General features: G+C 38.1%; 3 protein-coding genes and 1 pseudogene across 45 annotated transcripts in view; 1 reads left to right on the top strand and 3 right to left on the bottom strand.

Annotated features, from left to right (window-relative positions):
* Positions 1-27302: 27302 nt before the first annotated feature.
* On the top strand, positions 27303-95057 carry CSTF3 (cleavage stimulation factor subunit 3). 2 transcript variants are annotated; one of them, XM_086341050.1, is made up of 21 exons: positions 27303-27493; positions 45481-45582; positions 45705-45800; positions 76697-76729; positions 77329-77426; positions 78342-78408; positions 78492-78526; positions 78610-78736; positions 80261-80338; positions 81806-81968; positions 84050-84159; positions 84548-84664; positions 84926-85000; positions 86351-86494; positions 86861-86963; positions 88934-89003; positions 90292-90487; positions 92560-92713; positions 93433-93527; positions 93670-93730; positions 94236-95057. In XM_086341050.1, exons 1-21 carry the CDS (start codon positions 27467-27469, stop codon positions 94436-94438), a joined length of 2154 nt encoding a protein of 717 aa, XP_086197176.1. In that variant the 5' UTR covers positions 27303-27466; the 3' UTR covers positions 94439-95057. The 2 variants fall into 2 exon arrangements, 1 of the variants encoding a protein (XP_086197176.1); XR_015142231.1 differs by lacking the exon at positions 92560-92713.
* On the bottom strand, positions 89760-131609 carry TCP11L1 (t-complex 11 like 1). Of its 42 annotated transcripts, none has more exons than XM_086341057.1 (12): positions 131341-131609; positions 129385-129449; positions 128287-128473; positions 119241-119373; positions 117953-118073; positions 116958-117178; positions 112824-112960; positions 110214-110410; positions 107209-107390; positions 105205-105377; positions 101617-101796; positions 89760-91851 (listed from the first exon to the last, which is right to left on the bottom strand). In XM_086341057.1, exons 3-12 carry the CDS (start codon positions 128447-128449, stop codon positions 91724-91726), a joined length of 1635 nt encoding a protein of 544 aa, XP_086197183.1. In that variant the 5' UTR covers positions 128450-128473; positions 129385-129449; positions 131341-131609; the 3' UTR covers positions 89760-91723. The 42 variants fall into 42 exon arrangements, 37 of the variants coding, with proteins under 37 accessions (XP_086197183.1, XP_086197180.1, XP_086197178.1 ...); XM_086341054.1 differs by lacking the exon at positions 131341-131609 and adding an exon at positions 130642-131110 and having other exon boundaries at positions 129385-129482; XM_086341052.1 differs by lacking the exon at positions 131341-131609 and adding an exon at positions 130642-131106.
* On the bottom strand, positions 116741-116833 carry LOC147358388 (U6 spliceosomal RNA; annotated as a pseudogene).
* A 3171-nt stretch (positions 131610-134780) lies between the features above and the next one.
* The window catches only part of DEPDC7 (DEP domain containing 7), a 22980-nt gene continuing 13581 nt past the window's right edge, over positions 134781-144179 (bottom strand). Inside the window, exons 2-9 of the mRNA XM_086341091.1 lie at positions 142461-142851; positions 140605-140732; positions 139613-139802; positions 136762-136973; positions 135870-136012; positions 135566-135691; positions 135394-135472; positions 134781-135103 (exon numbers count right to left, since the gene is read on the bottom strand). Coding sequence (XP_086197217.1) covers positions 134910-135103; positions 135394-135472; positions 135566-135691; positions 135870-136012; positions 136762-136973; positions 139613-139802; positions 140605-140732; positions 142461-142851 — 1463 coding nt within the window. The 3' untranslated portion in view covers positions 134781-134909. The remainder of the gene's footprint in view (positions 135104-135393; positions 135473-135565; positions 135692-135869; positions 136013-136761; positions 136974-139612; positions 139803-140604; positions 140733-142460; positions 142852-144179) is intronic.

Raw genomic sequence — 144179 nt, 5'->3', positions numbered from 1 at the left:
TCTATAAGAAAAGATGAAAAGAAAACAGGGTCAAATTAGTCTACCAGGAGACTAGGAGAAAAATTCCAATCTACTTACAGCCTTGAGTCCTTGATTGTAGATGGTTCTTTGGCTATTTCTTTAAGAAAACCTCATGCATGCATACTTTCCTAATTCTCTAATTGGAAAGTATATTATATGTTGATACAACTCCCTCCATGACCTAAAACTCTGAGAAAGGGTTTAACACATAACAGGATTCCAGAGAAACTAAACTGTCCTTTTTATAAAAAACCAACATCTTCTGACCTTCCAACTGTTAACAAACCTTGTCAGAGCAGACTAAGTCAGACTATACCTATCTTTAGGATAGATATAGATATCCTCTCTATAGAATAAAAGAAAATATTCAAAAATTATGATTTGATATGGGGTTAATATCTAAAATACATAAAGAACTCATACAACTCAGAAGCAAAAAAAACAAACAATAGGACTAAAAAATAGGCAGAGGATCTGAATAGATGTTTTTCCAAAGAAGACACACAAATGACCAATGTGTACATGAAAATGTGCTTAACATCAGTAATCATCAAGAAATGCAAATCAAAGCCACAAAGAGATATCACCTCATACCTATTAGAATGGCTGTCTGAAAAGACAAGAGAATACTGGAGTGGGTTGCCATGCCCTTCTCCAGGGGATCTTCTCAACCCAGGGATCAAACCTAGGTCTCCCACATTACTGGCAGATTCTTTACCATCTGAGCCACACAGATAATTCCTAAATGATTTTGAATGAACAATTAATTGATTAGGGTTAGATGGGGTTTCCTAAATGTGTTTCTTGTGTACCAATTAATGTACAAATGGAGTCATTTATTATTTTAAAAAATATAGAGAAAAGAGAATATTTGTGTACTGTTGGTGGGAATGTAAATTGATGAAGGCACAGTGATAAATAGTATGGAAGTTCCTAAAGCCTTTTAAAAAAGAACTACAATGGGACTTCCCTGGCTGTCCAGTGATTAAGACTCCCAGCTTCCAATGTAGGTGGTGGGGGGTTGGGTTCAATTCCTAGTCAGGGAACTAGGATCCTGCATGCTGCGTGGTGTGGCCAAAAGTTTTTAAAACATTAAAAGAACTACCATATGAAGCAGTTTTTTATTTGAAGTGGGTATTTATTTGAAGCAAACAAAAACACTAACTCAAAAAGATATCAGCACTCCCCTGTTCACTGAAGCATTATCTACAGTTGCCAAGTGGAAACAAGCCATGCCCATTAATGGAGGAATGGATGAAGAAGATGTGAAATATTGTGGAACATTAATGTCATTAAAAAAAAAAAGAAATATGCCATTGAGGCAACACAGATAGACCTCCAGGGCATTATGCTAAATGAATAAGTCAGAGAGAGAGAGACAAATACCCTATCTCATATAGTATTTGTATATAATACCATCAAGTTATTTTTATATATAATAAAGTTATTTACATATAACTTTCAGTTATAAATTTTTTTAAAATAATAAATGATTTCATTTGTACATTGACTGGTACACAAGAAACACATTAAGGAAAGCCCATCTCCATGGAAAGATAGGGAAAGTGAAGTCACTCAGTCGTGTCCGACTCTTTACAACTCCATGGACTGTAGCCCACCAGGCTCCTCCATCCATGGCATTCTCCAGGCAAGAGTACTGGAGTGAGTTGCCATTTCCTTCTCCAGGGGATCTTCCTGACCCAGGGATCAAACAGGGTCTCCTGCATTGTAGGCAGACTCTTTATCATCTGAGCCACCAGGGAAATCCTCCATCTCCATTAAGATGAATCAATTAATTGTTCATTTTAAATCACTTAGGAATTGTCTGTGTAGCTAAGACAATAAAGACTCCTCCAGCAGTGCAGGTGACCTGGGCTCGATCCCTGGGTTGAGAAGATCCCCAGGAGGAGTGCATGGCAACCCACTTCAGTATTCTTGCCTGGAGAATCCCATGGACGGAGGAGCCTGGCGGGCCACGGTCCATAGGATCACAAAGAGTCGGACACAACTGAGCAACTAAGCACAGCACACATATAGGAAGTGCCTTTCTAAATGACTATCATCTAGAGATAGCTTAATTAATCCAGTCAATTGGAAAAGCATTTTAAATTATTTTTTCCAGTTATACCAGTGGCTTTACACAAATTATTTTACTCTCTTTTCAGGAATTCTTTAGATCAAAAAGAGACATTTGTCAAGCAGTTGGCTGGAGCTAGGGGTGCAGCCTCTGATTAAGGAAGCTAGCAAGGATAAATGAGCCACATTGGGATCAAAACTATGACCTCATTGACAACAAGTTCCAAATAACCAGCATGGAGATAATAAATACATACCTCTTGGAATTTTGCTCTCTCTCTTTTCCACAAGTGCTTTCTCTGTAGTCACTGAAGTATGAGGACATTTTATTCTCTTTAAACTTCTAACAGAACCCTTCATGCCAGGGATAGCACATTCCATCCTTCTGTGTACTATTACCAGTAAACAATGAAATGACCATCAGAGAGTCTAAGTATTTGTTGCCTCATGAGAGGCATTTAGAAGAGTCTTTGGATGAAAAAATCAGCACAAAGTATAGTGGTAGTATTGTACTACTGTGCAAAATTTATAAGGCATACATACTTACTGAGAGTCTTTTGTGGGACAAATTCATGTCCTCAAAATAGATGTGGCATTTTAGATAATGTAAATTTATGGATATTGTAGATTTTTCTTCTAGAAAATAAAAACATCTTTCATACAATTTCCAGAATAAAGGATAATAATGAAACCTTGGAAGCCAAGTTCTAAAATACTCTCTATTTTTATGCCATATTAAGTTGCTTTTGGAGATGGTAAAATCTGTTCTTTTATTTCAGATGAATCATTTGGTGAACAAGCGCACATAAAAGGTGAGTGAGCAGAAAAAGAAGGGGAAGGAGGACACAAATTGATAATTTATCAGAATGTGGTTGTGTCCCATTTTAGTTTGTAAAGAAAAAAAGAAGCTCTTTCAGCCTTAAGGACAAACAAGGTTAACTGTGAGGACACGAGTGGTTTAAAATTGTTAAGCCGTTTCATAATCGAGACAATTCCAGGACTGGTCACACGTGTCCACATGGTCTTTCTCTCTCTCTTCTGGTGTCCCTCTTCTTTCAGCTTCAGAATTTCAGGTTGGGTACCTGTCATTGGCTTGTTTAATTCATCAGTGTGGAGTATATCTATTGGGTAGATTCGTATTGGGTAGATTCTGACCCTGGTGCCTATTCCTGACAAAAGCATTTAGCTTCTTCTTTTAAGAGACAGTAGGAGGTAGTAGAAAGTCTTTGTTAAACCACTTCATACAGGCTTCACTTTTTATGTTTTTTGAGGTGAGAGGTTTTTATTGTCTAATAAGCAGCTCTGGTCTATTTTGTTTTAAACATGTACACATATTCCTTTGAAAAAATGAAAATAATAGTAACTGTGTGTATTCAACATCCATTAAGCAAGGCTCTCTCCATTTCATAATTTGCCTTCATTCTGATCTTGTCCCAACAGGTTTCTTTTTTATAAATTAAGCAATTTATTTTTATTAATTAATTTTTTTATTGAAGGTAATTGCTTTACAGAATTTTGTTGTTTTCTGTCAAAACTCAACATGAATCAACCATAGGTATACATACATATATCCCCTCCCTTTTGAACCTCCCTCCCATCTTCCGCCGCATCCCACCCCTCTAGATTGATATAGAGCCCCTGTTTGAGTTCCCTGAGCCATACAGCAAATTCACGTTGGATATCTATTTTACATTTGGTAATGTGAGTTTCCATGTATCTCACCCTCTCCTCCCCTCTCCCCATGTCCATAAGTCTATTCTCTATGTCTGTTTCTCCATTGCTGCCCTGTAAATAAATTCTTCAGTACCATTTTTCTAGATTCCATATATATGCATTAGAATACAATATTTATCTTTCTTTTTGGGACTCACTTCACTCTGTGATAGGTTCTAGGTTCACCCACCTCATCAAACCTGACTCAAATGCATTCCTTTTTATGGCTGAGCAATATTCCATTGTGTACATGTTCCACAACATCCTTATCCATTTATCTGTTGATGGACATCTGGGTTGCTTCCATGTTCTAGCTATTGTAAATAGTGCTGCAATGAACAATGGGATACATGTGTCTTTTTCAATTTTGGTTTCCTCAGGGTACATGCCTAGGAGTGGGATTGCTGTGTCATATGGTGGTTTTATTCCTAGTTTTTTAAGGAATCTCCATACCGTCTTCTATAGTGGCTGTATCAATTTACATTCCTACCAACATTGCAAGAGCAATCCCTTTTCTCCACACCCTCTCCAGCATTTATTGTTTGTAGACTTTTTGATGATGGCCATTCTGACCAGTGTGAGGTGATATCTTATTGTAGTTTGATTTGCATTTCTCTAGTAATGAGCAATGTTGAGCATCTTTTCATGTGTTTGTTAGCCATCTGTATGTCTTCTTTGGAGAAATGTCTGTTTAGGTCTTTTTCCCACTTTTTGATTGGGTTGTTTGATTTTCTAGCATTGAGTTGTCTGAGCTGCTTATATATTTTGGAAATTAATCCTTTGTCAGTTGTTTCATTTGCTATTATTTTCTCCCATTCTGAGGGTTGTCTTTTCACCTTGCTTATAGTTTCCTTTGCTATGCAAAAGCTCTTTAGTTTAATTAGGTCCCTCCCACTTGTTTTTATTTTCATTACTCTAGGAGGTGGCAGAGAAGGCAATGGCACCCCACTCCAGTACTCTTGCCTGGAAAATCCCATGGATAAAGGAGTCTGGTAGGCTGTAGTCCATGGGGTCGCTAAGAGTCGGACATGACTGAGCGACTTCACTTTCACTTTTCACTTTCATGCATTGGAGAAGGAAATGGCAACACACTCCAGTGTTCTTGCCTGGAGATTCCCAGAGATGGGGGAGCCTAGTGGGCTTCCGTCTATGGGATTGCACAGAGTCGGACATGACTGAAGCAACTTAGCAGCAGCAGCAGCAGGAGATGGGTCTAAGATCTTGGCATCTGGTCCCATCACTTCATGGGAAATAGATGGGGAAACAGTGGAAACAGTGTCAGACTTTATTTTTGGGGGCTCCAAAATCACTGCAGATGGTGATTGCAGCCATGAAATCAAAAGACGCTTACGCCTTGAAAGGAAAGTTATGACCAACCTAGATAGCATATTGAGAAGCAGAGACATTACTTTGCCAACAAAGGTCCGTCTAGTCAAGGCTATGGTTTTTCCAGTGGTCATGTATGGATGTGAGAGTTGGATTGTGAAGGAAGCTGAGCGCCAAAGAATTGATGCTTTTGAACTGTGGTGTTGGAGAAGACTCTTGAGAGTCCCTTGGACTGCAAGGAGATCCAACCAGTCCATCCTAAAGGAGATCAGTCCTGGGTGTTCATTGGAAGGAATGATGCTGAAGCTGAAGCTCCAATACTTTGGCTACCTCATGCGAAGAGTTAACTCATTGGAAAAGACTCTGATGCTGGGAGGGATTGGGGGCAGGAGGAGAAGGGGACAACAGAGGATGAGATGGTTGGATGGCATCACCAACTTGATGGATATGGGTTTAGATGGACTCTGGGAGTTGGTGATGGACAGGGAGGCCTGGCGTGCTGCAGTTCATGGGGTCACAAAGAGTTGGACATGACTGAGCGACTGAACTGAACTGAACTGAACTGAGGAGGTGGGTCATAGAGGATCTTGCTTTGATTTATGTCATAGAGTACACTGCCTATGTTTTCCTCTAAGAGTTTTATAGTTTCTGGTCTTATATTTAGGTTTTTAATCCATTTTGAGTTTATCTTTGTGTATGGTGTTAGGAAGTGTTCTAATTTCATTCTTTCACATGTAGCTGTCCAGTTTTCCCAGCACCATTTATTGGAGAGGCTGTCTTCTCCCCCATTGTATATTCTTGCCTCCTTTGTCAAAAATAAGGTACCCATAGGTGCATTGGTTTATTTCTGGACTTTCTATCTTGTTCCATTGGTCTATATTTCTGCTTTTGTGCCAGTACCATACTGTCTTGATGACTGTAGCTTTGTAGTATAATCTGAAGTCAGGAAGGGTGATTTCTGCAGCTCCATTCTTCTTTCTCAAGACTACTTTGGCTACTCAGGGTCTTTTGTGTTTCCATATGAATTGTGAAATCTTTTGTTCTAGTCCTGTGAAAAATGCCATTGGTAATTTGATAGGGATTGCACTGAATCTGTATACTGCATTTGGTAGTATAGTCATTTTCACAATATTGATTCTTCCCACCCAGAAACAGGGAATATCTCTCCATCTGTTTAAGTCATCTTTGATTTCTTTCATTAGTGTCTTATAATTTTCTGTGTACAGTTCTTTTGTCTCTTTAGGTAAATTTATTCCTAGATATTTAATTCTTTTTGTTGCAATGGTGAATAGGATTGATTCCTTTATTTCTCTTTCTGATTTTTCATTGTTAGTATATAGAAATGCAAGTGGTTTCTGTGTATTGATTTTGTATCCTGGCACTCTGCTAAATTCACTGATTAGCTCTAGTAATTTTTTAATATTATCTTTAGGGTTTTCTATGTACAGTATCATGTCATCTGCAAACAGTGAGAGCTTTACTTCTTTTCTCATCTGGATTCCTTTTATTTCTTTTTCTTCTGTGATTGCTGTAGCTAGGACTTCCAGAACTATGTTGAATAACAGTGGTGAAAGTGGACATCCTTGTCTTGTTCCTGATCTTAGGGGGAATGCTTTCAGTTTTTCACCATGGAGAATGTTTGCTTATCATATATAGCCTTTACTATGTTGACGTAAATTTCTTCTATGTCCATTTTTTGAAGAGTTTGAATCATAAATGGGTGATGAATTTTGTCAAAGGCTTTTTCTGCATCTATTGAGATGATAGATGGTTTTTATGTTTCAATTTGTTAATATGATGTATCACGTTGATTGATTTCCATATATTGAAGAATCCTTGCATCCCTGGAATAAACCCAACTTGATCATGGTGTATGAGCTTCTTGATGTGTTGCTGAATTCTGTTTGCTAAAATTTTGTTGAGGATTTTTGCATCTATGTTCATCAGTGATATTGGCCTGTAGTTTTCTTTTTGTGTGTTGTCTTTGTCTGGTTTTGGTATTAGGGTGATGGTGGCCTCATAGAATGAGTTTAGAAGTGTTCCTTCCTCTGCATTTTTTTTAAAGAGTTTTAGAAGGATAGGTGGTTTTTCCAGTGGTCACGTATGAATGTGAGAGTTGGACTGTGAAGAAAGCTGAGTGCCGAAGAATTGATGCTTTTGAACTGTGGTATTGGAGAAGACTCTTGAGAGTCCCTTGGACTGCAAGGAGATCCAACCAGTCCATTCTAAAGGAGATCAGACCTAGGTGTTCATTGGAAGGACTGATGCTAAAGCTGAAACTCCAGTATTTTGGCCACCTCACGCGAAGAGTTGACTCATTGGAAAAGATTCTGATGCTGGGAGGGATTGGGAGCAGGAGAAGGGATGACAGAGGATGAGATGGCTGGATGGCATCACTGACTCAATGGATATGAGTCTGAGTGAACTCCAGGAGTTGGTGATGGACAGGGAGGCCTTGTGTGCTGCGATTCATGGGGTCGCAAAGAGTCGGACACGACTGAGCGACTGAACTGAACTGAACTGAGAGTATTTTTAATTTCAGTAATTATGTTATTTTGTATGTAATTATGTTCAGTAAGTACGTCTCTGTATGTTTATTCTTTAATTCCTCTAGATCTTTGTTAATTAGTTCTTGTATTTTCTCCATTTTGTTTTCAATGTTTTTGATCATCTTTACTATCATTATTCTGAGTTTTTTTCAGAATGCCTATTTCCTCTTCATTTATTTGGACTTCTGTGTTTCTAGTTTGTTCCTTCATTTGTGTAATATTTCTCTGCCTTTTCATTTTTTGTTTTTAAGTTATTGTGTCTGAGGTCTCCTTTTCACAGGCTTCAAGACTGAATTCTTTCTTCCTTTTGGTTTCTGCCCTCCTACGGTTGGTCCAGCTTCATATAGGGTGAGATCTGTGCTGAGTTTTTTTTGTTTGTTTTTCCTCTGATGGGCAAGGCTGAATGAGTTGCTAATCCTGTCTGCTGATGATTGGGTTTGTGTTTTTGTTGTTTGTTGCTTATATGAGGCGGCCTGCAAGCGTGCTACTGGTGGTTGGATGATGCCAGGTCTTGTATTCAAGTGGTTTCCTTTGTGTGAATTCTCATTATTTGATACTCCCTAGGGTTAGTTCTCTGGTAGTCTAGGGTCTTGGAGTCAATGCTCCCACTCCAAAGGCTCAGGGCTTGATCTCCGGTCAGGAATTAAGACTCCACAAGTGGTTTGTTATGACATTAAGTGAGATTAAAACAAATATTAAAAAATGAGAAGCCAAAGATGAACCCCAGACAAATGGCAGTTACAAAATCAGGCAAATAATAATTAAAATAATGGAATATACACATATACATATACACCCACAAGCAAAGTCAAAACAGTCCAACAAAAAACAGTACAGTTGATTGGCCCGGCGAACAAAGAGAATCATGTGGACTTAATCTGCAGCTTGTACAGCTGGTAGGAAGGTTTTGAGTCTTCTTCCTTAGCCACACTGCCCCTTGGTTTCAATTGTGGTTTTACTTCCACCTTGCATGTGGGTCATCCGTCCACTGGGGTTTGCTCCTGAGGCTGCCTTGGAGGACTTGGATTTGCCCCTGTGAGGGCCAGGTGTGGAGGTGGTGCAGCTGCTTGGGTTGCATGGGTTCTGACAGCACCAGGTACCCAGGGGAGTTGGTGGCGAGGGCAGCAGGAAATACAGTGCTCTAGAAGGTATGACAACCAGTACTGGCCAATACACTTCAATATTCTTACCTGGAGAACCCTTCTCCCTGACAGAGAAAACTGGCAGGCTACAGTCTACAGGGTCGCAGAGTCAAACACTACTGAAGCAAACCTGCGTGCATAGATGCAAGACTTCTTTTGCCTGTGGCAGCTCTACCCCAGTGAGAGTTGAGCATAAAAGTGGCACAGCTGCTTGGCTTTCAGGGACCCTGGCAGCACCAAGTGTGGAGTGACATGGACTGTCTCCGCCACAGGAGTTATGGCCCTATCAGAGTGTTTTTTCGAGCCTCTTGTAGCTGGCGATCAGAAGGCCTCTTTCACCAGTCTTTCTCTGGAGGTCCATGCATTCAGGCACTGGGGTCCTTCTCTGTTGTTTGGCGCATCAGGCACATAGAGAGGTCCCCCTGGCTGAGGTCCTACTCTGTAGATAAGCACTTCAGGCACTTAAAGGGGCACCCTGGGTGGGATCCTACTCTGTAGTGCAGTGCATTGGGCGTTTGATGTGCCAGTCTCTCTATTCAGCTGCGGATGCTGGGTTGTGGGGAAAGAGAGGCTATGGTGATGGCTCCACCCCCTACCTGTGACTCATAAGTATTGCCTTGCTTCCATGGCTGCATGGCTTTCCTCCACAGGCATTTCCCATCACAATCTCTTCCCTCACATCCCCTTAGTCCTGCATCTCTCTGCATTCAACAGCAGCCCTTGCCCTGGGGTTGCTCCACAATCCCTAAACTCCAGCTCCCAGCCGCTGCACCTTCCAGTGGACCTGTATCCCTGCCCAGGGTATGTATGGCTGCAGCAAGGACTGTCTGATTCTCTTTCCATGTAGGCTGCCACAGATCAGCCGTTTTACTCTCAGCCTTAAATGTTTCTCCTCTGACCCAGACAATTGCCCTGATGTGGGGATCAGACCTCTGCTTCAGTTCCCCCACCCACCAAGGGCAGGTCCAGTCCTACTAACACTCCTGTTTTCCCCCCTAGTTCCTTCATTACTGAATTTTGTGAGGTTCTATATATTCTTTTCCTCTGGTCAGGTACTCCTGTTGGCTCTCAGCTGGTGTTCTGCATGCACGTCTGTGTCTGAAGGTGTATCCGTGGAGAGAGATGTACTCCACGTCCACCTACTCCTCCACCATCTTGTTCTCCCTAAAATTTATTTTTAATTAGAGGAAAACTGCTTTACAATGTCAAAAAGAAATTTTCAACCAAAACATGTTGTGTTGTAAAGAAACCAATGTTGTGTTAGTTTCTATGGTATGGCAATGTGAATCAACCATATGATACATATGTCCCCTCCCTCTTGAACCTCCCTCCAATTCTCCCATCCACCTCTCTAGATTATCAGGCCCTCCATTTTTAAAAACAAAAAATAGCCCTCCACAGTAATCAAAACTGTACAGTATACCCAAAGTGTACCAAAAGGGAAGAAATATTTGCATATGATTAAATACAAAAAGGGACAATGCGAAATAAAATATGTTTTTCAAAGTGGTGAGATTATAATTACTCTCCTCCCCCAGTTTTTGCCAACATTGTTGTTCTAGTGTTTGACTAATTTAAGAAGGTTTTTAAAATATTTAGAACAATGAATTTAACAATGCCTAGATGTTTTTTGTGGAGAAAGACATGGCAACCCACTCCAGTGTTCTTGCCTGGAGAATCCCAGGGACGGGGGAGCCTGGTGGGCTGCCATCTATGGGGTTGCACAGAGTTAGACACGACTGAAGCGACTTAGCAGCAGTAGCAGATGTTTTTTGAAACTGATTATCATGTGAGAGTTGGACTATAAAGAAAGCTGAGCGCTGAAGACTTGATGCTTTTGAACTGTGGTGTTGGAGAAGACTCTTGAGAGTCCCTTGGACTGCAAGAAGATCCAACCAGTCCATCCTAAAGCAGATCAGTCCTGGGTATACATTGGAGGGACTGATGTTGAAGCTGAAACTCCAAAACTTTGGCCACCTGATGCGGAGAGCTGACTCATTTGAAAAGACCCTGATGCTGGGAAAGATTGAGGGCAGGAGGAGAAGGGGACGACAGAGGATGAGATGGTTGGATGGCATCACCGACACAATGGACATGGGTTTAGGTGGACTCCGGGAGTTGGTGATGAACAGGGAGGTCTGGCGTACTGCGGTTCATGGGGTCTCAAAGAATCAGACACGACTGAGCGACTGAACTGATAACTGAACTGATCTCTATCTTTTTTACTTTTGAAATCATTTTAAACTCAAGTAGTAGAGTCTGACTAAATTTAGGACATGTGTAAGAGATGAGTTTAATTAATGTTCTAATTCAAGATGAGTCAATAGTCATTCAAGTCAGTTTCATTATGCACACGAACAATGCATTGCTTGGAAGTGGTAACATGTTTTTTTAAAAACAAAATTCCAGATATATTTGTGTCCTTCTCACACAAGCTTTTAAAATATTTGCCCATCTCTCTACATAGCTGTAATCACGTGCCTGTTAACCTTTTTGTAAAATAGATCAAAATGTACATAGCAGACTAAAACATTAGGACAGTAGAGCTATGAGGGTGAGGAAATGGGATATGATTAATATATTTATAGCAAGTGAGTGTATTATAATCAAGTATCACATATACCCAGCCTTTTATGACCAATTTTAGTAGATAGGAGTTTAAAATTAGAAATAACTGTAGAAAAATCCAAGAAGTTTTAAAAACTCCAATCAGCTGGGTAATAGAGCTTTTGGATTATTATCAGTGATACTTAATTTTTTCAGATCCCAAACAAAGGAGCTTGACTTTCATAGCCAGCAGATACATTTCTAAGTATTTAGGGTGATGGATCAGTTGGAATATATATTTATCAGAGTGTCTAATTACAATGATTGCTTGGCAATTTTACAGTTGCCATTAATGTTTCTAATAAAGTATTTATGTGAGTTATAAGAAATTAGTTCCTTAATCATACAGTAGGTATGATTGAACAATATGCTAGAATTTTGATTAATATTTCTAACTGATTTGTAATAAGGAAGTAATGTTCTTACCAAATGAAGGGGAAATTGCATTTGTCTGCCACCTGGGGGATTCATGGAAACATTGCAAGTGGCAAAATTCTTAGTAAGAAGGTATTACAACATTTGTACTGAAGTGTTATATTTACATAATTGTGGCCATTGAGGTAGTGGCAAAAGGAATAAACTTGTATCCTAAATGTCCAAGTGATGAAAATGTCCAAAAAAAACCCAGAATAATTAGCTTTGTCAAATACTGCTTATACACTGAATAAGATGAAAAGGACTTAGGCTGAACATTGAATTTGGCAAGTGGGAGGTCATAGGTGTTTCTGGATGTTTTATGGTTCTTCTTGCTATTGTCAGAATATCTTTTCATTTATGACTTTTTTGTCCATGCTTGAGGAATCGTAGTTGCTTGACAGGGTTTGAACCTATGCCCTCTGCAGTGGAAACACCAGAGTACTAATCATTGCAGTGGAAACACTTCTTCTGGATGTCTTATGGTTCTTCTTGCTGTTGTCAGAATATATTTTCATTTATGATTTCTTTTTTTGGTTTTGTTTGCGGGATCTTAATTCCCTGACAGGGTTTGAAACTGTGCCCGCTGTAGTGGAAACTGGACCAGTCCTAGCCCCTCAACTGCCAGGGAATTTCCTATATTTTTCTAGTTCATTGCTAATGGAGTATAGGAAACTATTCATTTTTGTAAGATTATTTTTAATTGGACCACCTTACTGGATTTTATTATTTCTAATAGTTTATCAGTTGATTTACTTGTATTTTCTAGGTAGAAAATCATATTCTATGAAAATATTCAGAGATTACTTTCCAATATTTATACTTTGTTTGGCATTAAGTAGCTGTAGATTTATGGGAAATATTGTTTATTAAATATGGAAGTTTCCTTCTACTCCTAGTTTGTTAGAGACTCTTTTTCTTAAATCATTAATATGTGTGAAATTTTATCAAATATTTTAAACAAATATCAGAAAATAATGATTCTTTTTCAATTGTTATAACAACATCTTCATTAATACATTTGCTAATATTATTTCATGTTTATGGATAAATCAAACTATCTGATATTTTATATTTTATTTTAAGCTTGGTGCTGTTTTCAATTTTTTTTCTTTTATTTGGTTAATTTTGAGTTTGTATTTTTCCAATTTTATTTTGTTTATAAGTAAAATTTGCCTTAGTATTTGTTATATGGTTTCCCAGATGGAGCTGTGGTAAAAAATCACCTGTCAAAGCAAGAAACACAGGAGACATGGTTTAATCCCTGGGTTGGGATGATCCCTTGGAGAAAGAAATGGCAACCCACTCCAGATTCTCACCTGGAAAATCCCATGGACAGAGGAGAGTGATCGGCTACATTACAGTCCATGGGGTCACAAAGAATCTGATACAACTGAGCATACACATCATACACTTGTTGTAAGTGCCAACTTTGTACAGTTTTGGTATCAGAATAATTTTTAGCTCTAAAAGGATGTTGAGAGTTAATGAAAGGACTGAACTAAATAAATTCTACAAATGTTAAATAACAACTATAATACAGGACAAATTCCCGAACTCTAGTTGATGATTTACACATTTCAAGCATTAGCTAAAATAAACTGCTTAATTCATTCAAAAGTACTCTGTTAGAGAGTGGATATAATCTAGCAGAAGAAAGAAAATATGAATGGAAATACAACACAGGGCAATACAAAGAAATGTTCTAAGGATTTTATGAGACTGACAATACTGAGCTAATGAGGCACTTCTAAGAATTTTAGAAGCAGAGATCATTTCTGGCTCAGTTGATCTGGTAAAGTATCATGTAAGAACACCTTGCGGAGGGCAAATATGTGCAACTTAAACCGCAGAGGACTGACCTCCTTACTATGTGAAGAGATCTTAGAAATCACAAAGAAAGGAATGAACACCCAATAGAATAATGGGCAAATGCCAGGAATAGAGTTCATAGGAAAGTAAAAATGGTTTTTAACATAAGAAAATCTTCTCAACTTCATGTGTAATAAAGGAAATGCAAAACAAAACTTCACTGTGACACCATGCCTCACTTATTAGAATTGTCACAAATACAAAAGTTTGACAACATACCCTATAGCAGGACTGTGAGGAAAGGAGCACTCAGATATTGACAGTAAGAGTGCAAAATGGTACAAGCCAACATTAGAAATATCTCATGTCTACCAAAATGACAAATGTATTTACCAATTGACTCATCAATTCCATTTCTTAGAATTGTGCTGAAGATGCTGCCACAAATAGAAACAATATATGCACGTTTTTATTTATTGTAGCACTATTTGTAATAGCAAAGGATTGGAACAACCCTCCTGTCTATCAATAGGGAACAAGTTGAACAAGCTATGGTACATGCATACAACGGAGTCGATTGAAGATCTCTATGTGTTAATGTTAATGTAGTGTTAATGTACAGAAGAACTGTATAAAAAAGATCTTCACGACCCAGATAATCACGATGGTGTGATCACTCACCCAGAGCCAGACATCCTGGAACGTGAAGTCAAGTGGGCCTTAGAAAGCATCACTACGAATAAAGCTAGTGGAGGTGATAGAATTCCAGTTGAGCTATTCCAAATCCTCAAAGATGATGCTGTGAAAGTGCTGCACTCAATATGCCAGCAAATTTGGAAAACTCAGCAGTGGCCTCAGGACTGGAAAAGGTCAGTTTTCATTCCAATCCCAAAGAAAGGCAATGCCAAAGAATGCTCAAACGACTGCACAATTGCACTCATCTCACACACTAGTACAGTAATGCTCAAAATTCTCCAAGCCAGGCTTCAGCAATATGTGAACTGTGAAATTCCTGATGTTCAAGCTGGTTTTAGAAAAGGCAGAGGAACCAGAGATCAAATTGCCAACATCCGCTGGATCATGGAAAAAGCAAGAGAGTTCCAGAAAAACATCTATTTCTGCTTTATTGACTATGCCAAAGCCTTTGACTGTGTGAATCACAATAAACTGTGAAAAATTCTGAAAGAGATGGGAATACCAGATGCCGGGAGCCGGCATATTGCATATTGAGTGCATATTGTATATTGAGTGCAGCACTATCCACAGCATCATCTTTCAAGATCTGGAATAGCTCAACTAGAATTATATCACTGCCGGGAGCCAGCGTGAGGAACTCCGCCCATGGCAAAGGTCATGAGGAAGGAGGCTCGGCATACGCAAAGGCGGGATTGAGCCTCAGGAGTCCCCCTGGAAATTCTCGAGCATCTACCCCCAAAACCAGAGTCTGCCTATTTTCTGCTTTGTGCTCTAACCTACACCTCTGACTTTACGGGGGGCTGTCCCCCACTACCTCTCTCTGAAAAAAGAGTTAGCTTACAGTTCCAGTTAATAATTCCTGGGTGTGACAGTGTTTCAACCTACAAACTCCTTTGGAAATCCTCTAGCCTGCCTGAATAGGTTTTTCCGGCCACATGTGATTATTCAGAGCCTCCCAACTGTGAGAGGCAGGAGATGTTCTAAACTGTCTAAACACAGATTCCTTTGAGTAGTTAAAAGATTGATTAGAAATTGTATTGGTGAAGGGTTTTTCACTTATTGGGCCAATGTTTGCTGCTAAGTCTCCATACTCCTTACCTACTGTGTCCTTGGCAGTGTATTGATTGATATAATGGGTGTATAGAAATGTAAGTAGTAGCCTCAGTGTTTGTAACCTTGGACCCTTAAGTTAATTCTTTTCTTGATTGAGCCCACCTCACCTTTGCCCTATAGGAATGCAACTATCCAATGCTTTTTGGAGGCTGGCGCCTGACTTTGGAATAATCACCTTTAGAGAAAAATAAGTTTATTAAAATGTTAACAGGCCTCCGGGCCAGAAGATGATGTAAATCACCTAAACTTTTGCATATGATAAGTTTGAAAGCCTGGCTTCGATTAGGATCAGGAACTGCTGTCCTTGCATGACTCCACCCCTTCCCCCATTATCCTCTACGCACAACTTAAGGTATAAAAACTACTTTGGAAAATAAAGTGCGGGCCTTGTTCACCGAAACTTGGTCTCCCCATGTCGCGCTCTCTCTCAAATTCTGGCTGAGTCTCCATCTGGAGCGCAGAACCCGCCATCCTTACTAATTATGCCTGGGCTTCTAAGATCCGACCGGGGAGGCCTCAGTGTCTCCTCTCCTTCAGGAGAACGGAAGGATGCCTGCGGCCTACGTAAGTGGTGCAAACTTCTTGTCTTGAAGTTTTACTGGTCTCCCGCGTAAACCAAGCTACTCAGCCTCTTTTCTCCACTGAATTTCCTCACTGAGCTATCCTCATTCTATTACTCTTTATATCTTTGATAAATATTTAAATAAATAGGTTGCCTACGCCGTCTCTCCTTCGAATACCCTGGATCAGCTGGGGCTGGACCCCAGCAACCAGACCACCTGATCTGCCTCTTGAGAAATTTGTATGCAGATCAGGAAGCATCAGTTAGAACTGGACATGGAACAACAGACTGGTTCCAAATAGGAAAAGGAGTACGTCAAGGCTGTATATTGTCACCTTGCTTATTTAACTTATATGCAGAGTACATCATGAGAAACGTTGGACTGGAAGAAACACAAGCTGGAATCAAGATTGCCGGGAGAAATATCAATAACCTCAGATATGCAGATGACACCACCCATATGGCAGAAAGTGAGGAGGAACTAAAAAGCCTCTTGATGAAAGTGAAAGAGGAGAGTGAAAAAGTTGGCTTAAAGCTCAACATTCAGAAAACAAAGATCATGGCATCCAGTCCCATCATCTCATGGGAAATAGATAGGGAAACAGTGGAAACAGTGTCAGACTTTATTTTTCTGGGCTCCAAAATCACTGCAGATGGTGACTGCAGTCATGAAATTAAAAGACGCTTACTCCTTGGAAGGAAAGTTATGACCAACCTAGATAGCATATTGAGAAGCAGAGACATTACTTTGCCAACAAAGGTTCGTCTAGTCAAGGCTATGGTTTTTCCTGTGGTCTTGTATGGATGTGAGAGTTGGACTGTGAAGAAGGCTGAGTGCTGAAGAATTGATGCTTTTGAACTGTGATGTTGGAGAAGACTCTTGAGAGTCCCTTGGACTGCAAGAAGGTCCAACCAGTCCATTCTGAAGATCAGCCCTGGGATTTCTTTGGAAGGACTGATGCTGAAGCTGAAACTCCAGTACTTTGGCCACCTCATGCGAAGAGCTGACTCATTGGAAAAGACCCTGATGCTGGGAGGGATTGGGGGCAGGAGGAGAAGGGGACGACAGAGGATGAGATGGCTGGATGGCATCACTGACTCTATGGACGTGAGTCTGAGTGAACTCAGTTGGTGATGGACAGGGAGGCCTGGTGTGCTGCAATTCATGGAGTCGCAAAGAGTCAGACACGACTGAGCAACTGATCTGATCTGATGTGTTAATGTGGAGATTATCTGCAATACAAACAACAAACGCAAAGAGCAAAACCATGAAATAAAGAGGGGAGGGATAAGAACATTTGCACGTACACATATTTCTGCTATAATGAAATCTGTGCTTTTCTAAAAGGACTTAGCCTTCTGCGAAGTTACATGCTTCAACTAAGAGGATTAGTTGAGAAAAAAAAAAAAAGTTGAGAGCAGACTTTGACCCTTATAAAGGGTCACTTTGTAACCAAGCATGAATAAAAATAATAATTGATTACACCTGGATTACTTAGACAGGCAGCCTGAGGTAACTGGAGGCTGCCAGGATCAATATTTGAAATTTATAAAAACAAGGGGTACATCCAGGCATTTCAGTAACCCTGCTCCCCAACAGCAGACTCTCTTAAAGGGGTCTGTTAGTCTAGTCCTCCAAGAAGCAGAAACTAAACAGGATTAAATGTTCAAGGACTTTATTAGGCAAGTTACCAGTGAGAGAAGAGGGGAAAGGAGACAGAGAAGGCTAGGAGGATCGTCCAACTGCAGTGCAAGTCTGACTCCAGGTAAAAGACAGATGAAAGTAGCAACCTAGATTACCATGTAGCCAAAGAAAGATTTAATAAGCTGTTGGAAAATCTTCAAAATCAGTCATCAAGAGGTTCTGGTTTTCCAGGAATGGGCCCTCATTTGAATCCCTAACACTCTCAGTTCCTGGCTAGGCTGCTAATGTTGTTCAGTCACTCAGTTATGTCTGACTCTTTGCAACCCCATGGACTGCAGCACGCCAGGCTTTCCTGTCCTTCACTGTCTCCCGGAGTTTACTCAAACTCATGTCCATTGATGCTATCTAATCATTTCATTCTCTGCCACTGCCTTCTCCTTTTGCCTTCAATTTTTCCCAGCATCAGGGTGTTCTCCAGTGAGTCAGCTCTTCACATCAGGTGGCTAAAGTATTGGAGTTTCAGCTTCAGCATCAGTCCTTGCAATGAATATTCAGGAGTGATTTCCAGTAGGATGGACTGATTGGATCTCCTTGCAGTCCAAGGGACTCTCAAGAGCCTTCTCCAATACCACAGTTCAAAAGCATCAGTTCTTCAGCACTCAGCTTTCTTTATAATCCAACTCTCACATCCATATATTACTACTGGAAAAATCATAGCTTTGACTAGATGGACCTTTATTGGCAAAGTAATGTCTCTGCCTTTTAATATGCTGTCTAGGTTGGTCATAACTTTTCTTCCAAGGAGCAAGCATCTTAATTTCATGGCTGCAATCACCATCTGCAGTGATTTTAGAGCTCCCAAATTAAAGTCTGTCACTGTTTCCATTATTTCCCCATCTATTTGCCATGAAGTGATGGGACCTGATGCCATGATCTTAGTTTTTTGATGTTGAGTTTTAAACCATCTTTTTTCACTTTCATCTTTCACCTTCATCAAGAGGTTCTTTTAGTTCCTCTTCAACTTTCTGCCTTCAAAGTGGTATATGAATGTCTGAGATTGTTGATATTTTCCCCAGCAATCTTGATTCCAGTTTGTGCTTCATCGAGCCTAGCATTTCACATGATTCACTCTACATATAAGTTAAATAAACACAGTGACAGTATACAATCTTGTCGTACTCCTTTTCCAATTTTGAACCAGTCTGCTGTTCTACGTCCGGTTCTAATTGTTGCTTCTTGCCCTGCATGCAGCTTTTTCAGGAGACAGATAAGGTGGTCTGGTATTCCCATCCCTTTAAGAACTTTCCAGTTTGTTGTGATCCACACAGTCAAAGGCTTTAGCATAGTCAATGAAGAAGAAGCAGATGTTTTTTTTTTGGACTTCCCTTGCTTTCTCTATGATCCAACAAATGTTGGCAATTTGATCTCCTCTGATTCTTCTGCCTTTTCTAAATCAAGCCTGCGTATGTGGAATTTCTCAGTTCACATACTGCTGAAGCCTAGCTTGAAGGGTTTTGAGCATTACCTTGCTATCATGTGAAATGAGAACAATTGTGAGGTAGTTTGAACATTCTTGGGCTTCTCTTGTGGCTCAGTTGATAAAGAATCCACTTGGAATGCGGGAGACCTGGGTTTGATCTCTGGATTGGGAAGACCCCTGGAGAAGGGAAAGGCTACCCATTCCAGTATTCTGGCCTGGAGAATCTATGGACTGTATAGTTCATGTGGTCGCAAAGAGTTGGACACGACTAAGCAACTTTCACTTCACTTATTCTTTTGAACATTCCTTAGCATTGCCCTTCTTTTCAGCTGGAATTAAAACTGATCTTTTCTAGTCCTGTGGCCACTAATGTGTTTTCCAAATTTGCTGATTTCTGAGTGCAGCACTTTCACAGCATCATCTTTTAGAATTTGAAATAGCTCAGCTGGAATTCCATCACCTCCACTAGCTTTGTTCATAGTAATGCTTCCTAAGGCCCATATGACTTCACACTCCAGGATGTCTGACTCTAGGGAAGTGGCCACATCGTTGTGATTATCCAGGTCTTAATAGACATTTTTGGTATAGCTCTTCTGTGTGTTCTTGCTCCCTGGCTGGGAGCAGCTCATGAAAAGCATAGCTTCAGTGGATTTCAGCAGCTGGGACCCTTGGTCAATGAAGCTCTCTGCAGCTGCACGTCTCTCAGGCCCATTCTCAAGGCCAGCTCAAGAACAACTGAGTGGTGTATTTATATAGCCTCTAACACCATCATACAAAGAGAAAGCCAGTCAGCCGCAAGGATGATATCAATATACCAAGAAAAAGAAGATGGAGACAATCCTGTGACTACGCCCCTGATACCACTTTTTCCTCAATTTCAGATTTCCTTGCTTTTTCACATAATTTGGCTGTTCAAATTTTCCTTGGTGAGCAAAAAAATTCCTCTCATTGCTTAAAAAATAAAAATTAAGATAACATATATGAAAACACTACAGTGAAAATACCAGTAACATTTTGATTAATGTTGAGGCTAGTGTGTGCTGAGATTATCTAGCTTGAAGGGGAGCTCTGAGCAAGTGGGGCTTTTTGAGATAGGCCTAGAAGCTACCATATCTTGCTACAGGCATGTCTAGATCTTTCAGGGTATCCACAAGATCAAAATATATCACAATAATGTGTAAGTCATTTTTCACTCTCATTCTCTGATGAGCATACAGGGAAGTTTTCCAGAGGCTAAATGACATGTGAATGTATTAAATTCAGAAACAGGTTGAGAATCCAGCTGTTTCTATTAAACCAGACATTAAGGAAATTTGCAAAATGCCATTCTTCTCACTAATTTTTTGTTTTGGAAAATACAGTTATTTTTCATGAATGTACAACATGTATGTTTACTTGTAATGATATTATTTTTAATTTACTTAATACATATTTTGACATTTTATCAGTTTTTATTTCTATGTGGTCTTCAATAATTTTTAAGAGTTTACAATGATCTTGAAACCAAAAGTTTAAGAACCTCTAACGGAAAAACTCTGTACTTCCTTCCTTAGAGTGTTTAACAGTAGTAATATGGCATCACTGAGTCTATGGACATGAGTTTGAGTAAGTTCCGGGAGCTGGTGATGGACAGGGAAGCCTGGTGTGCTGCAGTCCATGGGATCACTAACAGTCGGACATGACTGAGCAAATGAACTGAACTGAACTGAATATTGTTATTAACATTTGGAAATATGTTCTTCCTATTTCTCAAAGATTTTAGTTCCTGACTCATTAGTATAGCTCCTTTCTTAGTTCTTGTTCAATGTATGCCTAGAGAAAACTTCCCACACCAACACTTTGCAATTTTTTGAACACATCTCTAATGACCTTGTCCTCAAATCTACCTCAGCCATTCACTTCTTATTTATTTATTTATTTATTTATTTTTTTTAGGCATTCACTTCTATGGTCACACCCTAGATTTTGTCATCATGGAAAACTACAGATTCCCTGTAATCTCATTTTTTTGCATTTCAGTTCTTTGATCACCACCTTCTATCTTTCTAGCTCAGTCCTCCTTCTATCTAGAGACCCTTTATTTTATTTATTTATTCAGTTTGGCCACATGACACATTAGCAGTGAAAGCATGGAGTCCTAACCACTGGAGCACCAGGGAATTCCCATTCTAGAGGACTCTTTAATGCCACCAGAGGTCCTCAAATCTAGAGATGCTACTGTTGTTCACTTTTGGCGCCCTCATTTCTCCTTCTTACCCAGCTTAAATTCCATGGCCAATCATGTCTGGGTCCTGTGCCTCCAAAACTAACAGGCCTCCTCAAATAAAGAAAATCCCCTTGCTACTTCCTGCATTGGGAATCTCTTCGGTTCTTCAGTTACTTCTTCCTCTTGTCTCCATCCTTTCTCTGTGCGCACTCGCATCTATGAAAGTTCAAAACTTAAAGCTTCATCTGTAGGGGACTTACTGTAACTACTGTTAATGCTTTGAGGCACTATATATACAGCGGGTCCACCCTCCTGCATCCAACAGACACCAAAATCTGTGGATGTTCAAAGTGTTTTATATAAAATGTTATACTATTTGCATTTAACCTATGAACATCCTTTACATCACTTCTAGATTACTTATAATACCTAATACAATGTAAATGCTCTGTAAGTAGTTGTAAAGACAATGTAAATTCTACGTAAATTGTTGTGAGCAGCAGCAAATTCAAGTTTGGCTCTTTGGAAGTTTCAGGATTTTTTAAAAGAATATTTTCAATCCACAGTTGGTTAACTCTAAGGATACAGGATCCACAGATATGGAAGATTGACTGTACACGTACATGTGTGTATATATGTGTGTGTTAAGTCGATTCAGTCATGTCCAACTCTCTGCGAGGCTATGGACTGTAGCTCATTCTCTGTCCATGGAATTTTCCAGGCAAGCATACTGGAGTGGGTTGCCATCCCCTCCTCCAGGGGATCTTCCTGTATGTATATATATATATATATATATATATATATGTATATATACACATACATACATACACTGTTTTTGTATTGTTTCTTTGCTTTACAATATCATGGATGTCTCTGTCAGTAACTGTACCTTAGCATCAGTTTACTAGCTACGTGACATTCCATTGTAGAGACGTCTTATGATGTACAGTAGTCTCTGCCTCCCCTTCCCCACTCCATCCACAGTTTCAGTTACCTGTAATCAATCTTGGTCTGAATATATTAAATGGAAAATTCCAAAAAGAATTCTTGAGTTTTAAGTCCTGCATCATTCTGAGCAGCATGATGAAATTTGGTGACACTTGCTGCTAAGTCGCTTCAGTCATGTCCGACTCTGCAACCCCAGAGATGACAGCCCACCAGGCTCCCCCGTCCCTGGGATTCTCCAGGCAAGAACACTGGAGTGGGTTGCCATTTCCTTCTCCAATGCATGAAAGTGAAAAGTGTTAAGTGAAGTCGCTCAGTCATGTCCGACTCTTAGCGACCCCATGGACTGCAGCCTACCAGGCTCCTCTGTCCATGGGATTTTCCAGGCAAGAGTACTGGAGTGGAGTGCCATTGCCTTCTCCATGGTGCCACTTAGCCCTCCCTTTTTGTTATCAGATTGATTGAGGGGGTATCTCAGTGCTTGTGTTCAGTTAACCCTTATTTTACTTAAGAATGGCCCCCAAACGCAAGAGTAGTGAGGCCTGCAATTTGCATATGTCAGAAGAAGTTGTAATGTGCTTTCTTTAAATGAAAATGTGAAAGTTCTTGCCTTATTAAAGGAAGGAAAAATATTGTGTGCTGAGGTTGCTAAGATCCATGGTAAGAACAAATCCTGTATCTGTGAAATTGTGAAGAAGGAAAAATAAATTCATTCTACTTTTACTGTTGTACCTCAAACTGCAAAGTTTATGGCCACAGTATGTGATAGGTGCTTAGTTAAGGTGGAAAAGGCATTTACTTCGTACAAGCATATATTTTGAAAGAGAATAAGCGCACAAGTAGGTGAATGAATGCAATTCATACAACATTTATCACGGTGTTATGATTGCTTTATTATTCTTAATCTTTTACTATTCATAATTTATAAATTAAACTATGATAACATAGATATACTTGTACAGGAAAAAATAGAATATATAGTGTTTGCTACTATCCAGTTTCAAGTATCTACTAGGGGTCTTAGAACATAGGATAATGGAGATATAGAAGATAAAAGAGACAGAGAGTTTATCGTAGAAAACTAGTCCTCTATAGCTGGATGGTGCAATAAATATCTCTAATACACACCCTGTGCTCATGTGTTTACTCTGAAGAGTTAGAGTTCAGGCTGTGAAAAGGGCAGATGTGGAAACAAGAGCAGTGGCAGAGGAGACTGAAAAGAACAAGGAGTGTATGAGAAAGGCTGAGTATTTTACTTTGGGCCATATGGCACCATAGCCAAGAGCATGGAATAAGTCTTATGATGATCTGTGAATGGGAAAGAGTTCCGAAGACTTGCTCTCACTTAATCCTGGACTATGTCAAGTACAGTTCCAAGCACTTTATCATGTATAACTTATTGGAATTGCAGGTACTAGGAATCCCCTGATGGTCCAGCAGTTAGGACTCCATGCTTTCACTTCCCAGGGCTCAGGTTCCTTCCCTGGTCAGGGAACTAAGATCCACATGCCCTTCCGTCTAAAAAAACAATGCAGGTATTACTGTCATTCCTATTTGTAGGCAAGGAAACTGAGGGACAGAGATGTTTTATTGACCATGGTCACTCACCAAGATTACCCATCTAGCAAGAGATGAAACCAGGATTCACATGAATGCAGTCTTTTGGACTCTGTGGGAGAAGACGAAGGTGGGATGATTTGAGAGAATAGCATTGAAACATGTATATTATCATATGTGAAACAGATCACCAGTGCAGGTTCGATGCATGAGACAAGGTGCTCAGGGCTGGTGTACTGGAATGACCCTGAGGGATGGGATGGGGAGGTGGGAGAGGGGTTTAGGATGGGGAACACATGTACACCCACGTCTGATTCATGTCAATGTATGGCAAAACCCACTACAATATTGTAAAGTAATTAGCCTCCAATTAAAGTAAATTAATTAAAAAAATTAATGGTCTAGCTCCAGTTGTTGTTGTTCAGCCACTAAGTCATGTTCGACTCTTTGTGATCCCATGAACTGCAGCACCAGGCTTCTCTATCCATCATTATCTCCCCAAGTTTGCTCAAACTCATGTCCACAGAGTCAGTAATGCCATCCAACCATCTCATCCTCTGTTGGCCCCTTTTCCTCTTGCCCTTAAATTTTCCCAGGATCAGGGTCTTTTCCAATGAATCAGCTTTTTGCATCAGGTGGCCAAAGTATTGGAGCCTTACCTTCAGCATCAGTTCTTCCAATGAATATTCAGGGTTGATTTCCTTTAGAATTGATTGGTTTGATCTCCTTGCTATACAAGGGACTGTCAAGAGTCTTCTCCAGCACCACAGTTTGAAAGCATCAATTCTTTTCTGTGCTCAGCCTTCTTTATGGTCCAACTCTCACATCCATACACAACTACCAGAAAAGCCATAGCTTTGACTATACGGACCTTTGTTGACAAAGTGATGTGTCTGCTTTTTAATACACTGTCTAGGTTTGTCATAGCTAGTCTTCCAAGGAGCAAGTGTCTTTTAATTTCATGACTCTAGTCACCGTCCTCAGTGATTTTGGTACCCAACAAAATGAAATCTGATAGCTTGCACATTTCCCCCTTCTATTTGCCATGAAGTGATGGGACTGTATGTCATGATCCTAGACTTTTGAATGTTGAGTTTTAAGCCAGCTTTTTCACTCTTTCACCTTTATCAAGAGGCTCTTTAGTTCCTCCTCACTTTCTACCATTAAAGTGGTATCATGTGCGTATCTGAGGTTGTTGATATTTTTCCCAGCAATCTTGATTCCAGCTTGTGATTCATCCAGCCCAGCATTTTGCAACATAGCATTTCACAAGATGTATTCATGCTCTGGGAGATGGTGAAAGACGGGGAAGCCTGGCATGATGTAGTCCATGGGGTCGCAAAGAGAAGAACACGACTGAGTGACTGAACAACACTTTGCATAGACATTAAATAAGCAGGGTGACAGTATACAGCCTTGATGTACTCCTTTCCGAATTTTGAACCAATCAGTTGTTCCATGTCTGATTCTAGAGCCTCACTGCTATTAACCAAAAACCATGATGGGGTGGCAAGCTTAAACCCAGCCCTTACAGACTTCAAATCTTTGACACATGAGTAATGCATAAATACACATTGGCTTGATCTGTTCCCCTCATACCGGGAAAAGTGTGAAGCACCTTAGCTGAGACCATAGAAAACTCTATAGATTCCTCATCTCTAAAATATTTGGAGAAGGAAATGGCAACCCACTCCAGTGTTCTTGCCTGGAGAATCCCAGGGACGGGGGAGCCTGGTGGGCTGCCGTCTATGGGGTCGCATAGAGTCGGACACGACTGAAGCGACTTAGCAGCAATAAAAGGTCATAATAAACTTTGTGAATGAAACAATTACAAGCATTGAACTCAGTTTGTATGGAAAAGTTACAGCATTGAGTAAGGCTGTGTAAGTTAGGCTTAGTCCTAAACTAAATAGTCTAAAGTTTTTCATTTGGGAAGTCTGCAAACACAAAACTAGTGTTTTCCCTATGTATTATTCACCCAGCTTCAACATTTAGCAACATCTTTTCAATTCTGTTTCATCTATGTCTTCTACTGTTTTATTTTTTTAATTACTAGAATATATTTTAAAACAAACCTAAGAGCTGTATCATGTAATCTGTAAATATGTTGTTATGCATCTCCGATACTTTTTAAAGTTTTTTTTCAGGTAATTACAGATTGAGAGGATGTTACCCCCCCCTCCAAAAAAAAATGTTTTACCAGGGAGGTTACTGGTAGCATCTCAAATAACTAATATCAAACCCAAGAAAATGACGTCGGTACAATCCACAGAGCTTATCCAGATTTCACCTTTGTGTGTGTGTGTAATTCTATATAATTATGTTGTGTAAATTCACAGTCAAGATATCGAACATTGGGGAGCAGGCAGGGATAAACTGGGAGGTTGGAGTTGACACACGGACTACTACAGATAAAAAAGAGGACTTCCCTGGTGGTATAGTGGATAAGAATCCACCTCCCAACGCAGAGGACGTGGGTTTGGTCCCTGGTCTGGGAAGTATCCACAGGCAGAGGAGCAACTAAGCCCATGTGCCAGAACAAGAGTAGCCTGAGCTCTGGAGCGTGCAAGCCCCAACTGCTGAGCCCACGTGCTGCAGCTGCTGAACCCTGAGCACCCAGAGCCTGTGCTCGGCGACGAGAAGCCGTCGCAGTGAGAAGCTCGTGCACAGCAACGAAGATAGCCCCCGCTTGCCGTAACTAGAGAAATCCTGCATGCAGCGACGAAGACCCAGTGAAACCAAAAAAAAAAAAAAAAAAAATCACCATCAAAGTTATAGATAACTAGTAAGGACCTACTCTATAGCACAGGGAACTCTACTCAATACAGTGACCTATATGAGAAAAGAATCTAAAAAAGTGGAGATATGTATATGTATAACCGATTCACTTTGTTGTATAGCAGAAACTAACACGACATTGTAAATCAACTTGCCCCAATAAAGTTTTTTTAAAAATTCAAAATAAAATAAAATAAAATAAAATATCGACTCATTGGACATGAGTTTGAACAAGCTCCGGATGATAGTGAAGAACAGGGAAGCGTGGCTTGCTGCAGGGTCGCAAAGAATCGGACGTGACTGAGCGACGGAACAAGAAATTTAACAATAAGCACTGATCCATAAGATGGCCAGTTTGCCTGAACTGAACCGATTTCAGGCTTTAACAGGTAAGAGCCCGGCTCCGCAGGTTGATAATTAAATTGCAAAAGGCGTAGAAGCCTCCAAGAGAAACAGTTTCCCGCCTCCCAGCCGGTTGCAGCTCTCTCGAGAAGAGCCTCGCTAGTGCCGGGCTGTGACGTCAGTACAGGCACTAGACCCGCCCCCTGGGGTCTTTCTGCTTCTGCGCGGTTGAGTAACCTAGGAGTTTGCGCTCTTAGCTCTGCCCACTGCCCCGGAAGTTAATGCAGAAGCCACACCCCCTACTCGGCCGGCCGGGACGGAGCCATTTTAATTCATATCTGAGTGGGCGGTGGCGATTCGTGTTGGCCGTCTGGCTCCGCAGGGCAGGGGGCAACTTTACTGGTTTGGGGTGGTTTTTAGTTTAATTTTTCTTTTCTAGCTTGGCATCGCGGGCCAGTTCGTAATTCTAATCGGCTGAGGCCATGTCAGGAGACGGAGCCACGGAGCAGGTGAGGAAGGAGAGTGGTGGGGCCTCGTGGCGACCTCTTCTCTCCACGTCTCTGTTCGTCCGAGTACTCCAGCCATATTCGCTTGAGGAAGGAATCAGGGGTTTAATGTACCCAAGGGCTGGGTACAGAAGTACGGTGGGAATGGGGAGCGAGATCTGACTGAGATTTGAAACTTTTTTGGCTTCTCTGTCTTAGGGGTTAATATGAACAAATATTTGATTTAGACAATAGCTGGGAAACTACTTCGTCCTGTTTAGGTTTATGGGACTTAGCCGGTGAGATTCTTTCCTTTAATACCATGTTGGTGTTTAGGGGTTAGGAATGGATTATTTTAACGTGTACTCGCTGTTTTCGAAAAACTTGAAAGTGTTCTTTCTCTCCAACCGTCTTTCCGATATACACTGTACCCAGAAACTGGTTACTAGTTTGAGAAATAATTTGAGATGAAACTGATCTGAAGAAATAGATTCTCGCCAGAGCGAATGAGGGAGGAAGCAGTTTAGGAGTGGATCGTTATGCCAAGTTGGGAATTCTGTGGCTTTCTCCCGCTCCCTCCCTTAGCATTTCATTTTCGTTTTTCCAACGACACAGATAATTGTAGAGTTTGATATATCAGAAATGAGAAGTTCGATATGGACACTGTAAATAAAAACAGCTGTTTTAGTACTGGATATGTGACATATATTAAAAAATTCAGGGTTTTTGTTAAATGATCTGTTCCTTTTGCTTTTTATTCAGAATTTTGTAGGATAGTCTTTACCTTTTAGTTTGAAAGAGGAAACTGATATTTTATGAAAGATGTCAGGTTTTTTTTTTCGATTTATGTTTAGTATGTTTAGGTAAATGGTTTTTAAAATGGAGGCTAGATAGACTGCAGATTTCAAGTTCGAGTTCTTGAAATTTCCCATTGCCATAGCAACGAAATACACTTACGTTTCCGTTTTTCAAGTGCCCGGCTTGTGGAGTGGGAAGTGTTCTTGGAGGTTGACAGAGATGAGGCAAAATTGGAATGTTTCTATTGAATAGAATAGAGTGACTATAAATTTTATTGTCGTTCAAGTTTGGATAAACTGAATTTTGTGTTTGCTTGTCGACAAATTTCTGTCCTGAAATTTTCAGTATTTACATTTTACATCCTGTTAGAATGCCCCAGATTTGCAGTCTTTAAATTGTTACGTCATATGTGTTTACATATACTACCCTTTTTCTGGGTTCATGTTTTGTTACCTGCAAGTGGAGGAGGAGTAATGTATTAAGGTTTTCGTTGAAAGTTTCACGAATTCATTGTTAATTCTTAAATTTATCTAAAATTGTAAACACACTGAAATGGTGCCATGACCTTTTCAACTGAGAACTGTGGTGTTTTAAGTGGGAGAGACAGTGGTAATTTTTTGAAAAAAGTTTCACCCATTAGTTTTATGTGCCAAGTTTAGGACATAAAGAAAAGTGCAGTGAATGCCTATAGTACAGGTCTTCACCTAGAATCGACAGTTGTTGAGTGTTTGCCATATTTGCTTTATATCTTGTACATGTTTATTTGAAAGTAAGTCAACACATATTCAGCCCCCCTTATTTCAGCTTCTCTTATACAGTATAAAGACCTTAATGCTATTTTATAACTATTATACCATTTCCCATCTAAGAAAATTAATAGTAATACCGTATTACTTCTAAAAATTAGTTCATATCCAAATTTCCTCAGTTTCTCCAGAAGGCAGTGTGATTCAGAGGGTTTTATTATTTTAAAAATCAGAATCTATAATGTAGGTTATTTGCATCATTTGATGATGTCTCTTGAATAGTCCCTCTATTTTTTGTCGCCTAGGATATTTATTGTCTATTTGAAGAATCCAGAACAGTTCTCTTGTAGAACTTCTCATTTTCTGTCTGGGTTTATTTGATGTGTGTGTGTGAGGTATCATTTAACTTGTTCTTTCATCTTCTGTATTTCCTGGAAAGTAACAGTTCTGTCTAAACTCAGAGCTTTGATAATATTCAGGTTAAATATTTTTGTGTATAATACAGCATCACATCAAAAAGCACTGCATGCTAGGTTATTCCTCTGTCAGCAATGGTTTAAGTTTGTTCACTTGGTTAGGGTAATGACTGCTGGGTCTTTTCATTGTAAAGGATTATTTCCCCCTTTGCAGTTAGTAATCTGTGGGTCGATAACTGTGTTCCTCAATAACCTTTTATCTAGTTATTTATTGTCAATTGATAATCCTTGAATAAATAAGTTATTTCCTTGGAAATGGCAAATTGTGATTTTTTTTAAAAAAATTCTATTCTGTCTCTACTTACTGGCTCATACTTTTCCTCAAAGAAGAAATTCCTGTTTTCTTTTCCCCTCCTTTTTAAAGATTGAATATTGCTGTGGATTTATGGTGTTTTCTGAATTTACTATGTTAAATTCAGCTATAACTTTTTTTTTTTATGCTTAACTTGTCCTAACTTTTATGGTGCTTCCTGTATCCTATATATTTTTTCCATCAGTCTGTAAGACATTTTTTGACATCTGATGACCAACAAAGAATTATCTTCATATAATCTTTTGAATTTTTTAAAGATACATTTCAAACATGCAAGAAAAAAAGAATAGTATATGATGCTTCTATTACAGAGCTTTGTCACAGCTAAACCTGTTTTCTCCATACTTTGACTTATTCTTCCCACCTCCATTTGTTGTTGGTATTTAGTCAATAAGTCATGTCTGACTCTTTTGCAATCCCATAGATTGTAGCCTGCCACTCTTCTCTGTCCTTGGGATTTCCCAGGCAAGAAGACTGGAGTGAGTTGCCATTTCCTTATTCTGGGGATCTTCCAACCCAGGGATCGAAACCGCATTTCCTACTTGGCAGGTAGATTCTTTACCACTGAGCCACCTGGGAAGCCCCCCACCTCCATTACTTTGAAGCAAATCCCAGATATGATATTATTCAACTTTTAACTGGAACAGTGGTTAATACCTTGAAGGGTGACATGATCAAAAATATGAATCAGCTAGCTTGCTTGATGTGTAAGGCAACAGTCAGTGAAAATTTAGGGGAAAATTGAGTGATGATGGACAAGGGGGAAAAAAAGACTAAACAAAACTTGAATAATGAGAAGAAGATCAAAACCACTCTGAATGGTGGATTTGCTTTGGAAAGATGCCAAGGGGTTTCCCTCCTTCGAGATATGAATTGTAGATTTCTTTTAGCTGTTTAGCATTGAAACTCAAAAAAATGATAATTTGTTCAGTAAACCTGATAATATTTTAGATTTGTTATTCAAAATTATGTATTCATAATTCAAATTCATAATTTGAAATGTATTCAAAAATATAGATGGTCATTTCTTGGTACTGAATCTCTGGATTTGTGCTCTTTGAAAGAGGGAAATGATTGTAGACAAGCAAAATCAAGAGTGAGGTTTATTGTGTGTGGGTTTTTTTTAACTCTTGTAAGGATGTTCTATTTTACATTTAGAGTGCTGTTTAAATTACTTTGCAGTGTTGGTGGATATTCTGGAGCCTCGTGTTTACTGTTTTTGCCAGTTTAGTCATGACAGAACCACATGCATATAGATTTCCCCCCTGACAAAAGCACATCTGGTTCCCCCGTGGAATTATGGCTCTATTTTTATCTTGTACACTTTTTTCTAACTGCTTGATTCAACTTTTGATCTCATTCTTCACATCATTTTACCTTGTGCGCCACCTCTACAGCATTTAATAGGCTATTTCGAGTTCGTTCACTGAGTTTTGAATTCAAAGGGCTGCCTTACTCACCTTAAAAACCTAGATCACTGTTTTGGTAATTAAAGGTGAAATGGATAAATTTTTGCACTCAGGCCATATGCTATATGTTACAAAATTTTATAGAATTGTATCTTCTTGGGAAGATAGGTGCTTATAAATAATTACTGGTAATACAAAATAAAGTATTTTGGGCATAAGAGTGAATGGTTTCTAAAGTTTTGTTGACCAACAGAAAAAGAGGAAGGGAGAAATGTATTTGGCCAAGTCAATTCCGATGAAGCTTTAAGTCCCTAAACTTCTGATTCTACACTTTTGTCTTTTAGAAATAAGATTTCAGTTTTCAAACAATTCATAGCCTATCCTAGAGTTAGGAAGGCCTGAAGTATAAAAAGAATGATCTTTACTTTGGAGGGGTGGGGGGAAGAATTATGTGACTTGAAGAAGCTCAAATTAATGGCTAATAAAGTTCTTAACAAAGAGGAGAATTCAGGGCCATAAAAGTGTTTTGCTTTTGGTGAAAAATAAGTTTAGGAAGATATAGAAAATATGAGAAATATGTGTTCTATTTTGTACTTATTAATTAGGAAAGAAAGATAAAACTGTTGAAACCTGATTTATTTTGTTGAGTAACGATTAGTATCTAGTAGTGGTTAAAAGGAAATAGTGCCTATTTTAAACCTAAGTGGATGTGTGTGAAGGTTAGAAGAGGAAGTGAAAAAGCCAAGAATATATGTTATATGATAGTCTTTTCTTTGGATACAATTATTTTTATTTGTTTTTAACAAAATCTTTCTGTAATAGCCTTTTCTAACTTTCCCCTGTCCTGTTTTAAGTGATACTTAGTGTAACAGTTTTGGACAGGCAAGGTTGATTTGATCTTATTGTTAATATTTCTTGAGGAAATTTACTATAGAGGATACTATATCTGGCAGTAATTGTTCCTAAGAGAGAGAGATCTGTGTTTACAGTACTGGTTTTCCTGAAAAGTACAACAGAGGGAGGTTGTGTTAGACGAGACTGCATTCTCTCTTCCTTAGGAACACAAAAATTTGCATCCTAGGTAGGCCTTCCAGAATGGTAAAATCTATTCAGATGTTTGTATCTATTAAGTGGATGATTGCAAAAAACAATTCATAGTTTTCGACTTTTCTGCCATTATCTCTAAATCTTTATTCTTTTTTAGACAAGACCTAGTTGTGAATTTGAGTCTTCTTGTTTTTAATGAATAGTTGGTAATGGTGTGAGATTGATTTTAAAAGAGATTTTAGTTGGGCAAATGTTTAACCTAATTTTAGATTAATGGATAGTTTATAATAAGCAGTAAATTTTTATTAAAACCCGAAAGGTAAAAGTATTCTTAATTGTTGTCTTTCTAGTGTTTCACTTAGCTTATCAGATAAATTAATATTTTGGTCCCTCCTGATCAAAAGAAGCTGCGTTTTTCACATTCTAAAAGATTAAGATTTTTATGTATAAAACAAATACTTCGAAGCTGTTTGTTTCCTAGCGAATGAATAAACAAATATAAGAAGCAAGTATGATAAGTATAATTATTTAGAGCAATAACTGTTAGTCTGCTTATTCTGAGTTTTTGAAATGGTTGTACGTTTAGTAGATTTAAGTTTTTGAAAGATTTGAAGGGATTATATGCAGGATATACAGATTTGTTCACTGAAAACATCTAGTAGTTTTGTCGCACTGGTAAAGGAACATAGGACTAGGCTGGCATCCAGTACTAATGTCACCTTAGTTCTGGATGCCTTAGGCATATGAATTGGCTTAGTTACTTCTTGAATAGTCTTGCAGAGTACTACTCTAGTCTGGTTTTGATTTTGGAAAAAGACTACCAAGAGAAACTTACGAGTTGAAACATTTAGTATTTGCAGTTTTCTTAATATTTTAACAACAACAACAAAAGGAATGACTTGGGTCTGATTCTGCTTTATTTTTGAGGAAACAACATTTGGGGAAACACATATTTATAGAACAGATGGATTAGGTGGTGGTTCTCAACATGGAGTCAGTGGTCCATTGTATCATATTCACTTAGGTGCTTCATTATTGCCTGTACCTCAATTTTAGATATGTTGTAATAGATTCTGTAGGTGAGGCTGAAAATCTTCATTGGAAATGAGTATCACGGTAATATTTAAGTAAATGAGTTTGTAAACCATTTAGGTTAGGGATTGAAGATACTTGGACCTTCAAAGTTGGTTTTGAATACATTGATAAAATAAATGGAGAAAAACGTTGCAGATTATACACATGGACATCACCAGATGGTCAACACCGAAATCAGATTGGTTATATTCTTTGCAGCCAAAGATGGAGAAGCTCTATACAGTCAGCAAAAACAAGACCGGGAGCTGGCTGTGGCTCAGATCATGAACTCCTTATTGCCAAATTCAGACTTAAATTGAAGAAAGTAGGGAAAACCACTAGACCATTCAGGTATGATCTAAATCCCTTCTGATTATACAGTAGAAGTGAGAAATAGATTTAAGGGACTAGATCTGATAGACAGAGTACCTGATGAACTATGGACAGAGGCTTGTGACATTGTACAGGAGACAGGGATCAAGACCATCCCCATGGAAAAGAAATGCAAACAAGCAAAATGGCTGTCTGAGGAGGCCTTACAAATAGCTGTGAAGAGAAGCGAGAAGCAAAGGAGAAAAGGAAAGTTATAAGCATCTGAATGCAGAGTTCCGAAGAATAGCAAGGAGAGATTAAAAGCCTTCTTCAGCGATCAATGCAAAGAAATAGAGGAAAACAACAGAAGGGGAAAGACTAGAGATCTCTTCAAGAAAATTAGAGATACCAAGGGAACATTTCATGCAAAGATGGGCTCGATAAAGGACAGAAATGGTATGGACCTAACTGAAGCAGAAGATATTAAGAAGAGGTGGCAAGAATACACAGAAGAACTGTACAAAAAAGATCTTCACGACCCAGATAATCATGATGGTGTGATCACTCACCTAGAGCCAGACATCCTGGAACGTGAAGTCAAGTGGGCCTTAGAAAGCATCACTACAAACAAAGCTAGTGGAGGTGATGGAATTCCAGTTGAGCTATTCCAAATCCTGAAAGATGATGCTGTGAAAGTGCTGCACTCAATATGCCAGCAAATTTAGAAAACTCAGCAGTGGCCACAGGACTGGAAAAGGTCAGTTTTCATTCCAATCCCAAAGAAAGGCAATGCCAAAGAATGCTCAAACGACTGCACAATTGCACTCATCTCACACGCTAGTAAAGTAATGCTCAAAATTATCCAAGCCAGGCTTCAGCAGTATGTGAACCATGAACTTCCTGATGTTCAAGCTGGTTTTAGAAAAGGCAGAGGAAACAGAGATCAAATTGCCAACATCCACTGGATCATGGAAAAAGCAAAGAGAGTTCCAGAAAAACATCTATTTCTGCTTTATTGACTACACCAAAGCCTTTGACTGTCTGGATCACAGTCAACTGTGGAAAATTCTGAAAGAGATGGGAATACCAGACCACCTGACCTACCTCTTAGAGAAACCTGTATGCAGGTCAGGAAGCAACAGTTAGAACTGGACATGGAACAACAGACTGGTTCCAAATAGGAAAAGGAGTACGTCAAGGCTGTATATCGTCACCCTGCTTATTTAACTTCTATGCAGAGTACATCATGAGAAACGCTGGGCTGGAAGAAGCACAAGCTGGAATCGAGATTGCTGAAGAAATATCAATAACCTCAGATATGCAGATGACACCACCCATATGGCAGAAAGTGAAGAGGAACTAAAAAGCCTCTTGATGAAAGTGAAAGAGAGTGAAAAAGTTGGCTTAAAGCTCAACATTCAGAAAACAAAGATCATGGCATCTGGTCCCATCACTTCATGGCAGATAGATAGGGAAACAGTGGAAACAGTGTCAGACTTTATTTTTGGGGGCTCCAAAGTCACTGCAGATGGTGATTGCTGCCATGAAATTAAAAGACGCTTACTCCTTGGAAGGAAAGTTATGACCAACCTAGACAGTATATTCAAAAGCAGAGATATTAGTTTGCCAACAAAGGTCCGTCTAGTCAAGCAACTGAACTGAACTGAGGCCTTTGATAGTATTTAACTGATTTTTCTCTCCCTACTATATTTATCAGTTACTAGTTCATTCACTCAGTTGTGTCCAACTCTTTGTGACCCCATGAATTGCAGCATGCCAGGCCTCCCTGTCCATCACCAACTCCCAGAGTTCACTCAGACTCATGTCCATCGAGTCGATGATGCATTCCAGCCATCTCATCCTCTGTCGTCCCCTTCTCCTGCCCCCAATCCCTCCCAGCCTCAAGATCTTTTCCAATGAGTCAACTCTTTGCATGAGGTGGCCAAACAAAGCATTGGAGTTTCATCTCCTTTAGGATAGACTGGTTGGATCTCCTTGCCAGTCCAAGGGACTCTCAAGAGTCTTCTCCAACACCACAGTTCAAAAGCATCAATTCTTCTGCGCTCAGCTTTCTTCACAGTCCAACTCTCACATCCATACATGACCACTGGAAAAACCATAGCCTTGACTAGATGGACCTTTGTTGGCAAAGTAATGTCTCTGCTTTTGAATATGCTGTCTAGGTTGGTCATAACTTTCCTTCCAAGGAGTAAGCGTCTTTTAATTTCATGACTGCAATCACCATCTGCAGTGACTTTGGAGCCCCCAAAAATAAAGGCTGACACTGTTTCCACTGTTTCCCCATCTACCTGCCATGAAGTGATGGAACCAGATGCCATGATCTTCGTTTTCTGAATGTTGAGCTTTAAGCCAACTTTTTCACTCTCCTCTTTCACTTTCATCAAGAGGCTTTTTAGTTCCTCTTCACTTTCTGCCATAAGGGTGATGTCATCTACATATCTGAGGTTATTGATATTTCTTCCAGCAATCTTGATTCCAGCTTGTGCTTCTTCCAGCCCAGCGTTTCTCATGATGTACTCTGCATAGAAGTTAAATAAGCAGGGTAACAATATACAGCCTTGATGTACTCCTTTTCCTATTTGGAACCAGGCTGTTGTTTCATGTCCAGTTCTAACTGTTGCTTCCTGACCTGCATATAGGTTTCTCAAGAGGCAGGTCAGGTGGTCTGGTAGTCCCTACTATATTTAGTCACTCATGAATGGAAAATACTCATTATAAAACTAGTTTTGTGACTCTGCTAGTTCTGTTGCAAAGATCATCAAAACTCTTGGTCAAAAAGCTGATGTAGCTTTACATTCTTTAACTTACTATATCCCTCTCTACATTTGATTTTTATCACTTGGTTTAAATTTTCACTGACTTCTATTTGAATTTAATTTACATATGACCTCCAGCATAACACCCTCTCCATATATCACAAAAATAGCTATTTGAAGAAAGTGAAGTACTTTTTTTTTTTTTTCCTGTCCCAAGTTTTACTTCCCTGGTGGAAATGGAAAGAAGAAATTAAATTAGATTATACACATCACTGACTCAGTGGACATGAGTTTGAGTAAACTCCGGGAGTTGGTGATGGACAGGGAGGCCTGGCATGCTGCAGTCCATGAGGTCACAAAGAGTTGCACACAACTGAGTGACTGAACTGAGCTGACTGATACATTTAAAATCATTAATATAAATGTCTGTCACTTCTCCACACCCCACCCTATTGACAGCCACCTAATATAAATTAAACTATTGTATAGACGGTGGTTTGCAGCCTCACTTTCCCAGAAGCTATGTGGCATATCCATGACACATGACAATTGTAAGAAAAGATTATTAAAAATGCTTCTTCTTTTTCAGACTACATAATTGTATTTTTTGGTCTTCATCAAAAATGATATATTGCAGCAGATTGAAAGCAGAAGCCAGATGTTAAAGAGATCACAAAAATGTAAAACAGTGACATCATTTTCACTAATTTGTTGTTGTCCTGGAAAATATTTTTAACTAAAATTAGAAATTTATTTTTAAATGAATTAACATTAAAATTTTTGCAGTTTTAATTTCTAATATAATATTGATAGATTTGACCCACATTTTATAAAGTGTCTCTAGTTCCTCAGTTGTAAGACTGCAGTGATTCTCTATAAGAAGTTTGAGAACCATTGAAATAATGCATGGAACCTGTGAGACAATATTGTAAGTTCTTTTTCTCTGAGTTAGCTTCCCATAGCAAAAAGAAAGTAAAAAGACAACCAACTGAAGGGTAGAAAATTTTTGTAAACTATATATCCAATAATTAACTAATAGCTATAATATGTAAAAACACTTGCAATGCAATAACAAAAAAAATAAAATGGGCAAGGAATCTGGAAGGACATTAACTATATACAAATAGCCAATAAAAACATGAAAAGTGTTGAACTTCACTACCAGTGAAATAAAGATCAAAACTACAATGAGATACCACTCTACTGTCATTTAAAATTATCAAAAAGGTAGATAATACCAAGTGTTGGTCAGAATGTAAGAAAAATTGAAGCCCTTTTACTGGTGGAACTGTAAAATGGTTCAGTCACTTTGGAAAACAGTCTGACACTTCTTCAGAGTGTTACATAGTTTGCTTTATGGCATAACAGTTTTACTTCTGGGTATGCTAAGTTGCTTCAGTTGTGTCCAACTCTGTGCGACCCCATAGACGGCAGCCCATCAGGCTCCCCTGTCTCTGGGATTCTCCAGGCAAAAACACTGGGGTGGGTTGCCATTTCCTTCTCCAGTGCATGAAAGTGAAAAGGGAAAGTAAAGTCGGACCCCATAGACGGCAGCCCGTCAGGCTCCCCTGTCACTGGGATTCTCCAGGCAAAAACACTGGGGTGGGTTGCCATTTCCTTCTCCAGTGCATGAAAGTGAAAAGGGAAAGTAAAGTCGCTCAGTCGTGTCTGACTCTTAGCGACCCCATGAACTGCAGCCCACAAAGCTCCTCCGTCCATGGGATTTGCCAGGCAAGAGTACTGGAGTGGTATACACCTAAGTAAAAAGAAAATACAAAAGGAGCTCCACTCAAAAACTAGAAATAATCCAAATGTCCATCGACTGTTTAGTAAAATGTGGGATATCCATTCAGTTCAATATTTGGCACTGGAAAGTACTGATATGAAGACATGAAGTTTGAAAACATGCAAAGTGAAAGTCAGAAACAAAACACATTGTGTTATTTACATGAAATGCCTACACATTTATGGAAACAGATTGGTGGTTGCATAGGCCTAGACGGATTGGGAAATGGGAATGCCAGTTAATGGGTATGGGTTTTTGTTTAGGGTGGTAAAAATGTTCTAAAATTTATTGTGATAGTGAATATACTAAATTTAAGCATTGAATTTTACATTTTAAATGGGTGAATTGTATGGAATTTGATTCTCAATAAAGCTATTATTAAAAAGTCAAACATGTATAATGTATCCTACCTCCATCCTTTAAGTCAGTTGTCCATGGGGGAATTCTTCAGAGAGAAGTTGGTATTTTAGCAATACTCTACGACTAGAAAAATTGTTCATAGAACACACACTCAAGTAGTTCCTCAGCAGCATTTTTGCCTTCTACAAAAAAAGTCTGTCATCTGCTTCACAAGTTTTTCTGATTTTTGTACCCATTTGAAATAGTATATGTTGATGTGTATCTGTATACTCCTTACAGTCTTATAATGTTTCTGATTTTTAAAATTGTGCAAATCAAAGCAGCTCCCAGTGTCCTACTAGTATCATTAAATGTGCATGCATTGGGAACTGAACTAGTCCAGCCTTTGTTCTGCTCATTTGATTTGGGGCCCATCCTATTCCCCATTAACATCCCCCTATAGGATGATAATAGAATTATAGGTATTCCAAAGACAAGCTGGATTTTGATAGTTTCTTTATAGTTGTTTTTGGGACATGTAAACATGAGATGGCTGTTTGGCTATAACTAAACAGAGTTCTGACCTCATTCCATTACAAATGGGCACTAGAAACTTGAGACAAGTTTTCTTAAAGTGACCTATTTCTCTGATCTGGCAACAGATTCAGAAAATAATATTGGGTTGGCCAGAACAAGTTTTTCTGTAAGGTGTTGTGGAAAATGACAAGTGAACTTTTTGGCCAACCCAGTAATACAACTCTGTTCTTTATGAAGCCTCAGTCTACTTGTTGATTCTAGAAAACTTCCATTTTCATTTGCTCAACAGCAAATACAGTAGCCAGACCACAAAACAAAAATGTTACACTCTTTGGTTACCCAACTGGTTCATATCTGTGACAATGAATGACTTCTTATTGTGAGAAATGTGGCCTTTAACTACCAGAGGATACTGGGCCGTTTCAGTTATCTTCTATTAATTCAGTTGATAGAGAATTATATATATAGATTCTTTTACAAACATTTGACTACATTCTTGTCCGGAGGAAAACATTTACCATTGTAAAAGATTCTGCAAAGAGCTGATTCATAGTTCTGCCAGATTTAACTGGACTTTGGGCAGATTCATGTAATTTAATTATATTTTTTATTATAGAATGGGATTATTGGTTATTTAACAAGGAGTGGTGATTAATGCCTAACATAGTAGATGGTCAATAAATGTTTTGTTTTACATTTGATCCATCATCCTTTCCTTGGGCTTCTTAGTCCATGGTAACTCCTTCCTCCAGGCGTCTATTGATACAATTTTTGGTGTTCCATGAACTTGAATGGACAAAATAAAACTATTTTCACTAATTTTAACTGAAATCAAGCCTTCTATTATGAATGTGGGCAAGAAACCATGCTAGTACTGTTAGCAACAGCTGTGTGACTGGGACAGAAGGATTCACAGTGCTATTAGCACTCATCAGTAGACTCACTAGATTTCATGTGATAAGTGTTTGTTACTGTGTAAAACTTTAAGATATTTAGATAATTATATTTCAGTATAATTGAATCCTACATAGTTTATTTTGTATATTTGAGAACATTATCCTGTGAAAGTTCCCATGGACATCAGTGGCAAGAAGGTACAGCAGTACCAAAAAAAAAAAAAAAGTTTGGAACTGCTTGTTGTTGTTTAGTTGCTAAATCGTGTCTGACTCTTGTGACCTCCTGGACTGTAGCCCACCAGTCTCTCTGTCCAAAGGGTTTACCAGGCAAGAATACTGGAGTGGGTTGCCCGTCTCCTGCATTGGCAGGTGGATTCTTTACCACTGAGCCAGAGCCCTTACTTTGAACTCAGCTGCACATTGCGACCACCTGGTGCTGTGTGCCACTTGATGCTGTCATGTCTGGCTCTTTCGAACTCTGTGGACTGCAGCTTGCCAGGCTCCATCTGTCCATGGGATTCTCCAGGCAAGAATACTGGACTGGGCTGCCATTCCCTTCTCCAGGGAATCTTCCCAACCCAGGGATCAAACCTGCATCCCTTATGTCTCTTGAATTGGACCTGAAGAGTTTTTTTAAAAACAGTGACAGTTGAGGCTCATTCCTAGAGATTTTATTTCAAATGATCCAGAGTGAGACTTGAGTATCTTTTTAAATGCTCTTTACCCAAGGTGATTCTGATGTGCTGCCAGGGTTGAGAATCACTAAATGAATGGCTTATTTTATTTCATAAGGAGACTTTTATCCTTGCTGCAGTTATGCTGGTCAGATATTAGATGCCATCTTCTGAGTTTCTCTGTTCTGCAGATTATGGTATGTGTTGTTGTTCAATCACTAAGTTGTGTCCAACTCTTTGCAACCCCATGAACTGCAGCACTCCAGACTTTCCTGTCCTTCACTCTTTCCCAGAGTTTGGTCAAATTCATGTTCATTGAGTTGGTGATGCTATCCAACCATTTCATCTGCTTCCCTCTTCTCTGTTTGCCTTCAATCTTTCCCAGTATCAGAGTCTTTTCCAGTGAATTGGCTCTTTGCATCAAGTAACAAAAGTGTTGGAGCTTCAGCTTTAATATCAGTCCTTTCAGTGAGTATTCAGGGTTGATTTCCTTTAGGATTGACTGGTTTGATTTCCTTGCTACTCAGGGGCCTCTAAAGAGTCTTCTCCAGCACCACAGTTCAAAAGCATCAATTCCTTGGTGCTCAGCCTTCTTTATGGTCCAACTCTCATATCTGTACATGACTATTGGAAAAACCATAGCTTTAACTATGTGGATCTTTGTTGACAAAGTGTTGTCTCTGCTTTTTAATATGCTGTCTAGTTTGTCGTAGCTTTTCTTCCAAGGAACCAGGAGTCTTTTAATTTCATGGCTGCAGTCTCTGTCAACAATGATTTTGGAGCCCCAAAAAATAAAATCTGCCACCGCTTCCACTTTTCCCCTTCTATTTGCCATGAAGTGTTAGGACTGGATGCCATGATCTTAGTTTTTTGAATGTTGAGTTTTAAGCCAGCTTTTTCATTCTCCACTTTCACCCTTATCAAGAAACTCTTTAGTTCTTCTTCATACTCTGCCCTTAGAGTGGTATCATCTGCATATCTGAGGTTGTTGATATTTCTCTTGGCAGTCTTGATTCCAGCTTGTGATTCATCAGCCAGGCATTTCACATGATGTACTCTGCATATAAGTATAGTATACATTATCTAATTTGGTAGGTTAATTTTGAAGACGTGAATTTGAATGATTTGGCCTCCCATCAGACTGCTTTGAAATACTAATTGTTATTTTTAGTAGCTTTGATTAGCTTAGCTGATTTTTAGGTTGTAATTTAAAGTATCATATTTACTTCTTTTATCATTAATATCATTAATATTTTATGATTCATATCTTACAAACCCTCATTTATTTTAAAATATTTTTAAAATTTGTTTTGTCAAGAAGTAAACTGAAAGTCTTTGTTTTGTATCCCAGATGCCCCTTAAACAATGCACATAATAGGCACTGAGGAAATATTTTTCAGGTGAACAATAAAACTTCAAACAGCAGAAGAGTATGTATACGATGTGTAAAGTACACTTGTATGTGGTGTGCGTGTATCTCCCCAGCCACACCTACTTTTTTTTTAACTGGCTATTATGTCCCATGTTGCTGTTTATAGACCTGCCTTGTTTGTTCTTTTTGGTGGTTGCAAATTCCATAATTTATTTAACCAGTTTCTTTTTTTTTGATTATTTAAATTATTCCTAGTCTTGCACAGCAACAAACAGCCACATAGCTGAATATTCTGTGCATATCTTTGTGTACATGTAGAGTAGGATAAGGAGAAGGCAATGGCACCCCAGTCCAGTACTCTTGCCTGGGAAATCCCGTGGACGGAGGAGCCTGGTAGGGTACAGTCCATGGGGTTGCGAAGACTCGGACACGACTGAGCGACTTCACTTTCACGCACTGGAGAAGGAAATGGCAACCCAACTCCAGTGTTCTTGCCTGGAGAATCCCAGGGACAGAGGAGCCTGGTGGGCTGCCGTCTATGGGGTCGCACAGAGTTGGACACGACTAACGTGACTTAGCAGAGTAGGATAAGTGGCCAGAACTGGAATGCAGGGTCGGATATTCATGTTACCTTTTGGTCAGTATTACTGCTTGCTCCTGCCAACAGTTTGAGAATGTCTGTTTATACATATCTTGACCAGCTCAGTCAGTCAGTTGAGTCACTTAAGTCGTGTCTGACTCTCTGTGACCCCATGGACGGAAGCATGCCAGGCTTCCCTGTCCATTACCAACTCCTGGAGCTTGCTCAGACTCATGTCCATCAAGTCGGTGATACCATCCAACCACCTTATTCTGTCGTCCCTTTCTACTCCTGCCTTCAGTCTTTCCCAGCATCAGGGTCTTTTCCAGTGAGTCAGTTCTTTGCGTCAGGTGGCCAAAGTATTGGAGTTTCAGCTTCAGTATCAGTCCTTCCAATTAATACTCAGGACTGATTTCCTTTAGGATGGACTGATTTGATTTGATAGTATCTTTGCCAGTGCAGTGTTAATTATAAAACACCTTTGATATCTTATTTTATATGGCTTATATTTGTTTTGTTTTCAGTGTTTAAAGTTCATTGTTCTTTTTCTATGAGCTGTTTGAATACTTTGCCCATTTTGTTCTTTAGTTTTTGATGTTTTAGTGACTAGATGTTATATTAATAAATTTAATATTTTGCCATATGTGCTGGGAATATTTTTTTCAAGTTCATCTTTTCACTTTCATTGTGATACTTTCCCCCTGGACAAATGTAAATAAACTTTACAAATTAAGTTTACTCTTTTCAAAGGCTTTTAAAGAGCATTCCCACACAAAGATAAATTTCAGTACATTTTCTGATGGTTCTTTCTTGTGTTTTTGTTTTTAATGTTTTTGATTTGTCTGAAATTAATTTGATAGAATGGTTAAAATTGGGATTCAGCTTTTATTGACTTTGCAGTTCTAAGATAGTTATTCTAGCATCATGCATTGAATAACCCAACATTCTGATTTCAAATATCACCTTTATTTGCTAATTTTCCATGTATCCTCTTTCTGAACCATCCTGATCCCGTGATTGGTTGATCACCATTGCAGGACTCTTTTATTCTGTATCATGTTTAGTATATGAGTGGGGCCAGTGGTTTTCCTTTATTAAACTTTTCCAGTTTTAGTTTCTTGAGCAAGCTTCTGAAAGCTCGTGTGTATTAGTAGGACATCATAATTTTGATAGAAAGTCACATTAGTCTTTTAAAACACATTTTCCTTTCTAAATGTGTACTTATCAGTGGTGGAAACTTGATTTATTCCAAAGGAAAGTATACTTCTTCCAGGTAGTTTTTCCCACCTAAACACATGACTTAAAAATTTTTTCCCCAACTGGTATTTCAACAGAATTGCTTGGTGATATATTAAGTGCCACTGAAGAAGGTGAGGGGGGAAGAGATGTTAGAGGCAATGCTTCCCTCTCTTGAATATTACTAATATTTATTGCTACATTGGGCTTCCATGGTGGCTAAGATGGTAAAAGAATCCACCTGCAATGTGGGAGACCTGGGTTCGATCCCTGGGTTAGGAAGATCCCCTGGAGGAGGGCATGGTAACCCAATCCAGTAGTCTTGCCTAGAGAATCCCCATGGACAGAGGTCCTTGGCGGGCTGTAGTCCATGGGGTTGCAAAGAGTTGGACATGACAGCACAGCACAGCATTGCTGTATTACGATTTCAGGAAGTCCTCCCACAAAGGCAGAACAAAACTTCATGCAAATTTATCTGGCGTATTTCGTATCCGTTTCTTTTTGTGGTACAAAATAATATTGTGAACAACAATTTGAAAAGTAATGCTTGTATGTGTGCCATAGGTCCTGGCTACTTTTTTAGGTATTGGCTTTAAGATTGTATTTCTATAATAAAAATAAAACCACCTTTTATTAAAGAGTTTAGAAAATACTGAGAAAGGGGGGGAAGTCAGCTGTCCATCTACCACACATCACCCAGACATGACTACTAACTATTTTAGTCTTTTCAGTCTCTTTCATTGTAGATTTCTTTAATAGTTTTTGTATACAATTGTAAGTACAGTTTCATATAGTTTGCTGTATATACAGTTTGTAAATCATGCTTTTAAAACTTTTACATCAAAATAAAGTTTTCATGTCATTTCATGCTTTTTCATTGTGATTCAGGATGAATTCTCTATAGCAGTGTTTCTTAATGTTGGTCCAGGGACCTTGTGGGTTCCTAAGACTTTGATCTGTGAGTTCATACTGTTTCATAATAGATTTAAGACATTATTTGCCTATTTCACTTTTAATTCTCATGAGTGTACAGTGGAATTTTTACATGATTTGATATGGCAGTAGGTTGAGTTCAGAAGCATGTGTGAAAATCCAGCTGCACTTTAAAGCCCACCATATTTATTATACACAGATTTGCAAATATATGTCACAAGGATAATCATCTAAATGAATTTTTAAAGTTATTTTTCGTTAAATTTTATTTATGTTAACATGTAAATACTTTTATTATTATTTGTATGTGAATAAATATCTAACCTTGTCTCCGTTTTAATTTCTAACGTGGTAAATACTGAAATAACCTACATAAACGAAAACTCTTTGGTGTACTCACTTTTTAGAGTATAAAAGGGGTCCAAGTCTAAAAAGTTGGAGAACTGCTGCCGTGTTTTATTTCATAAAAAAAGAGATGGGTTTATTTAAATTTAAAAATGTTTTAATTTTTAGGTATGTGTCCATTTGAATTTGTTATTATGCAAGTGATTTAGATTACAGAAAATGAAGGCTTCTTTTATAAGAGGACGTTTTCATGCTTCTTATTGTGATACTGCATCTGGGAACTAATATATTGTGCTTGGATTAAATTAGTCCTGAGATTTTTAAAACAGTAACTTGAGTTCATTATTTTTCTTCCCCCTAGGCAGCTGAGTATGTCCCAGAGAAGGTGAAGAAAGCCGAAAAGAAATTAGAAGAGAATCCTTATGACCTTGACGCTTGGAGCATTCTCATTCGAGAGGCACAGGTTTAGTGATATAGGATTACATTTCCTTCTCTATGGGTCCAATCACACTACTTGGTTCTGCAGTAAATAATATTTTCATAATCCTAACATTGTAAATGCTGTTTATTGGTTTTCAATTTTAGAATCAACCTATAGACAAAGCACGGAAGACTTATGAACGCCTTGTTGCCCAGTTCCCCAGTTCTGGCAGATTCTGGAAACTGTACATTGAAGCAGAGGTTAATATTTTATTTTATTTTTTCTTATATAGCATTTGATGGGAATTGCAACATACACTGTAGTGATAGAAAACAAATTAGGAACATAGATAGCACAAGTAGGACAAGGAGGATTTAAAATGTCTTCTGCCTTTATTTTGTAAAATAGGTATGAAGGAGTAATTAAAATGAATTTTTGAAATTTGGGTCTTTACAAGCTGATGATTGTTGCATTTTGGAGTTGCAACAACATTAAAACAGTTTCAATGGTATTGGAGTGCTTTAGCCTTTTATTTACTTGTCATGTGTCAATTTATTGCCTCCTGTGTCATTTATTTAGAACTCATTTTTCTTTTTATTCCTATTTACAAATGAATCTGGTATTATAAGGAAATACGAAATGTTAATTTAGTTTCATAGGGTGTTTTGAGTGTCTCTGGTGAAATGAAACCTTTAGGTAAAAAATTATTTTGGATTTTAATTTTGTGAAAATGCATGGTTTGTCAATAAATGTAAGCACTTCAGTAATTTTTAAAGTTTTTCTGTAGGATAAAGTTTACATTATACAGTAATAAGTTAATATGAACTCAAACCTATGTAATCATAATTTACCCAATGATACTTTGATTGGGTTTTTTTTTGTTTTTATTTTGTTTTTTTTTTTCTTTATAACTGTCTTGAAATTTGAAGTCAGGCATTTTTATTTTAAAGAGTAAAGGCCCCATTCTTGTTTATGATTAGAACGGAAATGTTCACTTTTGAAGATAAGAATTAGCAATCAAGATGATAATAAAATGTTAATGTATTGATAACAGTTGGCACCAAATAATCATTTTTGTGGTGATACATTAATGAGATGGGGTGAGATGGGAATAGCTGATAATCCACATTAAGCTGAAAATTGATATCCATTTCTTTTTATAACTTATTTATACTTATGAGGTATTCTTATTTGAATATTAATTTATAATATAAATTCTCAACATAATCAAGTACACTGCAGCCTCGTCATAACATTTTCACAATAACTGAAATTTTATAATATGTGGGTCTGTTTTGGACAAATCAAAGGGCTTTAGTCAGCAGTACTGAACAGACTTCAGCACAGCACAGTGTCACCTGTGATGTGTCCCTCAGAATGGACCTAACTAACTGCAGATTTAAATTGAGGCTACAGTGTACTCATGTATTTGTGTTATAGTTTATATTGTATTATGTTGGGAGTGGGGGAATTACTGGACAATAGCAGGAACATTGTGTGTGTGTGTGTTGAAGTTTTTCTGTGTGATTGTGTATGTGGTATGTGTGTTTGTGTGTTTGTATGTGTGAGAGAGATTGTATCTTATGTGGAGTCTGGTTGTGATTTTGGACCAAGACCATGTCCTTAAGGTTTTATCACCTATCCTCTTGGACCATTTCCTTCCTTAGTATTTCTAATCATCAGAGTATACTGGCATGAAATTCACCAGGTGAGTGAATAAAACTGTCTGAAGTATGCTGAAGCCAGGATCATCTACATATACTTGGTCTTCATTCCAGTTTGACTTTACATATTAGCTTATATGCAGATATTCTGCAAACTCATCAGAAATTAACATAATTGGTACATGGTATAATGAAATAGTATGTTCTGAGTTTTAGAAATTTCTTTCAGTTCCTCAGATATTCAATTATAATTCATTCATTTTATTATGGTATAATTTAAACTGAAATTAGCTGTTAGATATTCATTCTGTAAGCATAAAGCGCAGTGAGTCTATTTCTTCCACTTCCTAGCTAAAAATAAAAACTGAATTCTAAGACAGACCAGATGTTATTCCAAAGGGCTGAAGTTGTCTAAATAATTGGCTCATTTCACATACTATTTCAGAGCTGTTAGCAGTTGCCTGACATTTATTTAGTTGGTAATGTTTGAAGTTTCACACACCTGGACACACAAATATGAATGTATGTGTAAAACGTCTTTTGATTAAAAAAAATGGTACAGAATATATATGTGTATTTCATTAAATTTTTATTTCTGGTTTAGGAATTAAGATGTTACATTGAATGCAAATTTTAAAAATGCATATGCTGAGCAATGTTTTTCTCTTTCCTAATGTGTTCTTTTTTATTTTCACATATGTACTTTGTTTAGTCTGTGAGGGGCTAAAGTTTTCTTTGGCCTAATCACTCAATGTAGCCTTTAATATTTCTGAAGAAGACACGTAGCCTATTTATGATGCATTAAATCTGAAGTAATAATAAGAATGTCTTCACATTAAAGGAACTACTAACAGTGTTTGCATAACATCCTGTATGCACTCTCAAGAAAATAAAGTTTTGTTAAGACATTTGTTGTAACTCAGTACTTCATGGTGGGAAAATTGTAAAGTTTCTTTTATTTATGTTCAGTTAAATCAGTGTGTGCGAGTCCAAATACATTTAGTTCTTTTCTAATAGAAAGTACATACATCTTTTAAAATGAGATAATTTTCTTCCCCAGAGAAACTTCTTGAAAATCCTGCTTAGGAACAAAGTGGCAAGGGGGAGTGGTGTTTTGGGGATTTGGGGAGTCAGAGGGTTGCTTTTAAACTTGGAATATCAATTGGAAATGGGAGCACATTATAATAATTTTTAGTAAAGAAGTTAATAACACTATCTGGTATTTTTAATATTTGCCAGTATATCTTTTCTCATATCAGTGAGCATTTAGCAATACTTAGATACTTTTGTAAAATTTGAACTTTAAAATGTCATCCTTAATTCATTACCTACTTTTTTTTTTTTTTGCTTATTGAAGGTAAAATTCTCGTTCTAATGAAAGGACATGTAGGACCACCATCTATATATTTAATATACCTATATATAATATATACCTAATTTAAAAATTAGGCCAAATTATTTTAGTATTGTATATATTATGTAGGAGATCATATTTTGCCTCCAGTTCATAGAATTACTTTCCTCTTGAATTCCAAAATGCTACTTTATGTGGTCTAGCAATGTCATAGAAGCGAACAATATGACTCTTCTTAAGTGATACAGTTATAAGTATAAAGTCTTAATTGTTAAGGTATGAAAATAGCAAAGGAAACATCTTAATACATCTCTAGTTGACAGATGTCTAAAATCTGCACTGCAGTATTTTAGAGTTTAAAAAATGAGAGTTTTTAAACACTAAAGTTAAGGGATATCCATTTAGAGCCTAAGTGCTCATAATGAACCCCTTTTTAGAATGGTCACTAAGTATTAGTGAATTGAAAAAAAATATAGTTTTTCTGTTTTTTAAGTTGGTTTTCCCCCTTTTGGTTACTGTAGCTTTTCATGTAGCTAGGTAATCAGTGTGACAGCATATAAGTTACAATATCTTGGTGTTAGCAGTAATTTGTTTTTAATTGAGCCACATTCATAAGAAATTTTCTTAGGATGATTTTTTAATTGTTAGCTGAAGGAGAAATGAAGAAGGTAATACTGCTGATAATAGCAACATTGTGTCTTGCTGTCTGTGAAAGCTGTAATTGTTTAATAAAAGTATATAGAGAATTGATTGCCTTTTATTAAAACTATTTTAATGTGAATCCTTTTCTTATAATGGGATGTGAAGTACATACTTCAGTTTTTCAAAATAACCTTTCTACTTGGGAAAAATGACCTTTAAAAATACCTTTCTTCTTGGAAAATCGAAGTGAACTCAGGATGGATCATGGGTGACCTAAATTGAAATAAACTTCTCCACTGTCTATACTGTTTTAATTCCTCTAAGTAGCAGTTTAAACTACTGTGTTATAATGTTTTGTACATGTTGAGCAATGTGATTTTTAAATGCAGGAAAAAAATTATAGATCACAACTTCTTTTCTATACTTCAGCTTGCAGTCTTCTTTTTAAAAAAATCTGTACTCTTTTCTTATAGATCTGCTCTTTTCCTGTTTGTAATAAATGTTGGTCCATGTCTGTGTGATTATTCAGAGTGTCCTCTAAAATGCAATATGTTTTTTAAATCTGTAGTTTCTTACATGCATGTTTAAATGTAGTGTAGGAGTGTAAAAGAAAACAAACTATTGGCAAACAACTGAACTGATGATCAAATACCTGAAAGTGATATGAATAATTACATACTGTTTTTAAAACAAAGGAAGTATTTACATTTACTATTTTAAGTAGCGAACTTCTATTTTAGGTCTTACTGAAATATCCCATTCATTTTTCTGGCATTATAGTAGCATAGATATTTAGGTGTTGTCACTTCTACTAACATGATCTATACATTTTTTCCCTTGGAGCCTTTTCTTTTCACCCCAGGCATTGCATAATCTATTTGCAAAAGGACATAGTTAATTTATGTAACAAAATTTCTCTTAAAAAAAATCTTAGGTTCTATTCTTTATATCTTCAAGATAGTTTATTATGTGAAATGTAGCCATTTATTTTCAGGCAAAATTTTGTACTAATCAACCTGATCATTTTTATATTTTTTTAACTTTGTAAAACAAATTGATAATCATTGCAATCACTGATAAAAAAATCTGGGGAAAAAGGATCATTCCCTCCCCCCCCACCAAAGACTCAATTTTTAACCAGACTTTCTTATATTCTATTTTTGTGTATCTCATAAGAGTTATAGTGTATTCTGAAAACCTGGAAAAGGCATTTCTAACCAGGTTTTGTTTAAATTCAAACATTACAAAATTTGTTGTGAAACAAAGGGCTATTGGATCATGCAGTTTGAGGTTTCCCTGTGGGTAGTGGTTTAGCCTAAATTTCTTGAGCGTTTATGGAATAACAACACTTAATGTACAATATTTGATACTTAATTGGGTGTTGTGTTGTTTTTGTTTTTTTTTTTCTGATTACTGGGGATTATAATCAGTAAGACGTTAGAGTATTTATTTGGAATACAACCTCCACCCCTATCACAAAAGATATTAAAGATATGCTCCAACACGTGGCAACCATGAATAAACACAAATGAATCTAAGACCTTAACAATAATAGGGAGTTAGAAACCCCTGTATTTGGAAGCAGAATTAATCGATTTTGGTTCTAACTTCTGAGCATAAGGGAACCTGGTGGCAATTAATTGACTTCCTCTTAAAAGACAAGACCGCATAAAGGCTCAAGTGTTTTCTAACAGGTTTGTTGTTTTATATTTTGTTTAATATGTGCTTTCAACTTAAAAACAGCTGTTCCTTTTAAATGAATGAGTATGGCTCAAGGCATTTCCAAGAAATGAAGATGTCTGAAATAATGATAGTGATATCTATGAAAACTACACTTCTGAATGTGGACGAGAAGGCATTTATTTGCTTGTAAATAACTTTTTAAACTTTAATTTTTATTAGTAAACAATTTTGCTCTTAGCAACTTTGGAGCAGAAAACAAGTAGTTGATTAATATAATGGTATAATAAACTGAATTCTGTATAAAGTTTTCCTCCATGTATTCAGACTCTACAGCAAATTCAACAAAATGGTGAATATTTGCTATGATTACAACCTGTTGAGAAACTAAACGACTTTTCAAAACTCAGGGAAGCATAACCTGGGGTAAGTTTTACCATTTTATATGCTAGGAAACCTCCAAAGAAAAATTTTGTATTTGAAATGTTAAGTGATAGTTCTGAAAACCATCTGATGTCAAGGACGGTATGAAATATTTTTGTAAAAATATCCAAAGATGAAGTCCCAAAGCTATTTTTAATCTCCCTAATACTTTGATTCATATTACAGAACATGTTTGTTACAACCTTTTTAAAAAAATACAAAGTTTCAGCTCTGGCATATGCAGATAACACTATTATAAGTCTCTGTCTAAAGATTATATGTGAAATGGTCTTTTTTTTCTTTCAGTTTTGTTGACATATAATTGACATACAACATTTTATAAGTCTAAGACATAAAAATAAAATGATTTGATACATGTATGTATTGTGAAATGATTACCACAGTGTTTAGTTAACATATATCACCTCACATATTAACAAGGGGAATGGTATTATGATGACATTTTCCATAACTTACTTTTTCATAACTGAGTTTAAAGAAAAGGTAATGACTTGCATATTGATGATTTTGTTGAAAATTCTTTAATCCAACAAACTGGCTCTATATTGCATATTTAAAGTCAAGATGGAGGTTACATTTCAATCAGATTTAGAGCTAGAAGATGAATTAGCTTAGCCCCTTTTCATACATGAGTAAATTAAATCGAGATTGTTACCCATTTGAGCCAAAGTGTGCAAACAACACAATTTTAGGATCACCTGGGAAACTTTTAAACCATTCAGGCTTTGCATTTACCACACCTGCATTACTGACTCAATCTCCAAAGAATGGCCATGTGGGATCTGTTATTGTTAGCTGTTTCTGGCAGCCAGTTTTGGTAACTGAGGCTTTCTTTAGAGGGCAATAATTGAATCATATTGCTATATGAGTATATTTCATACCTAGCAGAATACTTACTATATTTGTCTGGGTATAAAGGCATTTTCTTTTGACTATGTCATGTTGTGATTTATCAGTCAGTATATAATCTGTCAGGAAGTAATCTTAGAGATATCCATTCTTGTAGTATTTTTGGCAGTGTGACTATTATATCTGTGGTCAGATTTAGGGTTGCATTACTAAACTTGTTCAGGTTTTTGTTTTTTTTTATTTCTGGGTTTTGAAGCCTGATTTTCTAACTCCATGAACTTTCTTTTTTTAAAAACACAGTATAATCACCTAAGTGCCAAACTCAAGAATCGGCTTTTAAGGAAGTCTTCATGTGTTAAGAGATGGCCGCTTAAACTGTGGCTTGAAAGGATTACTGCAGCCTTTAAAAACAAAACAAAACAAAAGTTTTGTATTGTGGTATAGCTGATTAACAATATTGTGATAGTTTCAGGTAGACAGCAAAGGGACTCGGCCGTACATTTACTGTATCCATTCTACCTCAAACTCTCCTCCCATTCAAGCTGTCATATAACATTGAGCAGAATTTCATGTTCTATACAGTAGATTCTTCTTGTTGGTTATCCATTTTAAATACAGCAGCGTGTATGTGTCCATCCCAAATTCCTGAACTATCCCTTCCCCTTGATATCCATAAGTTTGTTCGCCAAGTCTGTGAATCTGTTTCTGTTTTGTAAGTTCATTTATATCACTTCTTTTTAGATTCCACATATAAGGGATTTCATAGGACGTTTCTCCTCTGTTTGACTTCATTCAGTATGACTATAGGTCCATCCATGTTGCTGCACATGGCATTTCATTCTTTTCATGGCTGAGTAATATTCCACTGTATATAGGTACCACATCTATCCATTCCTCTGTTGTAGACATTTAGATTGCTTCCACGTCTTGGCTATTGTAAACAGTGCTTACAGCAGCTTTTTTAAATAACTAATGTCAGTTTTAAATAACTATCAGTTCTGGTTTTCCTGAACCATAAGGGATTGGGTTGCATACATCATGACAATACATTTGCTAATAGCAAAGATACTCTCATACGTACACAAACTTAGAAGTTTAGTCTGCGGTCCACTTTCTACTTTAATTATTGTTCTAGTAACGTCCTTTATAGCAGTCTTTTTAATCAAAATCTAATCCAAGATCATTGTATATAGGTGTCATTCTTCTCCAGTCTCCTTGGATGTTGAACAATTCTGTCTTAAATTTTTTATTCCTTTATTAAATTCAGGTTTTGTTCACTACAGCTGAAAAGCTGCAGGTGGTTGTGTGTCCTCATCAGAGGCACATGATGTTCATTTACCTCTTACTGGTGATATCAGTGTTGACCTCTTCCTTGACCGTGTATTTACTGTTTTTACTTTTATAACTAATAAAATAATGGGGAGATATTTTGAGACTCTGTAAAGATCCTGTTTCTCAACAACTGCCCACTCCATTTGAACTCTTAACAGTTATTGTCTGAATCAGTCATGTTTTTCTAGGGCTTTTCAGTATATGTATTACTGAATATAAATATGTACTTAATTATGCAAATTTCAGCTTATTTTTATTTGAAAACTTGGAAAGTACTGGCTTCTCCTTGCCCTCAGTTGTTTTCCCTTTTGATCAGTTTACTGATACTTGCAGTTAGAAAAGATGATGACTTACCAAATTTGTGCATATTATGGTTATAGCAAGTTTTCTAAATGTAGATCATATACTCTGTCAGTAATGCTTTTAAATTCTATCACAAATCATCAGGGGAGGTTAAAAACTTTGCTTCCCTGCTCATATAGAAACTTAACTGGTTTTATGTTTTCAAAACAATTTGTAGGCTTTAGGAAATATTGATTTACTTAATTGATCAAATGGCAAATTATTTCAAGTAAGAATTTGTATATGTTTTAGAAGTCATGAGATCTTTGACTTTACAGGTTAAAAAAGTCAAAAATCTAGATAAATACTTACGTTTGAAAATACCATGTTTTTCAAGTATTTGCTTAAATTCTCTGTTTCAAGTATAAAGTTAACACTGTAAAGGAAATAATTTCTCTATTAACAGGTAATAAAGCATGGAAGTGGTATTTTCCCAGAAGAATTGATATTTTCTCTGTTGTAAATTTGAGTTTCCCCAAGTTCACGGAAGAGTCATGAGATTTACACTTAAAGAACAGACATTGCAAGTTGAAAGAACTTATATGTCTATGATTTAGTATTTTATAATTGGGCTAGTTATTTGCCATGGATCTTAAGGGGCATGTCAGAATTCTCCTCATTATTATTAAAACAGTGATCTGATAATTTTTGCTAGTATGGAAAAGATATTTAAGTAATTTATTTTAAAAAATGCAAGGAATTTGTAAATTTTAGTCTATAGAGGATAGTATGGAAGAATACTGATGACACAGAATTTAGAACCTGGTGACCTATGATTTGCTGCTGTTAGCTCTTCAAATTAATGTGACCTTTTGGAAGCCATTAATTTTTCTGTTTGCCCTTTCCAATTTTTTATTATGGAAATTTTAAAATAAGTTGAAAGAATAGTATATTATGGTAAATATTTATATACCCTCTGCCTTATCTCAATGTTATATTTTTCAATATGTACTTTTCCCTTCTCTACATACGCAGTATTGTCCTACATAACCACAATTTCATTATCCCACTGAAAAGGAACAGTGTTCTAATATAATTTCATACCCAGCTCGTGTTTATATTTTTCCAACTGTCTCATACTCTTTGTAAAATTCCCTGTTTCTATGATGGATGAAATTCTGTTTTTTATCTTCTTCTTATAGTGGTCCTTTTTCTGCTGTATCTTCTTCTTAATTTTAACAGATTTCATACTATTTCCCACTCTTTTCCTTTCCCCTTCCTTGAGTGTGAACTCAAATACTGTTTCCAATAATGTGTAAATTGTAAAAGGAAACGTCCCCATTAGCTATTTTAGACAAGAGATGTCTTCATAACTATCCTGATATTAGAGAGTGGGATGGGGGGTTTTTTATATTTTTATTACTATGAATTATTTTATTCCAAAGTTAAATATATTTACAATCAGTTAAAATTTTTGTGGATCTTACCCGAAATATGCATAGGATTGTACATGAATTCTTAATAGAATTGTACATGAATTCTTAAAAGTAAGCAAATGGTTTGTTTTTTCTTTTTAGTATATGTGCTGCTGAAGTGAGCACTAAGCAGATGTTTTTATATTACATTTTAAGTGTTGATGTACAAAACTACTAAATTGCATAGAAAAATGACAGTCTATGGACATTTAAGGAAAAAAAAGTGAGGATATTTTTGGAGGTGAAATATATTCTAGAAAATCCATTGTTGATTTTTAATTGCTATCTTACTGATCGTGATTTTTTTCCTTTATTCTGATTACTTACCAAAACAATAATAACTAAGAATAATTAGGCCTTTAATATATTCCAGGCACTGTAAAAGTACTTGATAGGAGATATCTGACTAATCACAATTTACCTTTTAAAGTAGGTAAGTATTATCCTCTGTTTTTTCCAGATGTTCAGCTTTTCTGAAGAATTCTTAAGTAGCTTTCCTAAGATCAGCATTACTAAAGTTTAAGCTACTCAGAGGTAAATAGGAAAGCTGGGGACATTCTACTCAGATAACCTATTTCATAAGTCTGGGCTCCTACTTACTAATCACACTATACTAACAAAGGACCTAAAATACAGTTGTAGAAATAGCTAAATAGGAGGTTCATAACTGACTCCTCTTTGCTCACATTTTTCTTGCATTCTTTGAAAAAAAATATGTATGTATAGCTACACGAAACGACATAAAATTGCTACAAATACTTTGGAAAATGGCATAGTACAATAATATATAACCACAGCTTATGGTTTGTATAAAATCTTAGTTCTAAAATTCTACTTTGCAAAGTTCTATTTTTACCCTTCACGATTTTTAAATTTCTGCACTATGTACTTGGTTCTAATTTCAAAAAGTAGAAATTTCAAACACAGAAGCTGCAATTAGCAATTCTGCATTAATTCAGCATTAATGTGAGAACAAGAAAGTTTACCTTTCATTTCTGATTTAGCAGTTAGGAGTTTTATTAGGATGGAATTTGCTCAAATCAAGGCCAGAGTTTAGATTTTAGGTTAAGTATATTACAGTTCAGTCTGCTTAATGAATTGTATTCATTCTTTTCTTCCCATAGAAGTTTTGTAAAAGTTTTCTGAGAGGACAGAATGTACTTGTTTTTTTCATTTTTTGGAGATCTTACTTTAAAATATTTGAAATCATGAAGCAAAGTTTCATGAAAAAAATGGAAGATTGAAGTCAGGGGGCACAATATCCACCTTTTTTTAAAGAAAAAGTGAAAGTGTTAATTCCTTTATTAATGAGAAAAATCACGTTTATTGAAGATCAGCATTTCCGGTTATTTGGAACTTGTGGTTTAACCAGACTTAGAAATTTAAGAAACGCTTTTGAGTACCTCCCCAAAACTGAAATATTTTCATGAATCTTCCTAATACAGTCCAGCTGATTCTATATAAACCATTATAAAGTTATATCAAAATTTAAATTACCTTATAAAAGAGTTTAGCAGTTCTAAGTAGCTTCTGGAGGATTCTGTGCAGATTAAAATATGCAGAATTCTGTTAGCAAGCTGTTTTGTCAAGTAGTTTTACATGTCAAGTCCTTAAAACCATCCTACAACAGTTGGTAGATTGAAGACTTACGGATACCTACCTATCAACATATTTGCCTGGATTATATTCAGATAAAATTGCCTAAAGTGTTAAACACTTTTTCTGTAGCAAAATTGACTGTTGAATTTATGGCTGAGTATTATTCCATTGTGTATATATACCACAATTTTTTTATCCATTCATTTGTCGATGAACATCTAGGTTGCTTCCATGTTCTAGCTATTGTAAATAGTGCTGCAATGAACAATGGGATACATGTGTCTCTTTCAATTTTGGTTTTCTCCTGTTGAATTTATGGATTCTGAAAAAAGTCATACAGTTTATTTTCAGGCCCCACACCATCTGTATATTTTCACAAACGTATGGTGTCCGTAGCATAGTAAAGGTGTGCATAGTAAACAAACTTAGCTTGGCACGCCCCATAGGTGCTCTGATGAGAATTGGGGGTGTATGTGAGGGTGAGTCAAGGAAATCTAGAAGAACAAGACTTTTTAAATGGAAATCTCAAAAGCACAGAATCCTTGGCAGAAAGAAGCACTAGTCTAAACAAGGGGAGAAAAACATGCTCAATCTGAGAAATTGAAACAGCTTGATAGTTTTTAAGCTGTTTTGCTTCTAGTCCTTTGAAGTATTGTAAGCAGATGACTTGTGACTGTCTCATGAAATTTTTCTTAATTGCGAAAACAGCAGCTCAGTAGTTAATTTAGAATTGCAGCTAAGCTGTTAGGAAATGAAGCTGGAGAAAGAGTATGATTATCTGATAAGTATGGACATCTGAAATTTCATGATGACTAAAATGTGAATGTAATTTTGCTCTAGGAAAACCTTAAGTTATGATAATATTTCTAGTTCTGAGCCTTTTAAAAAACTCAGATGTTTACAGAAACTTAAAAGTTAAATGACTGGAAGTTTCCTGTACAGTTTTCAAAGAAAGTTGCCTGTTGATTAGAAATTCTTTTGGTTTCACTAATATTTACTTGGTATTTGAGTCTTAAGGAGCTATGAAACCTTTCATTCTCTATAATCTTCTATATGAAGATTACATGTGTCTTCACATGTAAAATGTGACATTAATTGACCAGTGTATTCATTTTGAAGGAGGCAAAAAACTCTTTCAAAGGAAGAAAATTGGTAATTTTTTTATAGGAAGACAAAACTTGAATAGCTACTTTGAAAAAGCTGGTTCCTGGAGAAATTTTAGCTGTGAATAAAATCTTCTTTTACTAAATGGTAGGATACCACATTGCCAATATTTCTGGTTTATCCAATAACAGTTTAAATTGATTTCTGCACAGAAGAAAATTATCACACGTTATATGAATTTTATTAATGAAATGTGTAGAACACTGTCCTTTTATTTGGTTAAATACATAAGTTAGTATGCAAGTGGGTACTCCAAGTGAGAGTTACAGCAAAGGGACACACAGTTTTTAATACCACTTAGCACTTGTATTGTTCATGGTATCAAGGATTGAAACTTGGTTTTGAATAAAACCTGAAGCTAAGGTTCTGATATCTTCTGAATATTTCTGGAATACTTAAAACTGTAAAATTCAGTGAAAGCACAAAAACTGGGATTCAAACTCGTCTTGAGAAAAAAGTGTAAATTTATTTTATTCACTGATTTTCATATTTTCACAAAGTCTAAAAATCTAGGGAGGGTAGATTATGGCGCTATGTTTAATATGAGGAGGGAAATACTAGTAAGAATTGTATTGATACAATAATGATAATGTATATATTAGACATTGGTATTACATGTAATACAGTGTTTTTATAGCAGTAATTGAGAATTATAGTGAATTTGGATCACTGAATTATTGAATTCTGGTTCTTGATTGGGTTTGGCTGCTTCTGGAATCTTCAAAAACAGAATAATCAGGGTTCTGTTTCAAGTAGAAATTGGATATAGTTTTTTTTTTTTAATCTGTAAAAACATTTTTATATGTTGAACAATCAGTTATTTCTTAGTCATAGAGTCAGATAAGTTGAGTAAATAATTATTAGAAAATGAATGAATACCAGGATTTCCACTTAAGTAAAAAATTTTGTGCTTACTGTATGATAATTCACATAATAAAGTCTCTTCTTCAGTCTCTCTGGCCTTCTTAAATATTCTTAACACATTCCCACCTCAAAACATTAGCTGTTTTATCTGCTCTGAAGATATTTATCCAGATAGTTGCTTGGCAAAATCCTTTGCTTTCTTCAAATTTTTATAAAAGAGTTTTCTTCTCAATGAGATTTGCTCTTGCCACCTTTTTAAATCGCCACTGTTGTTCCCAACTCCTCAAAAGTAATTCTTTCCTCTATTTTTTTCCACCTATAATGCTTATCTCCTAGTATACTGAACAGTTTCCTTATTAAATTTGTTATTTTGTATATTGGTATGTTTCAGGAATCTAGAATTTAGTGGCACTAAATTTAGTGGCACTAAAGTATTTGTCAGGTGAAAAATCCCCAGTAGGAAATAAAATTAAGTTTAGTAGTATTTTCAACTTGAATTTTTAATTTCTAAGAATTAGAGTTTTATAGCCATTTATAACATTTTTCATCAAATTATGCATGACCAATATTTTTACTATTAACATAGGTTTTAAAAATGTCTTTACAGTTTTTCTAAAAAGACAAAGTATCATTTTGAATTGTCTAATGCCTTCAGCTGTTTTAAGTATTTTATAATAAGCATCATTGACATTGAGAATTATTCTGTCTTGATGTATGTCCTAAAGGAAAGGTTTTTAAAGAATTATTCAATTTTAAAGAATTACCAAAGGGCATTACTGATGTACAGAGGCTTCTGAAGTACCTTTAAAATTAAAAACTGTTTGCTTGTAATTCTGAAATGCTTTCCTTTAAAACCTGATACAAAAAATAAATTCCTGACTGGTTATAAGAAAAGCTTAGGTGTATATATTGAAGTAAAACTTAGCAGACATTTGTATGTGTGTGTATGAGATAAAAACTTGAGTATTCACAAGTTGATTTATCAGATTTCACAGGTTGTCAAATTAGTAAAGCATAAACATTTTAACTCTTACCCACACGTTTTCTCTGACTAATGTTGTATATGTGCATAGTGCCAACATCTGATTGGGGGTTGAAGTTCATTTAAGACATCTAGATATTTAAAAATATAGAAAGTGTGTTTTAATCCGTAAACTTAACCTTACATAGATTTATTTTTAAAAACAAGTATAAAAGGATGAATTACTCCAGCCTTTGCCTTTAAAAACAGTAGACTTCTGTGCTAAATATTATCATTTTACTTCTTGTCTTTGTAACTTTCACCCAGACTTCACTTTGGCATGGCAAACATTAGTGGTAAATCAAATTGCTGGTTTATAAGATATTTCAGAGAACTGAATTATACTTATTGGAGAGTTATCTAATACATGAGAGGAAATACATTCGGTATACTGAACTAATTTTTTTAACCTTTGAAATTGGGTATATGAATGAACATTGAATTTTAAAGTTTTTTATTGCTTTTCTGGATAGTTTTCATACAAAATTTTTTCCTGATATTTTTGAAGCCAGATGTTAATAAAATACATTGAAGAAGATATGGGCAATATGATGAGTTTGGTTACTCAAATAAATACTCTTACAAAGCATCTTGAATAACAATGTAGTAAAGAAGCCAAAACCTAATTGGAAAACAATGTAGGAACACTGGGAGATTAGCAGAGTTCCTAAAGTTTTTTACCCCGAGAGCATTTGTCAAACTGGGAGAACTTGAGCTTCAATTTCAAATGCTTCTAGGAGTTCAGGTAGCAAAAAGTCAAAGCCCAAGGCCTGCCCAACAAAACATCCTCTTCCTCTAAAGCTATGTGCAGAAAATACTCAGGATGACACTGAACCAGAAATAAATCTATGTTGCCATATTAACCTTAGGAGATTAGGGAAAGTTGCTGTGCTCCTGAGCAGAGCAGAATGGGAATTCCAGGCCTGAGACATTTCAACAAGTTGGGCCTTACATGGATTTGTGGTCCAAACAAACATCACTTGGATAGTTCAAAAAGCTTTTGAACCATAATTGTAACGGGGATTTAACCTGAATTATGCTCCTAGGTGCCTGATAATCTCATTCAGACTTTTTTTTTTTTGGAGGAATGCACCTTCATCCTAAACCACAGAAGAAAATCTTGAATATTTTTCCAAGGAAAAGGAGTTCACTTGTTAAAAACTAACCATGTGAGGAAACCATGTACAGCAGAAACCGATCTACAAAGACTTAAAAGACTAGAATTAAAATGGAATTAGATTAATAACAGATTAAACACAGATGAAGAGAGAATTGGAAAATTCAAGAAATCCAGACTGGAGTTTAAAGAAACTGACAGAAAATACGAAAGGATTCGGGTCACAAAGGATAGAGAAAATGTGTGTAAATGAAGTTCAAGAAGTAGAGGAGAAATACTGAGCAGAAGCTCAGTTGGAAGAGATAAACACTTAACTTATTTCAGGATGATGCAAGAATTCAGCAGATCTAGGAAGCTTAATGAATCCCAAACAGCATTAAAAAAAAAAATTCCCATGTAGACGAATGAAACTACAGAAAAAAAAATCAACTCATCGTAGAAACGACTGGAAACAAAAGGACAAACGGCCTTCAAGGGAGTAACATGTTGACAATTTCCTGACAACAGTAGAAGCCAGAAAACAAGGGAATTGCCTCTTCAATTTACTTAGAAAAACCTGTCAAAATTCTATACCAAGGAGAAAAATCTTGATGAGGGTGAAGAAAGATATTCTTGGCAAGGTTAATGTCATTGTCAAAGCTACATATGTATTTTTTTAAGAAATTAATTGTTAGAAATACACTTTACAGGCAGAGCATGAGTCATCTCAGAAGTTTAGAGACTACGTATGTATTTTTTGCCATTTCCCATTATAGTATATAACGTCCTCAAACTAAAATTTTACATATATTATTTTTTAAGAATATTCCTGTCATTATCCATCAAATTACTCAGTATTTTTCTTGATCAACTGTCTGCTGCAGAGTTACTCTTTTCTAGTGAAAATTCTCATATATGAAAGAACTTTTGTTAGAATTATAATTCATGATATATTTTTACTTGCATTTTTTAGAGGGAAATGATTATGAATTTTATTTTTATTTTAATTTGTGAACTCAGTAAATGATTGGTTTAGTGCCAGAAGTTTACAGATTGTGGCATCCAACAGTTTGTTGAAGTAAATGTTGACTTTGAGTAAAATTTTTACCCATCTATATTTCTTTAATTTATTATTAAATGTTACAAATACTTTATTAAACACTAATCTTGAGTGACGTCAGTGTGTTTTTCCATTTGTTGACATCCATTTTTAGGCTTGAAAGTCAACCTGAGTAAATAAATTTATGGTTGTATTTCTGTGGTTTGATTTATCAGTTTGTGTTAAAGTTGATTTCTTTAAAAAATACTTAAATTCTTTTAGGTATTTAGAAGTTTCAAAACTCCTTTGCCTTAAAAAAATTGTTAATTAAATAGTTTAATAATAATATATGTACGTGTAATGTTCTACTTTACACATTTTTAGAGTATTTGGAATATTTTAAGAATTGATGGTTAAATACAGAAGTATGTTTAAACATGAGAGAAGCCCCCCCAAATTATCATACTATCTAAAAAGTTTTAAAATAGCATGTTTGTGTATTTTAAAATGTGGTTTAAAAACCCATGTTATAAAAGTGACCTGCAGGGAAAAGTTTTTTTACCTGCCCAACCTTGAGTCACCCAATTCCCCCTAGTGGAAAAGTATTCAGCTGATTTTTTTCCTCTCCTTTTACATGAACAGTTGCCCCTTAGGTTTTCTTTTACACCTTTTTTTCTTTTTTACTTAACAAAGTAAATTTTCTTTTTTATCACGAATACTTATTCCATATTTAGTTTAACCTGTCTTCTACTGAAGAACATTTAGGTTCCTCCCAAACTTGTTTTACTAGAAATGTTACTGTGTTGAATATATGTGCATGTCATTTCTGTGTAAATATATCAGTGAATTTATTTCTAGATAAGGAATTGCTAGATTGAAGAGTTTGAGGGGGTTTTTTAACCAAATTGCCTTCCACTGAAGTAATAATTTAAAATCCTATTAATCCTTGATATTGAAAGAGTTCACTTCCTCACTTCTTTTTTCTTTCCTCACATTTTAATTCAATATATTATACTTTAAACTTTTGCCAGTATTCATATGTAAACAATTATCAGTTTGGTTTTGATTTGTATTCCTTTTATGTGTGAAACTGAATCTGTTTTTATAAATTTAAAGTCCCTTAAGATTTCTTTTTCTGAAATTTAATATCCTTATTCCATTTTTGTTTTGTTATTTGTCAGGAACATTTTACATTACGGGACTTAAGGAAAGTTTAACTTTAGCATGATTTGCTATTTATAAATTTAGATAATTTTAATATGACATTTAAATTGTATGTTATCTCTATTGCTTATGTTTTTCTCAATGTCAGACTGGAATGAATGATAAATATGCTCTCTGATGTGAAAGACCGTATTTTTATTTGTTACTTTGGTGTTCGTGACTTGCTTTAAATAATTGTCTTTCAATTGTTTTGTGCTTCAGTTTTCATCTAGTTCATCAAATCTATAATTTCCTACTAAAATCTTAAAGTTGCAAATTATTTTTCTCATACATGTCTTGAACTTCTAACATTCTTGCAATTCAGCTTTAGAAAGATATGAGCAGGCTTGAATACCCTTATGTAATAATAGTAGTTTTAAGTAGATTTTATAAGGGTATGTTTCTGTTGCTAGTTATATATTTTTCCCTTAAATTGATTTGCTTATAAAGTATTTTTGGAGAAAAGTCTTGATTCACAGTACAGATTTTCTTGTGCTATTCAATAATGTCAGACATCAAAATCATGAAGCCATCGTTCTAGTATTGTAGAGCTCCCTTTGAAGTGAGTTTTATGTGTAAGGATTTTATTTGTACTAATTTTTTTTTTAAACAGTAAATATTTTTAAACTTGTTTTCCCAGTGGTCAGCTAAATACTTCATAAAAATCTGATTTTCCAACATGCATGCCTGCCTCTCCAGCAGTGTGTCTCAACTGTAACAATCTGAAAATCCAACCTTTAGTTTATTGGGTGCATACTGTGGGATGATGAGGGAGGAGGAGGAGAGAGCAATGGTTTGTCCCTGTCTTTACTGTCTTCCCTTAGGTTTAGGGAATGATTGGGAAAGGACTGCCCGGAGCTCAACTTCTTTGAGAAATAGCATTAGAAAATTTTAAAATTACCTTCTGATTTTTACATGTCACAGCTTTAAATAATCTGACATCCCCACTAACCAGTCTCATAAAGAAAGCCTAGATGAAATTAGATCTGTGTATTAGGATCCATTAGAAAGAATGGCCATGTATTAGATTATAGTAGCCTTCCTTGAGACTTCATTTACAAACTAAAGTGACATCATCTTCTCACTTGTCTTGCTCTTGTTCTTTTCCCCTTCAACTTTCTTTGCATTTCTGTCACAGCACAAGGAGGGAATTCCAGTGTACTCTTTATTGCAGTCTTGTCTACTAAAACCTTAATGACAGTATTCCATGTAGAATTTGAACTTAATTCTTTATGTGGTATCACTTTGGAAAATGTCATCACAAACATATATGGAGGAGATAAAATGTGAAACAAACTATTTTCTCTGGAATTTGTTCAAACTATATAAGACAAATTCCAGAGAAAATAGTGGATGCTTTCTTGATAAGTCTTTAAATAACGGTACTTAGGAACTTACAAAGTAAGGAAAAAAGAAGTTTTAAAACTTAAATACCTATTCGATTAATAAAACATTCTGGAAGTAGTATTTAACATTTCAAAGTAGGACTTAACCCACTGAAATAGAGCCAAAGTTTTAGTTTTGGAGCATGTTTGTCATAGAGGAAGAAGATTCATGTCTCAATCTTACTGATTCTTCTGGAGTGTAATATTTTTTACCTGAGTTTTTTCTTTGCTTTTCATGAAGATAATTTGTTAGCTGTGCCTACCTATTTAAACCTCCACTTCCAAAATTCCAACTTTTAAGTAGCTATTTAAAGCAGTATTATTTGGGAAAAAGAAACCATGTTTTCATTCAAAAGAATTAATGGAAAATAAAGTTGATTTGAGTGTGTGCATGGAATTATCTAAACCATGTGAAAGTCTGTTTTCAAAATTAATATTAGAGTTTTAATCAATCCTTTCCAATTGTTATTTCATTCTGAATTGTCTGACAGTATAATTCTTAGCGTTCTTTTTAAACCTTTTTAATGAAAGGTTTTTTAGTTAATGTTTTGACAAGAATTAAAGAACTTTTAATAAGCTATCCATAAAAGTTATATGTCTTACATTTTTACATTTGCATTGATATTTAAGATAGTATAATGTTAATTCCACAAGTTAACTGTGAATGAATATGCTGTCAGTGCTAGATTTTTATCCACATTCATTTAGCAACTATTTATTGAATGTCTGCTATATGTTAGGCACTATTTTAGGTGCTGTGAAATAAACTGATAAAATTAAGTGTGTTTGTGGGATTTTTTAAAAATGATGTTGACTTGTTTTCAAATGAGTCAGTGGAATTATACCTAAATGGAGTATTGAAAAAATGCAGTTATTATAGTAGGCTTTTATAAACTATTGCCACTGAAGCTAAATACGTAGATGAATAAAATTTTTTAAATTAAGTATTTCCATTTTAAAAGGCAAGCATAATGAAATAGTGTCAAATGAATGGAGTTAAGAGAGGTGAAAGGAAAGCAGAACTTACGGTTGTTTAAAAAGGAAAATAAAACTTATTCATTATTTAAAAGGATAATATGTTTATTGCAGGAAAACTAGAAAAATGTAAGCATAAAGGGAAGAAACATCCATATTCCCACTATCTTTTACCACTTAGCCTTTCTAGATATAGCTGTCTATAAAATCTTACTTTTTTGTAACATGTCTTTACATGATAGCACATTTTATTTATTATACAAAATTGCTTCCAAGTACGGCAAAGTAGTTTGTTTTAGACATGCTTTATAACCAGTCCTTTATTGTTGTGTATCCATATTGTTCCCTTTATGAGGAACTAAAATAAATATAGTTTTACTTAAATATCTTTATACATTTGTAATATCTTTAGATTTACCTCTTGGAATTGATATTTCACTATCAAAGATTTCTTACATGATCTTTCAAAAGTTTAGCCAGGTCATTTTTAAAACTGCTTCAGAATTTCAGTAAAAATGACTAATTATAGTTTGTGTGAGAATAGATAAAGGATTTAATCAGTGTACACACTTATGGTGAGAAGATGATTAGGAGATTATTTAATAAGTATTTTTTTAAAAGGAACATAAAATTAGCTTATTTCATTAACAAGATAGAAATAAACTATGCATAGAAGATTGAGAAAACTGAAATTGGATCATACGTACAAGTGTAGATTTTAATTTCTTGGATAAAGTGATAAAAAGGGATCAGAAGGAAAGTTACAGACAGTAATTGTAACTTCCGATCTAAAGTGTATTTGAATAGTAGCATTGAAAAAAAAAAAACAATGTTTTAGTTTGAGGAATGAATGCCCTGTAAATAGGGGAATACTGGAATCATAGGCAAGTTGCTCAAAAAGTAGAGAATTGTCATGCACTGGATTTATATCCACTTCGTTGTAGAAGCTCAATCCTATTTTTAAAAGTGATTTTAAGAAAAGCTAGATGAAATATTACCCATGATTATAGGTTTCTAGTGTACATTGGCTCAGCAGTAATAAAAGTATGTATAGCATTTGTAACAAAGAAATGTATAGAAGGACCTTTGATGCACTGAAAATTACACAAGGAATTGATATTCTGATAGGAATCTGTCAAAATGGGAAAGAAAGTGTTGTGATTTATAAGACTAGAATGATCAGAAGAGTGACTAAAATAAGGCTTTTGTCCAATGATAATTAACTCTTAAAAATAGCAGGTCTCAATTTATATGCAGTGAGGAGTATTGGTGAAAGATGAAAGAATTGTAAAGAGTAAATGGTTTTCTACTCTAAAAATTTCACCACATGTTAAAAAGTTGTGTGACTGTACTAATGGGAGAGTAACTCAGCAAAATGAGAGTGAAGTGAGATATTTTCTAAGGCCATGTATGAAGTTCATGTAGAAATCTTAGAGAAATTATATTATTGAATAATATTTTAAGTTGTCTGGAAGGATTTTCATTTTGTTAAGAAAAAAATTCGTAAAAGCTGAAAATGAAGGTAACAGGCTAGAGAAGACTAAACGGATGTGAAAGAAAGAAACTGATACTAGGCTTTTGAGGGAAGTGGATCAGCACACTTGCTTGAGGACCTCCCTGGTTGCACAGTACAGAATTTATTCTGTTTTTGAGATTAGTGGCTTATAAAGTTGGTTTTTTGACATTTCTGGTAGCTCAAGGATCCCAAATAATTGTACATATTTCCCATTCTCAATTTTACCATTTAGAAAGAAAATCTATGTCGTACATCAGTGATGAGGGGCTGTGGGGTAGGTGGTGTAGTGGGGTTAGAGTAGCAAAAACATGGAGCCATGAAGATTAACTAGGTGATGTTTTGATACTTTAGACAAATTACTCACTTTTCTCCAAAAGTGAAATACCCTGCTCTGTTTTCCTTACTCAGAATTTGCAGATTATTTTTGAAAAGTAATGACTTGCCATGGTGTTTACAAAATGTTTACTGGAAGCAGAGTTTCAGACATTAAGTGAAGAGGATGAGTCTATAAATGTCAAGTGAGAATTATAGACAGATGCCCTATAAATTGGGGCAAAATCAATTTCAGGTCAAAGTTTTACCTTTGACTATTTTGGTTGAAATTAATTTTGCCTGATTTCCTGGCAATTAATAATTTTTTTTTTTTAGCTTTGTAAGCGTGGATGAGAATTTGAGAGCATTTAAAAATGACTTGTAAATAAAGATATTTATAACCAAAAGGAAAACACAAAGGAAATATTCAGAAGAGAGATTTACTACCCCAATCAGCTATGGTTTTCTTTCTTTTCTTTTAAAAAACACCTACCTCTATTGCTGTGAAATTGTTTTATGTAAATAAAATCTGTCACAGAAATAACTAAGAAAAATGGTCTCTCTTCTCCCAGTGGTAACAGTTTTGGCCAACAATTTTGTGTGCATTTCTCCTGCTCATCCGTGTTGCACTCTAGATAGAGACACAGGAAGTGGGATGGGGAGAATAAGTAGATTGGATAAACATACCAAATGTGTGCCTGTTTTTAAAATTCTGCTTCTTTTTAAAAATAATATACCGTGGGCATATTTCCATTTGGTATTTTAAATACCCATCATTGCTTTTAAAGTTTTATGTAGGTGCCAGCTTGCCTTATTCCATGGCACCAAAAGCTTCCTACCTTTACCTGTCACTCCCACCTCCACCATGAGCCATAGCTTGTGTACTTGTATCATTGGGTGATAAAAGTATGGCCGGATCATGCAACTGATGAAAGAATCAGTAATTTAGTATCAAGTTTAAACTCTGCTTGGTGTTTCAGGCCCCCTATAATGGACCTCCACCACAGTTAGCCAACCTGTTTTCCTAATATCTGTTCTTTCTTGTGTGAATGTTTGCACTGTTCCACAGAAAACTTGAGAAACTCACGTTATTTCATTAACTTTCAGAAATTTGTTTCTCATCAATGGCCAGGATTCTGTCTGCACAGTAAAACTTTCCTTGGTAACTAATTTGCATGGAACTCCTATTCCTCTGGGTTTATAAGACATGGTACCAATAGAAAATAATTTAAACTTGGTCCTATCTTTCCAATAATACTAGGATTATAACTAGATTATAAACTTTTTGAGTTCAGGTCCATATCCCCATATCTACTTGGTAAATCCTAAACATGTTACAAATACTTTTTATTGTTTCAGAAAAGTAGAAGATTAATACCTAATTTGGTTAGAGAATTAAAGAATCAAATGGACATAAATTTAATCCAGAACTGAAGATAATAATATTTTTGCTTAGCACATTTTTAATGTCAATCATACTGAGACTGTAAGTGGTTTATACTTTACACTTGTATTTAACAAATGTTACTTAATGTGCACATTTTAAGAGCCTGGAGGAACTAAAAATTTATGGGACAACAAGGTTTTCAACAATCTGTTAAAAGTAAATCTATGTATATGTGTATGTAGGCATACATTTATAGCTACATTTAATAGGAAGGTTATAGAAATAGTACAATATATTGTAGGAAAAATTAGGAAGCACAGATAAGCAAAGCAAACATTTTAAACTATTTGTGACTCCCTTACTAAAACAACTCTATGAACTATAAAACTTAGTTTAGCCCACCACTGTTATCTGTAGAGCTAGAAAAGAGCCTGTCACATAGACATACAATTTCTTGTATAAAAATGGATTTGCTGGCTGATACTCCTTTCCTGATGTCTTTAGCTTAAGGTTGGGACTGGGTGGTGGGAAGGAGAATGTTCTGCGGCTACTCTGGCAACTTTAAAATCCGTTGTTTAATCTTAGACATTCTTCAGTGTTTCCCAAATTCTTGAAATCTGCTTACATTTTGTAACCATCTAAGACATCATTTCCAGGGTACAAGGGATTGAAGACAGCAGAAGTATGGTGAAAAAGAGTAAATTAATGAAGGACAGGGTTTATATTTAGGATTCCATTTCTTTCAGGTTTCAGGATTGGGGCTGAACTTTTTGGAAAATTAAGACAAACAGAATGAGGCAGCTTCTGCAACTCAAATTGGTTGTTTAAATTCCACAAAAGTGCATGTGCTGTGCTTTAGAGTAGAAAAGATGTAGAGAACAAATTAAGAGTGTGGATTTACAATTAATTTGGCTATTCATCACATTTATTTAAGCAACTGCCATGTGATCTTACTTGAGATGGGGCCAGACTCCACCTCTGCTGTGTGGACCAGTAGAGTCTTAAAAAACAGTTATTTTATGAAAACCTCAACACAATGTATAGAGACTTACTTTTTTCTTTAGATTGTTTTGCTTACTTTCCGCTATAGAGTAGTCTTGCCGGTTAAGTTTACTAGTCAAATGTGTTTTTGAAACATTTATATAGTTAGTTATTATTATAATTGAAAAACTTAAAAATAACATTAAAAAGTTCTGATGTTACAGAATTTGGTGGGGTTTTTTTCCCCAAGCTATATTGTAAGAAAAAAAATTTTTTGAGGAAATAATTTTTTTTGGCCTTGCCAGGAATCAAACCCAAGTCTTCAGCAGTAAGGGTGCAGAGTCCTAACCACTGGACTTCCAGGGAATTGCCAGTTGACAATTTTTTAAATTTAGTTCTTTCCCTCCACCTTAACTTTTCATATTTTGATATTTCAAATGATTCACCAAAAAAGTAATATTGCAGTTGTATGACATTTTGATTATAAATAGTAGTGATATAAAAATATAAGTATTATGCTTATTTTTTCTTGGAATAATTATTTTTAATTACAAAAATAAAATGGCCATGTTATTAGAAGCTTTGAAAGAAACAATCATTCCATCACACGAACAGATAAATTGTTCATTTTTGGGTATATTTCCAACCACTTAAAAATTTTTTTTTCATTAGAATAAATTAGGATTCCTGTTTGAAAAACAGAAACCTCCGATGACCATTTGCAAGTTAGAGAACTGAAGACTAAACGTAATTTTTTGTTTATGGCTGCAGCATGCAGCATGCAGAATCTTAGTTCCCTGACCAGGGTTGGAACCTGTGCACCCTGCACTGGACAACCAGGGAATTCCCTAAAGATAATTTTTTAAGAATCCCTATTTTTTAAACTTAGGCAGCATTACTTTTAATAGTATAGATAAGATGTGAGCATGTTCTAGGAAACTTGGCAAAATTGTGTGCATATCTATAAAGGGCTTTAAATGGAGGCTTTTATTTTTATTGAAGTATAGCCGCTGTACAATGTTATATAAGTTACAGGTGTACAGTATAGTGACTCACAATTTTTATTAATATACTCCATTCATAATTGTTATAAAGTACTGCCTACATTTCCCCATGTTGTACATATATCCTTGTAGCTTATTTTGTACCTAATAGTTCTTACCTCTGAACCCCCTACTCCTATATTGCTCCTTCCCTGTTCCTTCTCCTTATTGGTAACCACTAATTTGTCCTCTATATTTGTGAGTCTGCTTCTTTTTTGTTATATTCACTGGCTTATTGTACTTTTTAGGTTCCACATGTAAGTAATATACAGCATTTATCTTTCTCTGTCTTAATACAGTTAGTATAATACCCTTCCGGTCCGTCCATGTTGCTGTAAATAACAACATTTCGTCCTTTTTCATGACCGACTCATATTCCATCGTGTGTATTAATACCACATCTTCCTCATCCATTCTGTTGATGGATACTTAGTTTGCGTCCATATCTTAGAAATTGTGGATAATGCTACTCTGAACATTGGGGTGCATGTATCTTTTTGAATTAATGATTTTAGTTGTTCGGGATATATACCCAGGAGTGGAATTCCTATTTTGGTTTTGAGAAACCTCCATACTGTTTTCCACAGTGGTTGTACCAATTTACATCGCCACAATCAGTTATGAAGGTTCCCTTTCCTCCACATCCTCGCCAGCCAACATGTGTTACTTGTGTTCTTTTTGGTGATAACCATTCTGACAGGTATGAGGCGAAAACTACATAGTTTTGATTTGCATTTCCCTGAGGATGCTAAGCATCTTTTCATGTACCTGTTGGTCATTTGCATTTCCTCTATGGAAAAATATCTGTTCTGTTTTTCTGTCCTAAATGGAAGCATTTTCTATGGTTAATGACAGAAAGATCTGAGAATTTCTGATGTCAAAACAAAACTCAAAGAACTATCAAGAGTTTTTTAAAATTTAAACCTAACTATCAGGTAGGTTCCTATACAAAAGTACCTAATTATGCTAAATATATTTTTAAATATTTAACTTAAAGATAAGATGTTTTCATATAAATCTGGTAAACAGTAATCTTTCAAAAAAGAAAAATAGACTAGTAGTAGAATGACCAAAGTGATATTCACATGTTCTTGTACTAGTTTCACCAATAATGGAATTTGAATATGATCGTCCACATAACCTTTCCTTTTTCTCAAATGAGACCAATTGTAATAACAGCATTGCTCTTTCTGGCCATTTGGTTTACATAGCTCTTTTCAAAGAAGATGTAATGAAAAGTTTATATTCCTTTGTAATTTTGTTAATTGGTATCATTTATTATGAGTATCTGGAATGTCTAGATCTTTTCAGTCCTTGGAAAACCATTCTTAGTAGGCATTATTTGTTTAAAAATGAAAACTCTGATGATGGGAGAGATTTATCACCCTTGATAAAGGGTGATCACATTCTTTTCATTTTACCACACTGCTTCTCCAAAGTAGAGTGGTATTTTTAAAGATTGAATGATGTTTTAAAAGTGAGATACCTGCTAATGGTAATGCTACCAGTGTAGGCTCTATGTACAGGGTGGCTGTCAAAGAATATTTGATTGAATTAAATGAATGACAATCAGTAGCAATGTATTCAAGGCCATAGAGTCTTCCTATATTAGAAGTGTCTTTTTGTACATATGTATTTTGAACTTACACTAATTGAAGTAATAAATAATTGATGAATGAAAGATACAAGATCAACTTATGTAAGAAAAAATTTAAGAATTTTTGTTTACATTTTTGTGAGTTTGAGTGAACTCCGGGAAATGGTGATGGACAGGGAGGCCTGGCGTGCTGCGATTCATGGGGTCGCAAAGAGTCGGACACAACTGAGCGAATGAACTGAACTGAACTGATAGACAATTTTTACTCAAATACATAAATGAAATCATATACATGAAATACAGTCTCTTTTTTTCTTGTCTCTATTCCTCCCTCCACCCATAGAACTCTACCTACCATGATCATATTAGCTTTTTTTTTACAAGAATGGATTATATTATACACATTTTAATCTTTTTATCCAATAAAATCTTGTGGACATTCCCCCAAATTACTTGTTATAGCCCTAATTTGTTTTATATGGACATACAAAGCTCCATGATGTGGATGCACCATGATTTATTAATATTAGACCACTTCCGTTTTGGGGGACATTTATTTTGTTAACGATTTTGCTGCTGCAAAGTTTGCAGAAAATAACTGTATAAACCCATTTTCATCTTGGTGTTTTTATTTCTATGGGGTAGGTCCCAGAAGTAAAATTGCTGTGTTAAAAGTTGTATAATTTTTATTTGAGTAGCTTTTCCCAGTGGTTTTCTATAAAGGGCATAACAATATTTGCTCCAGCAATGGATGAAGTCACTAATTCTCATTGCTTTGGTAGTGTTAATACCCTCTGAAGCTTTTACAGTTCTGACGAGTATAAAGTGATATTTATTATTTTAATTTGTATTTCATATTTTGGAAATTTGTGTGTGATGCCATATTAATTTTAACCATTAACATTTTCTCTTCTGAGAATTGCCTATTCAGATTCTTTGCCAGTTTTCCCAATGAGTAGTTTTGGTTTTCCTGGCCAGTTGTAAAAACTATATAATCTGCCATCTACATCTGGAAGTCTGGTGACTTGAATTCATCTTACTTCATTCCCACTCTTAACTTATTTATTTGTACGGAGGCAAGCAGTTGGATAAAAGGAAACCTCAGTTTCTACAGAAGTCTTGAAAGACAGGGCTGGTGGAGCGCCTAAGACAAGGAATAAGAAACTGACTCAGAAATACTTGGCACCCTTCCACTGTCTTTCTGCCCCAGAGAGATGTTGACATCAGCCTGGCCTCCAGGAAACCAAAAAGGAGCTGAATTGGCAAGCTGAGTCCTCCTTACTCTTGTGTAAAGACTTCTCCGCTTTTTTTGTCAAAAGACTACCATCAGCCAACTTGCTGTCTACACCTGCTACACAGCTGTTGTGGTAGAGAGGGTCAACTACTACACTGGGACTGCCAACTCTGAGCTCAGGGAATAGATGGAAAAAATAACTGCCATGTCTAAGGATCCAGCAACAAGAAAGGAACACAAATTGTTGGGACAGGCCCCCAACAAAAAGAGCTTTTGGAGGAGACAGACAATAACTTGAAAAAAATAATAGGAACACAATGAGATTGAAAGTGCAGATTTAAAAAACACAAAAAATCTTTGGAGCTAAAATTGCTAATTTTTGAACTAACAACAACAATAGATCAAATGGAGGAAAATGATAACACGGAGACTTAAATTTGTGGCCTGGAGAATCTAGTGGAAGAAATATTTTTAAACCTAAAGCCAAAGGCAAAGAAAGGATAAAAATAGCAGATTTTGAGGACAGAAGGAGAACTAATGTGTATAATAGTTCAAGAAGGAAAAAAAAAAAGGAACAGATTGAAGAGAGGCAGTAATTTTAAAAAGACAGCCTTGAGCTGAAAAAGGCATGATTCTAGCTTCAAGGGGCCTGTTGAGTCCCAAGCAGAATTCATGGTAATAATAAATAATGGGACCTTCCTGGTAGTTCAGTGGCTAAGATCCTGTGTTCCCAATGCAGTGGGGGGGCAGGGCGGCACTGAGTTCCATTTCTGATCAGGGAACTAGGTCCCACATGCAAAACTTAGAGTTATTATGCCACAACTAAACAGACCTGGCACGTGCAAATAAATATTTTTAAAAATAATAAAAATGTCATGTCAATTACTAAGTTCCCATTCTTCTAGGCAGTGTTTTAAGGGCTTTACATTTATTAACGTGTTGAATCCTTACAACAGCCCTACAAAATAGGTGCTATTATCCCCCCTAATTCAGATAAGGAAAAAAAGGTTTAACTATTACAGTCAGAAAGTGAACCCAAGAGATCTGACCCCAGAGCTTTGACTAACTGCCTCAAAGAACAAAGACTGTTTAAGCAAATCCTGTTACGATTTATGATCTCTGAAGATGAAGGGTGAAATCTTACAAGTTCCAGAGAGCAAGAGCAAGAAATCAGCAAAAGAAGAGCCTGTCACCAGAGTTCTGATCTGTAGTACCTTAAGCTAGAAAGCAGTGGGAAAATTTATACATACTACTAATTGGAAAGGACCACAAGCCGATTTCACTAACCAAATTATTCATGTATCAGGCTGATACAAAGATTTGCTGATTTATCAGAATTGAACAACTAACCCCACCTACCATCTAATGAAAATATTCAAAGGGAAATCTAATAGTATTTAACCCTTGTCTTCACACATGTTACTCCTCCTACCTGGAATAAATCCTCCCTTTATCAGTCTAACAACTCATTCTTTTTTTTTAATTAAAGTATAATTGATTTACAGTTTTGTGTTAGTTTCAACTACATAGCAATGTGATTCAGTTGTGTATGTGAGCATATATTTCAGATTATTTTCCATATTAGATTATAAGATGTTGAGTATAGTTCCCTGTGCTATATGGTAAATCCCTGTTGCTTATCTGTTTTATGTATAGTGATTTGTTAATCCCATACTCCTAATTTATTCATCTTCTCTTCTCTTTCCCCTTTGGTAATCATAAGTTTATTTTCTATGCCTCTGAGTCTGTTTCTGTTTTGTGTATAGATTCATTTGTATTATTTTTTTAGATGCTACATGTCAGTGACATATAATATTCATCTTTGACTTATTCGGTCTATCCATGTTGCTGCAAATGGCCATATTTCATTCTTTTTCATGTCTAAGTAATTGTGTGTGTGTGTGTGTGTGTGTGTGTGTGTGTGACACACCACATCTTCTTAAGCCAATCATTTGTTGATAGGCACTTGGGTTGCTTTCGTATCTTGGCTGTTGTTAATAGTGCTGCTGTGAACATTAGTGTGTATGCATCTTTTCAAATTAGAGTTTTCATTTTTTCCAAATATATGCCCAAGATTATGATTGCTAGATCATATGGTAGCTCTATTTTTAGTTTTTTAAGGGACCTCCATACTGTTCTGCATAGTGGCCACACCAATTTACATTCCCACCAACAGTGTAGGAGGTTTCCCTTTTCTCAATATGCTCTCCAGCATTTATTATTTGTAGACTTTTTGATGATAGCCATGCTGACCTGACACCTCATTCCTAACATCTTAACTTCTAGAAAATCTTTTGCAGTCCCCTAAGCCTGAGTTTTCCAGCGTTCTTGCCTGGAGAATCCGAGGGACAGGGGAGCCTGGTGGGCTGCTGTCTATGGGGTCGCACACAGTCGGACACGACTGAAGCGACTTAGCAGCAGCAGCAGCAAGCCTGAGTTTTATTCGTCTCTTAAATGCTCCCATAGCACCCTGTAGTTCCCTCCCCTTGGCGCTTGTTTCCCCTGTAGAATTGTAAGCTCTCTGAGGACATAGACAGACTATGCATGATTTGTTCACTGTGGTATCCCCAGTGTAGCAGGTTGACAGAGTGATCAAAATTTGTGTGGTCAAAATTAGCAAATCTTTGTTGCTACCGTACTCAGGTTGTTTTAGTCGTAGTCCTTCAGGGAAAGTACAAGTTTTGTCTTTAGTAGATCTATTCAAAGCTCTATTCAAATATGCCTTGTTTGTATTTCTTTATTCATCTTGTGACTGTTTTACAAAATTTTTAGTTCACAAAATTTCAACATATTGAATGTATAACATTTTTACATGTAAAATTTATGTAAGGCATATTTACAATGCATGTTATCCATGTTGGATTTAGACTTCTATTATTTGTTATTTTTGAAAGGCAGAATTAATAGGAAAGTATAGAAGTGAATTTACAAGCTTAATCAAAACACTCAGAGATAGTGTTTTAATACTCTAAAAAGAATAGTGTTAATTCTATTTTTTTTTCTTCTGTTTCTCTGCAGATTAAAGCTAAAAATTATGACAAGGTAGAAAAGGTGAGTCCTCTTAAATACACTTTGAATTTTATGCTGAAGTTTAACTTAGGACTTAACATTTGTGAGGCAAATAGTAAAATGTTAATAATTACTGAATCTAGCTAGTGATTATATGAGCTTCCCAGGTGGCTCAGTGGTAAAGAATCTGCCTGCCAGTGCAGGAGGTGGAAGAGATGCAAGTTCAGTCCCTGTGTCGGGACGATCTCCTGGAGAAGGAAATGGCAGCCCACTCCAGAAATCTTGATTGGGAAATCCCATGAACAGAGGAGCCTGGCAGGCTACAGGCCATGGAGCTGGACTTGACTTAGCAACATAACAACAAAGTGATTATATAGGAGTTCATTGTACTTATTCAGCCCATTCGTGTGCTTGAAAATGTTCATAATAAAATTTTGGAAAGGAAAGTAATTATATTCTCCTGACCAAAATTATGAGAATGATTTTGATTAAACAAAATAGACGGAGTTGTTATTTGTCATTTATTTGTAAGAAGCTAAATTCATGAAAGGAGCTGAATTTGTTTCTTTAATGTTTCATTTCAACTGTGTACATAGGAAATTTATTTAACTATGGATTCTCATATTTTACTGTATTTACAGCTATTTCAGAGATGCCTTATGAAGGTTTTGCACATTGATTTATGGAAGTGTTATCTTTCATATGTCCGAGAAACCAAGGGTAAACTACCAAGTTACAAGTAAGTTAAATCAGGATCTTAAGGATGCAAGTCATGTCCTAATTTAGTCATCTCCTCTCGCAACTCTTAACTCCAGAGGATGAAGAAATTTAAGGATTTGAAAAATCAGGATTCTCTGAGAAGTTAGTAAAACATGGGGAAAACCGCTTTAAAGAAAATCACTGGCATTAGATTTATTCTGGAGAGTTGAATCATCCAAGCCCCTCTTCTATATTGAAACACTGTACTTTCGCAGCTCCGGATCATTTTGTTCAGAGGCTTGTTGTCAACTTAATAAAAGGCTGCTTCTTGTCCTGGCAGCACTCTTGGCAGGTTACATTTGTGATGTGCTTTTTAACTATTCGAAGGCACCTTTGACAGTGGTATTGTGTAATTGACCTCCTCACTAGGACGCACCCTCACTTATCTATCTTTGTTGACTATAAATAATGGACCTTCTCAGATGCTCTTTTTGTATGTAACAAATAGGCAGATTATTTCTAGAACCAGAATTCTTTGTTTTCTTTTCTTCCTTAGTCTTATATTGAACAAGTTCTTTCTCCCTAAATTTTACTTCAGAGCTAATAGATCTTCAGCCATAACTTACCTTCTTAATCAATGAATCAGATATTTCCCCATTTGAATCTCTACATATAAGAGTCAGTTTGAAGGTTATAAAATTATATAAAACATGGCCCCTATCTTTGATAAGCTTACAAGTAGTAGGTACAAGAAACAAAGTATATAAATTAATGACATTAACAAGCTAAACACAAAAGAACACTGTATACTTGCAAAGATGTCATTCATTTTGTTTTTATAAAAGATTTAAATGTTCTGATCCTTTGAACGGAAGTTATGATTATGTTTTAGTTATAGATACATTTTAATAATGGTTTTTCTGTTATTAAAATGTATCTTTCACATTTATTTCAGAGAAAAGATGGCTCAAGCATATGACTTTGCACTGGATAAAATTGGAATGGAAATTATGTCTTACCAGGTAGAGTTAAAATTTTCTAATACATACACTTAATAAATTTGAAACTAGTAAGAAAAATACTAACATTTTCTTTTATTTCTTAGATTTGGGTGGATTACATCAACTTCTTAAAAGGCGTGTAAGTATTTACATAGTTTTATTTTCTGTGTGAACACTGATTTAGCTACAATATAATTGATGGCATTTCTCATCCAATACCAGGGAAGCTGTTGGATCTTATGCAGAAAATCAGAGAATAACAGCTGTTCGAAGAGTTTATCAACGAGGTTGTGTTAATCCAATGATCAACATTGAACAGCTGTGGAGAGACTATAACAAGTATGAAGAGGTAAATTAGGAGAGAGTAGTTTATTATTATGACAAAGTGATTTTAATTTCCATGCGTTGTGGGTTTGTAGCCTTTCTAACGTTAGGTACCTGGATATCAGTGCTGCATACATTTGTTTTCATGTTGATTGTAATGAAAGGACCATTCCTCATGTTTTGAGAGTCTCATATTACTGTTGAGTTATTTTTTAGAGAATACTGTAGGAGAATTATAATTCTTACAAAACCATTTTTATTCAGTGCTAAACTACACCCACACAGTCATACACATACCTGTTGCCACTGGCTCTTATGAAAGAGTTCCTTTTGGAGTTCCTTTTCCAGTGTCGGGATGAGTTGCAGTGCACCTGTCACCTAGTTACAGTGATGTGATTATTGCCTTGCAATTGTGAGATGTGGGACTGTGGTCCAACATCTTTGTTTCATAGGAAGTGATTTATTAGTATTTTATTGATTAATTTTTGGCTGTGCTGTGTCTTTGTTCCTGCACAGGCTTTTCTCTAGTTGCAGCAAGCAGAGGCTACGCTCAGGCTTCTCATTGCAGTGACTTCTCTCGTGGCAGAGTGCAGGCTCAAGGGCGGGTGGGCTCAGAAGTTGCAGCTCCCCAGCTCTGGAGCACAGGGTTAATAGTTGTAGCGCACGGGTTTAATTGCTTTGAGGAATGTGGGTTCTTCCCGGATCAGGAATCGAACCAGTGTCTCCATTGTGAGGCAGATTCTTCACTATTGAGCCACCTAGGAAGCCCCCAAAGAACTTTTAAATTCAATGTGGCTTTTACCTATGAATACTTATGTTGGAATTAAAGCTGAGAAAATTTCAAGATATTTATTAATTCATTTAAAGTTTATAGTTATAGACTCCTTATATTTTTAACATAAATAGTATTAAACTTGTATTTCCCAAAATAAGAAAAAACTCTGAGAAATGTGGCATTATTTCATATTTTTGCAAATCTCTCTGGTATCTAGCACTGAGGACAGATTTTCATATCTGCTTCTACATTCTATCTGGTATCATATTGAATGTCAATATAACTTCTGAAAAACTCCACTGTATATTTGTGAAAGGAGCAAATCATGTCTCAGTGATATATGAAAATTGTTTTGATCTTATGGACCCTCAGAAAGATCTTGGGGAACAGGAATCTTTGGACTACTCTTTGAGAACTACTAGGCATGAATGAAGTTATGCAGACCTAGTTAGAAAAAGGCTTTTAGAACTAAGCTATGGCTATTCACCCAGCTGAATCTGTACATCATTCTTTATTAGTAAAATTTTATGTGAAATAATTGACCCTTTCCAAATCATTCCCTATCTTTGAAGTTTACTGCCATTCTCATAACATATAGGCAGGTCCTCCTTGTTTTCTTAAGCATATAAAGTGATCAAACCTTTATTTTACTAACCAAAAAACCTCTCAAAATAAATAATTGAAAGTTACTTAGCAAACGAATAAACCATATTATCCTAATATTAAAATATATTTAACTTTTAAATAATGTACATTTTCTTTCTTTTCTCTTAGGGTATCAATATTCATTTAGCTAAAAAAATGATTGAAGATCGGAGTAGAGATTACATGAATGCTAGGCGGGTAGCAAAGGTATGGAATTCCATCAGGCCGCTTACTATAATGTTTGTTATGAGTATGTTATTTACACAGGGGCTTTTCCCATCTGGTATCACTCAATATGTTCAATCATTGGCAATCTTCACTAATAATAGTTAATTACATTGTCTGAACAGATTATGTATTTGATATTTAAAGTGAAATACCTCTTTACGGACTTGTGAAAGGATAAAATAGAATAAATCAAGTTTGGAAGAAATTATTTTTTAAAAGAGAGAAACAGAGGTTATAGAGACAAAGTTCTACATAGAATTAATCAAGTAGTTGTTATCCATCCCTCCTATCTGCTCATACATATCTGAATACTGTACTACTGTCTGGTCTAATGACATTGCTCTCAGGGACAGAGTTTTGTCTTGGGTACATTCCTTTCCCCTCAGTGAAACTGTTAGAAGTTAGGGAAAATAGCCTAATACTATGAACTATTGAAGTTTTAAAGTTTCTCCAGAGATGGCAATAATGATGCCACCAGATCATTAGTCATGTTGATCTGTCAACCTCTCTGTCCTGAGAATGACTTTCTGTATCACCTACAGAGAGGGCCCAGGGCTGTTCTGTTCACCTTGTCCTGGGAACCTGTTCTTGGGTAATTAATCTTTATCTTTCTCCCTGCTCTTAAATAGTTTTTAGCTTATATTAACAAAGTAGTAACTAAGATCATGGCATCTGGTCCCATCACTTCATGGGAAATAGATGGGGAAACAGTGGAAACAGTGTCAGACTTTATTTTTTGGGGCTCCAAAATCACTGCAGATGGTGATTTCAGCCATGAAATTAAAAGACGCTTACTCCTTAGAAGGAAAGTTATGACCAACCTAGATAGCATATTCAAAAGCAGAGACACTACTTTGCCAACAAAGGTCCGTCTAATCAAGGCTATGGTTTTTCCTGTGGTCATGTATGGATGTGAGAGTTGGACTGTGAAGAAGGCTGAACGCCGAAGAATTGATGCTTTTGAACTGTGGTATTGGAGAAGACTCTTGAGAGTCCCTTGGACTGCAAGGAGATCCAACCAGTCCATTCTAAAGGAGATCGGCCCTGGGTATTCTTTGGAAGGACTGATGCTAAACCTGAACTCTAATACTTTGGCCACCTCATGCGAAGAGTTGACTCATTAGAAAAGTCAATGATGCTGGGAGGGATTGGGGGCAGGAGGAGAAGGGGACGACAAAGGATGAGATGGCTGGATGGCATCACCGACTCGATGCTCATGAGTTTGGGTGAACTCCGGGAGTTGGTGATGGACAGGGAGGCCTGGCGTGCTGCGATTGATGGGGTCACAAAGAGTTGGCCACGACTGAGCGACTGAACTGAACTGAACAAAGTAGTATTTGGGGAGGGGAAAGGCATTTTGAACAAAATATTCCAAACTGATCAACTCCATTCCATATATGAGTTGTTCTTCAGCTTACCACAGAATTCTAAATGCTTATTGTCTAGGAATATGAGACAGTAATGAAAGGTTTGGACCGCAATGCTCCGTCAGTGCCTCCTCAGAATACTCCTCAGGAAGCTCAGCAGGTGGATATGTGGAAGAAGTACATCCAGTGGGAAAAGAGCAACCCTCTACGCACAGAAGATCAGACCCTGATAACTAAAAGAGGTAACAAGATTAGGTCTCCTGAGACTCCAATTATATGCATGTTAGGCCACTTGATATTATCCTATAGGTTACCAAGGCTGTTTTTTTTTTATCCCCAGGCTTTTTTCCTCTTATGTTTCTCAGACTCAATAATTTCTATAGATGTCTCCATGTTCACTGGCCTTTATTTTATCATATACAGTATGCTGGTGAGCCCATTTGGTGAATTCTTCATTTCAAATATTCTACTTTTCAGTTCCATAAATTTCCATTCTAGGAATTTTTATATGTATTACAGTTTTCTTTTTTCTGTTGAGATTCCATGGCCATTACCATCTTTCTCTTTCTGTCCTTGAATATATTTAAAATAGTTACAAAACCTTGTCTGCCATTGAGGGTTTGATTTCTTTTCCTCTTGACTGTAGGTCACATTTTTTGTTTTGTCAGAAGTCTGGACATTTAAAAAAAAATTTCTGGACATGTAAATGATATATAGTAAAGACTAGATTCTGTTATCTTCCTCTGAAGAACGTTGGGTTTTATTTTAGCAGGGAGTTAAATTACTGGCAGATCTCGACTTTGTGGAGGCTTGGTTTTACAGTGTTAGGATGAGCCTGTGTTAGTGGCCTTTATCTCACGGTAAATCTCTTAGTCCTGGGATATAGTCTTTACTCTTAAGACAATGGAAAGTTCAAGGTGTTTACTCAGAATCCCTTAACCTGATGGGAGTCAGAATCCAAACATGGTCTCCATTACAGTGGGCAGCTGATGAGATATCACTCCAGCTCTTTCAGCTCTTATTTCTGCTCGGGCTCTTTGTATTTTTTCCTGTGGATGTCTATTTTAGAGTCAGTTAAAAATTTGAGGGCATTTATGTCCAGATTTTCAGCCTCCACCTTCTGTTGTTCTCTTTTGGGGGATTTTTCCCCCTTAATTTCCGGTTGCTTTTCTAACCCAGAACTCCATGTCACTTACCTCAAGCTGGTAAAACTTCAGCATTTGACTTGAGCTCTAGCTATCCCAGAACTATACACACAGGGCTGTGTATTTGAGGGGAATAGCATATTAAATACATGTCTACAATTTTTAAAAATTCCAGTTTTTTAGTGCTCAGGCCTCTCTGATTTCTTTTTCTTTTGGTCATTCTCTGGTGCCTTCAAATTGTTGCTGTTTGTATTGTTGATGATTTTTTTTTCCCTACGAGAGTTAGTCTTATACAGACTACTCTGCCACTGCTAGCACGAGACTTTGGAACTTAAAAAGACTCCGCAATCTTGCCTTGTTCTCTTAACCTAGCAAGTACTGTTTCCTTTGCCTGCACCATTTTTGTATCTGCTCCTGTCCTTCCTGCCTCTCCTTACACTCTCATCTGACCAGATTCTATCCCTTCTTCAGGTTTCGCTTAGATGTCAGTTCCTTAGTGAAGCCTTTCTTAAGTCTCTAAACTATGTTAAGTCCTGCTGCTGTAAGTTAAGATTACACTGTACTTTCCTCATCGTGCTTATTTTCACAGTTGTTTTCTTAATATCAATCTTCCCAAAATATTGCAGACTTCTTGAATATAGGAAGTCTTAGTCACTGGTATATTCACAGTGTCTTTCACATTCCTTAGCATATAGTTCGGAGAAGGCGATGGCACCCTACTCCAGTACTCTTGCCTGGAAAATCCCATGGATGGAGGAGCCTGGAAGGCTGCAGTCCATGGGGTCGCTGAGGATCGACACGACTGAGCGACTTCACTTTCACTTTTCACTTTCATGCATTGGAGAAGGAAATGGCAACCCACTCCAGTGTTCTTACCTGGAGAATCCCAGGGACTGTGGAGCCTGGTGGGCTGCCGTCTATGGGGTAGCACAGAGTCGGACATGACTGAAGTGACTTAGCAGCAGCAGCATATAGTTGGTACTCAATAAATATTAGTTTAATAAATGGTAAATGAATGGGTTTGGGTGGATGATAATAATCACTAAAGTTTTTTATTTCTAATTATCATTCATTATTGAGGGGCCTGTCTTAGCCTGAAAATTTAGTTGTGATACTTATATGGACAGTTTTATAAATAATGTTTATTCTAATTAAATGTTGCAAATGTCTTCTCTTAGTCATGTTTGCTTATGAACAGTGCCTGCTGGTGCTGGGCCATCACCCTGATATTTGGTATGAAGCTGCCCAGTACCTTGAGCAATCAAGCAAACTGTTAGCAGAGAAGGGGGTGAGTGTTCATTTTTTCCCCCCTTTTTGGTCTTTTCATGGTTTTGATATAGCAATAATTTACTAAAAGTATAACACTGAATTTTGGTAATAATGTGTAAGAATTGAAACTTGAATCTTATGTCACTATGAATCTTAGTGACCCTGTGATTAGACTAGCTTAGAATTAAAACATAGCGGCTCTTTTTTAATGCATTAAAGTGATGAATCACTTAGAGCACTTACATAATTCTTTTTTATGTTGAAATAATGGAAGAAGTCTTTGGAATTTTTTAAGAATCCAGAAATGCATGTATGTCCATAGGTATATACATATGATGAGTCTGTGCTTTATTCTCTTTCAGCTACCTTAAAATTACTGTAAGTGAGCTTTCTTTTTTCTCTCCTAGGATATGAATAATGCCAAATTATTTAGTGATGAAGCTGCTAATATATATGAAAGAGCCATAAGCACTTTATTAAAGAAGAATATGCTTCTTTATTTTGCATATGCAGATTATGAAGAGGTAAGTTAAAATATTTAGAACTTTCTTATAATTGGATTTTTTTACTGCAGCACTGAATTTTTTTTCCTAGCTGCTTCGCCAGGCATGTTTCTTTTTGAAGACAAAGATAATGCAAAATGAACCGTTATTAGTCCTTAGCTCATTATATATTTATGCTCAAAGCAGGTGCCTTTGTGGGATGCAGCCTCTGGATTCCTCAGAGCTCAAATCCTGCTTGTTTATGAGTATATATTTATATCCACTTCTTCTCTACCATCTTAGAGTCGCATGAAGTATGAGAAAGTTCACAGTATATATAACAGACTTCTGGCAATTGAGGATATTGATCCCACCTTGGTAAGTAACTTTATAAATCTCTTTCCCACCTTTGCAGTCTGCTTTTATAAAAAAGTTTTTTAATCTATATAAAGTAAAATTTACTGTTTTGTTGAATTGTTAGTTCTGTGAATCTTGACTAATAACATAGTCATGGGACAACCATCACAATTAAAATATAAAACACTTAAATCACCCCACAGAATTTCCCTCATCTGACAACCCTTCCCTGTCTCCCAGTCCCTGACAATTACTGAGGTACTCTCTGCTCTATTTTTTTTTAAAGTCCAGAAGTATGAAACAGCTACAGTGGGGCTTTTTCTAACACCTTCCTCGTGAGCATAGTTTGAATGCTATGTAATTGTTGCTTAATAAATATTTCTTTTTAAGTAAATAGAGGCAAGAGAAACCAACATTCTGGGAAGCAGTTAGACAGGAACTCAGTTTATCCTGAATTCTACTCTGTAATAGTGGTTTTCAAAGCCACTATTTTTGCAAAAGTGCAGTGGAACTCTTTCAGTTGGAGGAGAAGTAGACAGGCCAATGCATGGGGCTCTAGACCCTCTGCCTCATGTCAACTACAGATCCATTCCTTTTTTGTTTGTCTACCTTGGGGTTCCACTGCTTGCATTTAGTCATCTTTTTAAAATTCGTTTAGCAGCCTGCATCTGTGCTATACACTGTGCTAGATTCCAGCAGTATAATGACAAATAAGTTAAATTTCATTCCTCAAGTAACTCATAGTTCATTCATCTGGGCAACGAGGTTTGGCATCATCAAAACTGGGCCAGTCAGGAGCCTACTCAACAGTCACCCTGTGTATAGTCCAGAGACCTTTGTTCATCGAATAAATATTGCATATTCATTATGTGTTAGGTACTCTGTTAGTGCAAAGTATAAAATGATTCAGTTATCAATGAAGTTACATTATATGTTCTTTAGAAAATAGAGTAGTGGGTTTTTAAAGCAATAAATCAAGAAATTCTAGTATTTTCTAGTATTTTCACTTTTATTCCTTCTTAGGGTTTAATTAGCATGTTTGGAATTAGATGATTGTAATGATTATAAAACCTTGTGACTACTAAAAATCACAGAATTTTACATTTAAAGGGTGAATTTTGTGCTATGTGAATTATATCTCAACTTTAAAAAATTAATTTGCATGCATCTTTAATACCAGAAAAAAATTGCTTACGGATTTAAATACTGCAATATCTATAATCTTATTGATACTTTTCAATTTCTCAGGTATTCAAATTGCTTTCTTATACAGCAAAACATGTTAGTATAGAAGTATGGTGAGCCTGTATTAGATCCCACAGGCATCACATTCTACCTAATCTATAGAAAACAAATACTTTTTTTGCATAGGTATATATCCAATATATGAAATTCGCAAGAAGAGCTGAAGGGATCAAATCTGGAAGAATGATATTTAAAAAAGCAAGAGAAGACACCAGAACCCGCCACCATGTCTATGTCACTGCAGCACTCATGGAGTATTACTGTAGTAAGGCAAGTCCTGAAATACGATACAAAGATAGAGTAATTTCCTTTATCTGAGATAAATTAATTAAAAGAAAGGCAGTCCTAGTTTCTGTTATTAAACTTTAATTCTTCTGTATCATAAAGGAGACCTAAGTGTATCTGTGTAAAATTACATGGAGCATTGTTCATATCCCCTCTGCCTGCTAATTTATACCTTATTAAACTCCATATTTCTGAATCTAAATCCCCTGAATGGTATTTAGTGCTGCAGTTTTTACATGATTTTAATATCCATTTTAATCTTAACGTACTTAGTCATATTTAAATTTAGTTTTAATATTCTTTGAGTATCTTATCTGATGGAAATCAGTACTTTGCTTTCTTTACTTCTAGGACAAATCTGTTGCCTTTAAGATTTTTGAGCTGGGGCTAAAGAAATATGGAGACATTCCAGAATATGTCCTGGCCTATATTGACTATCTTTCTCACCTCAATGGTAAGTAGAGTCTAGATCTGTAATGGTTAATATTAAACCATCAATGTCATTCTTTGATATTATGTTCCTGGAATTTTTCCCTCTGCAGAATGGTCTTTAATTCTGCAGCACATTCCCAACAGTAGTAGGAATAAAGCCACAAGTCTCAAGCCACGAAAACTTAAAGATGCCCAAGTAGTAGAGTAAAATGCCCTGAGGCTACTGGGGAAGAGATTTCAAAAAGAAACATTGTGTTTATGAGCATCTTTATCTTTATTTTTCTATTTTGTTGTAATAATAATAATGGCAATCCTTTATTGGGTTCCTACCTTAGACCAGGCACAAGACTAGAGAATTCGTATATGTATGTATGTATCTCACTTAGTCAACTTAACCACACCACAATCCAGGATATGTAATTTCTTGACTAAAAATGATCTGGTATAAAAACTGATTTAAGAAAGAAATATAAAAAATTATGTGTCATGTAAATAATTAGATGTTAAACTTAGATATCACAGGTGTATATTAATGATTTTAATATTTTAGAAAAATATAACATTCTGTCTACCTACATAGTTCAGTTAAGTTCAGTCGCTCAGTCGTGTCCAACTCTTTGTGACCCCATGAATCACAGCATGCCAGGCCTCCCCGTCCATCACCATCTCCCAGAGTTCACTCAAACTCACGTCCATCGAGTCGGTGATGCCATCCAGCCATCTCATCCTCTGTCGTCCCCTTTTCCTCTTGCCCCCAATCCCTCCCAGCATCAGAGTCTTTTCCAATGAGTCAACTCTTCGCATGAGGTGGCCAAAGTACTGGAGTTTCAGCTTTAGCCTCATTCCTTCCAAAGAAATCCCAGGGCTGATCTCCTTTAGAATGGACTGGTTGGATCTCCTTGCAGTCCAAGGGACTCTCAAGAGTCTGCTCCAACACCACAGTTCAAAAGCATCAATTCTTCAGCGCTCAGCTTTCTTCACAGTCCAACTCTCACATCCATACATGACCACTGGAAAAACCATAGCCTTGACTAGACGGACCTTTGTTGGCAAAGTAGTGTCTCTGCTTTTCAACATGCTATCTAGGTTGGTCATAACTTTCCTTCCAAGGAGTAAGCGTCTTTTAATTTCATGGCTGCAATCACCATCTGCAGTGATTTTGGAGCCCCCAAAAATAAAAGTCTGACACTGTTTCCACTGTTTCCCCATCTATTCCCCATGAAGTGATGGGACCAGATGCTTAGTAGAAAAGAATAAAACTTAAAACATGACTTTGTATTTCAACTTAGTGATTCTACTCTCTGGAAGAGGACTTAACTCCAGAAAGTAAGTCAGTGGAGCATTTAATTAAAAAGAAATTTCTTGTATGAAATGAATGTTCCTCACCAGTTTTATATTATTTTGCTTCATTTTTTAGAATAGTTACTAGTGTGTATAATGTTTTTTACTGTAAAATTGAGGATGGAATCTGATGTCAGCTTTGTTGTTGTTAAGTCACCTCGTCGTGTCTGACTCTTTTGTGAGTCCATGGACTGTAGCCCTCCAGGCTCCTCTGTTCATGGAATTCTCCAGCCAAGAATACCGGAGTGGGTTGCCATTTCCTTCTCCAGGAAATCTTCCCAACCCAGGGATTGAACCCACATCTCCTGCATTGCAGGTGGATTCTTTATTGCTGAGCCACCAGGGAAGCCCAATGTCAGCATTATTATCTTCTGAAATCATCCATGTTCATCTACCACCCCACCCACCTACTCAGTACCTTTTGTTTAGTGTGGTCTGGCTTCTAGTTGCAGGTCCATTACTCAGTTAACAATGAGCTGAATCAATTTACTTCATCTTTTTGAACCTCAAGCTTCCTCACATATAAATTCTGGTTGTGATAATACTTAGACCCCTCTGCGTAAGATTTTTGTGAGGATACAATGAGATAATGCTTTGTTAAATTATAGAACTAAATTTTTTTAATATTTAAAATTTTCTTTAATATCCTAGAGGACAATAATACTCGAGTTTTGTTTGAACGAGTTTTAACATCTGGAAGTCTTCCTCCTGAGAAATCTGGGTAAGCCATTGTGAAAACTTACTGGTCAGGTTCTAATGGCAGCTTTAATACTTGAACTGTAGTCTATGGGATGAATGTTTGCTTGTTGTGAGTCTTAAGTTTCAGTAGAAATTTCCCTTCTCTTTTGAAGTTTCATTTACAAATGGCTGCCTGCAATATTTTCATACCTGTTTTAAGATTTGTTAAAAATTTTTTTTTTGCATACTGACTAGGATTATTTTGAGAGATGCCTTAACAATTTGTTATTAAATATTTTAATATATCTTTCTCTATATCCCTATAAATTGATATGAACAAATTAGGGCAGAGTTCTGAAATTTTTGTATCTCTTTTTCAAGAGCAAAGACTCTTACAAAATGAAAGTTTGTTTGACAGGTTCCATCCCTGATTTATGGTTTTGACTCTGTCCCTTATACCAGAGGAACAACATGGTCTAGTGGTGCAGTGAAAGCAGGAAGGCTTTGGAGTCTTGGGTTCAAACTCCAACTCAGTCAGCTATACCTTGGGCAGGTTTCCTAACTTTCCCAGTTCTTACTTTCTTGTTGAGTAGCAATAATGTCTACCAGTATAGAAGTTTTGCGATAGTCCCCTACCTAGCATAAAATAGGAAGTCACTGTTATTACTTTAGTACAGAGGTGCTTAGTAACATTTTAAGTAGAGTCTCAGAGAATTAATTTTGGCTGTTAGAACAGTGGTGAGGCACTAATTTGTCCCCAGTGATCCCTATTACTGGGAAAAAATAGAGAACAATCATGTTAGATTTTGAAATGTATTTTTATTCATACATTGCACAAAGAATGTAGTCTACATTTTAATTCATGCCACTACAAAATGGTGAAGTCATATCATTCAGGAGTAATTGGAAATCTAGGTTCCTTTTCAACTCTTCCCCACCTAGAGTCGGTTTACTGTCTCTAGGATAAATGTCTCATTGACCACAAATGATAGTAAGTAGGCTAAATAAGAAAAAACAAAAAACCCTTAAATATGAAAGTATTTAGGGAGAAAGGTTATGATGACTATAATTCACTTTCAGATACTTAAGTGAAAACAAATATAGCAAATATTTGGGGAAGCAAATATAGCAAAATATTAATGACGACTGAATCTAGGTAATGGAATATAGGTATTCATTATACTACTCTATGTTTTGAAGTTTAGAAATCTTTATAATAAAAAAAAATAGATTCTTTTAATTTAAAAAAGGGGGAGGAAGGGAACTGGAAGATTTTTGTTAAGTCCCAAACCCAGGATGGTGAAGTATTGATTATATTTATTTTCTTACAGAGAAATCTGGGCCCGATTTCTAGCTTTTGAAAGTAATATTGGTGATCTAGCTAGTATACTCAAAGTGGAGAAAAGACGGTTTACAGCATTCAAAGAAGAGTATGAAGGCAAAGAAACAGCTTTACTGGTAGACAGATACAAGTTCATGGATCTGTATCCTTGCTCTGCAAGTGAACTAAAAGCACTTGGGTATAAGGTATGTACTTGGGCTTACGATGTGTGTGATGTCTGTACTTTCCCAACGTTTTAGAAGAGTTCATGGACAAACTTTAAAGTAGATTCTGAAACTGAAATTAGTCTAGTTTTATTATAGATTTGCAGAATACAAAAAGTTCAGGGATTTTCCTTGGGTTTGTGAAATATTATCAACAGTACTGAACAAAATGAGAATTAAAATGAGATTTAACAAACTTTCATTCTTTCCCTGAAATTGTCAATGCCTTATTTCTTACATTTTGTGGGCAGGTGGACAATCTGAATGTCACTTGTTAGTTTTTCTCTAACAGTTCTTAAAACTGAGGAGTGTGTTTTGATAGGAGATCTTAAACCAAATGTAATTCCTGCTATATATGTTGTAGATATAATGAAGAAACTTTATAGCTTGGTAAATCCATAAATTTCTTTGAAGTGTTTGTATCTTTAAACAGGGCTCCTTCAGTGGACGCCTTTAGGAAATTATTTAATTGGCCAAAAATTTCGTTCCAATTCTGGAACAAAACTGGAACAAACTTTTTGCTCAACCCAACAGCTTATCTAGGAATGGAACTCCTCTATTTGGACTACTGCATCATTAAGAAAACAGACCTGGAACCTGAACTCATTCAGGCCAAAAGGAAAGATTAATAGCCTAGAAATAGCCCTTGGTGAGAAACCATTGCTCTATCGGTGCTTGATTTTTCTGTGTCAGGTGAACAAAGACCAGATGAAAATCCAAGGGGAAGCTGTATCCACAAGAGTCCTGGATTGATTGGTCTCCTTAAGCCAGCCAGCATTAGGATGTTCCTCACCATCATTCTTCATTTCCTCACTGCCCTCTTTTAGCCAGAGTCTCACTGGTCTTGTGTCTGAACCAGATTAAAATAAACTTCAGACCTTTTCATTAATGGAAGCTCCAGTTGTGTGCCAGCCCCATATTCCTATGCTGAACTAGGGTTACTGCTCAGGGATGAGGGGATTCTGCTCCTGGTTTAACAAATTCTTAATGAAAAGCCAAAGGCATTTTTAAGACTGTTATGTGGAATCTTTAGACTGTTTCAACTTTGCCAAGTTGAAAATGGAAATTAAGGAAGTTAATGAAAATATCTTCATGAATTTTCCATCTTGTATTTCTGTTTATATTCTGTGTATTTGGGAAGGATCATTATGCTTTCGTGTGTGGCACATAAGTGAGAGTGGGAAAGAGAGGAAAAAAAGCAATTCTCAGTGGGTGTTCTCATTTAGATTTGCCACCAACTGCATATGAGCAAGTTTTGAGAACATGAAATTCTCTTATATCCCTTGATGCTGGCAAAAGAGGCTCTCTCAGAGTTGCTCTCAGCCCTGGCAGACATTGCTGGGACACTGAAAAGAAGACAGAATGGGTGTGAGGTCAGAGAGGCCTGTGCTGTCAACTCCTCTGTCTGCTTCTTAGCCATATAACCTTGGAGATAGCAGAACCTCTGCAGAACCTCTCTTTGAACGTTAGTCCCTTCTGTAAAATGGAGGTGATCCTATCTACCTCCTCAAAGAGTGAATGAACGGCAAAAATTGACAAACTGGTTATTCAACAAACATTCCTTCTCCCCTGTAACAGTATGTTGGGAATAATTTTTCATTTCATTAGCAAAATCTTATGAACTAACGTAGGTGATAAGCTTTGTTAGGTTTCATGAAAGAGCACCTTACTTAATCAGCTTCTTCACTTAGAGAACCTGATGGATGATGTTCGGTTTTAGTGGAAAGGAAATATCAGAAAATATCTAAAACTGCAGATTTTCTTCCAGATTACCCCACCTCTACCTGGTATTTATTACCTACCAGGTATATACATCTACCCGGTATGTATTACCTACAAAAGGATCCTACAAATGTCCCACCTGGTGGCACTGAGTCTAATGACTCTTAACACTTGTCAGTCTTCACTGTCATGGAAATTCTCACTTTTCTTTCTCCATTCTCGCTATGGTTTTAACCCAGTTATTTAGTGTATCCTCAGGAGTGTAGAATTGCACAGTTCTACTCTGTAAGTCCCTTTTTCAGGTTTAGGATTCTTCTGTTCTGCATTTTCAGGATGTCTCCCGTGCTAAGCTAGCAGCTATAATTCCAGACCCAGTTGTAGCTCCTTCTATAGTGCCTGTTCTGAAAGATGAAGTGGATAGAAAACCAGAGTACCCTAAACCAGACACTCAGCAGATGATTCCATTTCAGCCACGACATTTAGCACGTAAGCCATGACTTTAGATCCAGTACTGAGCCCTCAGTTTGTTTGTTGGTTTAAATCCAGAGGTGTGTGGGGGTTGGAGGGGGCAAATTAATGTGACCTTTCCATTGTAGGTTAATAATTAGACTCAGGGTCAATAATGACAAGTGATTTGGCTATAATCTTTGAATCAAGATGAGTTTAAAATGTCTTAAACAAAAAACCTCACTGATCCAGATTGCAGTAACGCATTTGGCAGTGATCCTTAAGAGAGTTTTCTGAAACGCCGCTACATACAGGTTACCTGCACAGCTGGAAACTTACTTTGGCGATATTTGGTATTGTTTATAGTTACTAATATGTAGTAGTCTCTGAATTCTATTTGAACAAGGCCCTTACAATGAAATATGTTACTGTATAACTGACTTTAAATGGGCTTGCTGAAAAAATGACTTGTGAGGCTTAGACATGATCTTTGACAAAAACTGACGAACTCAGGTTCTGGATCATCTTACGCAGTCTCTTGTTTACTTTCTGCCCCCCAGTGGCCATGAGGTTGAGACTGCTTTCACTGTCTCACCCACTTGAGTTTGGTCAAACATATAAAACACTAACAACATTTTAAGATGTTTTTAAGCAACATAGACTCTTTGTACATAGTAATTAATGTACAAATTACTTGTGCTAGTTATTACATGTATAGAAATTCTTCCGTCCCATTCCTCCGTTCCTTTCCCTTACAGCTCCGGGCTTGCACCCTGTCCCTGGTGGAGTGTTCCCAGTGCCACCTGCAGCAGTTGTTTTAATGAAACTTCTCCCTCCTCCTATTTGTTTCCAGGTTTGTTCACCATTTTCATGACAGATACTTGCTCTATGGGTAAATATAGTAATTATGTATTTTTTTATTTTGGGAAATACAAAGTGGGGCTATTTTAACTTGTCAGATTATTGGGGATTAAGTTTTCTTTGTGTCAAAATAGGGTCCTTTTGTACAAGTGGACGAACTAATGGAAATTTTCCGAAGATGCAAGATACCAAATAGTAAGTGATTGAGGCTCCATTTTTAGAGTGGAATTCACATTATTGTCTCCAAGACAGGAGAGATCGCCATGGAAGCTTCCAAAACCAGCTAGCCACCTTGCAGCAGTACAGTGACACCTCGCAGGGGTCCAAACCCTCTTTGGTACAGAGAGGCCAGTTCATGTTCTAATTCTGCTAAGAAAAATATCATAAAAAGCTTATCTTTTCTCTTCATGTGAACATGCACTATCAGATTTTGCTTATGAAAACTTTATTAATTTTAACCGTAGTTTTTTGTCTTTATTTAGTGTCAGTAGTACTATCTCAGAATTTGCTAATAGGACGCTACAAAATGATAAAGTATTCAAAGTAGTACATATGTTTTCCTTCACAGCATACTTTTTTTTTTTAATTGGGCTATAGGTACTTAACAATGTTGTGTTAGTTTCTGCTGTGTAACAAAGTGAATGACACAGTAGCATGCTTGTAAACACCCTCCAATAGTCCTTTTGTTTTGCTTCAATAGCAGTTGAAGAAGCTGTGAGGATCATTACTGGAGGAGCCCCAGAGCTAGCGGTAGAAGGCAACGGCCCAGTGGAAAGTAATGCAGTGCTCACGAAGGCTGTCAAAAGGCCCAACGAGGATTCAGATGAAGACGAGGAAAAGGGAGCTGTGGTTCCCCCTGTTCATGACATTTACAGGGCAAGGCAGCAGAAGCGAATCCGGTGAGGCAGGTGTAGCACCCGCCTCAAGAAAACTCTTATCCTTTTGCCTCTAAGTCATATGTTTAAAAGAGACAATGCTTTGTTACAAGGTTCTTGGAAACAAAGTTGTATTGTCATTGGTGCCTCTATCATATGGTTCTCGAGAACAACCAAGCAACCTACATGAATTTTAGGATTTGGAATAGACCTATGCTCTAAGCAGAACTAGGTTTTCAAAAGTGTGAGAACAGTACTAAGTGGCAGAACCACATTTTGTTCCTGCTTCAAGGGTGTCTTGTATGTACCACTTGAAGACTTGTGGGTTTTCAACAGTTTTATTTTAAAAACTGGATGGCTTATGATTGTAAAGCATTTTATCACATTTTCTGAAAACAGCTGTTTTGGTTTGCTTATGTAGAGTCCTGCCTTATTGTTCGTTTTATTTATGGCAGAATGTACGGAATCGGTTTTGTAGTTTAACATTTTAAAACAATCCTTTAAAAAATAAAAGGATCTCAAAAAAAGTCATGTCTCCTGCTGCTGCTTTCGTTCACATCTTAAATAGCAGCTTATGTTGTTCAGCCAACACAGTTTACAAATAAACGTCAACAATACAAGTCATCTTGTATTTACCATATATACAACTATTGTCCTTTCCTGGTCTTTTTTGCTACTATTTGAAAACATGAGGGATCCATTTTTAAGAGGTAAATTAAACATTTTAGAAATCCTCAAATATGAATGCATTTTCCCCGAATTAAATCTGAGGGAGACTGCGATATTTTATCTTTCGTCTCTCTTAAAAGTGAAATAAGTGTGGTATTCCTGTAATCACTCACTGTCTTGCTCTCACATGTATTTCAGTGTTCATTAAAGAAAAACTACTGGCTGGCTGCACTAGCCCTCGGCAACGGTCCACACTCAGAGTGTGGAGTGTGTTTCGCGCTGAAGAAATCCACTTCTTACCGATCAAAGAAAACTGTGGCCAAGCAACCAAAAACTGATTACAGTGAGCAAAAATTTATCCTTAAAAAATAAGTCAGAAGAATTGTTTTGCTCTTTGTTAGGAGCATTACCTCCTCTAGGCTCATTTTTAGAAAACTAGACCAAAAACAAGTTGAGCCCTGAGGATTGTGATTCAGAATGAAGGCTAAAAATAAGGACAAAAAAAAAAAACCAAGAGGAAAAGTAGTAAGGCTATAAAAAGACAATCTTACATATTGGGTACACAGTTTAGAATTTGAATTCAAGTGTGATTAAATTTCAGCTTCAAATATTTCTACAAATGAAGAAAAGTTCTATCAGTTTCTTATATAAACTTACATGTAGCAAGGTTATACTTACCGAAGTTGATCACAAGTGTGTCTCCAGTATTTTACCAGTAAAGCTGAGTAAAATTTCCTTAAAACAAAGTCAGCTCTACCTCAGATTTTGTTAAGTATCATTTTTAAGCTGTGTGGGTTTTCTTTTTAATATCATGGTTATCAACAATACAATCTGAAAGGCACAAGTAGTACCACATAGCAGACTTTAAAATACAGAGATATGGAATCTGCTGGAGTGCTATCGTTGGGTAGTGTATTGAAGACAACTGATTTCAAATACCTGTAATGGTCTGTAAGAGTGTTTCCATATGAGCAAACAAAGCCATATGATTATGCAAGGAAAATGATCCTTTTTTTTTTTTTAAAGCATTGTAACAAAACACACCCCTACCTACCTTGGTGAAAAGTGCTACTGAGGACTGCTGCTGCTGCTGCTGCTGCTGCTGAGTCGCATCAGTCGTGTCCGACTCTGTGCGACCCCATAGACGGCAGCCCAACAGGCTCCTCTGTCCCTGGGATTCTCCAGGCAAGAACACTGGAGTGGGCTGCCATTGCCTTCTCTGGGGACTAAGGACTGTTAAGGCCATTTATATGTATTATAATTGCTCCTACTGCATTTATTTCTAAGATTTTTTCCCCTAGAAATTATATGACATTTAAACTTCAAACAGATTATTTCTTGTTAAGAAGAAAACATTTTCTTAATATTCTATATATATATGTAGAACTTAATGTTCTGTCTAAATATATGCACTTTTGGTTTTTAGTATGATTCTGTGTGAATGTTTGATAATTCCTTCATCTAACATCAAGTAGCATGATGTTAGAAATCTGAACTCACTTTTGGAACTCTGTGTGCAGACTCCTGGGGTATATGGAGCCAGCCCTGCATGTCCAAGGACTCACATATCCATATTGCTGGATGCAGAGAAATTACCAAAAGATATTCATATCCTTCCTCTTCATAAAAACAACGATAGCACCTCCCCACAATTCTAGAACTGGATGAAATTTAAGGACCATAAATCCTTCCTAAACAAAAATCAGTCAAACTCTGGCTGTTAGCACTAAATTTCAAACAAGAGGTTTTATCTATGTAGCCACATAAAGTAAAAGGTTATAGCTACCTAGTAAATATAAAAGTGATCAAATGTACTACTGGAAAAGAACAAAAATATAAAACCATTTTTGTCAGCATGTTGACCTTGGGGGATAATTATGAATTTATTTGGTAATTTTATAATCCTCTACTGACATATACTTAATATGTAAAACTAAGAGTTGATTTATATGATAGTAAAATTAAAATCACCATGTTCATAAATTTTGATTTTTACATTTCAATTCCCAAAGCAAACTTCATTAAAGTTGGTAGTTTTTAACTTGACTGTGATGTTCAGCAAGTGCAGTTATATTTTATTTAATAAAAATTTCAGAATTCTTGAATGGTTAATTCATGCCAAGTTAACAAAACTCAGTTACCATATTACTGATTTAGGTAAAACTTTAAATATTTAACAGAAGTTAGCTTATCAGCTCTGGGAATAAAAGTTAAAAAAAACAATTCCATGTACTAAATTTTCTTCCCTGTCCAAGATGTGACCAAATTTCTACTTTGAGCCCACAGCAAGCAGTACTTCAGAAAGCAGAGGCAATGAGAATGAGAAAGGAAAAAAAGTGTTACTTTGATTTTAAGGCTGCTTTAAGTCAAAAGTTGCACTTAAAGGCTCTCAATGTTTAGCTCAGATGGGGTGTTGTTTAGTCACTAAGTCACGTCTGACTCTGTGTGACCCCATGTATCCCATGTAGCCCGTGCCAGGCTCCTCTGTCCATGGGATTTTCCTAGGTTAGAATACTGGAGTGAGTTGCCATTTCCTTCTCCCTACCCAGGGATCAAACCCATGTCTCCTGCATTGCAGGCAGGTTCTTTACCACCTGAGCCACCAGGGAAGCTAGGCTTAGTTCAGATAAAACAAATAGAAAAATGGTGAAGTCTGACTATTGATACCAACGTCAGACACAACTGATTTCTAAATTACATTCCATCAGATCGGGCCTTCTAAACTATATGTTAGTTCAGAAGGCAACATAGGTAAGACAGAAATCCACACTAAAGGCAGTTTTAGGTAAAATTCTGCCTGCTGAAGTTTCTAACACATTTCTAGGACTCTAGCTTTTTCTGAAAGTATCAGTGAACATTCAGTAGGTTAATAGAGGATTTCAGGCTTAAAAGTTTCCCCTTTCCCCGTCCCATGAAGGTGCTTTGAAAAATGAATAAAAAGGCAAACCATTAAAATAGGTATATAAAACCCAATATAAATACACAATTGCAAACATCACTGTAATTCTTTATTTAGGTTTTCAATGAGATAGTGCCTTTTAATATGAGTTTCATAGCCTATCATCCACTACCATTCAGTCATCCATTCATTTACTTCAAATAATGCGGAGGTGGAAGTGAGAAATCACTGGAGTGCAGGTGAGTGGCAGCATATAAGAGAAGTAAGATTGCAGCTCTGGTACAGAAGAGATGATAAAAGAAAATAACAGTCTTGGGACAGGACAGGAGGAAAACCTTCCCTACAGGCCTGTAAAACGTGCTTGACTGAAGGAGGCTGGGCACCCGCAGTCAAATGTGTCATCACCTACAGGCAAAAAGGTTACAATACTCTCCTTTGTTGCTAATAAAGCCATTTATAGTTCTTTTGTGTGTACAAAGCATTCTAATACCCATTATCAAATTTAATCCTCACAGGAAGTGTGAATTAGTATTGTTTTACAAAGCCTAAGGAAGAATGGCCCAAAGTCACAGAGCCTTCCTTGCAAGAAGGCAACAGAGGAACGACTCAACCCAGATCTTCCTCTAAGTCAGATCTCTCTGCACAATCCGACCGCAGTCTACTTCAGTTATTCCAGTCAAATTCATCACAGAATGTCAGACTTGAAAGGCCCTTTTCTAGTCCATTCATTCTATGGGTACTGAAATGGGTCCCGATTTGCTCCAGCTAATCACATGACAGAAATGGGATTAGAGCTCTGGTTTCCTGACAGCTCTCAGTCCTCCCACTCTACCGTTCTGCCTCAAAAGAAATACAAGTGCTTTACATACAAGTCAAGGCAAGTCAAAAGATCACTGGAAGTCAAACAGCAAACACCTATTCACTCCCTTGAAATTCAGCAGGAAATGAGGCTGCTCTCTTCCCAGGAATCTTAAGAGTTTGGAGAAATTAAAATAAGCCACAAAAACAGAACTGCTAAATAAGCCATTCAGAACTGTCAGCCAGTAATGTGCACGTTTTATGCCTATTGAGTCAAACTTTTTAATAACTTTTCTTCATAGAGAAAAAGTTCCTATATACCTGTCCACTGCATTAATCAGTAAGATATATCAGTGTAACTCTTACCTGAAGTGGATTATAGGGTTACATTACATGAACAATCACATTTTACAGCTTGCTTTAGAATTAATGAGATTAAAAAAAGAAAACTTCATACAGTGAGACGCCACCCACTAGTCACTTCATCAACTGACAGCTGACTTCTAGACCTTTATTCACTCACTCATTCATTTAGGAAACTATCAGAGAAATCAAGCTGACCTGCTGATCGCAACCCAGCTCCCAAGGCGCTCAGTTCTACCCACTTGTAGTGAAGTACTATTGCCAAATAAACTTAGCACTTCCAGAAAGATATGTTTTCCACAAACCCTTTTGGGCAGGAAACCATGTCAAATCCAACCAGCATGCAGTATATATATAAAACCAGTTCAATTCTGAAGGATAATTTATATGCCAAAGGTATTTTGTCTTGGAGGGACAGAATACCCTGGATTGGGGGAGCTCTAAGTAGATGCTTAGCAAACATTTCCTGAGTGACTAAATAACTAAACGAATCTTCCTAGCCCTTAGTGATAATCCTATGAGATTCCAGGAAGAAAAACTAGCTCACATATCTTCAAAGAGCAACAGCAAAACGATTCAATATGAATATCATGATTCTGAACTTTACTGTCTTCATTCTGGCTCTTGTAGAATTCCACCAGGGGACACTGAGGTAGTGGGGGCCACAGGAGTCTGTGAAGCTCCCTGTTACATGGGCATCAAGATTTCAAACTGTCCAAACATCACTCTATCCATGTAGGAACCCATGAGGGGGAAAAAAATCTACTAAGAGTTAACTCTTGCAAAAGAAGCAGAATGAAGAACTCTGGAGATTTAGGGAAAATGGCTACAGGAGGTGGTGACTCGCCCTGCATCGGGGGGTTACACCCCTTTCCCACATCCTTGGATGGGGTGGGGAACCCCTGAACACTGAGGTGGAAGCAAGCCAGAGTGCCCCCCCGCCCCGCCCACTGAACCTCATTCTCTACGACCAGTGAGCGCAGCTGCCACGGCAGCCTGACCTCCAGGAACAATTCCAGAGGTGACTTCACTGAACGCGCTACAGAGGATGTGGTTTTGTTCTTTAAAAGTTCTACTTACTGAGCTTTTAACCTCTTCCCAGGAAACCAGGGAGGATTTGTCCTTGAGACTAAACTTTATTAATATGACGTCTGACCATGGAACCCAGCTTACATTTCTGACTGCAAGTAAAAATATTAAGAGTGCAGTCTGAAGCAATTAGATGGAGAAATCACATCCCTCCCAGTATAACCAGTAGCTCCTCTGGAACCTGGTATCACTAGATGGTCCACAGGGTGGATGTTTCCCCAACCCTGTCCTCAGCTCCACCCCCACCCTTATGGGCTTGAATGAAGGGATTCCTTGCCTGACGCCACCCCTGTGGTTCTGGCAGCTGGGGATCACCCCAATGACTTCACAGTTCGGTTTCTCACATAACGTCCCTAAGATACACATTTATTCTTTAACAAAACAGGTCATCTATGAGACCCCAAGCTACCCTTTCAGCCACAGGGTATGTCAGGAACTCTGGTCACTCAAGTTCCTAGATAAATACTGCTCGAAAATCAGAGATTTCCTATAACTTCATTACCTGAGAAGTAAGTGAGCTTATGCTATTTTATCTGAAAACACTTAAATCCAATTCTGGAATTCGAATTCAGTCAATACCTTAAGGTGTTGTATCAGGGTGAACTTTTCAGTAAAAACTTCCGATATCTGTCTTCTTTTATATTACACTAGCATATTTTTTTTTAAAGATTCCTCAACTTTCAAGACATAAAAATCAAAGAATTTTCCTTTCTCTACATCCCATAAACACTATCATCCAGGTTCAGAAGTAATTTTGTACAAAAGAGAAAGCTTTTTTAAATCAAGTATTAATAACTCCTCCAGAATGAAAGGATTCCAGGGCTCTGGCTGGGCCAGGAGGGGAGAAAGCAATAAATAACTGGGGGTCGAGGGGGGCAGACGGGAGGCAGTAAGATTTATAAAGTTCTAACTTAAATACCTGGAGGGAGGAGGGGTGGGCTGTGCAAGAGAGGGGCGCGTCTAAATGCATCACGGCTTGGCTTCTCACTCTGGGGTAGCTGGCAGATACTCTCGGGTGTCTAAAAGAAAAACAACCCAGATGGCAGAAGAGCAGTCCCAGACTCGAGGGAGAGACAGGCAGCTACAACCGTGATATACACAGGACAGTCCTGTTAAAAGCTGAGTGCTGCCTATGAAACTCAGGACAACAGCCTCTCTGATGTAAACTTGCGCTCATAAATACAAACCCCCAAAAGAGAATTCAGTGCATTTTCCAACAAGTCTTCTCAACATTGATACACAATATTCTTCCTTTTGGAATCTGTGCTATTAAACAGAAATGTACTAAATAGCCATTTTCCAAAGCCACATCACAGCTGAGAACAGGTAGAGCAAGTAATACTGCTGCTACAGGGACTATACGTGTTAGGATCTGGCGAGGGTCTTACTGAGGATGGCGTCATAGTAGGGACTGAACACCATCTTGTTATAGTTGACCAGGCGCACGAATTTAACGGCAACTTCCTCCAGCTCTTTTTGAATCGGACCCAATCCCCCAGGGGCTATGGGCGATGGCTTCTGATGACTTGAGGCAAGGTAGGCGTCTAAGAAGGTCAGGATTCGGGAATCTGTGATTGAAGAGAAAGCAGATGTTTGTTTCCTAGTTAGGGCGACTTTACAAACTTCTGTTTATGCTTCAGTTTTTAGCCTAAACATCACCTTTTTGAGAAAGTCTTCCCTGATCACCCTGGGGCACCTCCCACTTCTGAACATTCATCTCTTTGGTAATGTTTCCTCCACGGGGTGGGACCACGCTCCTCTTGTCTGTCGCTCTCTCCCTGGCACCCAGGGCCTGCCATGAGACCCGGCCTCCAGGCAATGTCCCAAATTACATACTTGGAAAGCAAGGATAAACGCATGGACGATTAAGGGTGTCTAGGGTGCTGACAGGCTCTGCTCTCAGAGGAGCAGGGTGCAACGAGACCAACATTAGCCACTGTTGAAGATCACATGAAAAGTGGGAGGAAAAACAAAGCAAGAAATACAAGTTCCAAAAAGAGGAGAAAGAAAGACGATTCCAGCACTCCTAACCTGTGATCTAGTTTTTCCCACAAAGCCCATGAGACAAGCCTGAGCCTCCTCCTCCACAGCCCACAGTGACGCTCACGGAGCTGTGGGCAGCTTGTCCTACTCCCTGGAATCACTTCGTTTGCTTTCTTAGCCCCCCACCCTCACCCCTATGATGGTGCTGTACCCTCCTGTGCAGCCTCAGCTGCCAAAAAAGAGTGTGTGCAAGCCGCAACCTTGCAGATTTTATTACAAAAACAACAAGGGCATTTATATCGAATAAGCATTTTCGAACTTCACGCCCCCCTCAACTAGGGAACCTTCTCAGGTGTGACTGACTTACACTCTTTGGGTGCCAGTAACACACCGCCACTGGCTGTGACTAAACAACTTAGCTGGCAGAACCAAGGGAGCAGCCTGGTAGCCAGCAGTCTCCTCACAGCCCTTTCCCGCATCCACACCCCACTGGACGACAATGATCTTGAGGGTCTGAGGGCCCTGCAACATCAGGAGGCTCCCCCTGAGGAATCCAAAGATGAAACTGTAACTAAGGCAGGCCTGGGGTGGAAAAATCTAATATTTTAAAAGAACACTGATTCATGTAACTCTCTTTTTATAAATCCCACTTCTGACAGCATTCTTGTTTTGGCAGGGCTTCCCTGGTAGCTCAGAGGTAAAGAATCCGCCTGTCAACTCGGGAGACCTGGGTTCAACCCCTGGGTCAGGAAGATGCCCTGGAGAAGGGAATGGCAACCCACTCCAGTATTCTTGCCTGGAGAATACTATGGACCTGGCAGGCCACGGGGTCGCAAAGAGTCAGACATGACTGAGGGACTTTCTTTCTTTTCATAAAATATTTTGCTCAGTTGTTCAGTAGCGGCCAACTCTTCACAACCCCATGCACTATAGCCCACCAGGATCCTCTGTCCATGGAATTTTCCAGGCAAGACTACTGGAGTGGGTTGCCGTTTCCTTCTCCATCATAAAATATTACCTAGGAATAAAGAAAACCAAGTGATAGTATTAGAAGCACACCCACATCGCTGGTTCAGCCTCTACTCAGAATCTGATAACCATGAATCATTCTGCTTTTGCCTGAAGCCTGCTAACTTTCCATTATTTATAAGAGGAACAGCTATCTGATTTCATAAAGAAGTTGAGGAAGGACTTCACAATCAAATAACAATAATCCTAAAAATTAAATATTAGATGTGTTCCTTGATCAACCAGTGAACAGAATCAAACAGTGATGATGGAAAGGAACAGCTCATATAGCAGTAATATTTTTAATAACTGCGACTTGTTGCAGAGTCCTCACTATGTGCTGCCAGGTTCGGCAGGAAGGACCTTACTTATATTTAACATGATCACCTGCAGTCCTCTCAGCAACCCTAGAGGTGCTGGTATTACTCCCTTTTTAGAGACGAAGAATCTCAAGTATCATATCACTTCCTCAAGCTACACAGTAAGTACTTGCAAAGAAAACCCATCTTAGTCTCGACCTACAGCTGTGCTTCTCCTCACCCTTGCCCCATTACAACGTCTAAAAAACTTCTGGGTTTTGTTTTGTGTTTCTTTTTCTTTTGGCCGCGCCTTGTGGTATGTGGGACCTTAGTTCCCCAACCCGGGATCAAACCTGTGCCCCGAGCGGTGGAAGCACTGGAAGTGTGCAGTCTTAACCACTGGACCACCATGCACACGTGCTAAGTCGCTTCAGTCGTGTCTGACTCTGCGCGACCTCATGAACTGCAGCTCGCCAGGCTCCTCGGTCCATGAGCATTCTCCAGGCAAGAATACTGGAGTGGGTTGCCATGCCCTCCTCCAGAGGATCTTCCCAACCCAGGGATCAAACTTGGGTCTCCTGCACTGCAGACTTCTTTACCATCTGAGCCACCATGGAAGCCCCTCAAAACACTTCTGACTCCAGATCTGGGGGAGAGGGGTTCCCACCACCAAGCAATTGTTTGTGACCCCAGCTGGGTGTCCCACAATCTTACTCAGTTCTGACACCACCTGGACATAGCCTCTGTTCCCACAGGTTAAGGGCTCAGGCCCACAAGACTGATGCCCACGTCAGACACCAACCAGGAGTAGGTCCCCAGGTCACCCGCCACTTCTGTCTGACTTGACTACACATGGGAGGTTCACATGGCATCTTTCCCGTGGATTTGTAATCTGCTAGAGCAGCTCACAGAACTCAGGGAGGTTTCACCGGTTTATATTATATAATAAAGGCTCTGATAAAGGATACAAGTGAACAGTGAAGACACTCATGAGGCGAGGCGGGGAGAATTCCGAGGGCCAGAGCCTCTGTTCTCGTGCAGCAGGGGTGCACGCACCACCCGCCCCACTACACGGATGTGTTCACACACCCAGAAGCTCTCCACACCCTGTACTTCTGGGATTTTCATGAAGGGCTCATCTTGCAGGCATTTCCAGTCCTTCTCCTCTCTCTCTGGAGAACAGAGGGTAGGGCTGAAAGTTCCAAACTTCCAATCATGGCTTGGCCTGTTGGGGGACCAGCCCCCAAGAGAGAGTCCAAAGAGTCAGCCCCTCCAGGAGTCCAAAGAGTCACCTCTTCAGAACAAAAGACGCTCCCCAGACCCAGGAAATTCCAAAGGCTGCAGGAGCTCTGGATCAGGAACCGGGGAAAGACTAAATATTCGAATAAAAGGTGCTCCCAGAGCTCTTCTCACGGAGGAAACCACCAGAGTCCCAGGAGCTCTGTGCCAGGAACCAGGAGGAGACCAACACGGATATTTCCCACTACCTCACGGTGCTGGAGCAGGGTTCTGAACCAAGACCCAGGATTCCAAAGCCAGAGCCCTCAGGACAGTGCTGGCTGCCGGCCGCTTATCAGAACTTGGGGTCGCCCTCACCACACGGAGGTGATTAATCCCTCTCCTCTCCACAATGTCCGCCAGCCCATCACAGGCACATCCCTGGCCCCGACTCCCCCCAAGACGTACCCACGATCCTGCGGATGGGGTTGTCAGGACTGGCCACGGCCTGGATCTGACCCTTGAGCACGGCCTCCTTGTCTGTGGTGAGGGGGCTGAGGCCGCACAGGGAAAGGCAGCTGCTCACCTCCAGGCAGACCTTCTCCCCGACAGCAGTCAGGGCGTCCTCCAGGTGGAAGGAGCTTGAGCAGAGAAGGGAAGGAGAAGCAGGGAAGGGAGGGTCCGTGAACCGAGTGCACAGTCCCCTCAGCCCCAGCCCCCGCGACCCATTTGTGGACTGGCCGGTTCAGGGGGAAACTGTGACCCTTCCCTGCCCCAAGCCTCTCAGACCGTGTCCACCCAACTCGGGGAGCTTCTCTCTTACAGAAAGGCGAGGGGAGGGCTCAGGTTATACCTGGTCTAACAATCTAAAACCCAACTTCTTGCTCACATCTGTGTGGTGAAATAAGGCTGGAACTGACCGAGGCCTACCCTGGACACCTCTGGAGCAACACCAACAACCAGAAATGTGGTAGCAGGAGACAAACTTTTCACTGGACACCACTTTATCTGTTTGGCTTTTGAGACAGTGTATTAACTACTTTCAAAGAATAAACAGAACTGAAACCTTAAATTTAAAATTCACACCTCGATTTCCTAGAGCTCCTGGGCTCCCCTGACATCTCTGGAGGGAGCCCTCGTGGTGGTGGGTGTTTTCTAAGAGTGCAATCACCTCTCTCCTGGATCTAGAGCAAACGTCCGAGCCCTGGGACTCGACGCTGGGGCCAGGGTGGACACGCCGGGGCTGGCCTTCTGAGGGAGCACCAGACAGGACCCACTCCTCAGGAGCTGTGACAGAGCAGTTTTACTGGTGGGGAACTTAGGCGACAGCCCAGGGCTACACCTGTGCAAGGGCCTCAGGCCAGGCCTCGCCTCAGCAAACACCCTGCAGGAGTCAAGACTGTTGAGGGCCAGGTCAGGACTCATGTATACACCCCTCGTGGCACTGAACACACTCAGGCTGTGTGCAAACTCAGCAGCCAGTTTCTCCACTTTGTGAGGAGGAGGAGGTTTGTGGACATTCCACCTGAAGAATCCTCTAAGTTGAACCTCGTTAGATACAGTTTTATTTGTGTGTGCTTAATTGCTTCAGTCGTGTCCGACTCTGTGTGACCCTACGGACTATAGCCTGCCAGGCTCCTCTGTCCATGGGATTCTCCAGGCAAGAATTCTGGAGAGGGTTGCCATGCCCTTTTCCAGGGGATCTTCCCGACCCAGGGATTGAACCCACATCTCCTCTGCCTACCTGCACTGGCGGGAGGGTTCTTTACCATTAGCAGCTTTATTTAGAACCATTCTGAAAGGTGGAAACCACACAAATCACCTAACCTGACTTCACTGCAGGAGCACTCACAGCCGCTGCCCTCACACAAGCAAGGACTGCTGCTGGTTGATAAATAACCCATTCACACTCAGCACAGAACGTCTACGAGGAGTGTGCAAAGGGCAGAAAACGTCAATCACATTCACACACACTGGAAGACTGCAACTTGGTTTTTGTTTGACCTTTCCCCAGGGCTGTGTTGGCAAAACTGTTAGGTGGTGAACGTAGGGTAACATTGGATAACAACCAATATTTTTTTTTTAATGGAGCAAGAATATAATAGAAATACCAGGAAGTATTAAGCACAGCTGGGTAAGTTTCACTTTTGAAGTTTTTATTTTAGTTACATGAATGTTCAAGTGTGCACTGTTGCCATGGAAGATGGATTTCTTTACTAGGCGTCCTGGTCACAAACATTTGAAAGCCACTGTCCCAGAGCCTTGTTCAGCAACCCTAGAGTTGACTCTAACTTTGACCGTGTGACCCTGAATAAATTCTGTAGGGCACTGGAGAGCCAGATTTCCTCGGTCCCTCGTGAGTGGCCCTGATTCTGTCTCACACTGCAGACCCCCCACCCAAGCCTGCTCCCTGCCACCCTCTGCCTCGCACCATCCATTGAAGACCCTCCCCCACAGCTCTTGGCCACTTACGGCAGATGCATGTCTGTGAGCAGAATCTTTACAATCATCTTGAGTTTCTCGGCGAAGTCAGCCCGGCTGGCGATCCCTGGGGCTGCCATGCTGAACGTGACCAGCAACACGGCCCCCAGGACGGTCAGCTGCTCCAGCTGGAGCTGGAACTCTTGGAAGCGAGAATGGTCCATCAAAACTGTCTGCGATGAATACAACAGAAATCCTCCTGAGCTGCAGGTTCAAGCTGTGACCAGCAGAGGGCGGTGTGGCCACAGCCCCCACAACTATGCAAAACGGGGATTCCTCCTCCACGGGGCTGTTTTAAAGATGAAAAAAGGGGAGCGGGACAAGTTCGGAGATTGGGATTGACATGTACACGCTAGTATATATAAAATAGGTAACTAATAAGGACCTACTGTATAGCACAGGGAATTAATTATTCAATACTCTGTAATGACCTACATGGGGAAAGAATGTAAAAAAAAGAGTAGATACATGTGTATGTATAACTGATTCACTTTGCCTGAAACTAATACAATACTGTAAATCAACTATACTTCAATAAAAGTAAAAAATAAATAAATAAAGATGAAAAAAGACCATGTATATAAAGCAGCTGGCAGAGCCAGAACTCAATAAATCCACTCTATCCAGGGCACCGGAGGGAAGGAGGGGGGAGATGTATTTCTTCACCTCAATATCCCCCTCTGCATCCAGCACAAGGGAGGCTCTCAAGAAATGGGGAGTGAATAAAAAAAGAGAAAGACTGTCAATAGGAAAAGCAGGAATGACAGGTAACCCAAAGCCACATGGAAAGCAGTCAGTGAGTGAACTTCTGACGGTGTCCCCATGTTACGGACAGGCCTGGGTCTGGCCGGGCCAAAGTCCCCTGTGTGGGGTGAGGGAAAGGGCAATGAAGAGTTTGGGGGGATACGACATCCAATCTGAGTTTTTATAGATTAACCAAATAAAGTTTAAGGACCGGTATTGCTATAAGAAACTACTGCACCAAATCAGGACGTTAACAATGTGGAATCTTAGCCCAGAATCCTCTCTGCGAAGTAAAAACCATCTCTGAAGGCTGATACTCCTCTACTGTCAAACAGAGAGGCTTTACCAGTCCCTGTTTTGACTTCACTTTGTTACATGGCAGCAGCGTCCTTGCTTTGAAGCCTCCTAGCAGTATGTAGTACTTGGGTTTAGGATGTAAATCCTCCCATTCATTAGCCAATGTGATTACCCAGCCCTTAAAAACTATCACACCATATTTCTGGGCTGCTCTGGCCTTCCAAGATGGCCCATACTCTGTCTGGGGAGTGTGTTTCTCTTTAAATAAATCCACTTCTTACCTATGGGGGGAAAAAAAATTTCCAAGGATCAATTCTGAGAGTGGATACCTATCCCCAGTGAAAACACCGTTTTCCCCACAGCAATTTTTCAAGCAAAACATCTACAGGAGAGACGAGAGAGCCTGTGACTCTTCAGGAAGGAGCCTCCCCCACCCCCAGTTCAACACCCTCTTTAGAGCTTGGTCTGGCACGAAACAGGGAACTCAGAGGCAAGAGGTGAAAACTCAGGCTCACAACATCTTAAAAGGAAAAATAAGGAACTGAGAAAGAAAATTAGAGAAGTAGCAGAGAAGGCTAGAGATAAGAAGCCTGAGTGCCCTCAAAAAAGAAAGGGAGTCTAGACACCAAACCACCTATTTGCTGGGGAATCCCTAGTTAGTCATCTCCTTAAGGGATTCTGGCTGTTAGAAGCACTTATTCTAAAAAACATACAAAGAAAAAAAAAAACAAAAAACCATGGCTCTGCATGGAAGGAGAAGCAGTTTCTTTAGATAAAACTGAAAAGCAACATCGCTGAGTTAGGGTTTTCATCAGGATGAGTAAAAACAGGACAGACGCTCTGCAGCACAAATTAGCAGCTACACACACTCTTGGAGGGATTACAAAACGAGGTAGATACTCTGGAGAACGGTCTGGCAGCACCAAAGAGTCACCACGTGACCCAGCAGTTCTAATCCTAGATACATACCTAAGGGAAGTGGGAACACATGTCTACACAAAAACTTGTACACAAATATTCAGAGCAGCACAGTTCACAAGAGCCTAAAAGTGGAGACAACTTAAGTGTCCATCAACTGATGAATGAGGCAAAATGGGGCGAGCCACACAATGGAAGAGATTCAGACTCAGAAAGAAGTGCGGACACAGGCAACATCGTGGAGGAACCTTGAAGATAGTATACTAAGTGAAATAAGCAAGACATAAAAGGACAAAGCACTGTGTGGTTTCACTCATATGCAGCACCGAGCAGTCAGATCCAGAAACACAGAGGAGACGGGAGGGGACAGCAACGAGGAGTTAGTGCTTAAAGAGCGCAGTTTCAGCTTGCTCTGTAAATGGGTGGAGGTGATGGCTCCAGTCATGTGAATGCACCTAATGCCCAGAACTGCACACGTAAAGATGGGAGGGACTTTCCCCAGTAGTTTAAGACTCTGCCTTCCCAGGCAGCGGGGGGGTTCCATCCTTGGTTCAGGGAACCAAGATCCCACAGGCCAAAGGGTTCAGTCAAAGAAAAAAGACATGGGGAGGGGGTAAACTTTACATATATTTTACCACAATTTTAAAAAAAAGGAATGAAGTACTGATACATGCTACAACATGGATGAATTTTATGCTAAGAAGCTAGACATGAACGGCCAATATTGTACGACTCCATTTAAACAAAAAGTCCAGAATAGGCCAAATCCATCGAGACAGAGAGTAGGTTGCCAAGGGGTGAGGGGAGAAAGGGGGAAGAACAGTGACCGCTAACGGGTCCAGGGTTTTCCTTCCGGTGATGACAATGCTCCGAAATGAAACAGTGGTAATGGAAGCTCAGCTCTGTGAATGTACTAAAAACCCAGGAATTATACGGTTTACAAAGGAACAACTTTCTCTATGTGAGTTGTAACTATTCTTCAGAAGTTCAGCAGTACAAGAGAGAAATGAGCAGTCAGCTTGCCCTGGAGCACCTACTTCAGGGAAAGGCCGGTGGAGGTGGTCCCACTTCAGAAGCTTCAGGTACGCGTAATTCTGCACGGCCACGGGATCCAGCTGGGGACCGTCCCCAGAGCCGGCGGCCCCTCCCGCAGCTGGCAGCGCGTTTTTATACTTCTGACTCATAAGGTCATCTGTGGCTTCCTGCAGCCACTGGGTGACAAAGTCCAGGGAATCTGTGAAAAAGCAAGACTTGGAACATTACTGAACACTCTCAGACACTTCCCAGAATTACTTTAGGGAAGATCATCCTGGAAGTGTGGTAAAGTACAGAACATGGACTCTGGCATCAAACAGACCTCGGTTTACATCACAGGACCGGCAATTACCAGTTGAGTAACCTTAGGTTCGTTGTAGTCTGTCTGTCAAGGTTCTTAACATAATCAAAGGTCTGGCACCGGTGCCATTAGTGGTAGCGAACCTGCCTGCCAACGCAGGAGACATAAGAGACACGGGCTCGATCCCTGGGTCGGGAAGGGCATGGCATCCCTGGAGGAGGGCATGACAACCCACTCCAGTATTCCTGCCTGGAAAATACAGTCCACAGGGGCGCACAGAGTCAGACACGACACGCAACTTAGTATGCACGCACCAGCGCCACCCCAGAGGCGGCTGTGAGGGCTGACCGTGACGGCGGGCACAGCGCACCACCCTGGTCTTGCCACCTCAGATCTTCGGCAGACTTTTGCTCTTTTCTCTCCCACCCCAGCCACTCATGCATGACACGCGGCTGGAAGCTCTGGTAAGTCCAGCTCAGTGAGATGTGAAAATTCCTGCCCAGGGACAGATGGGGGGAGATGCTGGCTAGAGTTCCCAGTGTAAAGTACCCTCCACACTGAAAATGAGGCTTGTCCTTGTCTAGATCTCAGCCTCCTATCAATCTGGTTTCCGGTCAGCCTCGCTGGGGTAAGTCCTGTCACCTGTTTGGTACATACTGCATGGCATTTGGGGGGACACCCCCACCCCAGCGGGGGGACCTTCTTGTCTCCCATCTGCCGGCATGCTTTCCTACTCTTCTAAGCTGAGTAGATACCCGGGATTCTGAGGGACACAAGAGCAAGAAGATGAAGCTTCTGTCCACATTGTCTGAGCAAAAAAAACCCTCTGACAGGACACGAGTGGGCTGCAGCCCCATCAGTGGAGGCCACCTTGCCACCAAGCAGGCAGTCGAGGGCACGGCTGGAGTCCGCTCTTCACGGCTGCAGCCGGACACACCTCTGGTCCTGCCCACACGCTGATCACGCCGAGCTCTCGGTTCTGGGCTTCGCTCTCCCTTTAGCCTCTGGAGGCAGCATTCTATAGGCCACCAGCTCTGGGAAACCTCGGCTTTCATGCTGCGAGTGACTCTGACCGGCTGCCGGCACCTGACCCTTACTCTAAGGCTCTTCAGCCTGTAAACTGTAACCCTGCTGTCTCCTGAGGCGCAGGACAATACTGGTTGAGAAAAAGAGCTGAGTGGGTCAGTTTTGTACTCGCAGGCGTTCTCTAGTTGCCGTGTGAGGGCTTCCCACTAAGGTGGCTTCTCTTGTTGTGGAGCACAGACTTCAAAAGTTGTGGTGAGTGGGCTTAATTGCCCTATGGGATGTGTAATATTCCCCTACGGGGAAGTGAACCTGTGTCCCCTGTATGGACAGGCGGATTCTTAACCACTGGACCACCAGGGAAATCCCTGTGGTCATAAGTTCTGGTCAAAAATCCCTCAAAACCTATTTCCACATCTGTAAAATTGGTTTAAAAAATAGTGTCTACCTCCTAGGCTTACTGTGAGGTCATCTGTGGCAAAGCTGGTACATAGTCAATTCAAGCAGGGGCACTGAATTAACAACTTTGATCAGACTACACAATCTATCCAGAGACTGCCATTTTCATCTGTGACCAGCAAATTTACAGGCTAAAAGGAACGCGTAATAAATTGGAACTGAAGACCGCAATTCACTGAGACCATCTGCTGCCAAGGCAGAGACCAAAAAAAGGACCCTAGAAATGCAACATAGTTTGGCTCCAAAGTTAACCGTTCCCAGCAATCATCTGAGACATTCATAAAAATGAAACCTTTTCTGATTATGAAACCAGAAGATCTATACACACAACAAAGCGAAATTTCTTGATGTACCTCATAGAGAAAAGAAATGTGAGCTAAACAGTCCTAAGAAGTTTGTCACATTTTAAAAATCAAGGCCAAGTAAACAATTTACCTCAAATTGATGTTTTCGTTAAAAATTCATTTAATTTAGGACTTCATTGTTCTTTTAAATTTCTATTCTCCTCATCTACTTACAGTTCTCTTGCTTGTCAACTAAGTTATCTCTTGCTGGTTCGATCCATGGGTCTGGAAGATCCCCTGGAGGAGGGCATGGCAACCCACTCCAGTATTCTTGCCTGAAGAATCCTATGGACAGAGAAGCCTGGCGGGCTACAGTCCATAGGGTCGCAAAGAGTAGGATATGACTGAAGTAACTTAGCACGCACGCACGTATTCCCATATTAAATTTTCATTTTGTTTTGAAAATATCATTTTGCAACAACCTACAGTGACTAAAATGAAAAAAACCCAGACAACAAATAGGTACCACAAAACACTAAACATACTTGGCTGCTTCTCCAAGAACTCCTGAAACTGCTTCCTTTCATACTCAATCGACTGCTGCATGAGATGCGGCCTAATGCTACTGACAGCAAAGTTCGCCATGTCCACCTTCATTAGGTCCAACGCTGAAAAAATCGCCCTGGAAGAGATAAGGGGATTTAGCACTAGGCAATCGCAAAGTCAATACTGCTGTTAAAAAAAGAAAAAATGAAGTGAGCTGATTTGAGGTAGTTTTTTCATCCTGGAAAGGGCAGCAAGAAAAGTTGGAGAAGCCATGAGAAAGCAGATTAAGAAAAACAAATTTAGAAGAGAGGACTGCAAATTTTTAAGCTGCTCTCTGATCTCACCCATGCCCCTAGGCAAACATCACTTTCCCCACTGCCTGTCTGGCCCAGAGCTCATTCCTTGGCTCTGGGTCAGCCCTCACGGCAGCAGAGGAAGAATGGCCCCAGACCATGGCCCCAGACCGAGGTTAAGAGCACAGAGCTCACCACGGGGTCTCCAAGCTTACAGGTTATTTTCCTTTCCTAGGAGAGAAAGACAATTAACTCTCTCCTTTCTCTTCCCCTGCCCTAGTCTCTGAATTCCAGGGCAGGTTTTATGCTCTGGCTTTGGCAGCATAATTGTGAGTTTGTGCTCTGAAAGTACCCAATGGGCAAAACTGACGATACCAAAGATGCCTTCCACAGCATGCCCCCCCATACCTGCAGCACTGCTGCCGCGCGACCACCTGCAGAAGGTGGGGAAGAACCAAGGTGGGGTTTCGGTGTGGCCCTACAGAGGGAAGAGTCAGATCAAACATCCTCAGGGTCTCCTGACGCCCTCTGGGGCTGACAGGACATCATACAACAGAATGAACTCACCCACACACAAGATGATCACGCATGGGACAGGATACATGGTCTGAGGAACAATTCGGGGCCTCTCCCCACCACCACTCTGTCCCACTCCCAAGTATACGGGGCAGCCCACTTTCTGGAGGGCCTTGTGCCTCTCCTTTGAGCATTCCCAATAGGCCCCTGAATTCACCTACAGGAACCCAAGGACTACTGGAAAGTGCCAGCTGGCAGACCACTGACTGGAAGTGACCCACAAGTTTTGTGTTCACAGTGTTTTTAAAGGCTGGGATTTCTAGTTTCTCTTGAAAAATCAAAAGATCTGGCAACTCGGGCCCACATTCCATCTCAGCTACACCGGTTGGCGCTAAGCAGCCACTGCAGCCTCCTTCAGTAAGGTGTGTACACCCGGTTTCCCCAGGCCCTTCTCCTTCCAGCAGGAATCTGAGTTTGCTACAAGCTACTTCCCCAGAGGATCTCTTCCAAGGAATTCTGCATTTAACTTGGCTAGATTATGGCTCTTAAAAGTGAAAGTTGAGTTGCTCAGTCATGTCCGACTCTTTGCGTCCCCATGGACTGTAGCCCGCCAGGCTAGTCTGTCCATGGGATTCTCCAGGCAAGAATACTGGAGTGGGTTGCCATTCCCTTCTCCGGGGGATCTTCCTGACCCAGGGATTGAACCTGGGTCTCCTGCATTTCAGGTAAGATTCTTTACCATCTGAGTCACCAGGGAAGCCTAGATTATGGGCTCTTACTGACTATCTTATTTCTACTAACACCATGCCTAGCACATAAGAGGTACTCAGTAAGAGCTTGTTGAATGAATGAACAAATCAATAACTATCTTGAGGCAGTCTTTTAAACATTTTCTATCTAAACCTTGAGGTAACCTTACAATGCCGGGCGTTTTTCTAGGTAATGAATATTGATAGCATGATGATGTCAAGAAAGCTAGAAATGAAACTTTTTTTGCTTATAAAACTTTTGAAAAGGAACCTGCTAACATGCAATGAGTCTTAAAACTGTTCACATCCTCTGACACAGCAATGTCATTTTAAGAATCTATCTTTACAAAATAACCTAAAATACAGAAAAACGTTTTGTGCAGAGATATTTTCTCTACAGGGTTAAGTACTAAATAACTATACAAGATCTAATTGTATATCTTAACAGAGAAACAGTTAATAATATCTATGAAAAAGGATGCTTTGCAGCCACTGAAAATACTTATGAGGAGTTTAAACAAGTGATATAGTTGGTTATAAAAGGGCAATGCAAGAGATCCTTGGAGTGTCAGAACTATTTAGTATCTTGAATGTGGTGGTGGATATGCAAACTCAGGTGATAAAATTGTATAAAAATTACTATACATAAACACATACATGTGTATATAGGAAATCTCAATGAGATCAGTGGACTGTATCAGGATCAACACACTGAGGATGATAGTTTTGTGAAATGTCACCTTGGGAGAGGTGGGATAGAGTGCACTGCATTATTTCTTACAACTCCATGTGAATATACAATTATCTCAATGCCACTTTCAGTGAAAAAATAAATGAAATAATTAGGGTGTAATACTAATGAAAAAAAGTTAGGCTTGCAATGCCCACTGGAAGGTCTTCTTTGGTTCAGCTGAACAGACTCACAAGACAACTGTAAACCACAGGTCTGACACCATCTATCCACACAGCTTGCCAACAGGGTGACACCAAGCACTCCTTTGCAAGAAGAGTTACAATATCAACCATGAGCAGACAGCTCAGAAATGTGGGAGCCCCCCCCCAGCTTAAAAGCTCATAACAACTCCAAGGTATGCCTTCTAGGGTGTCTATGGGGGGCATGTCCAGTTACAAGTTACCCCCAACAACTACTAGGCAACATTGCTTATGGGGAAAATAACCCTGGTAAATTGCCTATGGACAGAAAGGAATAATGAACTACAAATACTGGATGGGATACCATACTTGGTATTTCCTCAAGTGGGGAAACTTTTTTTGTTGTTGCTGGGGGTAACTTGTAACTGGACATGCCCCCCATAGACACCCCAGAAGGCATACCTTGGATATATTTTGGAGAAGGCAATGGCACCCCACTCCATTACTCTTGCCTGGAAAATCCCATGGATGGAGGAGCCTGGTAGGCTGCAGTCCATGGGGTCGCAAAGAGTCAGACAGACTGAGCGACTTCACTTTCACTGTTCACTTTCATGCATTGGAGAAGGAAATGGCAACCCACTCCAGTGTTCTTGCCTGGAGAATCCCAGGGACGGGGGAGCCTGGTGGGCTGCCGTCTATGGGGTCACACAGAGTCGGCCACGACTGAAGCGACTTAGCAGTAGCAGCAGCATATATATTTAGAAATACACAGTCAAAAGACTAAAGGAAATTAATATGGACTGAAAGTTAATAGGATTATTTTAATGTTAAATTTCTTAAATATCCTGGTTGTATTCTGATCGTGTGAGAGAATATCCACAATCTCAGGAAGTACTTGCTGAAATAGTTAAGGGTGAAATATAACATCTGACATTAACTGTCAGAAGGTTCACGGAAAAATACACACATACGTGCATACATCCTCAGTGTATGATGGAGCAAACTGACTAAATGTTAAAAACCGGTGGATCTGTGTAAGCATTATATAAGTGTTGCAATTTTTCTGTAGATTTCTAATTTTTTAAAATAAAATGCTGAGGCAAAAAAACTAAAAAAATTTATATATCAATATGACAATAGTGATTGTGCCTTTGTGTGATCAAATTATGGGTGAATTTTTTCCTTTCTACTGTTCTGTAGTTTACAAAATGTTTGCTTTTTAAATAATATTCCATGTGTTTTTGTTCTATTGGATTTATATTGATTTTAGTAAAAAACAGATTTAAATTTTAACTTTTTAAAAATATATGCTAATGATCAGTCTTTGCCTTGATTTGCCTTCGGTCATTTAAAGAGTATACACACTATAACCTCACCCAGAGTCTCAAGTTCACTGTCTTTTCCTCTTTTCCTTCAAGCTTTCCCCTTCTCTTCACTTCCTTTTTTCCCTCCCTCCTTTCTTCTTTAATTATAATCATTATTCTAAAAAATATGGAACACTTCACAGATTTGCAAGTCATCCTTGCCAAGGGATCTGTATTGTTCCCATTTTCGGATATGCGCTGCTGACATAGGCACAACAAAATGTCTGCTTTTTAATCTTTTTTTTTTTAAGGCATGAATACTTACACTTGAGGAAGTCTGACTCTGAAAACAGGCTACGTGTTTTAGGTGCCCTGAAGTTGATTAGCACAATACCCACCTGAAAAGGGGCACGATCTCCTTAATGTCCTTTAGTTTCTTCACTTCCTCATCTCGCACAGGCGCACACAGTGTCCCCATCATGCCAATAATGAATTCTGCCAGCTTAGAAATGTCCAGGGCCCCGTTCTCAGCCTCCTGCTTTATCAGATCCAGGTCCAAGACTTCTGTTATCTGGTTTCTCAGTCTAGTGTGACCAGGCAGCAAGAAGGACAGGAGAGTCTACAAGAGAGCACAAACTCATCAAAGCCTCCTAGGCAGATGGCATTTTTTATCATATGTAAAGGAATTTACAATTACCCAAAAAAGGGCTTACCAACTGTTAGTGTAATGGTGCACATATTTTAAGCTCTTATTCAACAATCTATAGGAAAACATGTTTACAAATCATTTAGACTAGCTATTTAAGCTTCCATTTAAGCTCTAAGGAAGAAATCAACTGGACATAGGAAGAAAAAACTGTTAAAAGTGAAAAAAAAAAAAAAAACACCACATTAATTAATGTGAGCCTGTGAACCCATGACAAATAGTAATTTCCAGACATATTACTTCTTTGAGAAACTGTTGCTAACGATATTGTAAAAACAGTTCTACCCACCACTTCATATCCCAAAGTCTTTATCCCAAAGTCTGAGTCACTTTCTTTATCCCAAAGTCTGAGTCACTTTTCTGGTCTTTATATATTGAAGGTGTTTATATCTGTTAAGATTTTTATAAATCATATTTTATAAAATAACTTTTTTTCTTTAAGTAATTCTGCTTTTAAAAACCTGAACCTTTTTTCATTTATAAGAGTAATGCCCTAGGTTATCATAGCTTGTTTGAAAGTTTTTAAAGGGCAGTAAGCCACAAATACACTAAACCCACATTTCAGCATGCAATTTAAAATCTTCATCCTTCAATTTCTTTAAAGCCTTCTGGTACACTAACACAGAGAGGTGGGCTTAAAAACTCCTAACACACCAGGAAAGCACCACGACTTGCTCTTTGCCTCACCTCTTTGATCTCACCAACAAGCTTGATGGCCCGGTCATACGTTGGGGGGACTTCACTTAGCTGGACACTCAAGCAATCCCAAAAAGCTTTATGGACAATATCCTTTACTCTCTTCTCCAAGCTGGAGGCAAATGGAAAAAAAGCAAATATTGTCTCAAATCACTCTCAAAAGCACAAATTCTATGGGTTTAGAGTAAGAAATTTTTTAAATTATTTGGATGAAGGAAAGAGTTCCCAGACATACTTAAACCAATAACATACCTTATTTTTAGTTAGTGATTTATTTCAATAAGTACCTTTCTTAATAAGTATTTTTTCAATGGAGAGAATAACTTTCTTCTGGTTTGATAGGTGGTATTAGTCCAATTAACAGCCTATACCAGTGCCATATGATAAAAATAATACTGGAAAGCTCAGATCTGTTCATTTAAGTTCCCTGATATCAGAAAATTTCCTAAGATGTTTATGATTAAGTAGTTTAAGACTTTAAACTTGAAGTTTTTTTCCTAAAATTACCTTATTCTCATGTGACATATGGGACAACTATTTAATTAGGTACCAGATTATAACAATTTATATATATTATTTCAGGAAAGCCAGTCTTTATGTCATGAGAGCAAAACAAGTAATTCTTCACTAGGAACATGAAAAAGTGCTATCCTTGCAGAACATACAAGAAACATTTGTAAAGTCCTATTTAGAAGCCTCACGTGGGAGACACTGTAGCTTGCTGACTCAGCAATCACTGCTCTGTCAACAGAAACCCAAGTTTTTCATGGTACTTTCACAATTATAATAGGAAATGTTTTTTTTCCTTCTTGAGACAACCCATCTTTTAACAGTGTATCTTACAATCAATAGAATTTCAGATTCAACACAATATGGGCCAGGTGCTAGGTAGGGATAGAGAATAAAGTACAGTCCTTGTCTCTGAGGAGTTTACAATCTGGTAACGAAAGACAGTAAACCAACAACTACAGTACAATGTGACAGTTACAAAGAAGAAATGAAGGAAACAGTACTATGAACACACAAAAGGAGGCAGCTAAATGCTATGACGGGGGAGACACTAACATGGAAGACTTCCAGACCTTTTATTTACATTGTCAAGAATCAGTGGTCCTGAGATACACTTTCAAACTCTGATAACTCCAAGGATAAGGAATATTTTTTAGCAACATACAAAAGGAAAAATATTTTAGAATATATACATCAAGTGAAGAAAATATTTCCAGAACTGGGAAATGGCAATGTCCTACTAAACAAGATAACTCAGTAATCACCTTACCTGTCTTCTGGTAACTCAACGGGTTTAATCTGAAAGTCTCCATTTATAACAATCTCATGGGCTAGGGCCATGTTAGTGACTCCTTTCGCTGTCTCTAGAAGTTCTTCTACTGTCACGAATCGAGGAGGACTAGCTGTAACAAAAGTCTGGTGTAAGAGGTTTGCTCCTCTAAATTAGGATTTTCTCCTAAAATTTTTATTAATTTTAGAAAGCAGTGTTTCTCCTACTAGCTAACAGCTAATAATTTCAGTTATGCCTCTACTTATGAAAATATTCTGGCAATTTCAAACAAGAGAATTGTACCTATTTCATATTCATTTTTTTCTTTTAACCTAGAATCCTAAAAGCAGAGATCATTTACAATACTCAAAACATTTTTCCCCCCTTGGTAAAACTGGTCAATGGCAAATGATTACAATAAATGAAAACTTAGAAAAACTTTTTAAAGTTACTGATTATCACTTTCCCAACAAGCTGAGAATTTATTTTCTAATCCCTAAACCTCCCGTCCACCCTAAATAGAAAAAAAGACACCAGATTTAAGATCTCCTCTTTTGTTCCCATTAGCAGTTTACTTTTCACTCCATCATTAACACTGTGCCACAAATGAAGTGAAGTGAAGTCGCTCAGTCGTGTCCGACTCTTTGTGACCCCATGAACTGTAGCCCACCAGGCTCCTCCATCCATGGAATTTTCCAGGCAAGAGTAATGGAGTGGGTTGCCATTTCCTTCTCCAGGGGATCTTCCTGACCCAGGGATCTCCTGCATTGCAGACAGGCGCTTTACCGTCTGAGCCACCAGGGAAGCCCCTGGTGCCATGAATGAATCTCCCCAAATAAAAACAGCAGTGAGTACTTTAGGGTGCCAGGGGCTGTTTAAACAATGCTAAAACTACTTCTGGGATACTAGGGCAATATAAGAATTCAGAGATGGACAGATGAACAAACCAGAGTCCGTGTGACACAAGAATTTCTGGAATGCAGGCCCAACGAACCAAAAACCTCAGTTATGTTTGATTTCTCCCTTTCCACCACTGTTAGCCAGGTCCAGTGAGTTTTATTTCTGTATCACCTGTGGCAATACCCTCATAATGGCTTTCTGTTCTTCTCTTTCTTTTGATAAAGTTTGAGACTTAAATTCCAGGGGGGAAAAAAAAAACAAAACTCATAAATCTCCTCAGGTGTTCTGAGCCAAGGAACACAGGGAAATTCCTATGCTTAAAAAGTCAGTGATTACTACATGCGTGTTTTTGGTATATCAATTATACCTTAATAAAGCTATTTTTTTTTTTTTTTTTTTAAGCCCATGACAGAGGATCTTTAACTTAAAATCAGGGAGAGAGCTTATGCTGGCCCCCCTCCAGGTTTCTGATTTAGCCTGTCTGGGGCGGGGCTGGAGAACTACATTTCTTGGAAGATTCCACCTGATACTGAAACCATACTCTGAGAGCACTGGCCTGGAGGATGATTATATTACTTTTACACAATGGTGATAAATCTGGGCTTAAAATGGCACTGGTTTCCACATGGTTTAACAGCTGTAAAAATCTTGCTAGGTCACTGAGAAGTTATTTTCTCCCTTCTTTTCCTTTTTTCATTTGCTCACCAGAAAAAGGAATCAAATCTAAGAGCTGGTCATATCCTGTCTGGCAAAAATCTTTTTTTAGTCATGTAAGGGGAAGTTGAAAAACTTCACAAAATTCTTTTCAGCATTTTCAGAGAATAGTAATAAAAATAATAAATAAAATTGAGTTTGTGGATATCAGTAAAATGCAATGAATATCCAAAATCAAGGCCCAACAGATCTTTTCAATTCTCAGTATTACTTAGCTGTCAATTTCTACCAAATTGATCTACTGATAAAATGAAATTCCAGTCAAAATCCCAGCAAGATTTTTGTTGAAATTGCCAAATGGACTCTTAAACTTGGATGGAAATGTACCGGACCTAGACAGGTCAAACTATTTTGGAAAAGAAATTTGGAGGCCTTATACTGACTGATTTAAAGAAAAGCAATAATAATTAAGACAGCATGTGGGAATTCCCTGGTGGTCCAGTGGTTGGGACTGCATACTTTCATTGCAAGGGAAACAGGTTCCATCCCTGGTCGGGGAACTAAAATGCCATATGCCACATGATGTTAAAGAAAAAAAGCAAAAAAGACTGTGTGCGCCTGGCATGACACAAGATATTCAGATGAACTGAAGAGAGCAGAGGATCCCAAACTAGACTGGGACACACACATACATATGTATGGAAAGTGAAAGTGTTATTCCCTCAGTCGTATCTGACTCTTTTGCCACCCATGGACTATAGCCAGCCAAGCTCCTCTGTCCATGGGATTTTCCAGGCAAGAATACTGGAGTGGGTAGCCATTCACTTCTCCAGGGAATCTTCTGGATCCAGGGATCGAACCCAGGTTTCCTGCACTGCAGGTGGATTCTTTACCATCTGAGCCACCAGGGAAGTACATATATATATTTGTGGTCAATAAGGGGAGATTAGTTTTTTCATCAAATTGTGCTGAAACAATCAGAAATCTATTTGTAAAAAAATTACCCTTGACCCTTACCTCAAATGATAAATAAAAACTAACTCAAAATGAGTTTCACAGCTAAATATAAAAACTAAGACTATACAACTTCTAGGAGAAAACACAGGCCAAAATCTTCGCGATCTTGGAATAGGCAAAATAGATAAGATACAAAAAGCTCAAAATACAAAAGAAAATTTATAAATTAAACACAAAAGTTAAAACTTTTGCTCTGTGAAAGACTATATTAAGAAAATGAAAAGGCATGCCACAGATGGAAGAAAATATTTATGAAACAAATATTGGATAAAGGACTTGTGACCAGAATATATAAAGAACTTTTACAACTAAATAATAGGAGACAACCAGTACCAAATGGCAAAACATTTGAACATTTCTACGAAGCAGATAAACAAATGGCCGGTCAGAGCATGAATGGTCAACATCATTACGATCATCATTAATCATAAGGGAAATGCAAATCAAAACCAGACAGATACCACTATCCACACCTACTAAATGAACCAAAATTAAAGAGACTAATTCTACCAAGTGTTGGCACAGATGTGGAATAACTGCACTCTCATACATAAGTGGTAGGGATGCCAAATGGTACAGCCACTTTGGAAAAGAGGCTCTTGGTTTCTCATAAACTAAAACATACACTTATCACCTGATCTAGCAACCTTGCTCATAGGTGTTAACCCAAGAAAATGGAGAACATTATGGCCATTTATGAGCTTTTGAGTATAGAAGCTCATAACCGTCAAAATGTCCATAAACCGCAAAATGGATAAACAATTGTCGCACGACCTCACCAGGGAACACTACTCAGCAATAAAAAAGGAACAAAGTACTGACACGTGCAACAACACGGACGAGTCTGAAAAATACCGCCCCTGGGAGGGTCAGGTACAAAAAAGTACAAACAGGAGAGTCTGTTTCTATGAAACTGTAAAAATGGCAACATTACAGCGACAGAAAGCAGATTAGGGCTGCTAAGAGCTGGCACTGGGGGAGTGGGAAGATTCACTGCAAAGGGACACAAGAGAATATTGAGAAGTGATAGAAATATTCTAGCAGCTCATGATTGTGGTCGTAGTGACAAAACTGTACATGTATTATCAAAACTCATCACTTAGAATTGGTGAATTTTATTATATATAGATTATACCTCAATAAAGTTGATTGAAAATTGTAAGGCACTCAGTAAGGATATGCGCATGTGCACGCTCTCTCTCTCTTTCTCTATATATATATACACACACACACACACATTGTTAGTAAATTTCTTCAAGATAGTGTTTTCTGTTGCCACTTATCAGAAGATGGAGCTTTCACTGTGATATACTCAGTATCAGAACTCCACTGAGTTCTTTTACTTTTATAAAGAAATTCACAGACTGTCACCAGGGCTTCCAAGTTTTGTTTAAACCTTGGTTTTGCAAAAATATTCAAATGTCTGACCATCTTAAATTTATGAAAATCACAGAAACATATCATGTTCTCTCATAAGTTTACTACATATTTTTTTCAACAATTTTAGGCATTTGGGTAATTGATAAATTGGGTAATTGATAAATAAGACAGTTAATACACTACCTAGTCATGAAATGCAGTGGACAGAGCAAGTCAGGAAGAAATTCAGCTCTCTCCAGACTGTGCAGTGTAAGCCTTGAACAAGTCACTTAAATGTTTAAGGCTCACTGTTTCCTAATATGGAAAAAGAAGATAAGACTGAGGGATGTTCTAGAAAAGACTGAGACTCTTTCCAGTTACAGGCAAGTGAATCTTCATTGTTTTGGGCCTATGTAGGACAAAACAGCTTGTACCAAGTGCTGAGACCATGAGACAACCAGGAAGAAGAAAGTTTTCAGGACCTGTCCAAGTTAAAGGCTACTTAAAAATTAGACTGATTAATGGAGGGTGTTTGATCAAGAAAGATGCAATTCTAAGACACGACCAGGGTATATTACATGTATAGGTTATTCATTGCATGCTAATCATAGGGTTGTGGGGTGGGTTTGTTGGGTTTTTTGTTTTTATTTTTGTTTTGAGAGTTCAGTCCCTGGGTAGGGAAGATCCCCTGGAGAAGGGAATGGCAACTGACTCCAGTATTCTTGCCTGGAGAATTCCACGGACAGAGGAGCCTGGTGGGGCTACAGTCCATGGGGTTAAAGAGTCAGACAAGACTGAAGCAATTAACATACAACACATATGGAATTAACAGATACAAACTACTATACAAGCAACAAGGATTCACTATTTAGCACAGGGAACTATATTTAATACCTTGTAATAACTATCAAGGAAAATAACCTGAAACATATATATATATAACTGAATCACTAGCTGGACACCTGAAACTAACATAATATTGTATTAATAAATCAACTATACTTCAATTTTCAAAAAATCACCATTAGAATAAAAGGGTAATATTGGTGCAAGACAGATCCACTGGTAAAGGCTAAAATCAGTGAGTTGAAGTTTAAGCAGAAACAGGATATTTGCAAAGTCACACAGTACTGCAGGGCTTCCCTAGTGGCTCAGCGGTAAAGAATCTGCCTACCAATGCAGGAGATGCAGGTTTGATCCCTAGGTCAGGAAGACTCTTAGACAAGGAAATGGCAACCCACTCTAGGGCTTCCCTGGTGGCTCAGATGGTAAAGAATCTGCCTACAATGCAGGAGACCTGGGTTCAATTCCTGGGTCGGGAAGATCCCCTGGAGAACGGAATGGCAACCCACTCCCGAATTCTTGCCTGGAAAATGTCATGGACAGAGGAACCTGGTGGGCTATAGTCCAAGGGGTCACAAGAGAGTCATGACTCAGTGACTAAACAGCAACAATAACAACAAAAGTACTGTAAGCAGATAGGGTAGGTGGTCCCAGAGAAAAAGAACCAGGCACAATTCTCTTGATATAAGAAGCCATTTTGACCTAAGCCACTTTGTGATTTAAGCCTGGCCACAATACTTGCCCTTGAGCAAATCTCAGTAATTCTGTAAGATAAACATTATGATCCAATATCTGATATATTTGAGTTCTGTAGGAACTAAGGCCCCCAACCCAGGTGGAGGAGGGTAACTATCTGCTGAGATGGAAGTCTGGTTAGAACTGAGGGAATGTCACCATGGTGACCTTTTCTGACCCTCCTGGCTTCAATCATCAGGGGCTTCAGCTCTGGCAACCTTTATCCCAATTCCATGCAGAAGTCTCTGGTCAAGCCCCTTCATGAATATGAGGTACCCTTGGCTTAAAATTTCCCTAGTTTTGCTGTTGAGGGAGAAATTGCTTCGGAAAAGATCCCTGGTATTCTCCTTACTTGCTGCAAATAATAAATCCTCCCTTTTCCCACAAATAAATAAATAAAGTATTTGGAAGTAGAGAAACTTATGGGAAACATTAAGTTACAGTTGACTGATCCTTACTCTAAGGATCTCTATGTTTAAAGAATTAATTTTTTTAGAACCAAATAACCGCCTCACATCAGTGCCAACTAATTCTGACAAGGCCAGCCATTTTTCCTTTTTTATATTCTGTATCAGCTATTAAACGTTATACATGCAGGGTAAGCGGGTGAGGGTGCTCTCCCCACACCACCAAGCAATTCTCGGATACCAGACAAGTGTGCTGCAATTCTGACACTACCTACCTGGAGATAGTATCAGATTCCACAGGTTAAGGACACAGTCCCACAAGACTCCGCCCCCCGCCCCGCCTCCCCCCCACCCCCGCCGCTTACTTTCAGAGGACAGTCCCAACTCCAGAGTCACCTGTGCTTCTGACAGACTGGCTGTGGATGGGAAGTTCCAACAACCCCTCACCCCCTTTCTGTGAGCTGGAACAGCTCACAGAACTCAAAGAAACATTTTACTTACTAGATTACTGGTTTATTATAAAAGGATGTAACTCAGAAACAGCCAAACAGAAGAGAAGCACAGGGCAAGGTATGGGGAGGCGGGGCGCCACTCCTCCAGTGCCTCCATGGCCTCACTAGCCCAGAAGCTCTCGGAACCCCGTCCTTCTGGAGTTTTCTCTCGGCTTCACTACATAGGCAAACTTGATAAAATAAATGGCCACTGGCAACTGTACAACCTCTAGCTCCTCCCTCCTCCCCAGAGGTGGGAGGGAGGGATGGGTAGGATTCAAAGTTCCGACCCTCTAATCTCAAGATTGAGTCCCCTTAGGTTAGGCTGTGCCTCATTAGAGTAACAAAAGACATCTTTCTAGCTCTCATCACTCAGGAGATTCAAGTAGTTTAGAAGTTCTGAGCCAGTAAGCAAACATATTTCCCATTATAAATTACAGCATCACAGTTACCAACAGTATTTCTATCATTCAAACATTACTCTGTATTTTACTTTGCAAGTCTAAAGGCTATCTTTTTGCTTTTAATTTGTAGAACCCCAGATGTGATGCAGGGAAAGATTGAAGGCAGGAGGAGAAGGGAACGACAGAGGACGAGATGGTTGGATGGCATCACTGACTCAATGGACATGAATTTGAGTAAGCTCCGCGAGATGGTGAAGGACAGGGAAGCCTGGTGTGCTGCAGTCTATGGGGTCACAAAGAGTTGGTCATGATTGAGCCACTGAACACAAAGATGTGATTTTAGAGTTACTTTCAACTCATTAGCTATACATTTACACAGTTTGGGAGAAATGTCTGCAGATAACTAATTTCATATTTTACAAATTCTTTTTTATGCTCTCTGCAAGCAGTGATGCCTCCTGACCTGGTCCCCAAACTCCGGGGTGGCAGTTTTACCACTGGAGTCCGTAGCTCTATTCCTATTATTAGAATTATACCTATTATTAGCTCTATACCTATTATTTCAAGGAACAAAGGGCAAGAAAGCCAGAAACAATATAGTTAGTCATTGATTTTAAACCTCATTTTGATATGGAACTGTGAGAATTTAATGAAAGCTTTTCTGACCTTCCTAGAAAAATATATATACACAGACACGTTGATACACCTTTTTGACTCTTCCTGGATTCCCCAACACTTGATCATAGGTCTCAGGATAAGCTGCCTTAAGGACATAACTACATACAATGTCAACTAATACAGTCTAGTGCTGGCTTGACATTAATTTGGAATCATGCCATCAGACTGACAAGATGCCATAGGCAAGGCCATTAATCAAAGAACTGAAGATTCTAATCCAAAGGTACTTCTTTACCAGAAACTATAAGTGATAACACTACCATACTGGCCATCAACATCCATATTACAGCCATCTCCTGGGTATCTTAAAATGCAACAGATGAAGGGATTTTCCTGGTGGTCCAGTGGTTAGGCTCTGCACTTTCACTGCCAAGGCTGTCGGGTCCCTGTTTGGGGAACTAAGATCCCACAAGTCACATGACATGGCCAAAGAATTTTTTAATAATAAATAAATGCAGTATGTTAGTAGCAGTAGTACTAACAACTAGTGTTTATCAAGCATTTATTATATGAAGACACTGTTGTAAGAGCTTTATATGAATTCATTTAGTCTTTACAATGACCCTATGAGATAAGCATATTTTCCTCCTTTTAAAAATGAGAAAACAGATGAAACTTTCTAACTATACGTTGGAGACAAGGTGTAACACAACCACATTAGACTGTTATTAACAGCATGTTTTCTTCCCTGAATACAATGTGACCTAGTAGTATATTTATCAAAATCTATTCGATGATAAATTACAATAAAATGGGGTCCACCAATGTCTGCTTTAAGAATACCATGTTGACTAATAAATTACCTGGGAGGGGCTTTTACCATTTTAATAGAAACATACCTTAAACTCCCAAATGTCTGTACTTTTTGCAAACATGAAGGATTACTGATCATTTGTACTTTAAAGAGATAATATCAACACTGACATTCTTAGACCATGACAATCCCTCTTAAAACTTTCATTTTTGGACTCACTTCAAAAACCCTGAGTATTCCTAACAAAAGACATGAGTTGGAGCATCTGCTGGGAATACTTGCGGAAATTGCCATCCTCTCATTGGCAAGGCCTGCTTCCTGCCAGGGATCTGAAGTGACTTCACCACACACAGTTAGCACACTGAATCCCCTCATCCTTGTGGGAACGATGCCCCCAGGCAGTGAAGTTAGGGTGTGGTGAACTCACAGTCAAAAACTTTTTTTTTTAACCTGCACAAGCACAGACCTGGCTAGAACCTTTCAAAACACTCTTAATTAAAGCTGCAATTTTCACTCCACCCTGTTTCTCAGAGCATTTCAGATAAATTGGAATGTCACTGAGGCTGGAGGAAAACAGCAATATTCTGAACATTATTCTAAAATGTGAGTTTCTCATGCAACTGAAAATCCATAAGTGACTGGGCTGTTAATTGTAAAATGGTTGCTATACTTAAATGCTAATTATTGGCAATTCTATCATACTATTAGAACCTAGCTCAAGGCCACATGTACAAGGAAGGATAATAAAAATATCATCCAAAAACAATGAAGATAATGCTTCTAACCAAAGTCAAATGTGCTTACAGTGAGGTCTTTGCACTCTTTGGGTGCTTGGAGAGCCCGACTTTATTTTTTTCTGTAAAGCTTCATCAGAAACTTCCACAGCATCTTCAAGGCCTTGCTCAGAATCACTTGATTTTGATTTTCCTGCTTCGTTTATATTGGACTTGTCAAGGTTTTCAGACATTCTCAATTAAGTTCATTCACTTTCCTAGAGGGAAAAAAAAAAATGAACCAAAATGTTCTTGCTCTGACACTAACTGGCAGTGTGACTCTAAGCAAATGATTTAATCTCTTTGGGTTTCAGATTTCTCACCTGTAAAATAAATGGGCTTGCTAAGATCTTATCCTTATCCCACTGTAATATTCTACTTCCATGATTAAACAGATCACTTGTAAATGACACTTGTAACTATCAAATTCATGGACCTATACTTCAGAGAGTAACAACTTCGAATATTTTGTCCCAATTTGAGTACCATGTCACGAGAACATGGCCTTAACACTATAAACTGCCTGCTTGTATTTTAATCCATCAGTGATGTAATTCTTAAATTCTTTCATACCTGAGAGCTGAAAGGAAGACTCTGAAAATAATGCTTTTCACCAGCATTCAAAGTAAATATACACTGGACTGAGATGTTGGTTCCCCAATCCTATTATGTGGATAAGACACCCGGGGATGACAAATAGAAGGCACAATCTCATGCAGCATTTAAGAAAAATGTGTGGGGCAAATATTTTTATTAATCCCTTGCCAGTCAGCAGGAAAAGATGGTGAGTAAAGTAGGAAGTTGCAAACCACCATAATGTATATGGTTGGATGGGGTATTAACTGTCTTAGGTGCTGATTAGAAGAGGACTAACGCTTAACATGTTGGTTTGGGCTAGTTAATAAAGGCCTAGAATAAAGGCCTTATTTACTATAAATGTTTCCTATCAAGTTTTTTTCCCCTAATTTTTTTTATTGAGTTCTTTATTCCTAATGGGCTTCCTAGTAAAGGAAAAGAAAGACACAATGTTTTCTGCATTTATAATACTGAAAATAATTAGCATTTGTACTAGTAGCACTTGAAGACCACAAAATATTTTCATAAGCACTAATTAGACTTTATTACACACCTGGAAGGTAATCCAAGGATCAAAAGAAATGTTGACCATTTTCAGGAGGTTTGGCAGACTCCTTTCTGCACATTAGAAGAATCACTTGATATAATTATCTGAACATCAGATAAACCCATTAAACAAAAAGAAGTTACTGGAACTGACATTTTCAGGCCTGTATTATTAATATGAAGGTTGCTTTAATGTCATTCCTTTTTAACCTTCCAGCATCCCACTCCAGACACCCATCTCCTCTGTCCTAAATCCTGTCTGGCTCTGGAAATGCTCCAAGAACCAAAAGGTAACATTACCAGCATCTTCTATGAAAGGACAAACAAAAACACTTCTAATTTTATCCTCTTCACATGTTGGGAATGAGCTGAGGATGAAGTAACTCATTCTGTGCAATAAGGAGAAAATGCAATTTCCAGGTCTTTTAATATTCAGTTTAGTAAACTAACCCATCTTTCTAAGATTTGGTTCAAGACCTATCCCTTCACGGGTCACTTGCCCAACCTCACCAGTGTTTGCTCCTTTCTCTGAACGCCTATAGGGATGGATGTTAGACATCTGGCATTCATCATTGCCTTAAAGACAACTCAAAATATGCAAATTTAAATAGGAATAGAACGATGAAAAGGCATGGTCGAGAGACATTCTTACAAGGAAATACAGTTAAACTTAAGCCTTAATGGCATTATGAAATCACTAAGCAGGAGAAACTAATTCTTCCCGGAAGGAGGTTGGGATAACCTTCCAGAAAAGGTGATATTTGAGCCTGTCTTTTTGTAAAGAGTAGGATTTCACTCAATTAAAAAACATTTGGAGGGAATTCCCTGGCGGTCCAGTAATTAAGGACTAGGCACTTCCACTGCAAGGGGACTTTGTTGGGGAACTAAAAAGCCATGCGGGTACAGCCAAAAAAAAAAAAATCAAACACAAAACATCTGGAGGAAGAGAAGGTGAAAAGGGCGGCGTTTCACTTAAAGGGCAGGAGCAAAGGCAAATGAAAATACGCAGAACAAGCAGCAGGTGACAAAGGAGCGATGAGTTAGGATTAGATCGTAAAATTGCTAGTTCTTCTTAATAAAAAAAAACCCAAAACAAAACTCTTCACCTACATTTTTAACTTCTTACAGGCCAGACCAACCACATTCCCCACATATGCTCCACACATATATCCCCCGAACAGATACCCATTAAGTATTTACTGATAGCTGTCATCTATTTAAAGTCAGTTTATGCGGGAGGGCTGGGCGTTAGTCTCAGACATACCTGGGTTCCAATTCTGGCTCTTTATTAGCTGTGTTAACTTCCGTTTCCTCATCTGTAAAACGCAGCTACCTACCTCCTGGGTTTGGGGGAAGTGTCAATGACAGGACGTGCATAACGACAGCTGGTGCACAACCGGCTTCCAAAAATGGTAACTATAATTAGAGGGCTATATAGGACGCAGCGAGGAACCATTTAACTGCATGCAGTGTGCTCATTCATTCAATCCCCAACTCCTGCCATGCCTAAAAAGGGAACCGAGGGTAGGAGGATCCTCGCACTTGCCGTGAAGACTGTCTGAGCCTCACGCCGAGCCCAAGCTGCTCTCAAGAGTCTCCCCAGGAGAAAGGGTCTTTCAGCAACAGCAAGCAGCTCTGTCCAACGCCGGCGAGAAACCCTTTCCCCAGCACTCGGCGCCACGCACGCCCAGCGTCCGGATTCCGTTGTAAACAACTGTTTGGGCCTGAGAGGGAGTGGCCGGGCCGGGAGCTAGCGAGGCGCGCCTGGAGGGTGGCCTCGAGGGGCGGGACAAAGGCCGCGCTAAGCCTCAACCTGCCCGCTGTGTCTGCCTCTTCCTCGCCTCCACCCGACATCACTGGGCCCCGGTCGACGGAAAACGGCGAAGCAGCGTCTGCAATCTCGATCTCGTCCCTGGCGTGCGGGCTCCGCAGGGCTGCCAGCCTGCGCATCCGCTTCCCTCACCTGCTCCGGAGTGGGCGTCTTCCCTCCTGCCGCTCGGCCGGGGATCTGGCGGCGGCGGAGGCGGGGAGGATGCGCGGCGGGAAGGGCCGGTTCAACCTCTGCCCCCCGGAGGCCGCATCCCTCGCTGCGCTGCGAGCGGTCCTCCCCGCCGGGCTCGGGTGGGTAGCGGCCAGCGCGGCGGCTCCTCAGTGTCGGGTAGCGGGAGGAAGCGCTCAGCCGGGAGGCGCCTGTCCCACGTAGGGCGTCGCCATGTTCCCTTACGGAAAGGCGGGAGGTGCGGCCGGGTGCCAGCTGCGGGGGCCCAGTGGGCTGTGACTCGGAGCCGGGAGGCCCCCGCCCCAGAGAGGGCGGCGCCATGTTTCTGTACGGAAAAACGGGCTGCGGGGCAGGCGGCGCGGAGGCAGTCGAGGAAGGCGAAAGGATTGGCTGTTTCGGTGCAAAGCCTTCCCCGTCCTGGTTTTCAAATTTAAATATTACACCATGGTTTACAGCCACGTTATTTGTTCCCCTCCCCTCGTTTTTGGTTGTTAAAAAAAAAAAGTCATGCCCACCACCGGGATGGCCAAATTTCATTTTAACGGCACAGATTCGATTTGGTTTGAGTCATCTCTTTTATCTAAGCGGTCGCTACTGTGTCGACGGGAAGAGCGAGATCTTCGCCCTGAAAAGATGGAAGGCAAGGAGGCAAAGACGTCTCACGAGGGTTCAACTCGGTTTAGAAAGCTCAGAAACACAGCACTCAGCATTTTATGTGCCATATGTATTCTAGAAAGTAAACACACCGTGTTAAGACAAGCTTGTTCTGAAGCCTCCTTCCCCTTTGTCTCAGGTGCCCGGGCCGTGGCTGTCGCAGCCCTGAACAGTTGCTGATCCAAGAAAACCATGCTTTTCTCAGCCTATATAGTAAGACAGCAAACTACACGAATAGAAATCGTTGTGAGGGGTCTATCTTCAAAAGTAAAAGTTCATAACTTTTATCTGTTCTTTTGAAAAATGCTTTAAGAATGAACATCAAACATGTGTGCCTTAAAATGAAGGTAACAATCAAGCCTCTTACCTGAAGCCTATAAACTTGTTAAATAACTAGAACAAAACAAGCTGGAGTGGAATTAGGAGTTGCTTTCAAATGCCACTTCTAAATAGATCACACATGGGCAGTTATTCCTACGTTAAAGTAAGAATTTTTCCTGAAACAGTTCTCAGAAGAGGATTCACTTTGAGGGGGGAGGGGGGTGCCATAAGATATTAACTGGAACTAAGATTTAGGAAGAAAACATTCAGTTCTCACTTCAGAGTCTAGACGAATATACTTTTTGGTGTTGTTAAGTTGCTAAGGTGACTCTCTATGACCCCTTGGACAGCACCATGCCAGGCCTCTCTGTCCTCCACTATCTCCCAGAGTTTGCTCAATTCATGTCCATTAGTCGCTAATGCTATATAATCATTGCATCCTCTGCCACCCCTTCTCCTTTTGCCTTCGATCTTTCCCAGCATCAGGGTCTTTTTCAATGAGTCAGCTCTTCACATCAAGTGGCCAAAGTATTGGAACTTCAGCATCAGTCCTTCCAATATACCATAGTCTCTAAATTAGCTGTTCCCTTCTCCAGGGGATCTTCCAACCCAGGGATCAAACCCAGGTTCCCCACATTGCAGGCAGATTCTTTACCAGCTGAGCAAGGGAAGCCCTTCAGATCAGGGCTTACCATAAACATGACCAATTTTCTTAAAACTTTACGCTTATGAAGTTTGAGGTAAACTGTGGTTTTACTAGATTGTCCATGAAATTAACATTGTATTAGAATGCTGCTGCTTCTAGGACCATGAATATAACTAAAAAATTCTGTCTTCCCCTGAAGGAGAGCTGTTAGTTTTGTTGCCAAATAATGATGTTTATTCCATTATGTGCAAAATAAAAGTTGCAAATCAGGAAGTACACACTGTTGCTCCGTCAGCTGTGGTCTCACCACATTTTAAGTAGTTTGTTTCTAAAAACTTCCTCACTCAAATCATGAACTGTTTTCTCTTTCACTTCACTGTAGAGAGCTGCCTTCCTTTCCTGCCTATGCAACAAAGCAAAATACACATCACAAAAGAACCCACCTGACACAACTATTCCTTACTTTATTAGAATTATATTACGTACTATAGATGAGTCCTCAACTTTTTCCTTTTTAAAGACTAGCCAGAACACATGTATACCTGTGGCAGATTCATTTTGATATATGGCAAAACCAATACAATATTGTAAAGTTAAAAAATAAAATAAATTAAAAAAAAAAATAAAGACTAGCCAGTATATCTTTGAAAACAAAAGACTGACATGCTAGCATATTTGGTACATCATTTTAGTTTTCCTACCCCTCATTAAAACTGTGAATTTAAAATTCAGTCTCATTTTAATCTTTTGGTTTTATTATTGTAAAGATGCATAATTTAAAACTGTATTATACGTTACAATTATTATACTGCATGTCTACTTCACAAGTGTATTGTGTCAGTGCAGTGCAGTTGTTCCAAAATAACTATTAACTGAATAAAAAGTTGTTGAGACATTAGTTCTAATGACTAATTTACAAGGAATGAAGGACACAGAGGAACATGATAAAGGATAGTACAGGCTTGCAGTCAGCTAAATCCAGATTGTGGGAAACTCAAGAACAGCCGACCAGGTTTACTGAATAACAAACAGAGAGAAAAGAAGGGAGGAGAGACAAAGAGAAAAACCTATAAAGATTTAAGAAGCACATTAACCAATTGCAATGTATGAACTCTGTTGGGATCCCTACGTAAATGTCACCAGCATTTGAGATCAGAAACTGTGAACACTGACTGCATTTTTGAAGATATTAAGGAATTGTGACTTTGTGTGTGTATAATAATGATACTGGGGTTATGTTTTTAATGTCCTTATCTTTTAGTCATATATACTGAAATCTTATAGATGAAGTGATAGCATGTATGAAATCTGCTGAGGTGGGAGCCCAGAATAAACAAGACTGGCCATGAGTTGACAACTGTTGAAACTGGATGATGAATACATGAAGGGCTCATTATTCTATTCTCCCCATATTTATGTATGTTTGAAATTATACACAATAAGCTTTAAAAGATGCTGAAGTTGTCAAAAGCATTAGGACAGTTCAATTTCTGACTTGTCTACAGTTTATGGTAACTGACAAATTCACTTTAGCATAGCCTAAATTTCTATCTTGTATCTTCAAGAAATATACCTTTCAAGGTACAAACCACACTCCTATTAACTTGTAATTACAGACATCCTAACTGTTTAATACTTTATTTTATAAACGCTGCAATGTCCCATCATTTAAATTCCCAGGATGTTCTATAAAGTATTGTGCACAATAATTATAAATCAACTCACCTGAGAGAGGTCAATACTTAACAGCAATACACCACCTAATACTCAGTTTCACAAAAGGTTATACAAAAAATGTTTTATTAAGTACAGTTTCATACTTAGAGGAACATCTAATATTACAATATGATTGAATCTTTAGGATACATAATTTATTCTTAAAATGCACAAGTTATATACAGACACTGGAAACTCAGTCCCCAAAATACTCAATAAACACGTCTGGGTGACACTTATAGAATTGACCTAACAATTTTTTCTTCTCTTTGGTGGAAAGTTTTGAATCCTCATCAATATTTTTTAGTAAATTCAATAGCTCATCCTTGGTTGTCTTCCTTGTATGGTCAGAATAATCACTTCGATCAATTCTCTGGCAATAAATATATCCTTAAAGTTTAAAAGTAAAAAGTTCAGTTAATGGATCTAGTCCTCAGATTTAACAAGAAAAAAACCACTTGTATATATATATATTTTTTTTTTTTCTTCCCCCACTTTATAAAATGCATGTAAAGGTGCTAAGCACTGCTGACTTTCTAACCCTGTCAGGTTGCTTTTCTGACATAAAAAGGCTCTCTGCTAAGTCTGAATAGCTCTGAGAAGATGAGTTAGAGTCTAGCTGAAGCTAAAATGCAACTACTTATCCTCGTGAGACATGGAAGGAGTATTTCTCAGATTACCTGCGTCTCTGTTTGGATCTCTTCCTTTCTGAATGTCCATGAGCTTAATACTGACAATTTTATGTAGAGTTCCAGGAATCTTACAAAAGAAAAAAAAGAAGGCACATGGAACATTATGCATTTTAATTTAGTGATCTATTACATAAGTTCAACTTTACTTTCAGAGTTTTACCTTAAAAACATCTTTTTGATGATCCATTAAAAAGAGCACCAGAAGATCAGTTTTGCCTTTGGATAAATTTTTATTGTGAACAATAGCTTTTGAGAATATCCTTTTCACAACCATTCGGTTGTCACTCTGTAAAAGAATATATACCCAATAGAATTTATTTTTAAGAATAAATGTAATATAAAAAGCAATGTTAAATATTAATAGCTACTATCCATTTCCACATACTTGATGCTGATAATGGAATAATATGTCCTGTAAGTATTACAGATACTGAATACAATTAACATTTAGACAAAAGACTTACTTCTTGCTGTAATTTAAATTCAGAAGGATGTGCTGCAACAGCCATGAAATACAGCAGTCTTCTAAATTCTTCTCTATTTTGGGAATCCAAAAGCTTTAGAAAGAGCTGAGTAGCTTCTAATGCTATTTCAGTCTTCCCGTTCACTTTTGCCAAAAGGAAAAAAATGCTTTAATTTTGACCAGACACAACTATATCAAAGGGAACAAAAGTCAAGCTAAAACTTAAGCTAATCAGTAAACTTATCCAAAATTATGTTCAACAGCAAAACAAAGAGACTAGGAATTAAAATGAATGACCAATACCATCAAGAAAGCCTATACTCAAACTGGCAAGTCCTAAGTCCTTGTCATTCACAAATCTTAGGATATTAAATCTAATATGACTTTGTAAATAAATTCTCAGCCCATGTTTTCCAATAATTCACGACATTTCAAGGGTACACTATGTATACAGTACTGATATAGCCAACTCTGAGAAAAATAGGATTCTTTGAAATCTGCAACTTGTTTTCAACAAACCACGTGGAACAGTCTGCCTCACTGGTACAGGGACAAAGCAGAGTGTCTGCCATTGTGAAGAGGATGAATGGAGAATGGTGACAGTGCTGGTAACACTTTCTGAAAAAGAGAACTGCTGCTCTATGCTTATTAAGTTTCCAGTGAATGAGAGCAGCATTCACCTGTAGCGACCAGAAGTCCCTGCATGACTTCAGAGCTCAGTAAAGCTGCTTTCCAAATGAACCATGGAAGTTTTGGGAAAAACATACTTTCCATGGATTAGTCTAGATCCATTCCCAGCTTGAAGTAATATCATTTTGGTTAATTTTGGGACAAGAAACTTTGTCCTGTTCCCTCCAAAGAGAAATTTTAGTATTCAGTAACATCTTACTTACCTAGGAGTTCTGCAATTCCATTATGAACATCAGATAAGTGATTTAACAGAGGTTCCCTACTACTGTAATATTTGCTAATGGCATCAAACAGAAGTTCTTTCACTAAGTCTATTCTATCTGGTTGCTCAGGAAAGTTTCTGCTTATGTCTACCACCATCTGGTCTGGAAGGTATTCCAAGCAATCAATTGCTGAAGAGAGCCACTCATCTTCCCTATGAGAGAAAAGAATTATTTTAAAAAGCAAAGGATAACCAATAAACCCATACCTGATTTACTAGCTGTTTCAAGTTTCCCACTAAGATGAATCTCTATACACCTTTGGGGCTGCTATTTGCTGTTTAGTCCCTAAGTCATGTTTGATTGTTTGTGACCCCATGGACTGTAGCCCGCCAGGGTTGCATGGGATTTTCCAGGCAAGAATACTGGAATGGGTTGCCATTTCCTGCTCCAGGAGATCTTCCTGACCTGGGGATCAAACCCATGTCTCCTGCTTGGCAGGTGGATTCTTTACCACTGAGCCACCTGGGAAGCCAAAGATATGTATAATTCTTTATAGCTTGTATAATGGATATGCATAATTCTATAGCTAGGTCATGTATCACAGATAAAAAGTTGATTTTAATATGTCTTCACTCTTTTTTAAAGCAAAAACAGAAACTATCCACTATAATACAGGCCTGAAAAGGACATCAGAATTCAAATTCCACTCCTTAAATTTACTATTGAGGTCCAGAAACTCTTAAGTTACTGGCTCAGGGTCCCAGGAAGGACTAGATCCCAGATCTGATTCCTAAACCAGCATTTTTCTCATAGACTGTGGTTTACTTCAAAGCTCTGGGTATGATCTATCATCTCTGACTCTGGCTAGAAGAGAATAGAGGAAGACAAGTTAGGGTTTCAAAATAATTAAATATTAATTAGCCATTTCTAATAAAATCCCAGTTGGGTAACTTAAGAAAATTGCTACATTTTAAGAAATAGAATGACTAACTTTTAACATTCAATTTGTTAATACAGGCATCAGCAGTACATGAACCAAGAACTTTTGGATATACAAGCTGGGTTTAGAAAAGGCAGAGGAACCAAAGATCAAATTGCCAGCATTCAATGGATCCTGGAGAAAGCTAGAGAATTGCAGAAAAACATCTGCTTCATTGACTACGCTAAAGCCTTTTACTGTGTGGATCACAAGAAACTGTGGGAAATTCTTAAAGAGATGGGAGTACCAGACCACTTTACCAGTCTCCTGGGAAAACTGCATGTGCATCAAGAAGCAACAGAACTGGACATGGAACAACTGACTAGTTCAAAATTGGGAAAGGAGTATGACAAGGCAGTGTATTGTCACCCTACTTATTTAACTTACATGCAGAGTACATCATGAAAAATGCTGGCCTAGATGAATCACAAGCTGGAATCAAGACCGCTGGGAGAAATATCAGCAACCTCAGATAGGCAGATGCTAGCACTCTAATGGTAGAAAGGGAAGAGGAACTAAAGAGCCTCTTAATGAAGGTGAAAGAGGAGAGTGAAAAAGCTGGCTTGAAACTCAACGTTTAAAAAACTAAGATCATGGCATCCAGTCCCATCACTTTGTGGAAAACAGATGGGGGAAAAATTGAAACAGTGACAGATTTTATTTTCTTGGGCTCCAAAACCACTGCAGTCAGTGACTACAGCCATGAAATTAAAAGACGCTTGCTTCTTGGAAGAAAAGCTATGACAAATCTAGACAGTGTATTAAAAAGCAGAGACAGCACTTTGCCAATAAAAGGTCCATATAGTCAAAGCTATGGTTTTTCCAGTAGTCATGTATGGATGAGAGAACTCGACCATAAAGAAGGCTGAGCACCAAACTGATGCTTTCGAACTGTGGTGCTGGAGAAGACTCTTAGGAGTCCCTTGGACTGCAAGGAGATCCAACCAGTCAATCCTAAAGGAAATCAACCTTGAATATTCATTGCAAGCACTGATGCTGAAGCTCCAATATTTTGGCCACCTAATGTGAAGAGCTGACTCACTGGAAAGACCCTGAAGCTGGGAGAGATGGAAGGCTAAAGGAGAATGGGGCAGCAGAGGATGAGATGGTTGGATGGCATCACCGACTCAATGGACATGAATCTGAGCAAACTCCAGGAGACAGTGAAGGACAGGGGAGCCTGGCATGCTGCAGTCCACGGGGTCACAAAGACTCAGACACAACTTATCAACTGAACAACAACAAATAGTTTAAAAAAAAATCATATCTTCCACTGCTGTGGACTCAGGACAACTAATTCTGCCACCACCCAGGTCAGGTCACCTCCTGTGGTCATCAGCTTCATCTTAAGATGTAGACAGATGATCTTTTAAGGTCAATTTCTGATTCTGTACTTAAAATTTAAGGTCATTATAAAATACCTTCACCTATTAATTTAAATTGTATAAATGTAATTTAAATTCTTATGTTGGGATTATTTTTTTCATGTAAGGTTTTAAGCTACCTTTTGACATTCAACTATATTAATAGTTCATTAGAATGTAGAACTGGTGAAGTACTAGAAATGTAAGACCAGACAGCTCTAAGAGACTAGACAGACCTATATTTTAACAAAGAAGGTGGAGCATAATCATTTTCTTCACTTGATATGCAAGTAAGATATATGTTGAAAAAAAATGAATATGATAAATAATGACATTTAAATCTCATTAATTTTGACCAAGGTAATTTTGTTCTTCATTTTTCCCAACAATGATAATATCAACTGACAAAGCATATCTGATTGTATGGACAGAAGAATTCAAAAGATTATCTTAAAACTAATTATCTTCCTACAAATACACTCAAATTATTACAGGTTTTTCCACATACTGAGAATCACTGTAAGCCTTGAGAATCCCTCGATCCAGATAGTTCCTGTTGTTGACCAAGTCAAGCTGCCTCTTAGGCTGACTAACTTTAGGTATCATCTCTTGCCGTTTGAGGAGGGAGTCAAGGAGAGGAAGGTCTATAAGCTGGAGCAGTCGCCCTATTGTTTCTTCTTGCCACACTTCATTAATAACTGCACAGGGAAAATGACAAGGGGAAAGTTAACAGCAGTTACTACAGGCTCACCACAGTATCTGCCTAGGCAGGTCTAAGCTAATAAATTTGTGGAAAAAAAAACAAAAGAGAAAGTCAGTTTTATGAAGTGGTTTCTTATAACAAAGGAACAACAATTCAAGATTTGTTGTAAAGTGTAGGAGAACAGACTTTGGACAACAGGAATTCTTTTCATTCTTGTACTGTAAAAAGCAATATGGCTTGATAAGAGATCAAGTCATATAACATGTTAATAAGGACCGAGGAAGAAAGAATGAGTCATTCAGTCTGAAAACTCGTCTGAAACTATTGGCTGCAGATTATTCCACTCAGGGTTTCCACAAGTGGGATGGGGGAGGGAAGGTGGAAATCCGTCCTTAAAACCACATTCCACGGCCATAGACAAAGAAGAACATAAGAATCCTGTTAATGTTTTAATATAATTTTCCAATTTTTTACTGACTCTTATAAAATCTTAGAGAAAGCTAGAGTTGAGAACAGATTTTAAATAAATTTTTTTAAAAATCTGCATGCAAATCATTTCAGATTTGAACCTCTGCCAGCTGATAGGACAAAAGTCAGTGTTCAGAATTGCAACACTGATCTATTTGTTAAAGATAATAGACCTCTGTTAAAACTTAATATAAACAGCTTTAATACACAGTGTGCTCTTTCTCTGTGCTCTGAATATCTAAATTCTAATAAAGGTTAGGACTGAAAAAATTTAAATAACTTTATTTGAAGTTAGTCTTCTATTCCTTCCTGTATCATCTTGAGCTTACCTTGTGGAGACAAGGTTGCAGAGATATTTACACGAGGAGAGTCGGCAGGCTTTAAACTCAGGTTTTCCCACAGAGCCTCTAAACTTGTGGATCTGATGTCAGAGGACTTAAATAATGTATCTGCATATCTACAACAAATTTATTTCATAAATTTTTATTAGTAAGCCCACAGAAATATTTTTGCATTTGAGAGCTAAGAGTGTCTAGACAGTTTATGTATTCCACAGCAAAAGCATAACAAATTCAAATTCTAAGAGGAGGATAAAATATAAGACATGCCACCTTCTTTCTCAAGCCTGAATATATACTCTAAATAAATTCTCCTTTGAGCACTTAAAGTGATTCAATGACTAAAATTGTGTCTCCAATTTTAAAACACAATCAGACATAGTCAAACTTAATTATGCTTATCATTTTTATTAGTGATCTCTATTTCCAGGGCATTCTCTGGTAGACAGTGCTCATCAAATACGGATCTACAATCCCCTACTCACAATTCTGAAACCCAAAAAGCTTTGAAAAATTCAAAGTTGTCTATTCAGAATTCATACAGTGACAAAACCTGTTTTGAGATTTTCATAGCCTTTATATCTATCCCAGTTAATATGAACGTTTTCACTGCAGAAATATTAATGTGTTTGATTACCAGATGCTGTCCCAGATCCCTCTAGGAGTGTTATCTGCGTGCATGCTCAGCTGTGTCTGAGCAACCCCATGGACTATAGTCTGCCAGGCTTTTCTGTCTATGGAATTCTCCAGGCAAGAAAACTGTAGTGGGTTGCCACTTCCTACTCCAGGGGATCTTCCTGGCCCAGATATCAAACCTATGTCTCCTGTGTCTAGGAGTGTTATCTAGTAAATGATATATGTATATTATTAGCTTTCTAAAATCTCCAAAGTTCCAAATTTCGATAAGCATCTGTTCCAAAGGTTTCAGATAAAGCACAGGGATCTCCATTTGGAAAGTACTGACCATGCCCTACCTGTCCCACTTCCTTCATATACAGAGAAGTACGTTTTATCATGTTTTACATATAGAATTAAAAAACACTTCAAAGTCAATACACTATACGTCTGACTTTGGGTCAGATCTGAACTTTAAGAGCTTCAATTACACAGTCACCTCCTCACCATTAAGCTGAGGGGAATAAAAGGGAAAAGTTTTATTTCATGACAAATAACTACGTTAACTATGCACTTATGACCTATATCCATTTCAGTCACTGGGTTCTACAATGTTGTCTCCCTTTAAATGGTTCCTCCTCCTCCACCACTGCTGCCTACTTCCTCCTCATCTGTAGATCACAGTATTGCAACAGATTCCTACCTAGCTCTCCCCATTAGGCTGTCCATATAGCTGCCAGGATGACCTTTCTGAAGGTCAATCTCAACATACTTTGAGTCTTTCTATGGCCTCCCTGACATCTGTGTGATCACATGCAAACTCCCTAACATGTCCTATAAATTTTCTGCATTCTGGCTCCTTTCATATTTCACATCTGCTATTTCCTGGATTCTAGTGACAACCCACCTGTTGGTCTTCCATACCACTTTGTGTATAAACTCTCTAATATTCTTTATACTATAATTGTAACTTGAAGCAGGAAAATCAAAATTTGTTGATGACTTCCAATAAGAATTCTAGGAGATATCAAATAAAAGTTCACTCTATCAAATTTACCCACAGACCCAGATTTTAGCCTAATTTACTATTTCAAAAGTAAAAGATAGTCAGCATCTCACTAAAAAGTAGACAAAATCCTGTAAACATCCCCTCTGCCAATATCCTGAGACTGATTATGCTAACAAGGTGCCTCTTCCTGCCGATATTAAATGAAAATCTAACATATACTCACCTGGAAGGTGAACATACTTTGTTTTCTTTCCCTAACTGACTGTCTTGGTTAGGTGTCGTTGTGAATCTATAAAGGCTGCAGCTACTATCTTCAAATGTGGGTTTTTTGTCTTTTCCGAAGACTTTGGTTGGAACTGCTTCAAATACTTTGTAGTCCATAAGTGCCTGACAAACTCTTACCACTTTGGCCCGAGGAATATCTATATCACCAAAATATTTATTCTGCATTAGGTGAGAAAAAATGACATCCACAGCTTCTGAACCAACAAAGCAGTCATTGTGTCTTTTTAAATGGTGCCTTCGTTTTTTCACCTCCACCTGTGTTTGAAGAGTGTTTATAATGCTGCTCCAAACATATGTGGCTCCAAATGGCTTCTGGGCTACACTGAAACCTGAAATGGGAAAAATCACAGACTCACCTGGCTCATTTGTAATAAGGTCTAAGCAAGCCTTAAGTAAAAAGTAGCAATCTCCAAAGCTATTAATAAGGAACAATTATTAGGGCAGCTTGTTATTGAAATATGAAATTATTAGTAGCAATTAATTAAAAAGTTACTGCCTACTATACGCTAAACACTGTTCTATGTGTTAGGATAAAAGAATGGGCAAAATAAAGTCCCTGTTCTTAAGGACTTAAACACACTTTGTGGGAAGATATCCACAACACATGTATGTTAGATCAGTGCCAAGAAGGTAAGTAAAGCCAGGTAAGAGAGAGAATGCTATTTTAGATGGGAGGTCAGGAAAGACCTCTCTGACAAGGTGATCCCTTGGCAGAAGCCTGAGTAAAATCAGGGGGCAAGCTATGCAGTTATCTGAGGGGAAAGCCGAGAAAACAGAAAGAGTAAAGGTCTTGAAGAGGAGGGAGGTGCTCTGCTGAGAACAGGAGAGAGGCCACCACAACCTACTCAGGTGACCAAGGAAAAGAACAGAAGTGAGATCAGAGAAGAGTGAAAACGGGAGTGAGCGGTGCAGATCAAATAAGACCTTGTGGCAGTTACCAATTAAGGAACTCTATTAAATGCCTTACACAAATGATCTAATCTTAGCAACTCTATGAAGCAGACATTGCCATATTTGTGAAATGGAAAACAGATATACAGAGGTTAAGTATAACTTCTGAACATTATATTGTAATGGTGGTGCTGGGATTTAGTTCATGGTCTATATGATTTCAAAGCATTTACTAGTCAGATAGATAACTAGACAGACAGATGTATAGTTATAGATATACATTCACACATAATGCTTGTTGGAATAAACTAATTTTTAAAAGCTTCTTATTATGGATGCTCATGAATTAAGTGCTTTATAAACGAACAGTTTGGTTCCTGCTCAACAGGAGCTTAGAGACTATTGCAAAGATAGGAGAAGCACAGAAATAAAGTAAGGATTTAGCCAAATAGAAAAGAAAGAAAACATGCTTTCAAATATTTATATGTTTCCTCACTTTAATAAATTGATATTTGACATAGCTACGAAGAAGAAAAGGAGAAATAATGAAAAGAAAATGGACCTTAAGTTTTAGCAAGCTAATGGAATTAATCTAGCTAATCATCAGCTTGCTGCCTATCTGGCTTGCTCTTTCTTTTTATGGAAACACAGTATACCTTTTTTTTTTTTTAATTTTATTTTTAAACTTTACATAATTGTATTAGTTTTGCCCAATATCAAAATGAATCCACCACAGGTATACATGTGTTCCCCATCTTGAACCCTC

Source organism: Bos grunniens, chromosome 15 (assembly GCF_055505025.1).
Source record: "Bos grunniens cultivar Pamir isolate PY7600 chromosome 15, Bosgru_T2T1.0, whole genome shotgun sequence".
Taxonomy (NCBI): domain Eukaryota; kingdom Metazoa; phylum Chordata; class Mammalia; order Artiodactyla; family Bovidae; genus Bos; species Bos grunniens.
This window is presented reverse-complemented; position numbering and strand designations above follow the sequence as displayed.

Excerpts from the sequence above, each read along its gene's own strand:
- CSTF3 (XM_086341050.1), top strand. The coding sequence starts at position 27,467 with ATGTCAGGAGACGGAGCCACGGAGCAG. Across the intron at positions 78,409-78,491 it reads TGGAAATTATGTCTTACCAG|ATTTGGGTGGATTACATCAA; the intron begins GTAGAGTTAAAA and ends TTTATTTCTTAG. Across the intron at positions 90,488-92,559 it reads TAAAAGCACTTGGGTATAAG|GATGTCTCCCGTGCTAAGCT; the intron begins GTATGTACTTGG and ends CTGCATTTTCAG.
- TCP11L1 (XM_086341053.1), bottom strand. The coding sequence starts at position 128,449 with ATGTCTGAAAACCTTGACAAGTCCAATATAAACGAAGCAGGAAAATCA. Across the intron at positions 117,179-117,952 it reads TTGTTGGTGAGATCAAAGAG|ACTCTCCTGTCCTTCTTGCT; the intron begins GTGAGGCAAAGA and ends GCTCTCTTGTAG. Across the intron at positions 112,961-116,957 it reads GAGATCGTGCCCCTTTTCAG|GGCGATTTTTTCAGCGTTGG; the intron begins GTGGGTATTGTG and ends TATCTCTTCCAG.